Source organism: Bos mutus, chromosome 11 (genome assembly GCF_027580195.1).
Source record: "Bos mutus isolate GX-2022 chromosome 11, NWIPB_WYAK_1.1, whole genome shotgun sequence".
In the NCBI taxonomy this organism is placed as follows: domain Eukaryota; kingdom Metazoa; phylum Chordata; class Mammalia; order Artiodactyla; family Bovidae; genus Bos; species Bos mutus.
This window is the reverse complement of record NC_091627.1, coordinates 14,443,512-14,587,690: the sequence shown is the minus strand read 5'-3', so window position 1 is coordinate 14,587,690 and position 144,179 is coordinate 14,443,512. Positions and strand designations below refer to the sequence as shown.

General features: G+C 44.4%; 2 protein-coding genes across 7 annotated transcripts; both read right to left on the bottom strand.

Annotated features, from left to right (window-relative positions):
* Positions 1–24,139: 24,139 nt before the first annotated feature.
* On the bottom strand, positions 24,140–36,133 carry LOC102282618 (N-acetyllactosaminide alpha-1,3-galactosyltransferase). The gene is made up of 3 exons (XM_070380187.1): positions 36,105–36,133; positions 28,984–29,124; positions 24,140–24,833 (listed from the first exon to the last, which is right to left on the bottom strand). The coding sequence occupies exons 1-3, from the start codon at positions 36,131–36,133 to the stop codon at positions 24,140–24,142; spliced, it is 864 nt and encodes a 287-aa protein (XP_070236288.1).
* A 21,948-nt stretch (positions 36,134–58,081) lies between these two features.
* Positions 58,082–136,932, bottom strand: GGTA1 (glycoprotein alpha-galactosyltransferase 1 (inactive)). Of its 6 annotated transcripts, XM_070379072.1 has the most exons (9): positions 136,562–136,912; positions 126,537–126,631; positions 92,499–92,614; positions 81,768–81,856; positions 75,231–75,266; positions 73,535–73,600; positions 72,883–72,975; positions 64,935–65,072; positions 58,082–60,604 (listed from the first exon to the last, which is right to left on the bottom strand). In XM_070379072.1, exons 4-9 carry the CDS (start codon positions 81,845–81,847, stop codon positions 59,911–59,913), a joined length of 1,107 nt encoding a protein of 368 aa, XP_070235173.1. In that variant the 5' UTR covers positions 81,848–81,856; positions 92,499–92,614; positions 126,537–126,631; positions 136,562–136,912; the 3' UTR covers positions 58,082–59,910. The 6 variants fall into 6 exon arrangements, with proteins under 6 accessions (XP_070235173.1, XP_070235174.1, XP_070235170.1 ...); XM_070379073.1 differs by lacking the exon at positions 126,537–126,631 and having other exon boundaries at positions 136,562–136,852; XM_070379069.1 differs by lacking the exons at positions 92,499–92,614; positions 126,537–126,631; positions 136,562–136,912 and adding exons at positions 77,672–77,739; positions 135,478–136,000.
* Between the last annotated feature and the right edge of the window lie 7,247 nt (positions 136,933–144,179).

Below are 144,179 nucleotides of genomic sequence, written 5' to 3'. Positions count from 1 at the left end.
AGTAGATATAATGGTCATCTGAGTTAAATTCACCCATTCCAGTCCATTTTAGTTTGCTGATTCCTAAAATGTCTACATTCACTCTTGCCATCTCCTCTTTGACCACTTCCAATTTGCCTTGACTCATGGACCTAACATTCCAGGTTCCTATGCAATATTGCTCTTTACAGTATCGGACCTTGCCTCCATCACCAGTCACAGCCATAACTGGGTGTTGTTTTTGCTTTGGCTCTGTCTCTTCATTCTTTCTGGAGTTGTTTTTCCACTGATCTCCAGTAGCATATTGGGCACCTGCTGACCTGGGAAGTTCATCCTTCAGTGTCCTATCTTTTGCCTTTTCATACTGTTCATGGGGACTCAAGGCAAGAATATTGAAGTGGTTTGCCATTTCCTTCTCCAGTGGACCACATTCTGTCAGAACTCTCCACCATGACCGGTCCATCTTGGATGGCCCTACATGGCTTGGCTCATAGTTTCATTGAGTTAGACAAGGTTGTAGTCCATGTGATTTGATCTGTTAGTTTTCTGTGATTGTGGTTTTCAGTCTCTCTGCCCTCTGATAGAGAAGGATAAGAGGCTTATGGAAGTTTCCTAATGGGAGGTACTGACTGAGGGGGAAATTGGGTCTTGTTCTGATGGGCGGGGCCCTGCTCTGCAACTGCTAAGTCACTTCAGTCGTGTCCAACTCTGTGTGACCCCATAGACGGCAGCCCAGCAGGCTCCCCCGTCCCTGGGATTCTCCAGGCAAGAACACTGGAGTGGGTTGCCATTTCCTTCTCCAATGCATGAAAGTGAAAAGTGAAAGTGAAGTCGCTCAGTCGTGTCCGACTCTTAGTGACGCCATGGACTGTAGCCTACCAGTCTCCTCCGTCCATGGGATTTTCCAGGCAAGAGTACTGGAGTGGGGTGCCATTGCCTTCTCCGGGGGCCCTGCTCAGTAAATCTTTATTCCAATTTTCTGTTGATGGGTGGAGGTGTGTTCCATCCCTGCTACTTACTGGGGCCAAACTATGGTAGAGGCAATGAAGATAATGGCAACCTCCTTCAAAAGTTCCCATGTATATACTGCTACACTCAGTACCCCCAACCCTGCGGCAGGCCACCACTGACCACGCCTCTGCTGGAGACTCTCGGACACTCACAGGCAATTCTGGGTCAGTCTTTTGTGGGGTCACTGCTCCTTTCTTCTGGGTCCTAGTGCACAAGGTTCTGTTTGTGCCCTCTAAGAGTCTAATTCCCAGTCCTGTGTAAGTTCTGGCAGCTCTGTGGTGGGGTTAATGGCAACTTCCTCCAAGAGGGCTTACGCCATACCCAAGTCTGCTGCAGCCAGAGCCCCAGTCCCTGTGGCAGTCCACTGCTGACTCGTACCTCCACAGGAGATGCTCAAACACAGTTCTGTCTCAGTCTCTGTGGTCTCAACTATCTCTCTTAGTCTCAACTATCTCCCAGAGTTTGCTCAAATTCATGTCCATTGAGTAGGTGATGCTATCTAACCATAGGTTAGATGCTATCTAACAAAGACCTTCAATCTTTTCTAGTATCAGGGTCTTTTCCAATGAGTTGGCTCTTCACAGTAGATGACCCAAGTACTGGAACTTCAGCTTCAGATCAATCCTTCTGATGAATATTCAGGGTTGATTTGGTTTGGGGTTTATTAGTTTGATTTCCTTGCAGTCTGAGAGACTCTCAAGGATCTTCTCCAGCATCACAATTTGAAAGCATCTATTTTTTTGGTGCTCAGGCTTTTTCACAGTCCAACTCTCACATCCATACATGACTACTGGAAAAACCATAGCTTTGACTATATGGTATAACACTGACTTATGGGCCAGGCCATATACTACATACATATATTAACCTATATAAGGAAATGAAGGACACACAGAGATCAAGGACCAACTGGTGGGTTGATGGCTATGGTATATCTAAAAACACTAGACAGTTTAAAGAAAAAGCACAAGGGTAAAGTTAAAGTTTTTGTGATTCCAGCTTCCATCAGATGGCTGCGTCCTTCATGCTTGTAGGGGGTTGCAGCTCTCCCTGATGACCCTGGTTTTGTCTTTTTGTAACACCACCTCTTTCTGCTCTTTCTGGCTCTTGGGTTTGTCACAGCTTCTCAGTCACCACATTGTCCCCCTGAGTGCCTTAGCAATTTCATCACCTGCATAATCAATTCTTGAATTAGAATCCCTCATTTTAAATATCCAGATTTTCCTGACTAGACCCTGATTGATATGGTTGCTACTATGTACTTGGAGTACCCTGGTTTCAATCAGTTAGCTTTTGCTGTATAATAACTCACTCCAAACCTTAATGGCTCGAAGCAGCAATGCTTGATTTTTTTTTTTTTTTTTGCTCATGAGTCTGTGCACCGTTTGCTGCTCAGCTATGCCAGGTCATCTCAGTGGGGGAAGCACTTGTGAGTCTGCAGTACTCTGGTCATTTGGCTGGGGATTACTAATCTATATTCACACATCTGGCTGTTCGAGAACATTATTTAGGGCAATGCAAAAAGCTCATGGATACAGAGAGGGGATAATAATGTCCATTTTGCAAACTATCTACCAAAGAAATTGCCTCTCAAAATGGAATTCTAGTATCAGGTTGCTCACCTATTTAAGTTTGACTACCAGGAAACCTCCTTACAAGTAAAACCCTATTCCACTTGTTGGTTACTAAAAGTCTGTGGCATATAGTGGCATCACAATTATTTAAGTTATGTTATAACCTATTATTGCTTGGTAGGAAGTCTCAGCCAAATGGAAGACATTATGTAGCTGCTGTACTTGCCCTCATGACTATAAACAGTGCAAAGTCTGTGAGATGGAATTGCTGCTTCTGACTGCTCTGGAGAGTTTAGAGAAATAAAATAATAAGTCTAGAAATTTAACCTCTCAGCTCAAGACATGGGTACAGAACAAGATGGCTCTTATGGTACCATTTTGTATGTGCACATGTGTGCACATGAGTGGTCATTGTGGCTGAAGATAAGGCTAAAAATCTATTTGTGTGACATACATAATTTGAATAGTTGAGTATATAGCTTCTAAAAGTACCTTGACTCTTTGCAACCCTGTGGACTGTAGCCCACCAGGCTCCTCAGTCCATGGGATTCTCCAGGCAAGAATACTGGAGTGGGTTGCCATTTCCTTCTCCAGGAGATCTTCCCCACCCAGTGATCAAACTCAGGTCTCCCACATTGCAGGCAGATGCTTTAACCTCTGAGCCACCAGGGAAGCCCATGTGTTAAATTAAAGAATGGGAAAGACTGGGTCCTTTAGGAATAAGAACATTTGGGTGGATTTGAAACCACTAGGTGACATTTCCGGAGAGGGCAATGGCACCCCACTCCAGTACTCTTGCCTGGAAAATCCCATGGACGGAGGAGACTGGTAGGCTACAGTCCATGGCGTCACTAAGAGTCGGACACGACTGAGCGACTTCACTTTCACTTTTCACTTTCCTGCATTGGAGAAGGAAATGGCAGCCCACTCCAGTGTTCTTGCCTGGAGAATCCCGGGGACCGGGGAGCCTGGTGGGCTGCCGTCTATGGGGTCACACAGAGTCGGACACGACTGAAGTGACTTAGCAGGTGGCACTTCAGGGGAACTCCACGGAGCTCCAGTCCTTCATACCTCAACACAGAAAGAATTCAGTGAGAGGCAAAGTGATAGACAAGAAGTGATTCAGTAGCATAGGATGCTTATGAGGCTTACAAGTGGGTGGGCAAGAAGGTGCTGCACCCAAGAATTTAGTGGGCTGCAGTTTTATAATCAAAAGGAAAGTGGGGGAGGTGGGGAGGGACTTCTTTGTCATTCTTGAGTAGACACCAGGCTTCCATCATCAATTCTTCCTCCAGGTTGGACAGGGGAATTTTCTTGTTCCTATATGATCAAGCTAGGTCCACAGATTACTGTTTTTTATGTGTGGAGAGAGCACGTCCTAATTTCCTGAGCCACTGAGCGGGGTGAGGGTTTCGTGCCACCACTCTCTCATTGTTTTGAGGCATGTCTTGTGCTTCTCTTATGTGGTTTTGTTGCTAAGCAAGCCTGCTTGGTTTTGTGGTTAAACAAATCTGGGTTTGTTTGAGTAATCATTAAACTTACAGGGGTCTCCCATATTTTTCTACTTACAACTCCCTAATGGGATTAACTATTTAATCACCTACTCCGTCCCTTTACTCTGTCCCTATCAGATTCAAATGAATCGGAGAATTTGCAACTATAATCCTTCTTTGCTTCCTTTGTCAATAGAATCAATTCCTCCTCCTCCTCAACTCTGAGGAGACAAGCATTTCCTGCTTAAGATGCTATAATGATCCCCCCAAGATAGTTGATTTACAAGGTGATGCATATTCTCATTGCCTCAATACTTAACACCTAGAGTCAGATATTGCTTGCCCCTAGGAGAGAATTTAAATTATGCTTCAGTAGGAGACAGTTACATTAAAAGAATTTCAAGCTCTTGCTAATTTATAGTAGCAGGGAAACACATGTGAGAATGGATTCAAAGTGATGTTAGATCAAGAGGAATGGAATATAATACTGGATTGAACTATAGTTACTGAAACAGGTACACTTACCCAAGATTCTGGATTTAATGTTTTCTTAGTCAACTATAAGTGGTTCTAAGAGTTTTCTTAGTTGCTAAACTAAAATTTGAATTCACTGTTATTCTATAATCAATGAGATTAAGATGTCATAGCTTCCACAGTATGATGTAGAAGAAATCCAAAGGTTTAGGAAGATAAGAACTTCGGAGTGAATTTATCATGTTCAAAGCATTCCCCTTCCAAGGAGGAGGGGAAGGCCGTAGAGGACACGTTCTTTTACTAAGTCATTGAGAAGTGAATCAGTGTAGGGAGACACTGTTGCTGAAATGGACTCTGATTCAATGAAAGTTATGGGATTTACATCATTGGAAAATCTCTAGGCCTGCTGGGCAGAGGTATGGTGCCTTACCATGTCCCCACATCTAAGCCAGGTAACAACTCTGGAGTCCCTTGACTGAAGGGTGTGTATGTCACCTTGAGGGGGGACCTGTGGTCTTTGGGAGAAAATGCAGAATGAATACCAGCTCTGAGTTGACAGTAATTTCTAGGGGCCAGAAATGGCACTGTGGTCTGCTGAACCAGTGAGGGCTTATGGAGAATAGGGGGTAAACTAAATTCAATTCTGTCCTGAGTTTATCTCACAGTTATTCAGTCACTAAGTTGTATCCAACTCTTTGTGACTCCATGGACTGAAGCACACCAGGCTTCCCTGTCCTTCACTGTCTCCCAGAGTTTGCTCAAATTCATGTCTCACAGTGGTCCCAGCACAGAAAAGAGTCCCTCTGCAGTTTTTGAATTCCTAGATTCATGGTTGAAATATTGATATTTAGCAACTGGTTGAATACTTACATCAGCCTCTTACCCATGGTGTAAGGGTTAATATGTTAAGCGGGGTCAAATGGAAGCCAAGTAAAAGGCTCTCCTACTAAATAATAAATCAAGAGTAATAACACCTTCATGTGGAGACTGTAAAGATTAGTGCTACCATGAAGGACTTGAATATTACAGACTGTTGATCCCTATCACATCCTTGTTTAACTTGCATGTTTGGCTAGTATAAAAGCCAGATAAATTTGGAGAATGTCTGTGGATCATTATAAAGTTAATTAAGCAGTGACGCCAATTACAGCTACTTTTTCTAGGTGTTGTTACATCTTGTTCCCAGAGCGAATGAACATGGTCCCGTGTATTTGGTCTGCAGCTGACCAATGTTTTTCCTTACATCAGTTAATACAGATTATCAGAAGCAGCTTGCTTTTACCTGAGAGAGACATCAGTAAACCGTAGAGGTACGTGAACTCTAGAGCTGCGTTGTCATAACATGAGCCACAGGGTCTGCGGTCACTTGGGTGTCTCACAGGGTATCATTGTTAGCATCATGTTGGGTATTTTGAGCAGAAGAAAAGCAAGAATCCCAGATGTCGTGCTAATACAAATGTATACCAGAAGGTGGAAGAAAAACCCCATCAAAGTTTGGTGGCTTGCCACACCACTGACATTTCTGATGAGCTTTCTGTGGGTATCTACTCATGACAGTTTCATGCTCATTGCACCCCTTACCTCCAAACTAGAGACATCAAACTCAGTGGGACTGTTTGGATATTGGAGGCAACATATACTGTATTTGAGTGTGCCCCTATGACCTATTTATTGAGAAATTGGTGATCCCCAAGTCAGGGGCAGGCTCTAAATAAGGTAGAATCTGCAGAGGAAGCTTCTGTGCCCCTTAGCAGATTCAAGTGGAAAATGTACTGTACAGAGCATTTTGCATAGCTCAAGGAGGAAATGAATACTGGACCCATGAGGATTCTAAATTTGTTGTAACCTGTCCTACCCACCATGAACTTAATGCTCTCTGATCCAACACACTAAATCTTAGCTATATGCAGCTACAATCCACTGTCAAATGGAAGCCATTTCTATGAGAATGGACACTGGCAGTTTGGAACATTAGTGACAAGAAGGTCTGAGGTTGTGTAGAGGCTGAAATTGGCACAGAGTGTAAGGATAATGTGTATCCCATGAAAATGCTCCCCAGAGAGTGATCTCAGTAGAGGAGATTTTCAGTAATCAAGTGGAGATCATTTGTTCTGTGATGTTGGACAGCCTCTTTCTGTAGCCACCATAGTGCTTGCTCAATGGGCCCGTGTATGAAGTGGCTTTAGTGGCAGGAATGGAGGCTCTCCAATGGGCTTCATAAAATAGATTTCCATTCATCAATAATGATCTGGTTTGTTCCACTGCTAAAAGCCCAACTATCCAATAGTAGAGGCCACCCAGAGTCTTGGTATGGCACTTTTCTTGGGAGGGACCGACCATCTGGCCAGCAGTGGCTTATTAGTTACCTGAATCTTTTCCATTCCATCAGAGAAGGCAAAGAAATTTGTCCTCAAACAAATATAAATACAGATTGCCTTTCTTCCCTGTAGTGCTTTTGCCGTAACCGCGACTTGTGGACTTCTGGAATGCTTTATCCATTGCCTCTGACATGGAGATATACTTTTGTTGTTAAGTAGGTGATACAACAGGCTTGTGTCTGTGGGGTTTACTAGTTTTACCATGTACCTCATGACCCAGAAGCAGCTAACTTTATGAAATGGCTTGCTGAATATTCATTTGTAGTATCAGCTGCAAGACAACACTTTGTGAGGCTAGGGTGCTCTCCTAAAGGTGTGGGATATTCCTCATAATAGTGGCCACTATGTCATACTGCTTTCCTCAAAGCCAGAATGCATTGGTCCTGGAAATAAGAGACAGAGATGTGAGGCCCTCGTTTATAACTGTACCAAGTAATCCACTGGAGAAACATTTCCTTTCATCTCTAAAATCTTGGGCTCAGTGAATTTGGAAGGTCTTAGGGCACAAAGATCTTTCAATCACAGATTGAAAGGCACAAAGACCTTTCAATCACAATCACAGGAAACTAATCAGGCTGATTACATGGACCACAGCCTTGTCTAACTCAATGAAACTATGGCCTTGGGTAGGGCCACCCAAGAAAGATGGGTCATAGTGGAGAGGGAATGGAGAAGGGAATGGCAAACCACTCAGTATTCTTGCCTTGAGAACACCATGAACAGTATGAAAGGCAAAAAGATATGACACTGAAAGATGAACTCCCCAGGTCAGTAGGTGCCCAATATGCTACTGGAGATCAGGGGAGAAATAACTCCAGAAAGAATGAAGAGACAGAGCCAAAGCAAAAACAACTCCCAGTTGTGGATGTGATGGAGGTAAAGTCCGATGCTGTAAACAACAATATTTCTTCAGTCAGTTCAGCCGCTCAGTCATGTCCAACTCTTTGCTACTCCATGAACTGCAGCACACCAGGCTTCCCTGTTCATCATCAACTCCCAGAGCATAGGAACCTGGAATGTTAGGTTCATGAATCAAGGCAAATTGGAAGTGGTCAAAGAGGAGATGGCAAGAGTGAACATCGACATTTTAGGAATCAGTGAACTAAAATGGACTGGAATGGGTGAATTTAATTCAGATGACCATTTTACCTACTACTGTGGGCAAGAATCCCTTAGAAGAAATGGAGCGGCCATTATAGCCAACAAAAGAGTCCAAAATTCAGTACTTGAATGCAACCTCAAAAATAACAGAACAATTTCTGTTCATTTCCAAGGTAAACCATTCAATATCACAATAATTCAAGTCTACGCCCTGACCAGTAACACTGAAGAAGCTGAAGTTGAACGGTTCTATGAAGACCTACAAGACCTTCTAGAATTAACACCAAAAAAAAAAAAAAGATGTCCTTTTCATCATAGGGGAATGGAATGCAAAAGTAGGCAGACAACAGATAACCTGGAGTAACAAGCAAATTTGGCCTTGAAGTACAGAATGAAGCAGGGCAAAGGCTAATAGAGTTTTGCCAAGAGAACGCACTGGTCATAGCAGACACCCTCTTCCAAGAACACAAGAGAAGACTCTACACATGGACATCACCAGATGGTCAACACCAAAATCAGATTGATTATATTCTTTGCAGCCAAAGATGGAAAAGCTCTATACAGTCAGCAAAAACAAGACTGGGAGCTGAATGTAGCTCAGATCATGAAATCCGTGTTGCCAAATTCAGACTTAACTTGAAGAAAGTAGGGAAAACCACTAGACCATTCAGGTATAACATAAATCAAATCCCTTATGATTATACAGTAGAAGTGACAAATAGATTGCAGGGATTAGATCTGATAAACAGTTCCTGAAGAACTATGTATGGAGGTTTGTGACATTGTACAAGAGGCAGTGATCAAGGCCATTCCTCACAAGGGAACAGGCAGGAAGGCTAGGGGGGCCCCAAGTGGAGGAAATAGGCTGCAAGTGTCAGACTTTTTAAATTTCTCTTGTAAGCAGCAGAAGGAAACAAATTACAAGTGTCGGACTTTTTTCCCTTCTCTATACAAAATTAAAAGGTTTGTTTTAAAATTCTGTTTTGCTATGACAACACCTGGTTCCACCTGAAATTAACTTTTCTCAAACCTTGAGCTAACCAATGAGTTTTTCTTCAGTTCAGTTCAGTCGCTCAGTTGTGTCCAACTCTTTGTGACTCCATAGACTGCAGCACACCAGGACTCCCTGTCCATCACCAACTCCCAGAGTTTACCCACTGATGTCCATCGTGTCATTGATGCCATCCAACCATCTCATCCTCTGTTGCCCCTTCTTCTCTTGCCCTCAATCTTTCCCAGCAACAGGGTCTTTTCCAATGAGTCAGTTCTTCCCATCAGGTAGCCAAAGTAATGGAGTTTCAGCTTCAACATCAGTCCTTCCAATGAACACTCAGGACTGATCTCCTTTAGGATGAACTGGTTGGATCTCCTTGTAATCCAAGGGACTCTCAAGAGTCTTCTCCAACACTACAGTTCAAAGCATCAATTCTTCAGCACTCAGCTTTCTTAATAGTCCAACTCTCACATCCATTCATGACTACTGGAAAAACCGTAGCCTTGACTAGACGGACCTTTGTTGGCAAAGTAATGTCTCTGCTCTTTAATATGTTGTCCCAGTTGGTCATAACTTTCCTTCCTAGGAATAAGCATCTTTTAATTTCATGGCTGCAGTGACCATCTGCAGTGATTTCAGGGCTCCAAAAAATAAAGTCTGCCACTGTTTCCATTGTTTCCCCATCTATTTCCCATGAAGTGATGGTACTGGATGCCATAATCTTAGTTATCTGAATTGTTGAGCTTTAAGCCAACTTTTTCACTCTCCTCTTTCACTTTCATCAAGAGGCTCTTTAGTTCCTCTTCGCTTTCAGCCGTAAGAATGGTATCATCTACATATGTGAGTTTATTGATATTTCTCCCAGCAATCTTAATTCTAGTTTGTTCTTCATCCAGCCCAGCAGTTCTCATGAAGTACTCTGCATATAAGTTAAATAAACAGGGTGACAATACACAGCCTTGATGTACTCCTTTTCCTATTTGGAACCAGTCTGTTGTTCCATGTCCAGTTCTAACTGTTGCTTCTTGACCTGCATACAGATTTCTCAAGAGGCAGGTCAGGTGGTCTGGTATCTCCATCTCTCTCAGAACTTTCCACAGTTTATTGTGATTCACACAGTCAAAGGCTTTGGCATAGTCAATAAAGCAGAAATAGATGTTTTCTGGAACTCTCTTGCTCTTTTGATGATACAGCGGATGTTGGCAATTTGATCTCTGGTTCCTCTGCCTTTTCTAAAACCAGCTTGAACATCTGGAAGTTCTCGGTTCACGTATTGCTGAAGCCTGGCTTGGAAAACTTTGAGCATTACTTTACTAGTGTGTGAGATGAGTGCAATTGTGAGGTAGTTTGAACATTCTTTGGCATTGCCTTTCTTTGGGATTGGAATGAAAACTGACCTTTTCCAGTCCTCTGGCCACTGCTGAGTTTTCCAAATTTGCTGGCATATTGAGTGCAGCACTTTCACAGCATCATCTTTCAGGATTTTAAATAGCTCAACTGGAATTCCATCACCTCCACTAGCTTTGTTCATAGTGATACTTCCTAAGGCCCACTTGAATTCACATTCCAGGATGTCTGGCTCTAGGTGAGTGTGAGTGATCCAATCATCATGATTATTTGGGTCATGAAGGCCTTTTTTTGCACAGTTCTTCTGTGTATTCTTGCCACCTCTTCTTAATATCTTCTGCTTCTGTAAGGTCCATACCATTCTGTCCTTTATTGAGTCCATCTTTGCATGAAATGGTCCCTTGGTATGTATTATTTTCTTGAAAAGATCTCTAGTCTTTCCCATTCTATTGTTTTCCTCTATTTCTTTGCACTGATAACTGAGGAAGTCTTTCTTATTTCTCTTTGCTATTCTTTGGAACTCTGCATTCAGATGGGTATATCTTTCCTTTTCTACTTTGCTTTTCACTTCTCTTCTTTTCACAGTTATTTGTAAGGCCTCCTTAGACAGTCATTGTGCTTTTTTGCATTTCTTTTTCTTGGGGATGGTCTTGATCCCTGTCTCTGGTACAATGTCACGAACCTCCAACCATAGTTCATCACACACTCTATTAGATCTAGTCCCTTAAATCTACTTCTCACTTCCACTGTATAATCATAATGGATTTGATTTAGGTCATACCTGAATGGTCTAGTGGTTTTCCCTACTTTCTTCAATTTAAGTCTGGATTGCCAATAAGAAGTTCACTATCTGAGCCACAGTCAGCTCCTGGTCTTGTTTTTGCTAACTGTACAGAGCTTCTCCATCTTTGGCTGCAAAGAATATGATCAATCTGATTTCAGTGTTGGCCATTTGGTGATGTCCACGTGTAGACTCTTCCCTTGTGTTGTTGGAAGAGGGTGTTTTCTATGACCAGTATGTTCTCTTGGCAAAACTCTATTAGCCTTGGCCCTGCTTCATTCTGTACTCCAAGACCAAATTTGCCTGTTACTCCAGGTGTTTCTTGACTTCCTACTTTTGCATTCCATGCCCCTATAATGAAAAGACATCTTTTTTTGGTGTTAGTTCTAAAAGGTCTTGTAGGTCTTCATAGAACTGTTCTAATTTAAGCTTCTTCAGCTTTACTGGTCAGGGTATAGACTTGGATTATTGTGATATTGAATGGTTTGCCTTGGAAATGAACAGAGATTGTTCTGTCATTTTTGAGATTGCATCCAAGTACTGCATTTTGAACTCTTTTGTTGACTATGATGTTGGATCATCAAAAAAGCAAGAGAGTTCGAGATAAACATCTACTTCATTTTTACTGACTATGCCAAAGGCTTTGACTGTGTGGAACACAACAAACTGCGGAACATTCTTAAAGAGATGGGAATACTGGACCACCCTACCTGCCTCCTGAGAAATCTGTATGCAGGTCAAGAAGCAACAGTTAGAACTAGACATGGAACAACAGGCTGGTTCCAAATTGGGAAAGGAGTACGTCAAGGCTGTGTATTGTCACCCTGCTTTTTTAACTTATATGCAGAGTACACAATTAGAAATGCTGGACTGGATGAAGCACAAGCTGGAATCAAGATTGCTGGGAGAAATATCAATAAACTCAGATATGTAGATGACAGCACCCTTATGGCAGAAAGTGAAGAAGAACTAAAGATCCTCTTGATGAAAGTGAAAGAGGGGAGTGAAAAAGTTGGCTTAAAACTCAACATTCAAAAACCTAAGATCATGGCATCTGGTTCCATCACGTCATGGCAAATAGATGGGGAAACAATGGAAACAGTTACAGACTTTATTTTGGGGGGCTCCAAAATCACTGCAGATGATGACTGCAGCCATGAAATTAAAAGAAGCTTGCTTCTTGGAATTAAAGCTATGACCAACCTAAACAGCATATTAAAAAACAGAGACATTACTTTGCCAACATAGGTCCATCTAGTCAAAGCTATGGTTTTTCCAGTAGTCATGTATGGATGTGAGAGTTGGACTATAAAGAAAGCCAAAGAGTTGATGAGCACCAAAGAATTGATGCTTTTGAACTGTGGTGTTGGAGAAGACTCTTGAGAGTCCCTTGGACTGCAAGGAGATCCAACCAGTCCATCCTACAGGAAATCAGTCCTGAATATTCATTTGAAGGACTCATACTGAATCAGAAATTCCAGTATTTTGGCCACCTGATGCGAAGAACTGACTCACTGGAAAAGACCCTGATGCTGGGAAAGATTGAAGGCTGGAGGAGAAAGGGACGACCGAGGATAAGATGGTTAGATAGCATCACTGACTCAATGGATATGAGTTTGAGTAAGCTCTGGGAGTTAGTGATGGACAGGAAAGCCTGGCGTGGTGCAGTCCATGGGGTCACAAAGAGTCAAACATGACTGAGGGACTGAAATGAACTAAACTGAGCTGAGGGCACCAAGAGGGGCTTCCCTGGTGGCTCAGTGGTAAAGAATCTGTGGCTAATGCACGAGACCCATGTTCGATCCCTGGGTTGGGAAGATCCCCCTGAAAATGAAATGGCAACCCATACCAGTATTCTTGCCTAGGAAATCCCATGGACAGAGGAGGCTGGCAGGCTACAGTCCATGGAGTTGCAGAGTTGAACATGACTTAGCGACTGAAGAAAGTTAAGGAAGGAATGAGGGCATAAAGAAGGCATGTTTCCACCAGGAAACATAGTGATGGTCCTGTTGAATTGGAATCTGAGGCTTTTTTCTGGACTTTTTATCTTTCCATCATGCTGAGTCAACAGCCAGAGAAGGGGTCTGGGTGGGGCTACTGATAACAATTATCAAAATGAAAGAGATTGCAACTGCATGATAGTGGAAGGAGGACTGTGTTAAGAACCTAAGGTGTTCCCTTGGAGTTCCTTATTAGACAGTCCTTATGAGAAAACCAGCAATCCAGTAAAGACCCACTAAAGAGTCAGACACCAGACAACAAAGATATAAAGCCACCACACTAGATAAAGAATCATGTATAGATGAGCTTCTAACAGAGGGCAAGGAACACGAAATCAGTGATAGAAGGAAGAAATGATAAATGTGAATTTGACTCTGTAACCAGCTACAAAAATGAAGACTGCCACAGGCCTGCACATTTTTCTTATATTTACATTACAAATAGAAAGTTGATGTATATAGTTATATACATATGTATGTCTTTATATGTTAACCAAAGGAAATGTCAATCCACTCCAATAGTCTTGCCTGGGAAATTTCATGGACAGAGAAGACTGGTGGGCTATAGTCCATGGGGTTGCAAAGAGTCAGACATGACTGAGTGACTAGCACACGCACAATTTTTTTCCTTATTTGTTTCTTCTACAATTTCTTTCTTAATGAGGAGTGGTTATTTCTTTTCTTTCCAATTTATATCAGAGTTCACCAAACTATGAAGAGTCATGTACCATTCTGAGGGAGGAGACCTCATATTATCTTGGGTTCTTGAACATGGGGAGGGAAATAATGTCAGATGGTAATTTGTGTTTGACCTTTTTGAGAAGAAAGTGATTCTTTACTTGTACAAAAGTTAGTTGAATTCTGTAAAGTGGAAACATAAAGTTGTTTTATGAGAGTTAGGTATGGGTGGAAGGATGAGAATGGCCATTTCAAGGCAGAATGGGTGGGTTGTGGTAGCCATTTTTCTGCCAACGGTTGGGTCTCTCATTTTTCTCATCTGCCCAATGCAGCAGGTACCTATATTTCCAGTATAGGTAAATATATAATATAAAACAATAAACCTCTGATTATTGTATAGCACCAGAAAATGGAAAACAGTAGCAGAAGAAAGCAAGGTAGAAGGGAAAAGCCCATCTGTGTGTGTGTGTGTGTGTGTGTGTGTGTGTGTCTCTGTCTTTCTCTGTCTCCTTTGGGTGGCATCTCTAGCAGTGACTAAAAATCCTCTTTGTTGTTTCATCTCATGCCAGGCAGCTCATGTTAGGTTCTAGCACTTTCTGGACATCCTACAATTTTTTTTTCTCAGACCCAAGAGGGCTACTGTCTTCACTGAATGAATCAGTTCAGTTCAGTCGCTCAGTCGTGTCCGACTCTTTGCAACCCCATGAATCGCAGCACGCCAGGCCTCCCTACACATAATTAAAAAGTCTACAAATAATAAATGCTGGAGAGGGGTGGAGGAAAAGGAACGCTCCTATACTTTTGGTGGAGATGTAAGTTGTTGCAGCAGCTATGCAGAACAGTATGGAAAGTCTTTAAGAAACTGAAAATAGAGTTATCATATGACCCAGTAATCCCACTCATGGGCATATATCTGGAGAAAACTCTAATTCATAAGGATATGTGCACCCAATATTCATAGTAGCACTATTTCCAATAGTTAAAACATGGAAAAAACCTAAGTGTCAATCGACAGAATGGATAAAGAAGATGTATATATACATATATATCTTATTTTCTCCTCAACTCTTTTATCACATATATGTCCAATCCCCTGCGTTAAATTCCCACTGTTTGAAATACCTGGAACAGTAGTTCTATTTTCCTAACTAGAACCTGACAGTTGAGAAAACCTGTATGCATGCATGCATGTGTGCATTTATGTGATATAAGTTAATTTATATAAAATAGTGTATAAGCATATATGCACAGGCACACATACATGTGTGTGTATATATTTATGTGGTGGGTATATAAATGCATATAAAGGAAATATTGAGTGATCGGATTTTTTTAATATAAATTTATTTATTTTATGGAGGCTAATTACTTTACAATATTGTGTTGGTTTTGCCATACATTGACATGAATCCGCCACGGGTGTACATGTGTTCCCAATCCTGAACCCCTCACCCACCTCCCCCCTCCCCATACCATCCCTCTGGGTCATCCCAGTGCACCAGCCCCGAGCATCCTGTATCGTGCATCAAACCTGGACTGGCGATTCGTTTCACATATGATAATATACATGTTTCAATGCCATTCTCCCAAATCATCCCACCCTCTCCCTCTCCCACAGAGTCCAGAAGACTGTTGTATACATCTGTGTCTCTTCTGCTGTCTCGCATACGGGGTTATCATTACCATCTTTCTAAATTCCATATATATGCATTAGTATACTGTATTGGTGTTTTTCTTTCTGGCTTATTTTTCTCTGTATAACAGGCTCCAGTTTCATCCACCTCATTAGAACTGATTCAAATGTATTCTTTTTAATGGCTGAGTAATACTCCATTGTGTATACATACCACAGCTTTCTTATCCATTCGTCTGCTGATGGACACCTAGGTTGCTTCCATGTCCTGGCTATTATAAACAGTGCTGCAATGAACATCGGGGTACACGTGTCTCTTTCTATTCTGGTTTCTTCAGTGTGTATGCACAGCAGTGGGATTACTGGGTCATATGGCAGTTCTCAGAAAAGGCGATGGCCCCCACTCCAGTACTCTTGCCTGGAAAATCCCATGGACAGAGGAGCCTGGTAGGCTGCAGTCCATGGGGTCGTGAAGAGTCAGAGATGACTGAGCAACTTCACTTTCACTTTTCACTCTCATGCATTGGAGAAGGAAATGGCAACCCACTCCAATGTTCTTGCCTGGAGAATCGCAGGGATGGGGGAGCTTGGTGTGCTGCCATCTATGGGGTCGCACAGAGTTGGACATGACTGAAGCGACTTAGCAGCATGGCAGTTCTATTTCCAGTTTTTTAGAATCTCCACACTATTCTCCATAGTGGCTGTACTAGTTTGCATTCCCATCAACAGTGTAAGAGGGTTCCCTTTTCTCCACACCCTCTCCAGCATTTATTGCTTGTAGACTTTTGGATAGCAGCCATTCTGACTGGCATGAAATGGTACCTCATGGTGGTTTTGATTTGCATTTCTCTGATAATGAGTGATGTTGAACATCTTTTCATGTGTTTGTTAGCCATCTGTATGTCTTCTTTGGATAAATGTCTGTTTAGTTCTTTGGCCCATTTTTTGATTGGGTCGTTTATTTTTCTGGAATTGAGCTACAGGAGTTGCTTGTATATTTCTGAGATTAATTCTTTGTCAGTTGCTTCATTTGCTATTATTTTCTCCCATTCTGAAGGCTGTCTTTTCACCTTGCTTATAGTTTCCTTTGTTGTGCAGAAGCTTTTAAGTTTAATTAGGTCCCATTTGTCTGTTTTTGCTTTTATTTCCAATATTCTGGGAGGTGGGTCATAGAGGATCCTGCTGTGATTTATGTGGGAGAGTGTCTTGCCTATGTTCTCCTCTAGGAGTTTTATAGTTTCTGGTCTTATGTTTAGATCTTTAATCCATTTTGAGTTTATTTTTGTATATGGTGTTAGAAAGCGTTCTAGTTTCATTCTTTTACAAGTGGTTGACCAGTTTTCCCAGCACCACTTGTTAAAGAGATTGTCTTTTCTCCATTGTATATTCTTCCCTCCTTTGTCAAAGATAAGGTGCCCATATGTGCGTGGATTTATCTCTGGGCTTTCTATTTTGTTCCATTGATCTATATTCCTGTCTTTGTGCCAGTACCATACTGTCTTGATGACTGTGGCTTTGTAGTAGAGCCTGAAGTCAGGCAGGTTGATTCCTCCAGTTCCATTCTTCTTTCTCAAGATTGCTTTGACTATTTGAGGTTTTTTGTATTTCCATACAAATTGTGAAATTATTTGTTCTAGCTCTGTGAAAAATATTGTTGGTAGCTTGATAGGGATTGCATTGAATCTATAGATTGCTTTGGGTAGTATACTCATTTTCACTAAATTGATTCTTCTGATCCATGAACATGGTATATTTTTCCATCTATTAGTGTCCTCTTTGATTTCTTTCACCAGTGTTTTATAGTTTTCTATATATAGGTCTTCTGTTTCTTTAGGTAGATATATTCCTAAGTATTTTATTCTTTTCATTGCAATGGTGAATGGAATTGTTTCCTTAATTTCTCTATTTTCTCATTATTCATGTATAGGAATGCAAGGGATTTCTGTGTGTTGATTTTTATATCCTGCAACTTTACTATTTTCATTGATTAGCTCTAGTAATTTTCTGGTGGAGTCTTTAGGGTTTTCTATGTAGAGGATCATGTCATCCGTAAACAGTGAGAGTTTTACTTCTTCTCTTCCAATTTGGATTCCTTTTATTTATTTTTCTGCTCTGGTTGCTGTGGCCAAAACTTCCAAAACTATGTTGAATAGTAGTGGTGAGAGTGGGCACCCTTGTCTTCTTCCTGACTTTAGGGGAAATGGTTTCAAACTTCACCACTGAGGATAATGTTTGCTGTGGGTTTTTCATATATAGCTTTTATTATATTGAGGTATGTTCCTTCTATTCCTGCTTTCTTAAGGGTTTTTATCATAAATGGATGTTGAATTTTGTCAAAGGCTTTCTCTGCATCTATTGAGATGATCATATGGTTTTTATTTTTCAATTTGTTAATGTGGTGTATTACATTGATTGATCTGCGGATATTGAAGACTCCTTGCATCCCTGGGATAAAGCCCACTTGGTCATGGTGTATGATCTTTTTAATGTGTTGTTGGATTCTGATTGCTAGAATTTTGTTAAGGATTTTTGCATCTATGTTCATCAGTGATATTGGCCTGTAGTTTTCTTTTTTTGTGGCATCTTTGTCAGGTTTTGGTATTAGGGTGATGGTGGCCTCATAGAATGAGTTTGGAAGTTTACCTTCCTCAGCAATTTTCTGGAAGAGTTTGAGTAGGATAGGTGTTAGCTCTTCTCTAAATTTTCGGTAGAATTCAGCTGTGAAGCCATCTGAACCTGGGCTTTTGTTTGCTGGAAGATTTCTGATTACAGTTTCAATTTCCGTGCTTGTGATGGGTGTGTTAAGATTTTCTATTTCTTCCTGGTCCAGTTTTGGAAAGTTGTACTTTTCTAAGAATTTGTCCATTTCTTCCACGTTGTCCATTTTATTGCCATACAGTTGCTGATAGTAGTCTCTTATGATCCTTTGTATTTCTGTGTTGTCTGTTGTGATCTCTCCATTTTCATTTCTGATTTTATTGATTTGATTTTTCTCCCTTTGTTTTTTTATGAGTCTGGCTAATGGTTTGTCAACTTTATTTATCCTCTCAAAGAACCAGCTTTTTGGCTTTGTTGATTTTTGCTATGGTCTCTTTTGTTTCTTTTGCATTTATTTCTGCCCTAATTTTTAAGATATCTTTCCTTCTACTAACCCTGGGGTTCTTCATTTCTTCCTTTTCTAGTTGCTTTAGGTGTAGAGTTAGGTTATTTATTTGACTTTTTTCTTGTTTCTTGAGGTATGCCTGTATTGCTATGAACTTTCCCCTTAGCACTGCTTTTACAGTGTCCCACAGGTTTGGGGTTGTTGTGTTTTAATTTTCATTCCTTTCTATGCATATTTTGATTTCTTTTTTGATTTCTTCTGTGATTTGTTGGTTATTCAGCAGCGTACTGTTCAGCCTCCGTATGTTGGAATTTTTAAGTTTTTCTCCTGTAATTGAGATCTAATCTTACTGCATTGTGGTCATAAAAGATGCTTGGAATGATTTCAATTTTTCTGAGTTTACTAAGGCTAGATTTATGGCCCAGAATGTGATCTATCCTGGAGAAGGTTCCATGTGCTCTTGAGAAAAAGGTGAAATTCATTGTTTTGGGGTGAATTGTCCTATAGATATCAATTAGGTCTAACTGGTCTATTGTATCATTTAAAGTTTGTGTTTCCTTGTTAATTTTCTGTTTAGTTGATCTATCCATAGGTGTGAGTGGGGTATTCAAGTCTCCCACTTTAATTGTGTTATTGTTAATTTCCCCTTTCATACTTGTTAGCATTTGTCTTACATATTGCAGTGCTCCTATGTTGGATGCATATATATGTATAATTGTTATATCTTCTTGGATTGATCCTTTGATCATTATGTAGTGTCTTTCTTTGTTTCTTTTCACAGCCTTTGTTTTAAAGTCTATTTTATCTGATATGAGTTTTGCAACTCCTGCTTTCTTTTGGCCTCTATTTGCATGGAATATCTTTTTCCAGCCCTTCACTTTCAGTCTGTATATGTCCCTTGTTTCGAGGTGGGTCTCTTGTAGAAAATGTATATAGGGGTCATGTTTTTGTATCCATTCAGCCAGTCTTTGTCTTTTGGTTGGGACATTCAACCCATTTACATTTAAGGTAATTATTGATAAGTATGATCCTATTGCCATTTACTTTGTTGTTTTGGGTTCGAGTTTATACACCCTTTCTGTGTTTCCTGTCTAAAGAAGATCCTTTAGCATTTGTTGGAGAGCTGTTTTGGTAGTGCTGAATTCTCCCAGCTTTTGCTTGTCTGTAAAGCTTTTGATTTCTCCTTCATATTTGAATGAGATCCTTGCTGGGTACAGTAATCTGGGCTGTAGGTTATTTTCTTTCATCACTTTAAGTATGTCCTGTCATTCCCTCTGGCCTGAAGAGTTTCTATTGAAAGATCAGCTGTTATCCTTATGGGAATCCCCTTGTGTGTTATTTGTTGTTTTTCCCTTGCTGCTTTTCATATTTGTTCTTTGTGTTTGATCTTTGTTAATTTGATTAATATGTGTCTTGGGGTGTTTTGCCTTGGGTTTATCCTGTTTTGGACTCTCTGGATTTCTTGGACTTGGGTGATTATTTCCCTCCCCATTTTAGGGAAGTTTTCAACTATTATCTCCTCAAGTATTTTCTCATGGTCTTTCTTTGTGTCTTCTTCTTCTGGGACTCCTATGATTCGAATGTTGGCACATTTAACATTGTCCCAGAGGTCTCTGAGATTGTCCTCATTTCTTTTAATTCGTTTTTCTTTTTTCCTCTGTTTCATTTATTTCTACCATTCTATCTTCTACCTCACTTATCCTATCTTCTGCCTCCGTTATTCTACTGTTGGTTCGCTCCAGAGTGTTTTTTATCTCATTTATTTCATTATTCATTATATATTGACTCTTTTTTTTTCTTCTAGGTCCCTGTTAAACCTTTCTTTCATCTTCTCAATCCTTGTCTCCAGGTTATTAATCTGTAACTCCATTTTGTTTTCAAGATTTTGGATCATTTTCACTATCATTATTTGGAATATCAGGTAGATTCCCTATCTTCCTCTTTTGTTTGGTTTGGTGGGCATTCATCCTGTTCCTTTACCTGCTGGGTATTTCTCTGCCTCTTCATCTTGTTTATATTGCTGTGTTTGGGGTGGCCTTTCCATATTCTGGCAGTTTGTGGAGTTCTCTTTATTGTGGAGTTTCCTTGCTGTGCGTGGGGTTGGACGGGTGGCTTGTCAAGGTTTCCTGATTAGGGAAGCTTGTGTCGGTGTTCTGGTGGGTGGAGCTGGATTTCTTATCTTGGGAGTGCATTGAAGTGTCCAGTAATGAATTATGAGATGCCAATGGGTTTGGAGTGACTTTGGGCAGCCTGTATATTGAAGCTCAGAGCTATGTTTCTGTGTTGCTGGGTAATTTGCATGGTATGTCTTGTTCTGGAGCTTGTTGGCCCTTGGGTGGTGCTTGGTTTCAGTGTAGGTATGGAGGCATTTGGTGAGCTTCTATCAATTAATGCTCCCTGGAGTCAGGAGTTCTCTGGTGTTCTCAGGATTTGGACTTAAGCCTCCTGCCTCTGGTTTTCAGTCATATTCTTACAGTAACCTCAAAACTTCTCCATCTATACAGCACCAATGATAAAACATCTAGGTTAATGATGAAAAGTTTCTCCACAGTGAGAAACACCTGGAGAGGTACACAGAGTTACATGGAGAAGAGAAGAAGAAGGAGGGAAATAGAGGTGACCAGGAGGAGAAGAGGGGGAATCAAAAGAGGCAAGAGCAAGCTAGCCAGTAATCACTTCTCTATGTGCTCTCCACAGTCTGGATCACTCAGAGATGTTCACATAGTTACACAGAGAAGAGAATAAGGAGGAAGGAGACAGAGGTGACCAGGAAGTTAAAAGGGGGAATCAAAAGGAGAGAGACAGATCCAGCCAGTAATCAGTTCCCTAAGTGTTCTCCACAGTCCAGAACACACAAAGAGATTCACAGAGTTGGGTAGAGAAGAGAAGTGGGAGGGAGGAGATAGAGGAGACCTGGTGGAGAAAAAGGAGAGTCCAAAGGGGGAGAGAGCAGTCAAGCCAGTAATCTCACTCCCAAGTAAAAATGGGTACTGAAGATTGGGTTCTTAAAAGTACAAAATTGCTAACAAATACCAAAAAGCAAAGATTAAAAATCTAGGGTAGAGGTTGGATTCTCAAAAATACAATATTAAAGAAATTTTTTTTTAAGTCACAAAAATTATAAAAAATATATATATGAAGTTGGCTTTAAAAAATAGGGTCTTTTTTTTGCAAAGTAATAGGTTATAAAAATGAAAATTAAAGGAGTAATAGAGGACTTAAAAAAAATAAAAAAATTAATTTAAAGAATGATAATAGTAAAAATATATCTAGGACTTTCTCTGGCGTTGTTGTGGACAGTGTGGGGTCAGTTCATTTTCAGATAGTTCCTTGATCTGGCTTATACTTCCCAAGATCTATAGGCCCCTTTCTATGTAGTAGGTGCTAACTACAGGGTTTTAATCTATTGCACCTGTCACTTCCAGGGTGGTTCCCTCTGTTTTAACTTCTTCTGTTAGCTGGTCTCTTCAGAGTCTAATTTCCGCCCTGACCCAAGGGGGCGGTGGTGGACACTTTTTAAGGCTCACTTGTTCAGTCGTGCTGTGGGGAGGGAGGGACGCTGCAAACAAATAACACTGGCATGTGCTCGCAGTGTCTCGGCCACACTGGGTTTGCCCCCGCTCACGGCGTGTGTGCTTTCCCTGTCTATACTGCTTAGGCTCTAGATTGCTCTGCAGGGAACTGTCTGAGGCAGGCCCTGGGCTGCATGCACCTCCCAGGTCTAAGCCGCTCAGGTTCAGGTACTCAGGTAGTCCTCAGAGGCGCAGACTTGGTTGGGCCTGCATTTTGTGCCCTTCCCAGGTCCGAACCACTCAGGTGACCAGGTGTTTGGCGAGCACAGTCGCTGCGACTTATCATCTCCCCCATCCCTGCCGCTCGGTTTTCTGGGTGTACAACTGACGCACTTTCTCAGGGGAATGTCAACCATCCAGAATCCCAAGAAGTCTTGGTTAGCAACCAAGCCTACATGCAGTGTGGTAGACGATGCCTCTCTGGGGCCGTGATTGCCCCCTTCTGGCTTGGACTGCCCTCGCCTGCCTGTCTCTGGCGGGGGATGGGCTGGTCAGCAGCCGGCTAGCTCTGGTCAGTCTTTTGTTAGCTGTGAGCGGGCCTGGCAGTGTTTTAGTTTAGGGCTTTTCACCGGGTAGCTATCCCACAGTCTGGTTTATTAGTTAGTTCCCTCAGATTGCCCTCCGGGCATTCAGACCCAGTCTGCACTCTAAGCGATGCAGCCCTCGCCTCCCTGCCCACCCCCGCTTGCTAGTGGCGGAAGCAGGCGTCTGCGCTGCTTCTCCGCTGGGAGTTACCATTGGGCCTGTAATCTGTGGGGCTTAATTATTTATTTATTTTTCCTCCCAGTTGTGTTGCCCTCTGAGGTTCCAAGGCTTGCCACAGACTCGCCAGTGAGAGTGTTTCCTGGTGTTTGGAAACTTCTCTCTTTTTTAAGACTCCCTTCCCTGAACGGATCTCCATCCCTACCTCTTTTGTCTCTCTTTTTATCTTTTATATTTTTTCCTACCTCCTTTTGAAGACAATGGGCTGCTTTTCTGGGTGCCTGATGTCCTCTGCCAGCATTCAGAAGTTGTTTTGTGGAATTTACTCAGCATTCAAATGTTCTTTTGATGAATTTGTGGGGGAGAAAGTGGTCTCCCTGTCCTATTCCTCTGCCATCTTAGGACCGCCCCCCCAAGTGATAGATTTTCAAAAGGAGAATATAGGAAGAGTTTCAATTTTCTCTCTATATTTAAAATTTCCTTATTAGTTTTTACAACAGATAGCTTTGTAGTTTTAAAACACATTTTGAACTTATGGCTGCAGGTGGGAAGGAAGGGCAGAAGGGATAGTTAGGGAATTTGGGATGGACATGTACACTCTGTTATATTAAACATAGATAACCAACAATGACCTACTGTACAGCACATGGAACTTTGCTCAATGTTATGTGGGAGCCTGGATGGGAGGGGAGTTTAGGAGAGAATGGATACATCTATTTGTATGACTGAGTCCCTTCACCGTTCACCTGAAACTATCACAACATTGTTAATAGGCTACACCCCAATACAAACTAAAAAGTTAAAAAGAAAAAAAAAACAGTTTTGAATAACCCAGTTTTCTAAGTAACTGTCTGCCCATCTGGTGGCAGCTTTAATGTCCTCAAAATTTTACATAGAGAGTAGATTAGTATAGTAGCACCAATTTCCCTTATCCATACCCCTAGATTATCCCTTTCCTTAAGCAATATAAGAAATATATATCTAGCTGGATCAGTGGGAATATTTCAGATTTTATTTTCTCCTGAAAGATTCTATTTTGTCCAATGTGATCCAAAAATATACTTCCTCAAAATTCACACAAGATATGAGAACACTATATTTCCATCTGATGTCAATATATTCATTCTGTTACTGCTATATCCTATGTTATATGATTCAAGAAGAAAGGTGATGAAAAGTATGACTATAACTGTGTTGGTGAGTTTGTCATTTTATTAGTGATTATTTTTATGGTGCTAAAATTTGTCAAGTACTAATTTTTTAAAGACAAGACAAAATGATGCTTTTAAATTCAGCAACACAAAGGAAGGACTATAAAATTACACTGACTGTCTAAGAAAGTCATAATTTTTAATAGCCCAAAAGATTTTGAAAGTGGTACGCTCAATTCTATTAGGACCAAGATGATCCCAGCAGTATTCTGGTGACAAGATTTTAGTGGGTTTATGGAGGAAAAAATACTTGTTCAAGTGACTTTCATCATGCCACACTGCCTCAATGTTATTTTTCTTGTCGTTCATGATTCCTCTGAAGCACTCCTTAGCAATATTGAGAACCTGAATGGGAGTACCGCCAAATACAGCAGCATGGTAATAAAAGTCCCCCTTACCAATAGGTATATATGCTTCTGATAACTGACTCCTCTCATAAGGTAACTCTGTAAGACTTGCCTTATACCAATGAGCATGTAACTGACCTACAGACTCCCCCAGAGTCTCCAGTCCATATTTTTTTACAAAGATTTGATCCACATCCATGCAGAAGAGGAAGTCAACTTCATATTGGATGTGATCCACAACATGTTCACTGATGGTCTTCATGCGCATCATACTGATGTCTTGCCATCTCTTCTCTTGCTTTATTTCAAAAACTTTCAGCGTTCGGAGGGGAGACAGCTGTACCCAAGGCACCTTAGAGAAGTTATCTGTCAGGATGTAAATGATGACTTTCTGGTCAACCATAAAATATTTATCAGCTGATGCTATAAATGTGTGCAAATAATGGTCAATGTATCTGTGAAGTAAATAAGAAGCAATTAAGTTCATCTTCTTGTATGTTAGTGAAACACATACTATTTAAATTACACTTACTGTAGTTTTATCAAAAAATGCTACTAAGGAACCAAACATTAGATATGCTTCTTGAGTTGTATTTAAGTAGTGTAAAAGTGAAATTGTCTGCCTTTCCTCTACATGGTGAGGTTTTATGGATCATAGGAGAAAAGAGGAATTTCTCATGGGAGGGAATGAAACTTGGTGAGATCAGAAAACTGAACCGTGCCCAGCACAAAACAAAAGCCTGAATTTTCAGGGTTATCAGAGCAGCTGGGACTTGCTTTAGAGGCTGTAGGCAAGAAAGGTCATAGGTCATTGCAAGAGCAGTTATTGATGCCTGTGGCTTACTTAGAGTAGTTAGTTTTGCATAAAAAGTCAGAGGTGACATGCTTTGTGCCCACTGTCAGCACTGCGGTTATTATTTTGCCCTATGCCCTTTAATATGGTGCTAAGATTGCTGGGCTGAAGGCAAACCTTCTCATTTCCAATCTCTCCAGCCAGTTAAGGATTCTTATAGTAATAAATAGGCTCAGGTAAATTCAAAAAAGGAAAGGTAATATATGTGACTTGTTCAAATGAGCTTACATGGTCATTAGAAATAAGTTCTGTATATTGGTCAGAGTCTTAAGAAATACAACAGATGGAGTCAGGAGAAAACTCTAGTTTGGAGTATCTAAAATTATTAGGTACATTATGAAAAAATATCACTTAAAATATTATATTGAGCTGGAAGCTAGCAACTCAAATCCAAAGTCCATATTTATCCATATTTCTTTTATGGTTAGTGCTTTTGTGTCATACTTTAGGAATCTTTGCCCCCTCAAAGTAGTGAAAATACTCTCCTATATATTTTTATAGTAGCTTTATTGTTTTATCTTTCATATTTAAGCCTATTATCGATTTGAGTTAAATTTTGTGTATGATGTGGTATGGGGCTGTTTTGTGTCAGTCTCCACCTATTGACAGTGATGTTATCGGCTAGGAGTGCCTGGGGGCACTCACTGGAGTCCCTACTACTTGTGGTAAGACATCCCTACTTCCCACCAGACATCACCAGAGCCTACATTATGGCTGGACCAGTCTTTGTCATTCTTATTATAATCTCAAGGAGCACCTCAACAACAACCATAGGGAACTTTGAGAAAATAAGCTTTATTAATCACAAATCCTAGAGGATACGTGGCATGCCTGGGGCCACACAGTGAGGTCACAAGTTAGAAGTGGTGGGAGAGAGAGAAAGAGAGAAACACAAAGCACCTAGGGTTCTGCCTTTACTGGGTTGAGGGTGGGGTGCCTAGGGTTTTGCAAGTTCACTCTATTGATAAGTTTTAAACGTAAAAGCGGAAGTTAAAGCAAGGGAGGGGGAAAAACGGGGTCATGCAAGTGGTCATTTATGTAGATCAGATCACTCAGGACTTTCTAAAAGGAAGATTTCATGGGTATGGTGACTTGGCTCTTTATCTAGTTGTTTAGCTAGTAAGCAATATTTTTATTTGAGATGGATGTCTTTAAAGTGGATATCTCAGGGGATTCCCTGGTGGTCCAGTGGTTATGACTCTGCCCTTTTATGGCACAGGGCCCAAGTTTTCTCCCTGGTCAGGGAACTAAGATCCCACAAGCTGTACAATGTGGCCAATGAATAAATAAATAAAATGGATGTCTCAGCAATCAATCAAAAGCTTAATATCAGGCATGTACAATTAAAAAAAAACTTACTGTCACTACAATGGCAAACATTTTTTCCCCCAATTTTTAAAATGTTTTCTATGTTGGAATGCTATTAGACTTACTATGCTGGATCTTAGCAAGGCCTGCTTCCCAGTTGGTGCTAGTGGTAAAGAACCTGCCTGCCAATACAGGAGACTTAAGAGATGTTGGTTCAGTCCCTAGATTGGGAAGATCCCCCGGAGAAAGAAATGGCAACCCACTCCAGTATTCTTGCCTGGAAAATCCCATGGACAGAGGAACCTGGCAGGCTACAGTCTATAGGGTCGCAAAGAGTCAGACACAACTGAAGCTTAGCATAGCATTAGATTTACAGAAAAGTTGCAGATATATTACAGAGTTCCCACATATTCTCTACCCACCTTCCCCTAATAGTAATATATAACCATAGTACATTTGTCAAAACTAGGAAATTATCAGTGGTAAAATACTATTAGCTAATCCACAGATTTTATGTGATTTTCATCAGCTTCTTCCCTAATGACCTTTTCAGTTTCCAGGATCCAATCCAGAACACACACTGCATTCAGTCACTAGTCTCTTCTAGTCTCCCTAGTCTCTTCCACTCTGTCAATTTCTCTTCTTTTTGGTCATGACCCTGACCATGTATTTTGTAAAATGGCCTTCAGTTTGTGTTTCTCTGATTTTTTTCTTAGGTGAAGTTAATTTTAAGCAGTCAGACTTATCAGTATTTTCCTTTATGATTAGTAGTTTCCATGTCTTGATTAATAAATCCTTTTCTATCTTGAGTTCATGAGATATAGTTTTTCTTTTAACTACTGGTCTTCAAACTACCTAGTAATTGATGTTTGTATGTTTGTACATGATATGCTATAGAGGTACAATTTCAGGTTTCCTGTGTTGACATTTTCTCCAACATCATTTATGGAAGTCTTTCCCTACAGGTCTACAGTGCTATTGTCAATAAATAGAAAGTCTTTAAAATTTGTATGGCATTTTTCCATTTTATTTTATTGGCTTAATTGTTCATTCCTGTAGCAGATATTCATGTTGAAAATTTCCATATAGATACTTTAAATCTATCCTCCTAGTTTCAGTCCAATCTATACTCCTAATTTCAGAGGAAATTGATGCTATTTATTCCTGAGCTTTCAGAGGTTCTTTAAAACAGAGTGGGGGTTTCATGGTGAGGTTACTGAGGCTGTGGTTTCAGTGCCCCTTCCCTTATACAGTACACCCTTCCAAGACCCTGTATTCTATTCAGGAGGGTGTAGGAAGGAACCAGAAACTCCATCTGTGTCCTGAAGGTAGAAGCACTGCCCCGAATGGGGTCACTCCCCAGGATCTTGTTACAGATGCTGGGGCAGCAACTTGAAGAGACCACAGTGAGTCTCGGGAGGAGGTCATGGGAAAGTTCTTCAGTAAGGAGTCTTCCCTTCCTCCTCCCTTTCTTCCTCTTTCTGTGTTCTTTTTATTAAACAATAAATTACTATCAATATTTAATAGCAAGTTGCTATAAAGCTGATAACTTTATCATTTTAATGAGTGATAAGTATTGTTCAACTTAATACTTTTTTTTTGGTATGATTTTGATATCAAGGCAGAATTTGCTTCATAAAATGATTTGGGATGTGTTCCTGTCTAGTCTCTTTTCTGAAAAAGATTGTGTAGAATTGATGTTAATTTTTCTTTAAGTATTCGGTAGAATTCTCTGATGAAACTATCTGCGCCTGAGGACTTTGAAAGTTGAAAGTACTTTCTTTGTGACCCCATGGACTATATCTAGTCCATGGAATTCTCCAGGCCAGAATACTGAAGTGAGTAGCTGTTCCCTTCTCGAGGGGACTGTCCTAACCCAGGGATCGAACCCAGGTCTTCTGCATTGCAAGCAGATTCTTTACTAGCTGAGCCACCAGCTAGCAAAATTTTTTAAATTATGAATTCTATTTCCTCAATAGATATAGGGTTATTCAAATGATCTGTTTCATGTTGGGTGAATTGTTGTTGTTTGTACTTTTTAAGGTCCATGTCCTCTAAATTGTCAGATATGTAGAGAATGTTATTGTGGTTCCTGATTATCCTTTTAAAGTCTACAAGGTCTGAGATGATATATCCTGTTTCTTTCCTGACATTTATAATTTGCATTAATTTTTTTTTCTTGGCTAGTCTTCCTGGGTGATTATGGATTTTATTGGGGGTTTTTTTCCCCCAAAGAACCACATTTTTGTTTCATTGATTTTTCTCTAAGACTTTTCTGTTTTCAATTTCATGGATTTCTGCTCTCACCTTTATTACTCCCTTATTTCTGCTTTCTTTGGTTTTATTTTTTTCTATTTTTTCTAAATTCTTGAGGTATATTATTGATAATCTCGCATTTTCTAAAATAAAACACTTGAATATAAAGGTCATTCAGCAATACCTACCTTCCCACAGCAAACACAGTTAACCCCACAGTAATTTTATGATTTGCGTAATAATTTTCCAGCACCACTTCATCATAAGTGCCATGCCACACAACTGGAGCTGCCCAACTGGTAGTTGTTATGTTTGAGTGATTTATGGCACTGTAAGGAAGATATAAGAATTATGAGCAAAATACTTTTAATAAAATTGTAGTAGATATTGCTAATGTATAAAGCCTATGTCTGATTGCAGTATTTCCTTATTCTAACCCAGAGCCTTGATGGCACGATAAACTGAAGAAATAGTTTATCAGAAATGGCTCAGTTCAGTTCAGTTCAGTCACTCAGTCATGTCCAACTCTTTGCAACCCCATGAACCACAGCACACCAGACCTCCCTGTCCATCACCAACTCCCGGAGTTCACCCAAAGTCATGTCCATTGAGTCAGTGATGCCATCCAACCATATTATCCTCTGTCATCCCCTTCTCCTTCTGCCCTCAGTCTTTTCCAGCATCAGGGTCTTTTCAAATGAGTTAGCTCTTTGCATCAGGCAGCCAAAGTATTGGAGTTTCAACTTCAACATCAGTCCTTCCAATGAACACCCAGGACTGATCTCCTTTAGGATGGACTGGTTGGATCTCTGTGCAGTCCAAGGGACTTGCAAGAGTCTTCTCCAACACCACAGTTCAAAAGCATCAATTCTTCGGTGCTCAGCTTTCTTCACAGTCCAACTCTCACATCCATACATGACTACTGGAAAAACCATAGCCTTGACTAGACGGACCTATGTTGACAAAGTAATGTCTCTGCTTTTTAATATGCTGTCTAAGTTGGTCATAACTTTCCTTCCAAGGGGTAAGCATCTTTTAATTTCATGGCTGCATCATTAGGGTGAGATGATTACAAAAGTACATGTACTGATTATATTATTGTTCCAAGATCTTTGAGGATGCATAGTTGAAATGTCACCCAAAGCCCAAAGTAACAATTTCTCTTACAGTTGGACAAGATCTACCGTCTTAAGCTATGGACACTGATTCTTTTCAGAAGCAATATTTTAAAAAACGAACTTCCCAGTTTTCATAATCTGAAATGCTGCCAGTGTTAACATTGCTGCATACTGTCAGAATCAACTTTGTCAGAACTTTGGAAGATAGCCAAAGATTTAGAGCAACCAAGCAAAAGTTATCTCAAAAAGAAAAAAAAAAAAAGACTCAATATGGTAGGACTAGAAAACCTTTGAGGTATTCTAACCCAGCCTTGCACCAATGCTCTTCCTAGTATAACAATGGCATTGAAAAGACAAAACCATGTTATGTTCTCAGTGTGGGTATCTGACTCAGAGAGTAGAAGAGTGAATCTAATTCCCAGCGATTGTGTTTATCTTTTTAAGCTACCTGAGAGTTCCTTGAAGGATTGACTCATAGTGCTTTTTTTCTTGTACTTAACATTCTCTAAGAATTGAATGGGAGGGTATTCCTTGAAAAAAAGTTGTAAAAGAACAAGCCCCTTTCACCTGAGTCAAAAGATTTCAGTTAAACACTATATATGCTGAAAGTCTGGGGAGGAAACATTTGAAAGACAGTTCTTTGGGAAGTAAGGGCTTTGACAAGATCCCATGGGTCAATCAGACACACACAGAACAAGGAACTGAGAAATCCATGCACATGTTCAGGGCAGAACGAATGTTCAGAAAAGACCTGTGAAGATCCTAGGCTTTTACCTCTGACTGGTATTTAGGCTCAAGGCACACAAGAAGTGAAAGCTAAGGCAGAGTTATAAGCAACTGGGCTGTGTTGAAGAGGGGCCCAAACACAGAGCCAGTCTTTAAAGAATGTAATCATCTTCTTCTCTTTGTTTTGTTTTCCTTTTTTTTCTGTTTTTTTCTTCTTCTCCTTCTCCTCCTCCTCCTCCTTAATTTCCTTTTCCTCCTCCTTCTGCCCTCTAACACCTCTATCTCTCAGGTTTTAGGCACTTTAAGGAAATCTCTGTCAAACAACTCACTGGCTACAACCTAAGAGTAGCTCAGAGACTTCTGAGACCAAACCAGACAAAGAATACAGTCTTTAAAAAAAATAGTTTAGAAAAGCCACTAAACAAACAACCATAAAAAAAGAAAGATCTCATATTAATAACCTCACCTTCCACCTTAAGGGGAAAGGAGGGAAAACTAGAAAAAAAGGGAAAAACAAAACCAAACAAACAACCAATAGCAAATAAGAACAACAAACTCTGAGGAGGCAAAAGTATCTGATTTCCAGAGAAAATATAATACTCAAAATGTCTAGTTTTTAACCAAAATTTAAGAGTTATCCAAATAAAGAAGAATGCACAGCCCATTCACAAGAAAACAAATAAATGAGAACTGTCCAGGCATTGACTGAGTTTTTCTAAAAAGACTTTAAATCAACCATTTAAAATATGCTTAAAGTGCTAAAGGAAGCCATGGGCAAAGAACTAAAGGAAACCAGAAGAACATTGTCTTAACAAATAGAAAATATTAATAAAGATACAAATTATAAAAAACAAATGAAATAGAAATACTGAAGTTGAGACGTGTATAGCTGAAAGGAAAAAATTCACTTTAGGATGTCAACAGAAGATTTGAGCAGGCAAAAGAATGAATCAGACACACACAGAACACTTTATCTAACAACAGAATGCCTGTCCTTCTCAAATACACATGCAATATTCTCCAGGATAAATCTCACGTTAGAACATAAGACAAATCTCAATAACCTTAAAGTGACTGGAAACATACAAACTATCTTTTCCAATGATAATGGAATGAAATTAGAAATCAGTAACAGAAATGAGTCTAGAACATTCATAAACACCTGGAAATTAAACAACCCACCTAGACAACCAATGAGCCAAAGGAAAAAAATCATAAGGGAAAAAAAAACAAAAACAAAAAACTCCAAAATCATGAGGAAATTAGAAAATAAATTGAGATCAATAAAAATGAAGATACAACATGCTAAAACTTACGGGAGACAGTGAAAATCAGTACTCAGAAGGAAATGTATAGCTGTAAACATCCATGTTTTAAAAAAGAAAGATCTCATATTAATAACCTCACGTTCTACCTTAAGGGGAAAAAAGGGGAAGACTGGAAAAAAGAGGGAAAAACAAAGCCAACAGAAAGAAGAAATAATAAAGACTGGAGTAGAGAGAACTGAATAGAGAAAAAAATGATGGAATGAAACCAAAAGCCAATTCTTTGCAAAGATAAATGAAATTGGCATACCTTTAATTAAACTGACCAGGAAAAAATCAGAGATGACTCAAATTATTAAAATCAAGAACGGAAATGGGGACATTATTATAGACCTTATAGATGAAATGGATAAATTTCTAGAAATACACAAACTACTAAAACTGGTTCAAGAAGAACTAGAAAAACTTATAGACCTATAACAAGTAAAGGTAATTGAAAATCTGCTAACAAAGAAACCCCAGGATCAGATGGTTTACCTGCTGAATTCTACCAAACACTTAAAGAATTAACACCAATTAGATTCTCAAAGTCTTCCAAAGAAATAGAACTTTCTAACTCATTCTATGAGGCCAATATTACTTTGATGCCAAAGCCAGACAAAGACATCTCAAGATCAGCATCATTAGTCATTAGAGAAATGTAAATCAGAACTATAATAAGATATTTCACACACACTAGAATGGCCCTAACATAAGCAAAAACAAACACACACACCCAGAAAAACAAAAAATAGCAAGTGTTGGAAAGGATGCAGAGAAATTGAAACACTCATACATTGTCGATGGGAACATAAAATGATGTAACTATATGGAAAAGAGTTTGGTGGTTTCTCAAAAAGTTTAACTTAGGATTACCATATACCCAGTAAACCCACTTATAGATATATACCCAAGGGAACTGAAAGTATGATTTCAAATTAAAACTTGTACATGAATGTTTATAGCACCATTACTTACAATAGCCCCAAAGTGGAAACAACCTAATATCCATTTACTGGTGAATGGATGTGTGGTATATCCATACCATGGAATATTATTCAGCTATGAAAAGGAATGAAATACTGATAGATGCTACAATATAGATGAACCTTGAAAACATGCAAAGTGAAAGAAGTCAGACATTAAAAAAAATAACAAAACATACTATGCTCCCGTCATAGGAAATGTCCAGAATAGGCAAGTCCAGAGAGATAGAAAGCAGATTAGTGTTTGTCAAGGAGCGGGGAATGAGAAGTTACTTCTTAATGGGCAGAGATTCCTTTTTGCTATAATGAAGATATTCTGGAATTTGACAGCTAGAGCTATACATTTTTAAAAGACTTATTTACTTAAATTTTTGGTTCTGTTAGGTCGTGGATGCTGCACAGGCTTTTCTCTAGTTATGGTGAGCAGGGGCTACTCTTCACCGTGGCGCACGGCCTTCTCATTGAAGTGGCTTCCTCTGCTGTGGAGCACAGGCTGTAGGCTCTGCGGGCTTCAGAAGTTGCAGCATGCGGGCTCAGTAGTCACGGCCCACGGGCTTAGCTGCTCCGCAGCATGTGGAGTCTTTGTGCACCAGGGATTAAAAAGTTCCCTTGCATTGCAAGACATATTCTTAACTACTGGACCACCGGGAAAGCCCCAAATTGTACATTTTCAAACAATTAGAATAGTGACTTTTATATTATGTCTATTCAAATCTATAAGAAAAAGACAATCCATTGTGTGGGATAAAGAGAAGAGATATAAACAGGCAGTTTACAAAAGTGAATGTCCAAGTGGCCAATGTTCATATGAAAATGTGTTCGGCTTTAATGATCATCAATGAAAAAAATGAAAAATGCAATAGGAGTTGACATGCAGCAAGAGAAAGATTCTATTAGCTGTTTCAGAGCTTGTTGTGGACTGAATGTCTCCTCCAGATTCATGTGTTGAAGGTGTAACCCCAGTCTGAATATTTGGAAATAGGGCCTTTAGAGAGGTAATTAAGGTTAAACGGGACTTCCCCGGTGGCTCAGATGGTAAAGAGCCTGCCTACAATGCAAGAGGTCCGGGTTTGATACCTGGGTCGGAAAGATCCCCCTGGAGAAGAGAATGACAACCCACTCCAGTATTCTTTCCTGGAGAATTCCATGTGTAGAGGAGCCTGGTGGGCTACAGTCCATGGAATTGCAAAGAGTCAGACACGACTGAGCAACTAACAGGTTAAGGTTAAACGAGGTCATAAAGACGGGGCCAAAGCCAAAAGGGCTGGTGTCCTTTTAAGAAGAGTAAGAGACACCAGGGATGTGTACACAGAGAAAAAGCCCTGTGAGGACACAGCAAGGAGACAGGCAGCTGCCAGTCAAGAAAAGAAACCTCAAAAGAAACCAAACTTGCCAACACCTTGATCTTCTATTTCCAGCCTTCTGAAATGGGAGAAAATAAATCTCTGCTGTTTAAACACCGCCCCCCACCCCCCACCCCCACCAAAAAAAAGGAATGGCGATCGAAACTTAAAAGTAGCCTACTGCAAACAGTCCATTCTAAAGGAGATCAGCCCTGGGATTTCCTTGGAAGGAATGATGCTAAAGCTGAAACTCCAGTACTTTGGCCACCTCATGCGAAGAGTTGACTCACTGGAAAAGACTCTGATGCTGGGAGGGATTGGGGGCAGGAGGAGAAGGGGACGACAGAGGATGAGACTGCTGGATGGCATCACGGACTCGATGGACGTGAGTCTCAGTGAACTCCGGGAGTTGGTGATGGACAGGGAGGCCTGGCGTGCTTCGATTCATGGGGTCACAAAGAGTTGGACACGACTGATCGACTGAACTGAACTGAACTGAACTGATTTGGAATCTACTTAAATGATTATGTGGTTTTGTCCTTTTTTCACCTGTTGTGATTGATCAGTACCTTGAATTATGAGGCTATAACTTACCTGTCTTATTAGGGGGATGCTGTATCAGTTATTAAGCTATTGTCTTTCATAGTTAAACCCACCACAGTATACCCTGCTTTATTATTTTGAGCTGGGACACTGCAAATCATTTCTCCTTTGCCAATGGGCACCCTGTTAGGCTGTACTAATAGAGGGCATTGGAGGGAAATTACAAGTCTGGAGGAAGAAGAAACTTGCTCTTTTCTGTTTCCTGTGGGCTTCTTGTCTACATCCTCTTCCTGCAAGTCCCATTCCAGCAATGCATCTTTACCACAGCAATAGCAGTTCTTTTCCCAAGCAATTGAATCCAACTTTCAGTTTTTGCAACACGTGAAACCAGTCTCGCCGTGCTCCTCCTTAGAAGGGCTGGTTCTCTGCCCCAAGAGCCTTCCCTGGAGCTCAGAGGCACCCGCACCAGGTGAGCAGCAGCGGAGTTTAAGCCCTGTGAGATTTGTCTCCAAGTTTTTAAGGTGTAATAATTCCAGTCCCTTCCTTTTGTTTCTTCAGAACCAGGGAAAATAATTACTTCCTGTAGCTGTTACCTCTATGACACCTTAGAGTTGCATTTTCAGTTTTTCAGGTTACCTAGTTAATGACTTTATGGCTATCCATGGGTGCTAAATTGTTTTAGAAATGTCTGACTCTTTGCCACTCCATGGACTGTAGCCTGCCAGGCTCCTCTGGTCATGGGATTCTCCAGGCAAGAATACTGGAGTGTCATGCCCTCCTTCAGGGGATCTTCCCAACCCAGGGATCGAACTGACATCTCTGAGGTCTCCTGCATTGGCAGGTTCTTCCACTAGCATCACCTGGGAAGCCCCTTAATGACTATATGGTAATCAGCAATTCTTTATACTAAAACCTCTGTTTAAATAGCTGGTATGCTTTGTATGATCCGATTAGATCTGACAAATGTAGTGATATTATGGGAGGATGAGTCATGGATCATTATCCAATAACTGGATGTCTCCTTTCAAAGTTTTAATTAAGAAAGGTCCTCAGATCTACAGCATCAAGGTGAAAGACAGGTGCATAGAGTAAGAAGATGGAGTCAGCGAGGCCAGAAGAAAGCTGTTGTATTAAAGCAGGAAGTGCACAGACAGCCCACCCACCTGACTTGGGCTTTGGTTCTCTCATTAGTGAAATGAGAAACAACCAACCGATCTCAAGCGTACCCTTACATTTGTGACTCTCAGTCATTCTAGGATCCTTTGTGTTTCTGTCATCTAAATTCTCACTCATGGAGGACATAGGTCCTAATGCCCATTTCCGGTTGATCTCAGCTACTGCTTATTTGTTAAAATAACCATCAAAGATCCACGTGCTCTCCAACATTTGGAATGCCAGTCACAGTATTGTTGCCATCTGTTAATTTCTATTGAGCAGTCTATGGATTAATCTCATACGTATTAGATTTGGAATTCTTACTTGGGAAAAAACCAGTCTGATAGCTTTAATTCTTCTGTTTGAGTATTCTCAGACCTATTAGGAAAAATAATGCAAAGAGTCACATAATATGTATAGGGTTTGAGATGTATTATCAGATGTAAAATTCAAAATAAGCATGAAGCAGAAAATTAATAATGAACTTTAATGGTTGTGGCATGGAAAAATCATGATTTCCACCCTGAGAGTAATTCTGTGTGCTTCCCAGGAGTCTATCTGTTCCCACAGTTCTCATTCTAATCTTCTAATTCACATAGAAAATGGCAGTCATCAGATGGAAGCTCCCTCAACTTTCTGCAACCTCATCCCCAAATTTACCTGTAGTGACTTCTACCACAATTAAAATATATTCCTATTTTCTACCTAAGGTTAGCCTTAAATATCCTATCTGCTCAGAAGCCCTGATGTGATCATTATCCTCAGAAGGATTTTTATGTTCTCTGTTTGCTCAACTGACAATCTTCCGGGCATTTTTCTGTGGCTTCGAGTTCTTATACATAATGATACTTCTCCCATAAATTTAAGACTAAGTATACCCAACTGTGTTCTGAAGTCTTCTACTTGAATTTGCACAGATGCTACCAAAGGAAGACGTTTAAAGTCATAATCTTTTCCCCAAAGTAGGTCCTCTTTGTATGTTGCCTTAACTCACTGAATCTGCTTGGATTTGCATGGCAGAAACATGAGAGTCATTCTCCACTCAGAGCCCTTCTGAATCCCAACATCAAACCCACCATTAAACCCTGATGGTTTTACTCCCAAAACATCTCAAATGCATCCCTTATCTCCATTCCCTGCTAACACACGACTTCAGGTCAGCATCATTCCTTGTCTGGGCTGCTACCAAAGCCTGCTCATTGGCCTCACTGTTCACTTTTTAAAAGTTGGTGTACCTTTGAAAAGGTACACAAATGTAAAGAGAACAATATAATGAACCTTCCTTCATATTTCTATCCATGTAATTAGAGATGTGCTGCCCTCTGCTTATCCCTGCATTTTCCCTTTTCAACTGATTCACTGCTCCATTTCCACTCTGCTTCCAATAACATGTTTCTGAAACTCCAATGTTACCAATCATTATTCTATTTAACAATGTCCAGTGGCCTCCCACTGTCCTAAGGATCATGTCCATATTCCTTATAGAGCCACGATATTCTGCATGATCTGACCCTTCACACTGTTCCACCCACCTCTCCTACCTAGCCCCACATCGACAGTTTTTCAGACTCACTGGCCTTTTGTTAGTCCCTTAAACATGTCACAGGTTCCACCAGCTAATTCCCACATAGCATTTAGGTCTCATTTAAATATCCCTTCTTAAGGGGAGTATTCCCTAATCTGCCAGATACATTTAGATTTCTTTTATTAATACTTATTGAATACTTTCCTAAGTATTATCTAATTCAATCCACTCCTAAGAAATAAACTGAAGAACAGCTTTTATTATCTTGTCCATAGTCACATAGTAGGTGAAAAGACCAGCAATTGTTCCTAAGCCCTTGCTTTTCCTCTTTCATAAAAGCTCTATGGCACTCTTGCTAAGACATCCTGGGAGAGCTGATTCTGGGCTGAGATAAGGGGATTAGGCAGCTGTGGAGCTGAGTCATATGTCATGAGATTGTCTTTGTGCCTATGTACACAGATGGGCGTAACTGCAAAGTTGGAATGTGGCTGAGATGTGACATTCTACCAGGCACTGCTTCCATCAGTAACAATGCCTTGGATGATAAGTATTACTATGCTACAGCTGTAGACTCTTGATGCTAAGGAGAGCCAATATTAATAAGAGGATGATTGTTAGGTTGTATTGCACTGAATACAGTTTGGCAGAAAGCATTTTAATCCACTCTTTCTCCCAGCATCTGCTGTAGCAGGCTTTCCTTGAATGTTCCCACCCTTGCTGGGATTTTCCTGCTTTTTTCAGGAGATGGAGAGTTCCAATGCCCTGCTAGCCATGAGAAAACATACTCTGCCTGGTACATGAAAACCTTCTTTATAATTTTCACATACAGCACAGCTCACCCAAGTATATGGAGTCTTGGTCTTAGTGGGGATGTTGCAATCATGAAACCATGAGAGAGACAAGGACCCTGAAGACAGCAAGCAACACAAAGGAAAGTTGCTTTCATTTCACTGTGTGTGTTCCTGTGAGCACAGGGAGAAGTAAAGGAACATCTTATGATACTGAACCTTGGACAAACTTTGAGGAAGCTTCCTCTCTGCACACACTCTGATGGCATGATTTTTCGGGTGGTATGTGATTAATAACTGGGAGTGTTTTAGCCAATACTCAACTCCCATGTGTTTCCCCAGAGCTTTAAAAGATCCAGGGTTCCTGTAGGCTAGCTTCTGGATTCTGGCTTCTATAACACACTTCCTTTAACCAGGTCTCACTCCTCTATCAGAGATAGCACCCTGCCAGTCTGCTCTTTCTTTGACTACTGGAACTCCGACCTTAAACAAATATCTCCACTCGTAAATACCTTAATTTGTAAAACTGCTTTGGTTTGCCCTGCCTATTGGTTTACCCTGCCAAGGACTTGCAGATAGTCCATTGCCCTCCAACTACTTTAGTCTTCAAAGAAGTCATAGCCTATTTGTAGATAAAGACTTACCAGCACTGATACATCCTCTGTAATTTCTTTGTGCTTAGAATAAATGAAAAGCATTGTATTAATTTCAAACTTATATAAAGGGTTTCCACATTTAATATAACTAGAGTTATTTCCCTGGGACTCCCCTGGTGGCTCAGTGGTAAAGGATCTACCTGCAAAGCAGGAGACGTAGGTTCAGTCCCTGGGTTGGGAAGATTCCCTGGAGGATGGAATTGGCTACCCACTCCAGTATTCTTGTCTGAAGAATGCCATGGGCAGAGAAGCCTGGCGGGCCATAGTCCATGGGGTTGCAAAGTATAGGACATGACTGAAGCAACTTAGCCAGCAGACAGAGATCAGTTCAGTTCAGTTGCTCAGTAGTGTCCGAGTCTTTGCGACCCCATGAACCACAGCACGCCAGGCCTCCCTGTCCATCACCAACTCCCGGAGTTCACCCAAACTCATGTCCATTGACTTGGTGATGCCATCCAACCGTCTCATCCTCTGTCGTCCCCTTCTCCTTCTGCCCTCATTCTTTCCTAGCATCAGGGTCTTTTCAAATGAGTCAGCTCTTCTCATCAGGTGGCCAAAGTATTGGAGTTTCAGCTTCAACATCAGTCCTACCAATAAACACCCAGGACTTATATCCCTATAAACCCATTCATTTTATTACCTAATTTTGTTATCTAATATTACCAAATATTTAATGAACATTTAATGTTATATATGAAATATTTGCATGCCCCTCAAATTTGTATGTTGAAGTCCTAACTCCTAAGGTGATGGCATTAGGAGGTAGGGCCTTTGGGAGGTGATTAGATCATGAGGATGGAGCCCTCATGAACGTGATTGATGTCCTTGGGAAAGAGACCCCGTGGCAGAGACTTTTCTGCTACTGAAGGACACATTGGGAAGATGGCTGTGTATAAACTAGAAAATGTATCCTCAACAGACACCAGATTGGTTGGTGCCTTGATCCTGGACTTATCAACCTCCAGAACTGTGAGAAATTTCTGTAGTTCATAAGCCAATCAGTCTATGGAATTTTGTTAAAGTAGCTTAAATAGACTAAGACACACACTAGATGCCAAATACATTATTGGTTTTAGAGATACAGTAATAAACATGATAAAAATCATTACAATTATGACTGCATGCTACATCAAAAAAAAAAAACAAAGTAATTATTTGAGATACAAATGACAGAGAAGCTTGCTTAATAACATTTAAAAAATGACATTTGTGGGAATTTCCTGATGGTCCAAAGGTTAGGACTCTCCTTTCACTGCCAAAAGCCGTGCAGCACAGCCAAAGAAACCAAGCAAAAGAAAAAATGAAATTTCCTAATTTCCAATGAAATCTCTCTACTTGCTCAAATATGTGGAGGGCAAATACCACACTTAATGTGTGAAGTCACCAATATTAGGAACTTTTTTTAATGCCACCCATGTAAAAATGGCCAGTTTACAACATGTACTAACATTACACTGTCATTAATTCCATGGTAACTTCTTGGTAGCTTAACATCGCTTCTCCATGCACATATGGACCTACAGAAATTACATTACCTTTGATCACATTAGAAACAAAGAACTTTTATGCTGAAGACTATGTTTATGCTAATATATTTGGATATAATTGGGTATATTTGGATGATGATTCATTCAGGGGGAGAATTTATCACCTTTCTGAATACACTAGATCCTTTACTAGATCCTTTAATGAGATAAAATATCATTAATTTTTTTAAAGTTACCTGAAATGATACATTCTCTGAAAGGTCCACAGAAACAATAAAAATAATAACCCTTGAATTGTTTTCCTTTGGTATCTCATTCTGTCCTGGGAATAAAAAGAAAACAGGTAAAACTAGATTAAATAAAGCAGAATGTACACTGTATGCTGTGTTGAATCCTGCATCTCCATGACTGAAATTGTAATAAATGAAGTAATAGACATTGGTTGGGGTGGTGTAAGGCACCTCTGATCCTTGGATATCTCCCCGTATGAAAATGTAAAGTCAGTAGAAACACAATTTGAGCTAGCTGCCCAAAGACTTAGGACATTAGCTGGCCTAAGCTGGCCTTAATACAAGAGATCTTAAAACTTATGTCTTTTCTAAAGTACAAAGGGCTTTTCCTACAGAAACGAAAAATATAAAAGCCACTTCCAAGCCTAACTCACAGGGTGGGTGTCAGAGAAAGAGACTGTTATGAAAATACTTAATTGGACTCTAAAAAGTTGTATAGTTATGAAGGAATTATTTTAATTAAACAGTATTATGAAGATCATTCTAAGAAAGGTGATAGGACCAATAACAGCATAAAATATATGCTCTTTCTCAAAAGTATTTGAATATAAAATTGATTCAGATCACTGGCTGGTGGCTAAACTATCATTTTTAGATTATTTGTATACTGACCTCGGAATGTGAGCCAGGTTTACAAAACTCCTTTGTAATACTTAATCTAAGGAATATGAAATCTTGTGTGTACAGAAAAGGAACTAGATATGACTCAATTGTTGACATTAAGGACAAACTCTTACCTTTTGTTTCACAATGATTACATAGGAATTTTATACAGCTCTTCTCAGAGACAATGTTTATGGTATAGCGGTTTGGGAATTCATGCAGAGAATCCTAAGAGACTAGACAGTTTTCAGGTAGAACATTCTGAGATCTTTGAAAAATCATGAATCAGATAACCTAGTATTGGTTCTGTGATGCCCTCCAGTTTGTGTGTTTATGATTTCAGTCTCCTGTGATTGATGATGTCATCAAATTCTCTTTTGATGATGAAAGAATTAGACATTGTTACTGTAACAATTTATATGCCAGTAGCTTCTCTTTGTCATTACCAGGGGACTAGCTTTTGTCCAACTAAAAAAAATGACTTAAGTTTCTCTCTCCTTGGGGATTTTTTAAAGGTTCATAATACAGTTTTAACTGGTGTATAATTTAAACAAAGTAAAACATATGCAATGTAAGTGTACAGTTCATTGGATTTGTAACAAATGTACATGTACTTCTTTAAGATATAGAACATCTCCATAACTCCCAAAACATTTCCTGTGCCCCTTGGAGTCACTACCTTCCCACACCCAGGAAACCGGTTTTCTGATTCTATTACCATAGCTGAGCTAGTCCTGCTGTAAAACTTCACATAAATAGAACTATACTGATTCACTTGTTGTATTTGGCTTTTCTCACTCCAAAATTTTGCAACTCACCAATGTTATTGTGTGTATTTCACGCCATACAAAAAGTTAATTCAATGTGAATTACAGATCTAAGCATAAAAGCTAAAGCCACAGGTTTTCTTAAAAAGTTATTTTATTTATTTTTATTGGAGGCTAATTACTTTACAATATTGTGGTGGTTTTTGCCATACATTGACATGAATCAGCCATGGGTGTACATGTGTCCCCCATCCTGAACCCCCCCTCCCCTCCCTCCCCATTCCATCCCTCAGGGTCATCCCAGTGCACTGGCTTTGAGTGCCCTATTTCATGTATTGAAGTTGGACTGGTGATCTATTTCACATATGGTAATATACATGTTTCAATGCTATTCTCTCAAATCATCCCACCCTCACCTTCTCCCAGAGTCCAAAAGTCTGTTCTTTATATCTGTGTCTCTTTTGCTGTCTCGCATATAGGGTTATTGTTACCATCTTTCTAAATTCCATATATGCATTAATATACTGTATTGGTGTTTTTCTTTCTGAGTTACTTCCCTCTATATAATAGGCTTCAGTTTCATCCACCTCATTAGAACTGATTCAAATGTGTTCTTTTTAATAGCTGAGTAATATTCCATTGTGTATATGTACCACAGATTTCTTATCCATTCACCTGCCGATTGATGTCTAGGTTGCTTCCATGTCCTAGCTATTGTAAACAGTGCTGCGATGAACATTAGGGTACATGTGTCTCTTTCAATTCTGGTTTTCTCGGTGTGTATGCGCAGCAGTGGGATTGCTGGGTAATATGGCAGTTCTATTTCCAGTTTTTTAAGCAATCTCCACACTGTTCTCCATAGTGGCTGTACTAGTTTGCATTCCCACCAACAGTGTAAGAGGGTTCCCTTTTCTCCACACCCTCTCCAGCATTTATTGTTTGTAGATTTTTTGATAGTGGCCATTCTAACTGGCGTGAGATGGTACCTCATTGTGGTTTTGATTTGCATTTCTCTGATAATGAGTGATATTGAACATCTTTTCATGTGTTTGTTAGCCATCTGTATGTATTCTTTGGATAAATGTCTGTTTAGTTCTTTGGTCCATTTTTTGATTGGGTCATTTGTATTTCTGGTATTGAGCTGCATGAGCTGCTTGTATATTTTTGAGATTAATTCTTTGTTAGTTGCTTCATTTGCTATTTTCTCCCATTCTGAAGGCTGTCTTTTCACCTTGCTTATAGTTTCCTTCGTTGTGCAAAAGCTTTTAAGTTTAATTAGGTCCCATTTGTTTATTTTTGCTTTTATTTCCATTACTCTCAGAGGTGGGTCATACAGGATCCTGCTGTGATTTATGTCAGAGAGTATTTTGCTTTTAGAGAAAAGCATAGGAGAATATCTTTGTAATTTGGGGGTAGATAAATGTCCCTTAGGTGACAGAAAACAACAGCTGAAAAAATGATAAAGTATACTTTATCAAAATTAGAAAATCTCTGGCTCATCATAATATACCATTCAAAAAAAGAATAAGGAAGCCATTATTGTTCACCAATGGTTTACAATTACCTGAAATAATACAACATGATTCAGGGCCTCCCTGGTGGCTCAGATGATAAAGAATCTGCCTGCAATGTGGGAAACCCAGATTCACTCCCTGCATTGGGAAGATCCCCTGGAAAAGGGAATGGCTACCCACTCCCCTATTCTTGTCTGGGAAATCCCATGGACAGAGGATCCTAGAGGGCTACAGCATGGGATCTCTAAGAGTTGGACATGACTGAGTGACTAACACTTGGTAAATTGATGCTTTTGAATTGTGGTGCTGGAGAAGACTCTTGAGAATCCCTTGGACAGCAAGGAGATCAAACCAGTCAATCCTAAAGGAAGTCAATCCTGAATTTTCATTGGAAGGACTGATGCTGAAGCTGAAGTTCCAATATTTTGGCCACCTGATACAAAGAGTCAACTCATTGGAAAAGACCCTGATGCTGGTAAAGATCAAGGCAAAAGGAAAAGAGGACGGCAGAGCATGAGATGCTTTGATGGCATCAGCTACTCAATGGACATGAATTTGAGCAAATTCCAGGAGATAGTGAAGGACAGGGAAGCCTGGCATGATGCAGTTCATGGGGTCACAAAGAGTTGGACATGACTGAGCAACTAACACTTTCACTTTATACATGATTCATATACAAAATAAAAGCTGTATCAATGTTAGAGATTTTCTGTTGATTTCAGTTCTTCCTAGGAGAAAAAAAGAAGGTGGTGAAGGAGGATAATTAAGTTAAATTAGTGCAGAATTAGAATCTCTTTTGGATCACAACTGAATAGGTTATACCAGACTAATGCTCCCATATATTATATGAGTCATATGCTCTGGGTTAAATTTAAAGAAAAAGTTAAGTAAAATTATCAATGTCTAAAGGTAAATGAGAGGGACTAAAAATATGCCAATCCTTGAAAGGAGGGAAGTTTATTGGGCAAAATGCACATTTATAGAGCTTTTCATTTGAGGTTATCCCTCAATTCACATAGAGCTAGGTGGCTAGAACTCACATAGAAAGACTTGAAGAGTCAGAGGATAGAGTTGTAAAGGAGGCTGAAAAGCATAGGGAAATCCCAGAAAAAGGGATACACAGAATGAGGTACCCCAAAGTTGGCATAGAAACTTTTACCAAAACGTTGGATGACAATTTAACTGTCCATGCATAGGAAAGACTTTAGTTTCTCCAGGAAATAGCAACATTTACAAGGCTATAAAAATTGAGTAATTTCAACTGATGCCTCCTGCAGTAGAAATACGTTTTGGAATTTAGGTCCAGATCAGTTAACTAACTGTCCAAACAAAAATCAGCACTCTATAGAGGGAAATAACAGATCCAGAACTTCTACATGTCATCCATAATGCCAGATATATATTTTTAAAATGTTACTAGGCATGCAAAGAAACAGGAATATGTGATACATACTGACAAGAAATTAACCCCAATATAACTCAAACATTGGAAATGGTAAATAAGGATTTTAAAGCAGCTTTTATAAAAAAAAAAAAAAAAAAGTTTGAGAATTTAATGGACAACTTGTTCAAAATGAATGAACAGATAGGAATCAGCAAATAAATGAAAGCAATTAAAAACTAGAACTTTAAAAGTACTATATTTGAAATAAAAATGTTAGTGGGTGGACTTACAAAGAAATTGAACACTGTAGAAGGAAAGGTCAGTGAAATGAAAGGTAGATCATGTTAATCATCCATTGTGAAAAAAGAGAGGAAATTAAAATTTACTTATAGTTAAACTGCATTTGCTGGGCTGGAAGAAGCATAAGCTGGAATCAAGAATACCGGGAGAAATATCGATAAACTCAGATATGCAGATGACACCACCCTTATGGCAGAAAGTGAAGAGGAACTAAAAAGCCTCTTGATGAAAGTGAAAGAGGAGAGTGAAAAAGTTGGCTTAAAGCTCAACATTCAGAAAACAAAGATCATGGCATCCAGTCCCATCACTTCATGGCAAATAGATGGGGAAACAGTAGAAACAGTGTCAGACTTTATTTTTTGGGACTCCAAAATCACTGCAGATGGTGACTGCAGCCATGAAATTAAAAGACGCTTACTCCTTGGAAGGAAAGTTATGACCAACCTAGATAGCATATTCAAAAGCAGAGACATTACTTTGCCAACAAAGGTCCATCTAGTCAAGGCTATGGTTTTTCCAGTGGTCATGTATGGATGTGAGAGTTTGACTGTGAAGAAAGCTGAGCACTAAAGAATTCATGCTTTTGAGCCGTGTTATTGGAGAAGACTCTTGAGAGTCCCTTGGACTGCAAGGAGATCCAACCAGTCCATTCTGAAGGAGATCAGTCCTGGGTGTTCTTTGGAAAGAATGATGCTAAAGCTGAAACTCCAGTACTTTGGCCACCTCCTGCAAAGAGTTGACTCATTGGAAAAGACTCTGATGCTGGGAGGGATTGAGGGCAGAAGAAGGGGACGACAGAGGATGAGATGGCTGGATGGCATCACCTACTCAATGGACGTGAGTCAGAGTGAACTCCGGGAGTTGGTGATGGACAGGGAGGCCTGGCGTGCTGCAATTCATGGGGTCGCAAAGAGTAGGACACAACTGAGCGACTGAACTAATGACCTAACATTAAAAAACGCTTACTCCTTGGAAGGAAAGTTATGACCAACCTAGATAGCATATTCAAAAGCAGAGATAATACTTTGCCAACAAAGGTGCATCTAGTCAAGGCTATGGTTTTTCCAGTGGTCATGTATGGATATGAGTTGAACTGTGAAAAAAGCTGAATACTGAAGAATTGATGCTTTTGAACTGTGGTGTTGGAGAAGACTCTTGAGAGTCCCTTGGACTGCAAGGAGATCCAACCAGTCCATCCTAAAGGAGACCAGTCCTGGATTGTTCATTGGAAGGACTGATGCTGAAGCTGAAACTCCAATACTTTGGTCAACTCTTCTTTCATGTGAAGAGTTGACTCATTGGAAAAGACCCTGATGCTGGGAGGGATTGGGGCAGGAGGAGAAGGGGACAACAGAGGATGAGATGGCTGGATTGCATCACCTACTCGATACACATGAGTTTGGGTGAACTCCGGGAGTTGGTGATGGACAGGGAGGCCTGGCGTGCTGCAATTCACGGGGTCACAAAGAGTCAGACATGACTGAGCAATTGAACTGAACTGAAACTTTATTCAGAAGTTATCTTCACTACTCACATAGGGAAGTTTCTGGATTCTCTCTTTGTGAGAATCTCTCCAAGCTGGGGGCCATCAGAAGGAGGGTAAAAAGGCAGTGGTGGTGGAACCAGGGGATGCAATGCTCTTTAGTTGGACAAATAGGGTGGTGAGGCATGAACAGGTGTAATAATATTATGAAACGTATTTTAAAGCCCATCTCCATTCAGGAGTTGTTTTAGATGGTTTACAATTAAGAAGGTGTGGTTGAAATAAACAGGGAAACAATATAAGAAGAACAAACAAGAACAGAAAGAGACATTTATTTAGTCACTCAGGTAGGTATTTTCCCATGACATTGTTCATCCCAGTCACTACATGAGAATAAATGTTTTACCTTTATTTTTATTTACATTTAAAGTAAAGTACTGATAGGGAGGGACTTAACTTCTGTCATTTTGCTATTTGCTTTCTATATGCCTTATAGCTTTTTTTGTCTCCCTTATTTCCTGCATTACTATCATCTTTTGTGTTCAGTTGATTTTTCAATAGTGAAGTATTTGAGATTATTTCTCATTTCCTCTTGTTTGCATTCTATAGCTATTGTCTTTGTGGTAATCTTGGGGTTTGCATCTAACATCCTGAAGTTATAACACTCAAATTAGAATTTATACCAGCTTGACTTCATAAACACACCAAAGTCGTGTCTGACTCTTTGCAACCCCATGGACTGTAGCCCACCAAGTTGCTCTATCCATGGAATTCTCCAGGCAAGAATACTGGAGTGGGTAGCCATTCCCTCCTCCAGGGGATCCTCCTGACCCAGGGATTGAACCCCAATCTCCTGCATTGCAGGGAGATTGTTTCCCATCTGAGCCACCAGGGAAGCCCAGACACACCACAACTCTGTTCCTTTTCAGCTCTGTCCCCACCCCTTGTGGCAGTTGATGTCATGAAATTACACACCTTTGTACATTGCACGCCCCAAACATAAACTAATAATTCTTTTAAAATTATTAGTCTCTTAAATTATGTAGAAAACAAAATTTGGAGTTACAAACCAAAGTTATAATAATAATACTAGTTTTTAGACAGGCAATTTAAAAATATATGTATATATATTTATCTGTCTCTTTAATAATATAGAAAACATGTGAAAGTTATAATAATACTAGTTTTCAGACAGGTAATTTTAAAATATATATGTGTGTGTGTGTGTCTTTACCAATGTAGAAAACAAAAAGTGGAGTTACAAGCAGTTGTTACAATACTAGCTTTTATAATTATCCATGTGTGTACTTTTATGCGATCTTTTATTTCTCCATGTAGGTTTGGGTAACTGGCTAATGTCCTTTCATTTCAACCTGCAAGACTCCTTTTGGCTTCCAAAGATTCTAATGAAAAATCTGCCAATCATCTTTTTGAGGTTCTGTCATATGTGATGAATCACTTCTCTCTTGCTTCTTTCACGATTTCCCCTTTGTCGTCCAAAAGTTTGACTATCGTGTGTCTTGGTGTGGGTCACTTTGAGCTCCTCTGACTTGGAGTGTATTGAGCTTCTTGGATGTTTATAGTCCTGTCTTTCATCAAACTTGGGAAAGGTTCAGGTATTATTTTTTCAAATGCTTTCTCCTCTCCTGCTGGGGCTCTTCCAATGCATATATTGCTCAGCTTGCTAGTATCCCATAGGTCTCCTAAGCTCCGTACACTTTTCTGCAATCTTTTTTCTTTCAGTTTCTCAGACTCAATAATTTCCGCAGTCCTATTTTCAAGTTCATGGATTCTTTCTTCTACTTCCTCAAACCTGTCTTTGAATCCCTCTAGCAGATGTTTTATTTCTGTTGTTGTAGTTTTCAGCTCCTGGATTACTTTTTGGTTTACTTTTAGATCTTCTCTCTACTGACATTTCCATTTTGTTCATACTTCATTTTTAAAATTTTCCATGTCTTCCTTTAGTTCTTTGGGCATCTTTGACAGTTATTTTAGAGCCTTTATCTAGGATATTTTCCATCAAGTCTTTTTTTTTTTTTTTTTTTAGGAACAGTTGGTATTTGTTTTTTCCTTTGAATAGTCCACACTTTCCTGTTTGCTTGCATGACTTGTGATTTTTTGTTGTTGTTGTTATTGAAAACTGGACATTTGACTCACATACTGTGGTAACTCTGGAAAGCAGATTATCCTCTTTCCCCTGCAGTTTGCTGTTTTTTGTTATAGCTTTCAACTATTGTTTTTGCTTTTTTTGATTGTTGTAGGCTGTCTCTGTGTTAAGAATCAGTCTAACTTATAAACTTAAGGTCTTTGAAGTCTTTTCTGAGCCTTTCCCTGGGTATTCATGGTCGCTTACTAATTTCCCTTTATATGTATTGTTTTTGAATGTCCTTGTCTTTAATATCTAGAACCAATAGAGAAAAAGAAAAAAAAATGAAGGGAGGGGTAATGGTTGTTGACGCTTTAAATCCCCTGGAAGTTACTTCAACTGGAAGGGGAGGGACTTGCAACAATGATGGGAAGTGCATCATTGTTTGCCTCTCTGCACCTCTGTGATCAGAAGCAATCAGAGCACAGACACCCAATATTTGGAAGACAGGGTCCTTTTTGCCCACCCTGGCTTCCGCAAGCTGTGAGTAAGTCACTCCAGGAACACATGCACAGTGGTCTGTCTAATGGCTGGAAGAAGGGGATGAATGGCTGCTATGTGCCAAGAGCTGAAATCAATTGCAATTAACCTTAATCTGGTCTTCCCTGGTGGCTCAGTGGTAAAGAATCTGCTTGTCAATCCTGGAGACTTGGGTTCAATCCCTGTGTTGAGAAGATCGCCTGGAGAAGGAAATGGCAACCCACTCCAGTATTCTTGCCTGGGAAATCCCATGGACAGAGGAGCTTGGCGGGCTACAGTCCATGGGGTCACAAACGAGTTAGACACAACTTAGTGACTAAACCGCTATCACCAACAACCTTAATTTACCATTCAAGCCCTCCCTTGGAAGACGCAATCCTTCAATACAATCCAAAGTTCCAAAATAGTTACCCCAGAAAATTCTGCCAGCCTAGGTGGAGGGACAGCTTCCCAGTGCTTCACCTGGGAAGCTCTTGAAAGTCCCAGTGCCCACCCATACCAACTGAAACAGGATTCCTGGGGTTGGAACCAGGCAACTGTATTAGCTCTCCAGGTCATTCCAGAAAGCAACCAAGTTTGTCAACCAGAATGCAGCTTTAAGTCTTCTACTACTAAAGAGAGACATAACTCTTATGTCATACTTTGAATCTTGGAGGCAGTGTTCCCATGCATAAGGATATCCAGCAATCTCCCGCTTGTCTGATAAGTGTAAAAGCAGTGAGCTTCCAGCAGGACCTTGGACAGGAGAAAGCACTTCAGCTGGTCCATGTTTCAGACAAGTTGCCCTGCCACTGGACTCTTATGACCTTTAAATTTTACACGTTTAAAAAGATCTGAAGCAAACTGGGATGATGGATGAAGACTGTTGTTAGCCTTGATAGAAAACTTACCAGCAGAGGCCATCTGAATTCTGGAGTAAAGAAATGTCCTTTTGAGCAGATAACCATCATTCCCTCCTTTTATTTTTATTTTTTCCTTCCTTTGGAAAGATAGGAGTTACTGTAATGTTTCCCCCTCTTCCTTCCTTGCCTTTTACTACTGATTCTCATGTGAGCTAAATTTACTATTTATTTTAAAGATTGCAGAACAGTCAGATGGGCTTTCTAAGGAACCAAAGGCAAAATGGTTATTTCCTGGAGATAGTAGACTCTGAGAAACTTGGCCCTCTGACATTAGCTATGGATTCTGTGGTCTACTCGTCCCTTCCCTGGTGGCTCAGATGATAAAGAATCTGCCTGGAATGCAAGACACCCAGGTTCAATCCCTGGGTTGGGAAGATCGCCTGGAGAAGGGAATGGCTACCCATGCCAGTATTCTTGCCTGGAGAATTCCACGGACAGAGGAGCCTAGCAGGCTACAGTCCATGGGGATTGCAAAGAGTCAAACACGACTGAGTGACTAACATTTTCACTTTCTGTGGTCGATTAGGTGAGGGAGGCTGTGCTAGAATTGTGCATAATGTTTTTGAATCATGGTAGCAGGGAATATTTTAGATATCTGGAAAGAAGTGATCGACAGCCAGACAGCTATAAGTAAATGTTGTAGACACTTTTAGAGACATCAACGCAGCTCACAACAGCATGTCCTTCTCCGAGAACCACCCCAAAGAGCAATCTACCCTCCAGTAAACCTGCTCCAAGGTGCAGCTGCTGAAAGCATGAATGGATGCTACACCATTTGGCTTTTCTTTTCCAGGAATTTAGAGTTCTGAAGGAAGAAACCTTGAGTCTGGAGATAGTTGGAGCTTGGTCATATATGCAGACCTTTAGGGGAAGTTCACAGTTTTCAACTCTTGAGGCCCCTGTACTTCCCTGGCTCTTGCTTATGGCCTGGTTGTAGTGACGTGCTAGTAAATTTTTACACAACCACTTTCTTTAAAAAAAAAAAAAAAAAACACATGGAAATGGAAAGGAAGGGGATGGAACCCTGATTTCTAGTGTTTGCTGATTTCCATGGTGCAAATATTCCCACTGTGGCCCATATCAAGCTACCGCATGAAGTCACTGAACAGGGAGCAGGGAAGTATTGCACTTAACAGGTTCTCATAAGCAGGTATGAACCGGCCTCAGTGTGCCACTATCTGGCTGTCAACTGTCCCTTATATTCAGTAGAACTCTCCAGTAGCCTCCCAGGAACCTCCCTTGGGATTTACACAACTCAAGGGGAATGTCAGTCCTTTGCAACGAAAATATCTTTAAAACACCTAGCTAGCATAACCCCCTTTTATTCTGAACAGTTTTGTTGTTATTGTTGTTCTTCATGCTAAGTCATGTCCCACTCTCTGAGACCCTGTGGACTGCAGCATGCCAGGCTTCCCTGTCCTTCACTATCTCCTGGAATTTGCTCAAATTCATGTCCATTGAGTCAGTGATGCCATCCAACTATCTCATCCTCTGCTGCCCTCTTCTCCTCCTGCCTTCAATCTTTCCCAGCATCAGGGTCTTTTCCAATGAGTTGGCTCTTCACATCAAGTGGCCAAAGTATTGGAACTTCAGCTTCAGCATCAGTCCTTCCAGTGAATATCCAGGGTTGACTTCCTTTAGGACTGACTGGTTTGATCTCCTTTCTGTCCAAGGGATTCTCAAGAGTCTTCTCCAGCACCACAATTCCAAAGCATCAATTTACCAAAAGTGTGTTCTAACATTGGCTGATTTTTCACAGCCACATACTTTAAATATTTACAGAAATCTTCATTTCTATGCAAAATTCATATATATTTCTACAAATATGCAGTCCTCTCCAGGTTCAGAAAAGAAGGTTTTTAATCATCTTTAGTGTTTTCATCAGCAGCAGTTGCCTAGGATTAAGTGTTGTCTTTGGAAATTCCTGCCCGCTGGTGTCCAGTATGGGGAACTACTTTCATCTTAGCTGTGAATGTTACTGGGGACTAAGAACAGATGAATTGGAAGCTTTTGGTACTGATCAGGGAATATTCCCTGGGTATAGACAGGTGGGTATTGTGCATATTGGCTCCCCTTTTTTCTTTCTTCATGACGTTCAAGGGAATTTCACACCAGATTTCTCTAGCTCATCACGATTGACATTTTGAGTCAGATAATGCTTTGTTGTGAGGGCTGCCCTGTGCATTGCAGGATGTCGAGGACCATCCCTGGCCTCTGCCCACTATATGTGCATAGCAACACTCTCCCTATAAGTTGTACAACCAATAAGATCTTAAGACACTGCAAAATATCCCGGGAGTTGGTGCAGGAGTGGGTGTGAGTGTGCAGCAGTGGTGGTGATTGTGAAAAATCATCCTGCTTGAGAATCGCTGTTCTACTCTGATGGAGGGAGTTTGTCCCCTGCGTCACTGACCTCGAGCCACACTGAACCTAGAGCTGAAAGTTACAGCCTGAAGCTCTAGAAGAAATAATTCCAGGTACCAGATAGAAAGGGCTTCCCCAGTGGCTCAGATGGTAAAGAATCTTCCTGCAATGCAGGATACCAGGGTTTGATCCCTGAGTCAGGAAGATCCCCTGGAAAAAGGAATGGCTACCCACTCCAGTTCTTGCCTGGAGAATCCCATGAACAGAGAAGCCTGCTGGGCTACAGTCCATGGGGTCACAAAGAGTTGGAGAGTTGGACACGACAGAGGACTATCACCTCTCACTCTGACCAGGTAGAAAAGCATCTACTTTGTAGTAGGACACAGAGTCCACAATCAAAAACATTTTTCTTGATTGCAAAAAAGCACTTCTTATGAGGCATGATGCGAGTGGAGGTGATGATTCATTTATTCATTCATCTAATAGATACTCTTAGCAGTGTCTGTGAGCCAGGTGATGTAATGGGTGCTGAAGCTCATGGAAAGGCAGACTTTAGGGAACTAACAATTCTAGAAGGGTTCAATGGGGATATTTTTAGTTCTAAGAGAAACCTGATTCCAAGTGTCTTAATGATGGGATTTTGTTGGCTCACACATTCAAGAGCCCACAGGCCGTGCACACTTTAGATAAGGCTGGATCCCCTGGCTCAGGGCTGTCATCGAGGACTGCGGTTCCTTCAGTGTCTCGGCTCCTAGGATCCTATTGTCAATTTCATCCTAAGGCTGACCTACCTTGTGGTCCCCAAAAGTGTTGCATGCATGCTAAGTTGTTTCAGTTGTGTACAACTCTACATGACTCTATGGTGCAGCCCACCGGGTGGCTCCTCTGTCCTTGGGATTCTCCGGGGAAGGATACTGGGGTGGGTTGCCATTTCCTCCTCCAGGGGATCTTCCCGACCCAGGGATCAAACCCGCGTCTCTTACGTTTACCTGCATTGGCAGGCGGGTTCTTTACCACTAGCGCCACCTGGGAAGCCAGACGTGTTAGCAGCTTCTAATGTCATCAGTATCATCCTAGATCAGATCAGATCAGTCGCTCAGTCGTGTCCGACTCTTTGCAACCCCATGAATTGCAGCATGCCAGGCCTCCCTGTCCATCACCAACTCCCGGAGTTCACTCAGACTCACGTCCATCGAGTCAGTGATGCCATCCAGCCATCTCATCCTCTGTCATCCCCTTCTCCTCTTGCCCCTAATCCCTCCCAGCATCAGAGTCTTTTCCAATGAGTCAACTCTTCGCATGAGGTGGCCAAAGTACTGGAGTTTCAGCTTTAGCATCATTCCCTCCAAAGAAATCCCAGGGCTGATCTCCTTCAGAATGGACTGGTTGGATCTCCTTGCAGTCCAAAGGACTCTCAAGGGTCTTCTCCAACACCACAGTTCAAAAGCATCAGTTCTTCGGCGCTCAGCCTTCTTCACAGTCCAACTCTCACATCCATACATGACCACAGGAAAAACCATAGCCTTGACTAGACGGATCTTTGTTGGCAAAGGAATGTCTCTGCTTTGAATATGCTATCTAGGTTGGTCATAACTTTCCTTCCAAGGAGTAAGCATCTTTTAATTTCATGGCTGCAGTCACCATCTGCAGGGATTTTGGAACACCCCAAAATAAAGTCTGACACTGTTTCCACTGTTTCCCCATCTATTTGCCATGAAGTGATGGGACTGGATGCCATGATCTTTGTTTTCTGAATGTTGAGCTTTAAGCCAACTTTTTCACTCTCCTCTTTCACTTTCATCAAGAGGCTTTTTAGTTCCTCTTCACTTTCTGCCATAAGGGTGGTGTCATCTGCATATCTGAGGTTATTGATATTTCTCCCAGCAATCTTGATTCCAGCTTGTGTTTCTTCCAGTCCAGTGTTTCTCATGATGTACTCTGCATATAAGTTAAATAAACAGGGTGACAATATACAGCCTTGACGTACTCCTTTTCCTACTTGGAACAAAACTGTTGTTCCATGTCCAGTTCTAACTGTTGCTTACTGACTTCCATACAGATTTCTCAAGAGGCAGGTCAGGTGGTCTGGTATTCCCATCTCTTTCAGAATTTTCCACAGTTTATTGTAATCCACACAGTCAAAGGCTTTGGCATAGTCAATAAAACATAAATAGATGTTTTTCTGGAACTCTCTTGCTTTTTCCATGATCCAGCAGATGTTGGCAATTTGATCTCTGGTTCCTCTGCCTTTTCTAAAACCAGCTTGAACATCAGGAAGTTCATGGTTCACGTATTGCTGAAGCCTGGCTTGGAGAATTTTGAGCATTACTTTACCAGCGTGTGAGATGAGTGCAATTGTGCGGTAGTTTGAGCATTCTTTGGCATTGCCTTTCTTTGGGATTGGAATGAAAACTGCCCTTTTCCAGTCCTGTGGCCACTGCTGAGTTTTCCAAATTTGCTGGCATATTGAGTGCAGCACTTTCACAGCATCATCTTTCAGGATTTGGAATAGCTCAACTGGAATTCCATCACCTCCACTAGCTTTGTTCGTAGTGATGCTTTCTAAGGCCCACTTGACTTCACATTCCAGGATGTCTGGCTCTAGGTGAGTGATCACACCATCGTGATTATCTGGGTCGTGAAGATCTTTTTTGTACAGTTCTTCTGTGTATTCTTGCCATCTCTTCTTAATACCTTCTGCTTCTGTTATGTCCATACCATTTCTGTCCTTTATCGAGCCCATCTTTGCATGAAATGTTCCTTTGGTATCTCTGATTTTCTTGAAGAGATCTCTAGTCTTTCCCTAATGCATCCACATTTCCAGTAAAAGGCCTGAGATTCAACTTGATTGGATTAGTTTAGATCATCTGCTCACCAGGGGTAGGGTGGGAAGTGGGGAGGGAAAATGTTGATTAGCTTAGTCTGGGTCACTAGGTCCAACCATGGCATTAGTTGCCATAGAAACCACATAGACTCTATGAAGGAGATAAAGCGAGAAATAAAGGCACAGATGCTGGGCAAATGTGCAGCTCGCCACCAGCCAAAGCCCTTTCAAGCTCTTTGCTGCTTTTTACACAGGCTCTCCTATGAGATTTCATCCAGGGTCTCCCTAAAAGCCTCAGAACAGTCCTCCGTGCTTCGTACCTGCTGTTCCTCCCTCTGAAACCTCATTCCATTTCCACTTCTCAGTGATCCCTTTCTCTTCTCTCAATGCTCAATTCAGAAGCAGCCCCTCTGAGACTGTTTCCACCTCTCAGACCTTCCCTCCTCTGTACCTCCTCAGCTCTTGAACTTCCCTGAGCCTTGTATCACTCAGGTTCTGTTTGACTGCTTTCCAGCCAGGCTCCAGGGTGAGTTTAGACCTACCTTCCATCTCTGAAGAGTTTGAGTCCACTAAGTTCTCTTTCTTTAATGCTAATACAAGAATTGAGAGTTCTTGGTGGTGATTCCTTGCTGTCCTCAGTTTCAAAAACAAAATGGTTAAAGTGTGTGTGTGTGTGTGTGTGTGTGTGTGTGTTTGAAAGAGAAAGACTTGAGCTGTGGAAAGAACAAAGGATTTAGAGTCAGACAGTCCTGGGTTTGAATCCCTGAGACTTGACCAGTAGATCCCCACTTAACCTAGCTTTCTCTCTTTAAAAGGTATGCATCATATATTATGTATTCAGGCTTTCTATGGGGTTTCACACTTGTGAGTATGCTACATGCCTGTGTTATTCATGTACATAAGGTACATTTAATAAATGGTGATTTAATAAATTCTTAGAACTGTAAATATTGCCATAGCTATCAGTAAATTACATGGTGACTTTGGCTGAGAGGAAAAAAATGAGTCATTACGAGACAGACAAGCGATGACAGCCCCTTCCAGCTTTACAGAAATTTCTTTCTCTCCAGCTTCATGGGACCCCCAGAGTGGAAAAAGGAGGCATGGCTGTCCCTTTCACCTGCCCCTTCACCCAGCTTTGCCCTCCAAGGCAAAATGCCTTGGCATAACAGCTTCTGTGTGCCCATGGGGCTTCTAGGGGCCCTGCAGGCACAACCTAAAGTTAAGAATGATCACAGAGTCTTTTATTCATTTTTACATCATACATTGAAACTAATTTCATGCCCTTGGGGCAGGTTTCGGTGTCCCGGGCGGCACTAGTGGTAAAGAACCTGCTTGTCAATGAAGGAGATGTAAGAGACGTGGGTTCATTCTCTGGGTTGGGAAAATCCTCTGGAGGAGGGCATGGCAACTCACTCCAGTATTCTTTGTCCGGAGAATCTCATGGACAGAGGAGTCTGGCAGGCTACAGTCCACAGGGTCACAAAAAGCTGGACACAACTGAAGCAACTTAACACGCATGCACGCATGGGGCAGCTTTAGTGCAGAAAAAGTGGGAAGTGGTACGAGCCTAGGCGCATACCTAGTTTTTAAAATATTAATTCTTATGGCAAAAATTCCCCTTTATTAGATTCTTCCATAAAGCATTTTCCCTGATAGGAAACGTGGCCATGTGTGGGGTGGGCCACTTGAGGAGCCTGAAGTGGCTCAACACATTTATCCTTGTCAGCTTCTCTGGTGTGAGCTACAGCTCAGATGCTTTCTGTGTGGTTTAACCTTTCTGAACCTCATTTTGCTCGTCTGCAAAATGGCAATAAGTCTCTACTATGAGGGAATCATGCCCTCTTGTATATCCCATGCACCACACTACATCAGCCTGCTCCACTTTGACTTTGTATTCATAACAAATACACCCACCCAGTCGTGCTAGAAATTCAGCAAGTCTCTCTTGGGGCTCCCTTGGCCAGATATATTTCCCAGAGGTCAGGACTAGTAACCACCAGAAATGGTTATGGCATGGTTTTCTCCCTTTGCCCTCTTGCCCGCCCTGACCTTCATGGCAAGCCTAATCCTGCTGGTGCTGCTGCTGCTGCTGCTAAGTCACTTCAGTGTGTCCAACTCTGTGCGACCCCATAAATGGCAGCCCACCAGGCTCCCCCGTCCCTGGGATTCTCCAGGCAAGAACACTGGAGTGGGTTGCCATTTCCTTCTCCAATGTATGAAAGTGGAAAGTGAAAAGTGACAGTGAAGTCGCTCAGTCGTGTCTGACTCTTAGCGACCCCATGGACTGCAACCCACCAGGCTCCTCCATCCATGGGATTTTCCAGGCAAGAGTACTGGACTGGAGTACCATTGCCTTCTCCGAAGCCTAATCCTACTGGCACTTAATTACTTCAGTGCATCACTTTGGAAAGTTCTATATGAGCATTTGTTGTTATAAAAGTTAGCAAATCTCAACCATGTTCTTTCTATCTTTGTGACAGTGCACACATTTTTTAGGACCCAATGACTTTTTAAAGTCTAAGTATTTAAAATTCTGTTACTGACAGTCCTGAACATCTTTGAGAGAAAATGTACAATCCATGACAAAGACCAGAATATATTGAGAAAATAATTTATTTAATTGTAAATCAGGAATTTTATTTTAGTTTTTTAACATTGAACTATTGATTTTTGAGTTTGTCCATTTGGATTTTAAGTGAATTAAAAAAAAATCAAGATCCCTTCAAAAGGAAACTTCATTCCTTTTCTCTGATCTTTGAAGAAACGTCATTTCTTTGCTTTCAGACTTAAACCATGAACTCTCCCTAGTCCAGAATGGATCCCCAAAAACTTGAATTATACAGAAGCAAGAGTCCTAACTGACCTTTGATCTCCCTTTTCTTTTACAAGCCCACTTGTTCAGAATTTTTGTTGGTTTTCTTTTGTTTTACTGGGTTGTAAAAAAATTTGGCAAGAACGGAAGAGTAGGAGGCACAGTAAAACAGTAGAGAAAACGGAGGTTTCATTTTATCAAAGAAGCCCACACTGCTGAGCATCAAGCCAGTGAGGTGGCTCTTTAAGCCAATTGCTTGAAAATGAAAAGCAATGACATAAACTGGAACACGAGCAAAATATAAACATGCCTGCATATGTAAATGTTGCCTCCTTTACACTGACTTGCTTAACTTTAAATAATATATACAATTTCATAGCTTCTCTTAGAGAAAGGAATTGAATGGTAAGGTGTTCAGTCACAAGGACTGGATCTCCCATCGCCATCCCCTCTACTTTTGACATAAAATCAACTAACAATTTTATTAAACACATCTGGTTGTTATACTTCAGTAGTGCAGATGGGGCAAGGGGAAATGAGAGGTTCCTTGATGTCAGCCCTGCAACGTGGGGCTTGATGGGCTGAGGGTTAGGGCAGATGGTGGCAGGACTTGCTGACAACTGACTGTCATGAAGCCCAGGTCTGGGAAATGTAACCCCTGGCAATTCTCTTCAGTCCCCTGCAGGTTTTGGTTTCCTCGGACACCATCCACTTCGTCTGGCCAAGGATCTGAAGACTCAAGTTCCAGAGTCCGGCATACTGAATATGACTTGGCCAAAACAAGAAGCATCTTATAAGACAACACTGCTCTGGCTGTCATAATGGTTGAGGAGACTGGAGACCACCCACACTGCCTGGATCCGTGCTGTATTTATGTGCCAACCGCATGCCCTGTGCCCCTCAGAGAAGGCAATGCCCCACAGGGATCAGCTCCCTGTCTTTCAACTCTCTCTTTGCTTATTTCATGGCCAACTTACTTGGAGGCTTTGTTTTCATTATGTGCTGAGCACCCATTGACTCACTCAGATTGCCTGTGACTCCCAACATCTTCACCATATGCATTGGGAATCTTGACTAGTCTTGGCACAGAAGCCAATATCCTGATAAGGAAAGGAAATTGATCCATTTGAGGATCGCCAAGGTAGACTGTGCCCTACTAAGAGTTCTCCTGCTGCAAAAGCAACTCTGTGTTGCTTCAGACCCAGCAGAGACAGGAAGACACGGAAATCAAGAGGACAGCCCCTCACAATCATTATCTTGTTGCCAAACACTTCCCTTTGCATACTTCTCTCCAGTAAGTCAATTGGCACATATAGAATGTTTCTGGCTTTTTCTTTGTCTATGACAATTTTTTTTTTTGGTTCAACTGATGGTGTACCCATTCCCCGCCCCCACAACCGAAAATAGGTAAGAAATCACTGGGAATTTACATCTGATTACCACAGGTTCATTCTCCCGTATTACAAGGCTCAAAGTTACAAGGAGAAATAATATGTATTTGCTGTGTTGGTCTTTTGTTAGTATTTTTTTTTAAGTTAAAATTAAGTGTTACTTTTCTGAGGAAGTAGCCAGAATAATACTCTCTCAAATTCAGAAATGTACTGGCACAAAGTCAGACATTATTTCTAACCACATTATACTCTTTTGTCTGCCAAGACATCTTGACAAGCTTAATATCCGCAGGTAGGCCTATGTGATAATCCCAGCAGTATTCCGGGGATAAGATTTTAGTAGGTTTGTTGAGAAGGAAATACTTGTTTAGATGGCTTTCATCATGCCATTGGGCTTCTATGTCATTTTTCTTGTCCTTGAGGATTCCTTTGAAGCATTCCTGGGTGATGTTAAGGACCTGAGTGGGTGTTCCCCCAAAAATGGCTGCGTGGTAATAAAAATCCCCTTCGCCGAAGGGAATGTATGCTGCAGACTCCTTCCGCCTCTCGTAGGTGAAGTCATTGGGATCTGCCTTGTACCACCAGGCTTGTAGCTGGGCCACCGACTCGCCCAGGGTCTCCACCCCAAACTTGTCTTGGAAGACCTGGTCCACGTCCATGCAGAAAAGGAAGTCAACCTCATGCTGGATATGGGCCACAATGTGCTCCCCAATAGTCTTCATGCGCATCATGCTGATGTCCTGCCACCTCTTCTCAGGCTTGATCTTAAACACTTTGAAGGAGCGCAGAGGACCCAACTCTATCAAAGGCATCCTGGAGACATCATCCACCATGATATAAAAGATGACTGGGTGGCCAACCATGAAGTGCTTATTAGCAGACGTTAAGAACTCCTCCAAGTAATGCTCAATGTATCTGAAACAAAGAAGAATGGGATAAATGTAACCTCTGGGATTTCTGCAGGCTTCTCCAGTGGGTAAAGACTTGGCCTGCAATGCAGGAGATGAGGGAGACAAGGGAGATGCGGGTTTGATCCCTGGGAAGATCCCCTGGAGGAGGAAATGGCAACCTACTCTAATATTCTTGCCTGGAAAATTCCATGGACGGAGGAGCCTGGCAGGCTACAGTCCATAGGGGTCTCAAAGAGTTGGACATGACTGAGCAACTGAACACACACCCTGGGATTTCTGCAGGAGACGACATGCTGTTCTCATCAAGGCAAGTCCATTGCTGTACTATTATTTCTGGCCACTCTCCACCATACAGTCACTCAACTTTGAGGAGGTAAAGTGACTTACCTGATGATTCTGGAAGGTGACTGGGCAGGCCAGCCTCTCCTCTCTCACTCTTGGAAGCCAGTCAGGTGGAGAGGACATGTATTTTCAACTGCTCTGGGCCCTGCAGTGTAGCTAAATGATACAGGCCCTTCTCCAACATCCAGACACCTGCAGTTTCTCGTGCTATGGATGAGGGATGCCTACGTCTTTCTAATTCTGTGGTTCAACATCAGGAGGCTCAGGGCCTTCAGTTTTATAACCCATATTCTTCAATATCAGCTTTAACTGTACTGAAGATGATCATCACTACCATCTACCTTACTTATCCTTTTGTCTTATTTATCAGTTGGTTCCAGACTTTGGGTAGGCGGAAGTGTGTTAGTCCTTTTTTCATACTGTTTTATTGAGATATAATTGACATATAGCACAGTTTAAGCTTAAGGTGTGCCAAGTGTTGATTTGGTATATTCATATATTACAAAAGGGCTTCCCAGATGGCTCAGTGGGTACAGAATCTGCCTGCGATGCAAGAGACACAGGAGATGTGGGTTCAACGCCTGGGTCAGGAAGATCCCCTGGAGGAGGGCATGGCAATCCACCCCAGTATTCCTGCCTGGAGAATACCATGGACAGAGGAGCCTGGTGGGCTACAGTCCATAGAATCACAAAGAGTCAGACATGACTGAAGTGGCTGAGCACACAGCACACATATATCACAAAATTACCACCACTGTAGCATTGGTTAACACCTTCATCTCATCACATAATCATCATTTCTTTTTGGGGTAGAAGATTTGAGATTTATTATCTGAATAACTTTATAAGTATATAAAACAATATTATTAACAATAATCACAATGTTTTACGTCAGATCCTCAGAACTTGCTCATTTTATAACTGGAAGGTCGTACCCTTCGATCAACATCAGGGGGCGCTAGTTCTCAGGCATCTCTCAGAAACCCCAACATCCACTCCAACAGTATCCTGCCCTACCAGATGAAAGGGTGACATGCCCCTTAGGTCCACTGGGGATGCCCTAAGACTAACCATCGCCATTCTCTTCTCCTTCTCTGGGACCCACAGAATGGGTTATGGGACATGGATATCCCTCCACATTACACATTCACTTTAAGAGTTTTCCAGTGGTTACCCCAAACACCAATACATTATCCAGCTACAACCATTGTCAGACCCATCCAAATACCAGAGCAAATAACCTCTGATTTAAACTTATTTTAACTATCTCATTTCCTTTTCTAATAGGTTTTAATTATTAGAACATTTTTAGGCTTACAGCAATATGGAGCTGAAACTGCAGAGTTCTCATATACCCGCATGCTTCCTACTCCTTCCCACAGCTTCCCCCTCTATCAGTGTCCAGCACCCACTGCAGTTTATGAACCCAGACCGACACATCATTATCACACCAAACCCACCATTTACATTAAAGTTCACTCCTGGTTGCGTATATTCTATGGGTTTCAACAAATATATAATGACAAGTATTTTTCACTGTATATGATATCATACCGAGTATTTTCACTACCCTGAAAATTCCGTGTTCTGACTATTCATCCACTCCCCTTTGCCGACCCTTGGCAACTACTGATCTTTTTACTGTCTCCATAGTTTTGCCTTTTCCAGAATGTTACAAGGTTGGAATCTGACAGCAGGTAGTCTTTTCAGATGGGTTTCTTTTACTTAGTAATATGCATTTAAGTTTCCTCTATCTCTTCCATGGCTTGATAGATTTTGTGTTTTTTGCACTGGTAATATATTCTACCACCTAGATGTGCCACAGTTTATTAATCCATTCACCTACTAAAGGACATCTTAGTTATTTCTAAGTTTTAGAAACTATGAATAAAGCTGCTATAAACATCTGTATGCAAGTTTTGTGTGGATCTGGAGTTTCACCTTTTTTTGGTGAACACCAAGGATGCAATTGCTAGACTGTATGATAAGAATATGTTTAGCTTTATAAGAACCCGCTGAACTGCCTCCCAAAGCAGCAGAACCATCTTGCCTTCTCGCCAGCAGTGAATCAGAGCTCTTCTTGCTCAATATTTTTGCCAGCAGTTTGTGTGGTCAGTGTTTTGGACTTGGGGCCTTCTAATAGATGTGGTATTTTAGCTATTTACTTATTCATTCAAAAAACACGTTCATGTCTTTTGCGAGCCAAGCTACACACTATCACGTGACAACGTGGGGATGATAGAGAAGGAGAGGAGTTGGCTTAACACAACTGCATCACCCCCAGACTCACGCTCAGCGAATGTGGACTAAGTTTAATTTGCTGATCATACTCACGGCCAGTTATGACATTTTGTGAGTAATAATAACTGGCATTTGTTTTTGCTCCTTAGTCGTAGTTTGGATTCCTGTTCATTTCTACAAAAATAAACTGTGGTTTTAATACTGGTCTCTGGAAAAACCCCGGGGTTTACAGTATTGATTCTTTAAACGGAGAGAATATATCTGAGCAATAGAAAGAGGGACTTTGCCATGGCTCTGAAAAAAATCTATTGTGCCCTGAAGCTTGGGAGACAATCCTAGGGGGAGGGGAGGGGGCCCTTGTGAGGTTTAACATTATTTAGAGATGAAAGCATTGCAATTGGCTCCAGGCATTGTTATTTGAAAACAAACCAAACATCACACCCCCTTAAAGTCCAAATCCACTCTTGGGAGGATTTACTGCTGCAGAGTACAAGCAATCCCCTCCTGCCTCCAAGAGGAGAGCTCAGGGTTTTCACCTCGGTGTACAATTTACTGCTTAGTTCTGTGAAGCTGCGGATACAAGGCTGAAGCCATTGCGGAGCCGCAGGCCACATTCTGTTCTTCGTGGAAACATCAGGAGTAAATCAGTCTACAGGGTAGCTGGCTTGTAGCCTTTCATACCAAAGCATGAGGTGAGCTAAGCATCTGCTCCAGACTCATAACAGTACAGATTCTTTCAGTAAAAATGTCAAAACTCCAGAGTCACCCTTCTCCATCAGAGATGCCCCTGGGACAGGCACAGGTGGTGACATCAGGACTTGACCAGTATGGTGAGGGCGATGGCTTCTGGGCTCTGGGCTGGGGACGATCTTGGGAGTGAAGACACGCAGATCCTCACTCAGATCAACCTGGGCCTTCACCGCTGTCTGTACAAGCGAGCAGACAACTTCCCATGTGGCGCTCGGAAAAGATACAGATGGGAAGGCCCATGGAGGGGGGCTGCGGGGAGGAGGCTAATAGGAAAAGGGAACTTTTGCTTTCGTTTTGATAAAAAAAAAAAAAAAATTTCTCCAAAAGAACAAAATGGGTTATATTTTAAACTAATATCACAGCTCCGACTTTTAAGTAAGAATGATTGCAATTTGGGGAGAAATGTCGTTCTAAACAAGGAAATGGAAGCAGAAACAGGAACCCATCCAACCTCTGGAAGAGGAAGTTCTGGCTAGCCAGACCTCCGGGGGCCAAAGCCTCTAGGAGGAGGAGGGCAGAGGCAGCTGAGGAAGCCCGGGAGGAGCGGTCAGCCAGGCTGACGTGGGGAAGCTCCGCGCTTAGTCACTTCTGTCCTTGGTTCTCAGTCTGGGGTCTTGAGCGTGTGGGAGAAACAATGACACACGTTCGGGCTGTCTAATAGCTGGCATTTTTGGAATTCCCAGAGAGGGCCGTGGAGGTCAGGGTGGAGGCGGCTCTGGGTGTGCTGGAAACTCCAGGGCTCAGTGAGTATGGCAGACACTCTAACCTGCAACCGAGGCCTCGCTCAGGTGGGAAGCTGTCCACGCCCCATCCACTGCCTTGCTCTCAGCCTCCTGGGGCCTCAGCAAAAAGGAGCCTCAAACAGTCCTATTACTCCATTCTCCTGTCTAATGAATCAGACACGTCCATGAACAGCCTCCATGAGCCCAGGGAGCCCCTCACCAACCTTCTGACAGTGGGACAAAGGAAAAGTCAAGGTTACTTTTATTAGCAACACCTACCTTCCGACGGCGAAAACCGTCAGGCCGACGGTAATTTTCTGCTTGGCATAATAATTGTCTAAGACGGCTCTGTTGTAAGTGCCTTCCCACACCACTGGAGCCTTCCACTTCGTCATGGTCACAACCTCGGGGCGTTTACTGGTGACAAAACAGAGTCCATGAGTCAGGATGGCCTTGCTAAGGTGGGGCAGAGACATCTGATGGAAAACGGCTCAACCATGGCTGGTGGTGACCACCCTTGAATCCTGACGGGAGTTTAACCCCGAACAGTCGGCTGGCAGTGTGACATCTGCAGCATATTCTGGGTGAGGGACAGGAGACGGTGGCCCAGGTGCCAGGGGGCTGCCTTAGCAGGGGCCCTAGGGGGGTCTTACCTGTACAGCTCATGCCCTCTGTCCCCCTTTCCTGCTTCCCCTATCCTCATCTTCCTTCAATATCCCACTCCCATCTCCCCAGCCCCTTCCTAAGCTGCCAGTGGCATCTGACGTTATTTATCCCAATGGGTGCCATCTGACCCAGAGAAAGCCCTGATGCTTGACGCAGGGGGACAAGACAGTGACATTAGAGCTGAAAGAGGAAGAAACTGTTTCAATCTGCCTTTTGCCAGAAAGGAATTTCTGGTTGTAACCTGGGTATAGGACTATGGGGCTTCTGGTTTTATCGTTTATTTGACACACGAGGAGCAGACAGTCACTAAGAAAGGATCCTGCAGGCTCACAGTAGCCAGGGATGAAACACAGGGACCCTAGCTGTCACCTCTCTCAGATCACGTTTCCTCTTTACAAAGCTGGAGGCGGGGGAGGGGGGTGTTCTGTGCACTCAGCACACTTGAAAGGGACTTGGCAAAGCCAACACAAACACAGGAAGCAATGGAAGAGAGAAGACAAACCAGCGAACTGCAAAGAGTAAATGCAGAAAGGCTGAGCAGCGGCTGGGGCCCAGGCTAAGGCAGGAATGGGGTGGGGACTCAGCTCCAACCCCGTTTGAGTTTACAAGTGACTGCCCTTCCCTGGCGGGAAGTGGAGACTGAACAGTCATTTAGATTAGCCCATATCACACAGGGGCCCCGCCGTGTGCTTGTACTTCAGCCACTGCAGGGGGAGGGCCAGTGACTGGGGCAGAGTCCTGGTGGCCCCATCGGGCCCCTGCTGACTGTGCACAGATGGCCTTGGTGAGGCTATCGAGGAGACGTTGGCAAATAGATTGGCCCACTGAGAACTTCCTCTCTCCCTCATACATGGGTGAAGAGTGGGTTTTCACAACACTGCCCCTCCGCCATGGGTGAAGATAGCTTTTTCCAGGGAGGCTGGGCCAGGCCAGGTCACCCCCTCCTCACCCCAGCCCCCAGTAGACACTCGTCCACACCTCCTGTCCTTCCGTCACCAAGCTCTGCGGTCCTCCTGTTCTAGAACCAACCAGGCCCTCCCACCCCGTCCCGGTGCCCTGTGGCAGGCCTGCTTCCCTCCTCCACACACAAGGAGTCTCCTCCAGAGATGGGGAGGGACACTGCCGGGCCGGCCCTCCCCGCCAGGTCTCGTCTCAAACCCCACAGCCCAGCTCTACCTGCACACCCGGGTATGTCAGCGGCGTGGCTGCCCTGGACAGCTGCTCTGGGTTTCCCTTCAATCGTGAAAGCAGCTATTTTGGACTCTGCACCAACCTGCACGAGACACTTTCACACACACACACACACACACTTTCTCAGGCAGTCTTTGCAAAAGCCCTGTCATGTATTACGTTCTTTGTACAGATAAGAAAACCAAGGCTCAGAAAAGCCTGTTAACTTGTCCAAGGCCAAACAGCTAATGGGGGTAACTAATGTACCCTGGATACTTCCTATGGAACAACACAGTACCCAGGGCTTCACCCTTCAGAGGAAGCTGCTATTTTGATTCCCATTTTATCAAAGCAGAAACTGCAGCACAGAACAGTTAAATAACTCATTGGAGGTCACACAGCAGCTATGGAGTCAGGCTGGAATCTGAACCCAGACAGTCTGACTCAGTAAGTCCATGCTCTGAACCACTACATCTATTGCTCATTGTGTTGGATATTTACTTGCTAGGCTGACGAACTGGGGTTAAAAACCAGGTTTGTCATCATTTCCATTCAACTTAGATACTTCAGCATTTTTATCAGTACAGATGAGAAATGAGCTTTTGTATTTTGTTTTTAGAAGCTTATGGGATGCTTTTAGTCACATAAAACCCCCAGCTTTGTTAAATGACTAGGTTTCAAACCAGAAAACCACACACACACACACACACACACACAGGCTTATCATTCTATAACCACTATTTCTGAATGTAAACCCTCCCATATATTGTCATCCCATCCATTGCCGTTCTTAGTGAAGCCTGTCAGGGATCTCTTAGCTGTGCTGACCCAACCCATTAGCTAAGCCATCCAGCTGCGTGGGAGCTGAACATTTGGGGAGAAGGTAATATTTTTAAGAAAGAGAAGAGAAAGGGGAGGAAGAAAAGGAGAAAAGGATGGTATTCTTATTTAACACTTCCAGGCATTGGGGCTCAATCCTTGACTTTCATTCTTTCATTGAATACTCACAGCTACCTTCTAGAGTGGGTGCTGTCATAACCCTCATTTCACAAATAAAGAAAGTAGGGGGTTGGAGAGCAGGAGAAGCGAACTACCACTTAATCAACAGGAGGGGTCAGACCAAGGCACTAAACTCCTCCAGGCACTTCTGCTAAGTCCCTACTCCCTGCCAGGCCCCTCGCTGAGCTCCGAGATCAGGGGAATGAGACCTGCCTACCCCTTGAGGGTCTCAAAGTCCTGACAGTGGCCAGCCTGCCGCCTGCCACTCCTCCACTGCACGACCACTCAGTTCCACACCTTCTAGAAAGGACTGAGTCAGGACACCAATGTCCAGTTTGGTTACTTGATGGGGAAGATTGCTCTGAGCAAGGGAAAAAAAAATGTAGTAATATTAAAAATTAATGTTTCATTAAAAATTAAAATTTTCTATTTCCCAGCTGTTAATTATTAAATTCCACTGGCCATTCCCACACATCAGCGACCCTGACTAGGAAGCCAGATGACAGGCTGAAAAGGCAGGCCAAGGGGAGGACGAGGGGGTGGGAGGATGCTTGAGATCAGCTTCCTGGATGAACCTCTCCTACCCCACCCCAGAAAAAAAAAAAAAAGAAGTGACAGCAGGCAAGCGACACGTATGTAAGACCACAAGATGTCCAAGGTCACCAAGATGGGGCTCTAGAAGGAGGGAAAAGTACCAGGGAAGACGGAAAACTGCCCAGATGCCTTCTTTCCAAGCAGCACAGCTGCTGCGTTAGCTCCGCTTGTCGCGTTCCCCAAGTACAGGCCAAAGGTTCCCCACAACACAGATGGGCCTCCATAACCCAAACATACACCTACCTAGGTATCTGGTAGCATTTACATCTTATGTTTCTTTCATATATAGTACTATGTAGTTGTTAATAATTCAAACAAAAACTGGTACACAAATATTCATAGGGACCTTATTCACAATAGCCCAAAGGTAGAACCCATTCAAGTGTCCATCGGTGGGTGAATGAATATGCAACACAGGGTATATTCTAAAGCTTGAACAGTATTCTACCATACAAAAAGATAAACTGAAATGGTTCTGACACTGCACAAGACATTACAGAAATTACTCCAAAACTAATACATGGAATAAACAGATATTTCAATTTTAATTCATGCTGTGTACCCAAAAGGCTTGGAAAAGGGGGCTCAAAAAATGCATATTTCTGCAGTCACAGTCACAGCAGCATGATTCACACTGGCCAACAAACAGAAGCAATCTAAGTGTCCATGGACAGCCAATTCCATAAATGAACTGTGGTAGACACACAATGGAATCTGATTCGGCCCTTCAAAGTTGGTAATTCTGACAATGCTACAATGTGGACGAACCTTATGGTCATTATATTAAGTGAAATAAACCAGACCAAAAAAGGAGAAACGTTCTGTGATTCCACTAGTATGAGATATCCAAACAAGTCAAATCCAAAGCCAGAAGAAGCAGAAAGCGATTCCCAGGGATCGAAGACAGTTCATGTTTCACGGAACCCGCCCAGTTTCCCTTGGGGAAACTGACTTCTCCTGACATCTCCAAAACCAATTATACAAATAATTGGAAGCCATATACAGTCAAATGAATGTAGACATAATTTTATAATTTACACCAACCTCACTCAAACTTCTCAACAGACAAAAGGCAAAATTGTATCTATGGTACCTCAGCTTTGCTTAAAACTGTATCTACAATACCTTAGTTTTGCTTATGAAATTTAACCAAAACAAAACAAAACACCAAAGTCTATCCAATGCGAAGAGTTGACTCACTGGAAAAGACTCTGATGCTGGGAGGGATTGGGGGCAGGAGGAGAAGGGGACAACAGAGGATGAGATGGCTAGATGGCATCACTGACTCGATGGACATGAGTCTGAGTAAACTCTGGGAGTTGGTGATGGACAGGGAGGCCTGGCGTGCTGCGATTCATGGGGTCGCAAAGAGTCAGACACAACTGAGCGACTGAACTGAACTGAACTGAACATCATACGTACTTATTTATGGGCTTCCCAGGTGCCTTCCTTGGTAAAGAATCTGCCTGCCATGCAGGAAATGCAGATTAGATCCCTGGGATGGGAAGACCCCCTAGAGTAGAAAATGGCAACCCATTCCAGTATTCTAACCTGGAAAACTCCATGGACAGAAGAGCCTGGCAGGCTATAGTCCATGGGGTCATAGAGTCAGACTTGATTGAGCATGTGCATATACTTAATGGGAACACTGTGGTCCCCAGGGGCTGGGCAGAGGAAGTATTAAAATTCTATGAATCAGGCAGCAGTTCACGAAAGATGTAGCATGCGTACAGCATGTTCTTTACTGGACCCCTTCCAGGCAGCAGGACAAAGACAAGAGCTGTGGGGTGGCAAGAAAGAGATGATGTAGGAAGAATTTTGGAGGAAGAATTAACAGAACGTGCTAATGGATTAGACTGTAGGATGGATGAAGGAAAGAGTGAAGGATGAATTGGAGAGGTCTCCTGGATTCTGACTTAAATAGGAATGAGAAGAACGGGGGTGGGGTGAATCAAAAACTCTGTGAGACACACAGACAGTTAGACATAAGTGGGGGCTCAGAGAAAACCTTTGGACTTAAGATGTAAATGTGGGAGTCATTCTCCCATGGATGGTGTCTAACGCCATGGAAATGGATGAGAGCACATTGGAAGATAGTATAAAGAAAAGAGATGAGGATACTGGACTCAACCTCCAGAAGCTAATATTTGAGGCTTGGGAAGAGGCCCCATTAAAGAGACTGAGAAAGTAGGAGGCAAATTAAGAGAATGTGATGATATGAGGCTAAGAGATATTGATATTGATATATATATATATTGAAGAGATATTGATATAAAAAAATGTATCTACAATATACTTACCATGCTTCTGGTAGTTTATAGAAAAGGATACATTTCTATAAATATGTCATCTGTGAATCCAGTTGTTCATTTTTCATTCATTTATGCAAGAAATATACTTTAGTGCCCTTAGAAGGCTTAGATTTGGCGTCACTACAAATCAATATTCTTTAAATATCTGCTTGTCATTCATTTGGAGGGCGGTGGAGAGAGTGACCACTGCTGGTTGTAATCTGCTTCTCTTCTCTGACCGGAGTAACCCAGCCCCAGCCCCCGCCTCCAGGTCCCACTCAGCAAAGCAGAAGTACCACAGTGAAAGTGTACCACCCTCCTTTGAAGTAAGCATGGCGACTATATCGCTAGCTCATCCAACTGGCCACTGGGGGGCTCTCACCCACCTCACACACACACACACACACACACACACACACACACACACATATACCTAAGGGGCTTATCAAACCACAGTGCTTCCATATTCTTCCATTTCCAGGAATGGTTTAGCATACCATAGAGGGCTACCCTGTTGTCCAGCTCCTTAAATGATACCTTGGGGGGAGGGAGCAAAATTCCCATCCTTTGACACTGGCATGGATCCTTTGTCCCAAAATAAAAGAACTTGCCAGAACACATTCAGTCTTTGCAGAACCAAGATCCCTCATGCTGTGATAGCTGCTGTTCTCCCCTGATCCTCCTCCTACCTCTATGGCCACCCCTGCTGCTTTTCAGACTTCTCTCCCTGCACTGGCCCTTTCAATGCTGATGTCAGACATCGGCCTGGTGCCTCATCCAGGCCTGCAGATCCCATTGCCACCTGTACGCTGAAGGCTCCTCTTCCCACATCTCCACCACCTATCTTCTGCCACACTTAGGGGCACTGCTACAGACTGACTGTTGTGTCCCCCAAAATTCATGTGTTGAAACCTAAGGGGTGGAGCCTTAGGGAGAGGATTAGGACATGAGGGTGGAGCCCTCATGAATGGGATTAGTGCCCTTAGAAAAGAGACCCCTGAGAGCTCCCTCTCCCCTTCTGGCACGTGAGAGCAAGGTGAGAACACCGTCATGAATATACTAGGAAGTGGGTCCTCATCAGACACCACCACCCCGTCTGGGGCCTTGATCTTGGACTCCCCAGCCTCCAGAACTGTAGGAAATACATATTTGTTGTTTATAAGCCATCCAGTCTATGGTATTTTGTTATAGCAGCCTGAATGACTAAGATAGGCACCCTATGAATCTCTGTCCAGTTGCCCCACAAGTTGCTGAATCCATACGCATCCCTAGTTGAGCTCATCACCCCTCCCTTTCACCACTCCCAGACACTTTCCTGGTCAGTGGCACCACCACCCACTGGTCTCTCAGGACTCATGGTCATCCTGGACAGCTCCCACCTCCCTGCTCCCCAAACCACAGCCTTCTAAGTCAGGTTGCTCACAGCTCCTTAATCAATCTTGGCAAACACTAGTTACACATCTAGAGCCCCTACAGGACCATGAACTTCTTGATGAACCATGCTGATTGATTTTTCCTGTCTCCTATACCTAACACAATGCCTAGTACAGAATTTTTTACCATGATTCACAGTAAGAAATACATCTCATGTCAAAAACACATGGACATACACATATGTAAGAGGCAAAAATCCACTTAACAATACCTATCCTTCCTCAGGTGATGCCCTGATTTTCTATTGATTTCAATTTTTAAAAGGCTGCTTTAAACCCATTCAGCTAGTTTCTGAACACATTAATGGATAGTGGCCAGTAGTTTGTAAAACACCAGCTAGCATATAATGGGTGTTTGACAAACATTTGTTGTATGCTTGTTTAAAGGATGTACGCATGGCCCTATGAGCTTCTGTAACATCACTGCCATTTTACAGATGAGTTAACTGAATCTCAGAATTTTCTTGCTCTGACTCTAGCTTTGTAGCTTTCCATAATACCCCGTGGCCTATGAGACCCCCTTCCAGCCCCAGTATATTGTGATTCTTCCACTGCCATTGGCTGACTGCTGTCAGAATCATTGTAGTTATTGCTCAAACAAATAAGACAACCAGCCTCTCAAGTTTCTCATCTAATCTGGTGTAAAGGTCTGCTGTTGCTGCTGCAGCTGCTGCTAAGTTGCTTCAGTCGTGTCCGACTCTGTGTGACCCCATAGACGGCAGCCCATCAGGCTCCACCATCCCTGGGATTCTCCAGGCAAGAACACTGGAGTGGGTTGCCATTTCCTTCTCCAATGCATGAAAGTGAAAAGTGAAAGTGAAGTCGCTCAGTCGTGTCCGACTCTTAGCGACCCCATGGACTGCAGCCTACCAGGCTCCTCCGTCCATGGGATTTTCCAGGCAAGAGTACTGGAGTGGGGTGCCAATGCCTTCTCTGGTGTAAAGGTCTAATAGATGCTAAGTCTCTGTCCCCCTAGTCAGGGCTGTTCTCCATGGCACTGTTGCCTCCATAGCCCCCGCCCCTTTATGCTGAGCTATGGATTTACTGGAAACAGGGCGACACTTCTTTTCTTACAATGGGTTGAACCAGTCCGATAGCTTAAGCTTGCTTTCGTCTTCGTTTCTTTGTTCCTTTTCTTCGTTTATGTCTCCATCTTCTTCATGGTAACTGCGGGTCACACATACAAAGGGAAAAATAAGCTGAGGAAGGCAAGAAGGCTGGCCTATGGTATCAGGATGGTGGCTGAGGACCTTATAAAAATGGTTCCACGGCAGAGAACACCTGCACTAAGTGAATGTCTGGAGAAAGGTTCATGATGCTAAACGTTTATTCATAAAGACCTACTTTTGTTGAAATGGTGCAGGACTCAGCTTGCTTATTATCCTTCCAGGTCAGCACAGTTAGCAATTTAACGACCCAATAACCATCAGGTTATTTCAAGAGGAGGGAAAACTAATAAAACAGTCCTCATAAAAACATTTTAGTTTATGATAGGCTTTCCTGCAATCCCAACTTTAGCCTGAACTTCATTCACCCTCAAGTTAAATGGGGAAAAAATAAAAACATGACCGCCAAACTTAACGGCCCAGTCCCAACCATGAAATAGAGGCCTCGTGTGTTTCCAATAAGCCAGAAATACAAATGACTGAGGTCATGGCTGTGAAACCATTCTATCTGGACTCTATAGCATTGGGTGGATAAACAGATCACTACACAACCACCTTACCCATTGTTAAACCATCTCGGAAGCCACCAGCCCTTCTGAATGCTGCTGCCACCAACTTCTGGGTTTCTAAGAAATGAGAAAAAATGACAAACATTTTTAGAAAAGGAGGCAGTCCCAAACGGGGGGATTTCCAAATTCTTTTTCTGGTATGTCATTTAAAATTTTGTTTAAAAAAATCGCTCATTTGTAAATGAATGCAAGTGACGCTGCTGTAGCTGAACAGGAGGGGATGCGCCTGACGCCACCTAGATCTCCCCTCCCGTGGGCAGTCCCCCGCACTCAGCCCATCCAGGGGTCCCTCACAGGGAGAGAAGGAGAAAAATGGAGCGACAAAGTGGGGTTGATGCTAAGCCATAAATCTGCATCCTGGGTCTGCCGCTTACTAGCTGGGTGACTGTGAGAGGACATTTCCCCTCTCTGAATCTTGAATTTTCTCCTCTGAAAAGTCAGAGATAATAAGAACAACAACAATAAGAAACCTACCATGAGGGTGGCTTTGAAGCCTAAATATACGTAGCATACACAAAAGAGCTTTCTAAGATGAAAATTACTGTAGCAAGTCGTAGTCTTTAAACAAAACGGTTCACATGTCCAGGAATGATCTCTTTGGCTAAATGAGAAGAATCTGAGTTGCTACAAAGGTCAGCAGTGACAGACACAGGAAATCCGAGGGTCTGTAAACCAGTAAGAAGCTCAACCAACTGTAATTAGAAGCCACTTTCACCACGCACATACTGACGCGTCCACACTCCCTGTGAGAGCCTCTCCAGGGTGGGGACCTTCCAGAAGAGGGAAAAGAAGGGGAATCCAGGAAACAATACACTTCAGTTGAACAAATAAGGTGGTAAGGTATGAACAGCATGATAAAAAAGAAACATGCTTTAAAACCCATCTCTTCAAAAAGTGCTTGAAATAGTTTATGATTAAGAAAGTATGGTTACAATAAATAGGAAAAAAAATACAAGAATAAAAATGAAGCAAGAAGAAACAAACATTTTAGTCACTCAGTAGGCATGTTCACATGACCTTGATCATCTGAGCCACTCTGGGAGAATAAAAATTTTACCTTTATTTTTCTGACTGAGATACTGGTTGAGTGGGTTTGAGCAAATTGCCAAAGTCATATGACATGTAAGCATAAAAGCCAAGATTTAATACCAGGGGAGAAATTGTTTCAAAAATGAAGGTCAAGGAAAGTTCAAGCAGTTGAACATAACACTTTGCTCTGAGCTTCCTGGCAACCAAGCCAAAGATTGAAAACCAAGGCTTGCAGAGTCCTCAAGACCAATGATAACAATACTACCACACCACACACTAGTTCATCAGGAGACCCAAACTTTTTTCCTGATCCTTTATCACAATGAAATTTCTTGCAAGGGTCTTTATACAACATGTGGTGGGTAGCATAATGGACAATAGCTACCCTGATTTTTTTTATAAGCAAGGCAGGAATGTTCTCCGAACAAGACTACCTGAAGAGATAGATACTTGATAAAAAGCAAGGACAAAACATGAGTCATGGCTCTAGAGAGACAAGACTAAGGGGCTGGAGGAATACAGTCCAGACTCCTGAGACCCTTCCCCTCCACCTGTGACCAGAGCTGTGTCACCACCTGCCAAGTTAAGAATGGACTGCAGGGGAGCCAGAGCAGGCAGGAGGAGAATCCCATAGAAACCCAGAATTAAAAGCACTTACCTTGATGGGTTTATCCAGAACAAAGAGCCTTCTGGGCTAAAAGCAAATGAGAAATAAAAATGTATCATATTACTTTTAATTCAGAAAAGCTATTTTGCAGCCATTATCACTGAAGCCCCGGGCCAAATTGAGAGCTTGGGTTTTGGCTACTTCCAGGTTTCCATTCATTTCACATGCTAGCAAAGTAATGCAGAAAATTCTCCAAACTAGGCTTCAACAGTACGTGAACTGAGAACTTCCAGATGTTCAAGCTGGATTTAGAAAAGGCAGAGGAATCAGAGATCAAATTGCCAACATCTGTTGGATCATCGAAAAAGCAACTGAGTTCCAGAAAAACAGCTACTTCTGCTTCACTGACTATGCTAAAGCCTTTGACTGTGTAGATCACAACAAACTGTGGAAAATTCTGAAAGAGATACAAATACCAGACCACCCGACCTGCCTCCTGAGAAATCTGTATGCAGGTCAAGAAGCAACAGTTAGAACCAGACATGGAACAGACTGGCTCAAAATTGGTAAAGGATTATGGCAAGACTGTATATTGTCACCCTGCTTATTTAACTTAAATGCAGAGCACATCAAGAGAAATGCTGGACTGGATGAAGCACAAGCTGGAATCAAGATTGCCGGGAGAAGTATCAATAATCTCAGATATGCAGATGACACCACCCTTATGGCAGAAAGTGAAGAGGAACTCAAAAGCCTCTTGATGAAGGTGAAGGAGGACAGTGAAAAAGCTGGTTTAAAACTCAACATTCAAAAACTAAGATCATGGCATCTGGTCCCATCACTTCATGGCAAATACATGGAGAAACAATGGAAATAGTGAGACTTTATTTTCTTGGGCTCCAAAATCACTGCAGATGGTGACCACAGCCTACTCCTTGGAAGAAAAGGTATAACAAACCTAGACAATGTATTAAAAAGCAGAGACATTACTTTGCCAACAAAGGTCCATCTAGTCAAGGCTATGGGTTTTCCAGTAGTCATGTATGGATGTGAGACTTGGACCATAAAGAATGCTGAGCACCAAAGAACTGATGCTTTTGAACTATGGTGTTGGAGAAGACTCTTGAGAGTCCCTTGGACTGCAAAGAGACCCAATCAGTCCATCCTAAAGGAAATCAATCCTGAATATTCATTGGAAGGACTGATGCTGAAACTGAAGCTCTAATACTTTGGCCACCTGATGCAAAAAACTGACTCACTGAAAAAGACCCTGATACTGGGAAAGATTGAAGGCAGGAGGAGAAGGGGATGACTGAGGATAAGATGGTTGGATGGCATCACCGACTCAAAGGACATGAGTTTGAGCAAACTCTGGGAGATAGTGATAAGGAAGCCTGGAGTGCTGCAGTCCATGGAATTGCAAAGAGTCAGACACAACTGAGCAACTGAACAAGAACGAGATTCCTACCTTCCTTTGAGATAAAACCAATGACACCAAGGGACTTTAATCACTTCTGGATTACCCAGAACAAGCAGTGGTCAGAAGATCTCTGGAGAATCTCAAATCTTAGTTTAAAAATAAAAGATGGCAGCTCTCCATTGTCCACAGTGGCTTCACTGAGGGAGAGGGGCTCCCAGATGGCTCCCCTCTTGACTCCTAGTGGGGAACACCACGGCCCATCCCTTGCCCAGGATTTATCTTCCCCCAGAAAACCAATGACTGCCGAGCTGGCACCCTACCACCTCAGAGCCTCCTCAAAGGGGGAGCAGCCTCAAAGGGCATTTCTGAAGCTAACGAAGGCAGTGAAACCATCTGAAGGCATCTACAAGACTGGACCAGTGACCATCTGACTCCTCTAGCAGACCACCTCCCTCCATTCCACAAATACTTTCTGAGCATGTGCCACGTGGCCTGGCGCTGGGGATACAGTGCTGTCTGAGACAGAGTCCCTATGCATCCTGTGGTACAGACAAGCTAGTGCGGAGGTCAGACCCTATATCACACAGCTACGGGACTCCAAACTCCAAGAAGAGCTGTTAAAAAAAAAAGAAGAAGAAGCAAAAGTAACTAGGAGCACTTAACGGGAAGACCTGGAAGGCCTCCCAGAGGAGGGGATAATGTTTTAGCTGAGTTCTCAAGGATGACTACAAGTCCAGGGGAAGAGAAATTAGAAAGAGTGTCTCTTGGAGACCAAAAATATATATGCAAAGGCCCTGAAAAAGGAAGGAGGCATTTAAATGTGCAAGGAAATAAACGAAGAAGTAACTGGAGGTCCCCTCGCTGTAGCCTGCTGTGGATTTTGCCCTTGAAGAGTTTTAGGCAGGAGTGGGACCGGGTCGTCTCTGTAGGCAGCAAGAGAGTAAACGGGGTGACTAGTCAGGAGGTGTTGGCAGTGGTCCAGGCCCAGGTCAAGGCAGCCAAAGAGATGGAGAGAGCGGAGTGCGCTGACTTGAGAGATATTTTGGGGGCAAAGGGATAGGACTTGTCGTACTGGATTCTTCCACCGTCCTGTGCACGGAAGCTGTGCCCAATGGTTAAATCTTTCTTGCTTCCTTCTCCCTGTGAATAAAAGGGATAGAGCCTGGTAGAAAGAGTTCTTGACCTGGGCTCAGGCACCTGCCCTGGCTCTGCACCTGTCTGGCCCTAGCTGCCCTCATCACTGAAAAAAAATATAAATGACTAATACTTGTTTCAGACTCTGCCTTCTGCCCCTGCTGGGAGTCCATATCACCTAACCAGAGTGAAATGTATGCCCTCTTTCCTCCTACGGTTACCCCTCTGAGCTCAACACTTGTGGACCAAGTTCTAATATCTCTTGTTTCTAAATCTGTTTATTGATCTGACAATATTCATAACAGCTAATACTTGGCCTGGGACTGTTCTAAGCAATTGATATGTATTAGCTCATTAAATCCTCACAACAATCAATGAAGGAGGTTCTATGCTTCCTCGGAGGCACCTAGGCATTAAGTGGTTTTGTCTAAGATTGGATTGCTAGAAGAAACAGTACTTGAACCTGGGGAATCTGACTCCAGACCCGACAAGAGGGGGTTAGGAAGAAGGGAAAGAGGAGGGAGAGGGCCCTCTGCAACCTAGCACTCAGACCCCCACCAGGTGCTCAGGACATCATTTTGTAGAGTCAGACTTGCCATCTTGTTCCATCTTTCAAATTTGTTATCTTTCCCTTTTCACCCTCCACTCCCAGAGGCCTGTGACATTTCAGGTCCCAGCAACACCCACCTTGCAGAGCACGACATTTAACACATATTCATCCTTCAAGGCACAATTCAAATGCCCCCTCTCCTGTGGTACAATCTGAGTACAGTGTCTGGCACATAGTAGCTGCTCAATAAATATTTGTAAATGAATGCCTCTCCCCTCCCCCCAAAAAAAGACAGATCGCTGTCTAAGTCGAACATAATCTTCGCCTCCTTGAACTCTCACGGTTCCTTTTCTCTCCCTCTGATATCCTTCCTTCACTTTGCATTGTTGATATTGATGTACACATCTGCTTGCTCCATCTAAAGTTTAACCTCCTGAGGGTAGGAATTCCCTGAGCCTCATACTGTATCCCTCATAGCATGAACAACCAGCTGAAGAAGGAGCCCCGGACAATGAATCAGATCTGAGTTCCAATTAGAACTTGAACATAAATTCACTGCTAAGTCATTTCACCTATTTGGTTTCCATTTTGTCACTTGAAAAATGAGAACCCTCAACTGAAGGAAGGGTTGTATCGTGGGTCAGAGAATAAGCTGTATTCTAATAGCCTCAGACCTAAATCTTCCTGAAAATGTGACCTTGAACCTTCACGTTTAACACTGTGGAGACTCAGTGTGCCTCATCCAGATACATAGACTATGCAGACTAATACTTAGCTTGCAGGGCTATTTTAAGAACTGGAGGGAGTGCCTAGTGCAGTTCCTGGCACATTCGAACGCTCAATAACTAGTAGGTACTATCATCAAAATCACCCTCACCATCATTACTTTATCATAAACGTTTTAATTTTCTTCCATCTCTAAAATTCTAAGGTTTTTTCTTTTCATCCAACCTCAAATCAAACCCTGTCCTGGATGACATTCTTTCAGGATGCTCTATTGGTAATAGTCTCTCTTTACTTATCAGTTGACATGTTTGACTGAGCTACTTTTAAATCTTTTTTAGCTAAAGTGCTGCCCACCTGTCTAAGGTTGGTGCCCTCAGCTCACCTCACACCATCACAAGGCCAGTTCTCAGGGTGGCAAAGAATTTGCTGCCTTTTAAACCTCCTGCAGACATTCAAATAGATTCCCCACATTGAAGAATGATGTGGCTGCAGTCTGGATGCCAGACTATGGCCCTGAAGAGCAGCCAGAAGCTGCTCTAGTTACTGTGTGGGAGAGTGTACCCAGCACGGCAAAATAACCTTCTTTATGGAGGCCAGTGCCAATATGCACATTTGGGCCTTTGGCTCCCATATTTTAATTTTGTGAAGTACCCAAAATTTGGAAGTGTGACTCTGGCTGCAATTCAAAATGCCAAGGTTATCCAATCAAGCATTCAGAGCTCGAATGCTGTCAAGGTTACCTACACAAGTATCTCAGCTCAGGGCAGCACCCCAGAGGACGCTCGCTCTTCTGTTGGATTCTTCCACCTGCTGGAGCTCTTCCTTCTATTTGCCAAATCTTACCTCTGAGCAGGTGATGAGAATGGCGGTGATGATGGTGATGGTGATGGCAGCAAACGTTTACCGAGTGCACTGCCCTATGTGCTTTATACACAATAACTTATTTAATCCAACAACCCTATGACGCAGGTACTACCATTATGCCCATTTTAAACAACAGGGAAACTTATTGAAAACCAAAGAACAGAGTCGCGAAGTAACTTGCCCAAAACAGAGGAGGTAAGTCATGGCACAGGACCAGCCCCAGGCAGCCTAGTTCCAGACTCCAGCCAGGATACTTCCTCAGCCCTCAAGAAAAGGGAGCCCCAGGGTCCCTGCATCCAACACTGAGTCATCTTTTCTTCGGACTAAGTACCCACAGTTTCCTTCAATTCGAAAGACCTGGTTTGTAGACCCCTTTAACATAGTCACTCTCTAGCTTGTCCTCTTTCTTTTAAAATGAGTTGTTCAGAATGAAACAATAATACTCCAGAAATGGTTAGGTCACCCTGGGGAAAACCAGCTACAGAGTCTAGAGATTCCTCCTTCCACTGATGTACCTGAATGGGCAGTCCCTTTATAAGTAGCCAGGACAGTCCTCCCAGCTCATCAAACCTTAGAATCTAAGAATTGAAAGCAACATTCTAATGTTTATCCAGGCCATCATCTTGAACTTGGGAAGCTACTAAGACCATGAAGATATCAATGGTGACAAGACAGTGCTCCTGGCCCAGAGTTGTATGGTGGCCTTATTTATTTATTTGAATTTATGTATTTTTAATTGGAGGACAATTACAATATTGTGTTGGTTTCCACCACACATAAACATGAATCAGTCATAGGTATACATATGTCCCCTCCCTCTTGAACCTCCCTCCCACCACCCACCCCATCACACCCCTCTAAATTGTCACAGAGCATTGGATTTGATCTCCCTGCAGCATCCAGCAAATTCCCACTGGCTACCTATTTTACATATGGCAATATATATTTTTCAATGCTGTTCTCTCAGTTCATCCCACCCTCTCCTTCCCTCACTGTGTCCACAAGTCTGTTCTTTATGTCTGCATCTCCTGTGCTGCTCTGCAAATACTTTCATCTGTACCATCTTTTTAGATTCCATATGAATGCATTAATATACAACACTTGTTTATCTCTTTCTGACTTATTTCACTATGTCTAATAGGCTCTAGGTTCATCCACCTCTAGGTGTAAGGTGGCCTTTTTGAAAGAAAGGCTGAACTATACTGATGCCTCTTAAAGTCAAAACCATTGTGCATTTTTGTAGCTGCTTGGGGAGACTTCTTTCTGTCAGAAGCCTCTCCAGCTGGAACCCCCGAGGCATTATAGTTTCTCAAAACACACAAAGCAGCTCAAAAATTTGAGGTGAATCCACTGATGAATTTGAAAACTCAGAAATATTTCATTCATTGTGTTTTCCAGAGTTTAAAAAAAAAAAAAACACAGACAAAACACTCAAAAGTTTAGCCAGGCACAAATAAATCACCAGGGACTCTAAGTGTATTTTTGCAGCAAAAGTCAACAACTTTGAGTTGTTCCTTTGAACTTTGCAAATATTTTAGGACTGCAAAAATCAGGGTGAATTTCTCGTGGAATTCCTGTCTGAAATTTCTTAATGCAATTTCCATATCTGGTCATATTTTAATATGACATTTTGGTCTTAATAGGACCTTACTGTTTCTGGCTCTAGTCTTCCCAGAACTGCAAAGCTATATAAAAATTGAGACATTAGGAACATGGCAGGAAGAAAGATAATTAATTCCTTAGAAAGTGCTTGAGGATCTAATGATTTTAAAGACAGTCGTTAAAGTCTAGGGCTCAGGGAAACAGGAAGGAAGAAATCCTAATTTTAATTCAACGTGGTGACTTGGCTGATGGAGACGTTCACTAACATCACTTTATCATGTTCCATAATTACCTGTGGATATATTCCCAAAACACAACAATGACAGTTGAGACAACCAGCATTGACAGAATCACTTTTCCTTTGACATTCATTATTTTCTCCTGGGAAAAGAAAAGAAGAGGGGGGAAATAGATTAAATATAGCAAGAGTGGGATATGATTTTTTTTAAGAAATATTTATACCCATATCCTTTCTAAAAGGAAAAGGTGATGAACATTTAATAAGCACTGAGGGGCATGTTCTGGGCTTCCCCAGTGGCTCAGCAGTGAAGAATCTGCCTGCAATGCAGGAGACACAAGTTCGATCCCTGGATGGGGAAGATCCCCTGAAGGAGGGCATGGCAACCCACTCCAGTACTCTTGCCTGGAGAATCCCATGGACAGAAGTGTCTGGTGGGCTATAGTCCATAGTGTCACAAACAGCTGGACACGACTGAAGCAACTGGGCACACACACGTGCAAGGAGCAGGCTCTACCTTAAATTGCATGGGTCTGCAATGGCAAATTAGCCAATTCAATGAGCAGATGGGGCTGCCTGAGTTGTGAAAGATGCTAAGGCCACTTTGAGGCTCAGAGGGAAAGTGTCCTGACTGATCACAAGGTCCACCATGGATGTGGGAGAGGGTTTATTGATTTTTATTGGAGTACAGTTACTCTAAACTGTTGTATTAGTTTTCACTGTACAGTAAAGTAAATCAGCTATACACATACACATATCCCCTCATTTTTAGATTTCCTTCCCAGTTAGGTCACCACAGAGCACTGAGTACAGTTCCTCGTGCTACACAGTAGGTTCTCATTAGTTATCTACTTAATACACAGCAGGATCAGTACGTGAACACCAATCTCTCAATTCATCCCATCTCGCCCCTCCCTGACTTGATAACCTTAAATTTGTTCTCTATATCTGTGACTATTTCTACTTTGCAAACAAGTTCATCTGTACCATTTTTCTAGAGTGAGGGTTGAGCTAATGGTTCCCACAGATGCTGGCCTCCTCTGACTTAATAGCATTACCTCTTGGCATGTGACTTTGGGGAATCATCAATTCCATGGCTCTGCTGCCCCTGATATCCTAACTACGTGCTCCCTCATTCAGAGGGGAAAGCATGCTGGTCTTTTACCATTGAGACTCAACCATTTCCCTACCACACCCACACAGCTGGTGCACAGTAGGTACATAAATATTTCTTAATTGCTGCATGAAATTGTGATCAAAGGGGGAAGGGGTACTGGGTAGAGAATTACAGCTTGGGAAGTACTTTGATTTGGGTGGTTGGGGAAGGGCTCACTTGGGGAGATGATTTTAAAGCTTCCCATGGGGTGAAGATAGGATGGAAAAGGATGGAAAAGAAAGTCCCATGAGAAGGGATGAGAATATTTCAGAAACAGCATCCATACCAGGCTGACTAGAGAAAAAGCTTCCTGTGTTTGGGAAAACAAAAGCCAAAAACGTGGACAAGATAAAAATAGTGCAGTTGTCCCACCTGAGTGAAAGAGGCAGGGTGGTGGTGGTGATGACCGGTCGGCAGAGGGTGGGCAGGGGCAGTCAGAGGCTGGAAGGGCATGGAAAGAGGGCGGCGCCCACAAAAGCATCTGAAGCTGGAGAGTCACCCCACCCATCTTCATTCAGAGAAACCCATCTGGGCACTGGGTGTGGGGAACGGACAAAATGACAAGCTAGACTATTCTAATTGCAACAGGGAAGATAGGCTGGAGACTTCCCTGGTGGTCCAAAGAATCTGCCTGCCGATGCAGAGGACAAGGGTTCAATCCCTAGTCTGGGAAGATCCCACATACTGGGCACTCTAAAGCCCTCGAGCCACAACTACTAAGCCTATGTGCTACAACTACTGAAGCCCAACACGCTCAGAGCCTGTGATCCGCAACAAAAGAAGCCATCGCAACGAGAAGTCTGTGCACGACAACTAAAGAGTAGTCCCTGCCCACCACAACTAGAGAAAGCCCTTGCATAGTAACAAAGACCCAGGGCAACCAAAATTAAATCAATAAAATTTTTTAAAAAAGAGGAGATGGGCTGGCTCAATGGTTGGTTTCATTCAAAACATACTTTGGAGAGAGAATTGATAGGATTTGGCTGGTAACTTAGTCATTGGGGATGAAGGAAGAAATAAGGTTTCTGCTTAAGCAGGTAGGTTGTAGCATTTAGTCAGATTGGTTAGAGGAGGAATAGGCTTGAAGGAAAATAAGATGAGTTTCCTCTTGGATATGTGAATTTCAAAGAGTGTGTGAACACCTGAATGGAGACTCACAGGCAAGCGGAACTCAAGTCTGAAGTTCATCAGAGAACTGTGGGCAGGCTGTGCAATTGGGGGAGTGTCCATAGACCAAGGATGATATTTAACATGAAGGGAATAAACTCAATTACCAAGGAGATAATGGAGAGAGACAAAAGGGAAGGAGGGCCCTGGGCTGAAGCTTAAAAATGCCGACACTCGAAGGTAGGACAGAGAAGGGGGCAAGAAGGAGAGGGCCAGGAGGTGGAGGAAACGTGAGAGTAGACATCAGGGAGCCAACGTCATCACCTTGGAGAGACCACTTGTGCAGAAACTGACTGACAACATGAAGCCAGTCAGGCTCTCCTGTCCCACTCTCTCACAGCCTCACACCTTGTGTTCTGTAAACAACAATATTGCTGACCTTTGTAGCACTGGGCCTTCGCACCTACCTGGCCATGGGCCACTTATGTCTGTCTTAGTATATCAGTAGTCTTTGAAAACTTGCTGCTGCTGCTGCTGGGAGAGAATAAACATGTCTGCAGTCCCTCCGGCTTCTTGAGTCTTCTTCCAGCTTCCCTAGTTGTGCCTTATCTACCCTGGGTCCAGTGAACCGTGTGAGTGGCAAGACATCACTCCCTACCCCCAACCACCAGCGTAGCCCCCTTTCCCTCCTCCGGCTCCCCCATCATTGTGTTCACGTTGCTGCACATATCACCTTGGGCGGCGGCTCACGTGGCAACATCCACATTTGGCTCCATCTCCTCTGATCTTCTTATTCAACCCTGAATCCCCTGTACCTTCAAAGAGCCAGAGGAGGCCGTCACCTAGTGAGTGTGTGAAATAAAATGAGAAGGCACCAGGACAGTCCTTCGTGGGACAGGTTATTCTCTAACTCTTTTCAAAGAGGGTTCTGAAATGATTCCTGGCTTGGATCTCCTGTGCTCCATCACCTTTATTATTATTTTCTTTTTCCTCCCTACTTTTTAAACAACTTTTTGGCCTCACCGAGTGGTATGTGGGATCTTAGTTCCCTGACCAGTGATAGAACCTGCACCCACCCCCTGCATTGAAAGAGCGGAGTCTTAATCACTGGACCGCCAGGGATAGTCCCTTCATCACTTTTATTATTAAATGCAGTTAAAAAAGAGGAAGTGTGGGATTACCAGCCATGACATTTCTTGCTTAGAAAGTGAGCTCTGTTTGGCAATGGAAAAGCCAGGGCTGAACTCAAGGTCATAACTCACCCTCCCGCTTTCAGATACAACTGTGACCAGTGGTGTTCCAGAGACCATGAGAAGATTGACCTGCTAGGCCACAGGGACACCTCAGTTTGAGCTTCTTCCCTGTGAATACCTCATGAGCTGGTACACAGAGCCCAGGACCCAAGGCAAAGTTACAAAATGCAGAGGAATGCTTGCAACTCATCCTGGCTGCTAGGAAAAGCCACTTGATTTCTACATCAATACCATGAGCATTGCGTGCAAGGAAAGGCCAGGGTTTGGAAACAAACAGGTCTGGACTGAAACTGTAGCCACCCCAATCTACTGCTATGGTCCCTCCCAGAGAAGTGTGGACGGTGATTAGAACACAGGAGTCTGGGAGTGAAGTAGGGATTTGAGACATATAAAACTGGCTACCTCCAAACACAAAGCAGCTTCTCAGACCCTCATCTGACTCCAGCAAGCTCTGAAAACTGAAAGCCTGTTTATAATTCAATTGACATCCAGGCCCTAACTGATGTGAGGCTATTTATAATCTTTATCCCTCTCAGTGAGGCTGTTTAAATGTTTCTTTGTATAAATATTGAGGTATTTTGTTATGTGCTGCTGCTGCTGCATTGGGACATTACATAATATATGATAAATACTCTGCATAAAAAAAAAAAAAATTCTGAATTCCAACATATTTGGCCTAGGGATTCAGAAAAGGGACGCTGGACTTGTAATGGACCATATTAGATAGGTTTCCTCGTCTTTAAAATGGGGGAAAAATGGGGATGGTTGCAAGAGATGGCATCTGTAAAAGGCTTAGCATTGTGCCTGGCACCCTGTAAATGCTCAAAAATTGCCAGTTCTTCTTACTGGTGTCCATCAAACGGGCTGTTGGGAGGATCCAATGAGGAAAGCAAAGAGCCTGGTACTCAGCAAAAGCTCAGAACATATTTGAGAGAAAAGAATCGGGTTTTGCTAGACAATAAAGTGCAAATCGACGCAAATTAGGGACGCTGAAGGTCTATCCATCTGTTCTGTGCTGCAGCCTGGTTAAGAGCTCTTTGGAAAGGCCAGGCAACTTTGATTTTCTTTGATCAAGCCCCAGCCATCTGAAGCTTTATCAACCCCACCTGCTGAGGATCAAACACAAATTTTCTCCCAGTGTAAGAAACATTAAACACATAACTCTCGTGGTAGAGAACACTGACACGTACATCAGGGACACCCCTCATCTCCTCTCCAAATGCAGGTGTTTGATTTTTTTTAATCTCAGAAATTAGCCCCAGAGACAGCTCTTGAAGCCCATTTTTAATATTTTTCTTCTTTTTTTTTATATTTTATTTTTTAGCTTTACAATTTTGTATTGGTTTTGCCATAGATCAACATGAATTCGCCACAGGTATACACGTGTTCCCCATCCTGAACCCTCTAATGTTTTTCTTATTTTTTAAATTTTGGCTGCTCTGGGTCTTCCTTGTAGAGCGCAGGCTTAGTTGTCCAGCAGCTCGTGGGGCCTTAGGTCCTGGACCAGGGATCAACCACCAACCCCTGCCTTAGAAGGGATTCTTAACCTGCAGATTCTTAACCACCAGACCACCAGGGAAGTCCCTTGGAGCCCATTTCTTTCTGGATCCTATAAATGACTTGAATCTGCTGACTTTTTGCTGTGGTCAGGTGTCACTCTTGTTAAAAGACTCACAGTTGGAAGCTGGCCAAATGAGTCAATCTCGAGTCCTTCAGCAAAGCACTGGCTACAGAAGGGTTGGCAGGGAGGCCAGTGGGTCTTTGAAAACATTTTCATTTTTCTCTCTGGATATGATGAGGCATTTGGCAGGCAATGTGGTCTAAAATCCCTTCACTGATGTGTTTGAAATTCTCTCAGAATTTTCAAAACTGCATCTTTCTGAAGACTGGTAGTTGACTATCTTACCCACCAAGTAGGAAATGTGGGCTTGCTTCTAAATAGCCCATTTAAGGAGTAGAGCATAGAATTAGGCCCTGTGTGTGCTCAGAAGATCCAGGGGATCTTCTCAACCCAGGGCCTGAACCCGCGACCCCTGCACTGCACCCTTTCCTTGTTGCTCAGATGGTAAAGAGTCCACCTGCAATGCAGGAGACCAGGGTTCAATCCGTGGGTAGGGAAGATCCCCTGGAGGAGAGCATGGCAACCCACTCCAGTATTCTTGCCTGGAGAATCCCATGGACAGAAAAGCCTGGTGGGCTACAGTCAGTGGAGTAGCATACAGTCGGACACGACTGAGCGACTAACACAAACCTCCCCTGCATTGTAGGCAGATTCTTTACCACTGAGCCACCCAGGAAGCCCCTCAATTAGGCCCTACAGGGTACAAACATCCTGTCTTATATGGGAGAGTGTGACTATCTGAGTCACCTGGCCCCACCCCTCAGAGGATCAGGTGAGCCCAGCCAGGCCCAGTTCCACCTGAGCCCTCCCAGCATCTCTCAGCCCTCTTGTCAACGGTGTTGGCAATTTCTCTCTGAATCCAACCTACCACCCACACGGGCCGCTTCTGGGCCACTCCCAGGACTCAGCCCTTACCATGGCTTCCAAATAAAACCACCCCCACTCCTGAAACATGTACAGATGGTGCTAACAACCCCAGTGCATTTCGCAAGGCTGGGTCACACTGTCATTTCTCCACCTTCCTTACCCCCTTCCCCTGCCTCCTTTTCTGCTTCTGTTTCCCTGGAGCGTCAGACTTTTCCATGAGGCCCATAAATTAATTCTTCCACACAGACGATACACACACCCACGGCTTGAGAGAATCTCATCATTTCACCCCATCTGGTATAAGCCCAGGTATTCCTTCCCAGCAAAACTCCTCTCTGAAGGGAAGTCTAGTGGCCCTTGTTTTCCCCATCTCACATCAGGGGGAGAGGTGAGCTTCTCAGCTGAATCACTGGGCAGTCAGAAGCCCTGGAAAAGCCATTATCTGGGGCAGAGCAGGGGGAAAGTAGCGCCTTCCCGCAGGCTATATCCTCCTCTCTGCCTGTGATTCATCGTCCCCTGTCCCTGGAACACATCCCGTCCTGCAACCTCGAGCCGCAGTCACTTCTGGACCACTGCATGGGGTCGAGAGACTCAAAACGATTCGCATCAGACAGTGACAAGTGTTGCAAAGGAAACAAAGCAGGTGAGGGTGCGGGTGGTGGGGCAGGAGGGAGGGCCAGGAACTATTAGTCACCCTTCGGGAAACTTCCTATCATTCATCTTCCACATCCTCCATTGTAACATTTAGTTCCAGCGTTCCGGGCAGAAATGAGTCTGGCAGCTAAGGCTGTGCAGCCCTAGACGCACACCCCAGGCAAGTTCTCTGGCTCTGAGCCTCTGTTTACACAGACAAAATGGAGCTTCAAATACGCCCCCATTTAGGGTTCTTGAAAGGACAAAAGGAGACCGTGTTTACGCAGCACTTTGTCCTGGTGGGCAGTAAATGCTCCACAAACCGCAGTCGAAATGAGGACGCTGCTTTTTTTAGGGGAAAGATTCAGAAGCACGTGGCTCCATCGGAGACTGCAGGACCCAGAAGGGTCACAGGCGGGCCCTCCCCGCCTGCGGACTGATGTGATAGTCAGCTCCACTCCCCACTGCCCCCAGCTCAGGGTCCCGCGGACATCACGTTTGACCCCATGGCCCACGATGGGGAGGGGAAGAAGAGGAGGCTCAAATGCCACCCCCAGCGGCCACATGAAGTGGCTTTGTGAACTGAGTCATGGTTTCTCTGACCTCAGTCTCCCCGTCCTTGAAACAAGTCCTGTGAACTTAACTTTCCACCACAGTCTTTCTTGATTGACCCGGGACCTGGCGATAAATCAGCCAGAAGGCTGGAAATCTCATTGCCGAGAGGACAGGTTCACTCAGCCACACCAAGCTCATCTTTCTGCAATAGCCCCAGTTTCTTGGAAGTGATGATCATGAGAGAAGACTGCCAACCAAGTCATGTTGAGTCCACAGGTCAACTGACCTGGAAGCTTATGCAACCTCCATGTCAGGCCCCTTGGCAAACTGGGCCTGCTCTCCCTTTGGGGTGGGGACTGGTTAAGGCTCAAATGCTTCCCGGAGATGAGATGCAGCCGTGTCTGGGGGAATCATACCAGTCCTGGGGCTGCAGGTGGGGCCTGGGTCCTGACCCCACTCCCCACAGGTGGGCCTTGCTGAGCTCCCAGGAGCCCCTCACTGTGATTCAGAGAAGGAGCTGAACTAACTGCTGTTCTGCTCCCCACTTGGGGGTCTCAGGGGTCACAGTAATCCAGACTTCACAGCTACCTGGTGCCCATATTCCCCCAACACACCCCTACCACCCCATCCAGGATGGAAGAGCTGAGTTCCCTGGAGCTCTGGCTGGAGTCACCTGAGCAGGAAACTGCCAAGCGATTCACAGCCATGGCATCACCAATAACAAGCTGTGAAGCTGAAAGAAACTCTTCTAAACTCGAGGTAATAAAATGCAACCTTTGATTTAACCAAGCTAGAGGCAAAACTCCAGTACTCTTGCCTGGAAAATCCCATGGACGGAGGAGCCTGGTAGGCTGCAGTCCATGGGGTCTCTAAGAGTTGGCACGACTCAGCAGCTTCACTTTCACTCTTCACTTTCATGCATTGGAGAAGGAAATGGCAACCCACTCCAATGTTCTTGCCTGGAGAATCCCAGGGATGGGGGAGCCTGGTGGGCTGCCGTCTATGGGGTCGCACAGAGTCGGACACACTGAAGTGACTTAGCAGCAGCAGCAGCACAGGCAAAAACTGATTTGTCTTCTTTTTGTCTCAATTTAAAATGTTATTACAAAGTCAGCAAAGAGGCAGTCCAAGAGTTTGCAGCCAAAATATAACAGGTGCATCCGACAGCTGAGTAATACTAATCATTTTTATATTATCTTCACACTTTATTACAATGTTATTTTCTGGATTTTTTCCTATGGAGAGCATTTGTCTGTTTTTGTTATATGTTCGGATGTCTCCTCCTTTCCTAAATACGGTCAGTCTTCTGTACCCATGGGTTTCATCTGCAGATTCAACCAACCACAGATCAAAAACTTTAAAAAACAAAAAATTCCAGGAAAGCCTCAAAAAGCAAAACTCGAATTTGCTGCGTGCAGGTAACTATTTACATAGCATTTACCCTGTACTAGGTATTCTAAGTCGGAGAAGGCAATGGCACCCCACTCCAGTACTCTTGCCTGGAAAATCCCATGGACGGAGGAGCCTGGTAGGCTGCAGTCCATGGGGTCGCTAAGAGTTGGACATGGCTGAGCGACTTCACTTTCACTTTTCCTTTCATGCATTGGAGAAGGAAATGGCAACCCACTCCAGTGTTCTTGCCTGGAAAATCCCAGGGACGGTGGAGCCTGATGGGCTGCCATCTATGGGGTCGCACAGAGTCGGACACGACTGAAGCGACTTAGCAGCAGCAGCAGCAGGTATTCTAAGTAATCTTGAGGTGATTAAAAGTAAATGGGAAGATGTATGTGGGTAGTATGTAAATACCATACCATTTTATGTAAGGGACTTGAGTGTCCCTGGATTTTGGTATCTGCGAGGGTCTCGGAACCAATCCCCAGTGGATACCAAGGGATGATGGCATTTACTTCCACTTTGCATTCTTTTTCCTAAAGGGAGCCTGGAAATGGAATAAACTTCTGGCCCTGCAACACTTGGATGCCCCTCAACTGAACCAGGCCACGGCCTGGGCTAAACGCTTTCCCAGCAGTCTCTCGGGTAAGCCTCATAATGACCCTGTGAAGGCACTATAGTATTATCCTCATTTTACAGACATGAAAATGGAGGCTCAGAAAGGTTAAGTGACTTGCCCAGTGTCACACAGCATAAAGCAGTGGGGCCAGGATTCAGGTCCAGAGAGCTGGCCTCCAGTGCTCACCCTTGTATCTCTTGTGTCCTCAGCAGACATGCAGGCTCACCCGCAGGTTCATCAGCCAGCTCTGAGGCCCATCCTTTCGTTTTGCCTTTCCTGGTTGCATGAGTGGGTACATGCTTGCTGAGTTGCTTCAGTGTCCGACTCTTTTGTGACCTTTGGACTGTAGTCCACCAGGCTCCTCTGTCCATGGGATTCTCCAGACAAGAATACTGGAGTGGGAAGCTGTGCCCTCCTCCATGGGATCTTCCTGACCCAGGAAGATGGCTCCTGCCTCTCTTACGTCTCCTGCATTGGCAGGTGGGTTCTTTACCACTAATACCACCTGGGAAGCCTGCCTTTCACGGTTATCACTAAGCAACTGGCCCAAAGCTAGCCAATCACAGGCTTCCTTGGACCAGCTGGTGCGCCTACTCGGTTCAGCGCCTCTGCCATTTCCAGGTGCCTCCTGTGTACCTGGCATTTGAGCCTTCCTTACTCTATCCTGTTCGTCCCTCATCCTGGGCAGCACAGCAGCTTTATAGCTGAGGAAACTGAGCTTTCACAAAGGCTGAGATCACTGGGCTTACCCTCAAGGTGGTGATGGGGGGATGCTGTGTTTGAAAAGCAGACCCTCTGCCCTCCTGGCCCAGCTCCTGGCAGGGAGGTGGTGCTGGGGGTGAGGAGAGAAAGTTCTGCTTTTACCCTGAAATCTCTCTAAACTGGTGGGCATTAGGGAGAGATGCTCCCTGTTAGAAGAAACATGGTATAATTTGTTGGGGGGAAAAAGGTACATGGACGTGTTTCCAGTTATGTTTTTCATTATAAGGGTCAAAGTAAACACAGATAGAGGAAACTAAGAGACAAGCCTCAGACTAAATATACGACTAGCTGTTGCTCCAGTCACCACAGATGGAATAACCTGTTTTTGGAGGGATTCTCACAATGCCCTTTCTAGAATCCCCTTCAGGAAATCTGAAGCCTGGGTCCAGCCAGCTTTTCCTTGCTGCCTGATCCAGGAATCATTGCGCAAGAGTTTTCCCAGGAGAAATAAGGCGAGGTAAATGAAGGGTCAGTGCTGCCCCAAGAGGGCTCTGCATGCACAAGCCCTCCTACCCCTGCATTGGCACTTTGAGTCCCAGAAAAACCCCAGGCTGCAGCCCCGCCCTGTGAGGTCCTGCCAGGGGCAGCAAACTCCAGCAGAGCTTCCAGGGACGGAGCCAGCACCCCGCCAGCACCCACTTCTAGATCCAGCACTGGGAGAAGAGGACTTTGTTGTCTTCCAGAACGACTGGAGGATTCCAGCAAGAAGCCAGGGGGAGAGTGGGCTTCCTCCCCCAGGAGTGTCCACACTGCAGCTGACTCACGATACCCCCAGGGACCCTGACCCAGCAGAGGTAGATCATTCCACTGTGTCACATACCTCATCGTCTGCTTCTCTCCTCCTAGAGTAAAAGGCAAAAGTACCAAGTTCTATTGAGCTCCGTTCTGCAGAAGGAGGCAGGGCTGGGAGGAAGCGAAGGTGCAGCCTTCTGACTCCTGTCAAAAGAATAAGCAGCTGTTTCAGGAAGAGGGGGTGGGCGGATCCCGCAGCCGTCAGGGGCTTTGTTCCTTGCTGGTCCTGGGAAGTGGGCTGTTTATCAGGCCTGTTGACTCAGAGCTGCATGCCAAAGGCAGAGACGTTCCTCTCTCGGTGCCGGTGCCGAGGAAGGGCCCAGCCTCCCTCACCAAGCGAAACTACAGGTCCAAACTCGGCCTGGCGTTGGAGGAAGGAAAGCCACCACCCTCAGGACAGACAGCAGCGTCACCCACTCCTGGCGAAAACAAGAACCATTCTGAACCTGAACACCCCAAGTGACAACCACCAGGAACAGCTGGTGGAGAATTAAAAAAGAAAAAAAACAAAAATGCAGAGGGGTGGCTGAAGGAGCGAGTCCTCAAGACTCCTGCTGAAAGGCTACCCAAACGTCCCTCCACATGGAGCCTCTCCCCCACATCCTGTAGGCTTTCCGTTTTGTTTGAACACTATTTTAATAGAAAGTACTGAGATCTCCCGCATCATGAGCTGAGCTTTAAGAACTTTAAAAAGGTCAATGAGGACCAGCCCTGCTCTTGGACTGAATAATGCTTAACCCTTCCCACACCCTCCTCCTGATCCCAAAATAGAATTATCCAGATGGAAGGGACCTCAAGCGGTCCCTTCAACAATTTTCAAATGTTCCATAGCTAAAGCTTTTTTTTTTTTTTTAAGAAAAACAAAACAATAATCACATGCTGTCATTCTCAAAATCCTACTATGTAAAACAGAGGACACAGGGGGCTTTGGTTGATGCAGGGAAATGAAGCTTAAAACCCTCCTACCCATCCCTTCCAAGTGGCCCCAGATACCTCCTTGGGAGTACAGACTGGGCACCCAGACAGACTATGGAAAGGGGAACAAAACCAGACAGAGAGGGGCCAAGGACTACCCACCCCAGCCTCCAACGCAGGCCTGCCTCCTTCAGCCTCTTCCTCCTGTTTTCCAGAGGAAATTTCAAGAGGTGTGACAAGAGCTAGCCCACCAACAGTCTGCAGGGTCTGGAAGTCCTGCTTAACTGCTTGTTTAAATCCTTCCTGCTGGCATCTACTACAACCAAACCAACCACCTCTTACGAGCCTATCATTCCACCCCAGGTCTGTACTCCCAACGAAAGTGCACATCAGCTCACCCAGACACGTGGACTAGAACATTCATAGCGCATGGAAAACTGGAAATGACCCCACTGCCCACCATCAGACAGATCAGGTGTGACCAAGTGTAGGCATCCACGTACATCAGGGAGAAGGAACTGGCTACAGCCACTGACATCACCAGGATGAAGCTCCCACACACACGGCGCTGAGCGAAAGGAGCTCTGGACGGATTCCACGTATTTAACATTCAGAGGTGAAATCAACCCTTGGTGCTAGAAGTCAGAGTCGGGGTGGGCGAGACTAGGAAGGGGCCCCGAGGGAGTTCCCAGGGGGCTGGTCATGTCATTTCTTGAGCCGGGTAGTGGTGACACAGGTGTGTGTCCACTTTGTAAAATTCATCACAAACATGCCTTTTCTGTGTATATATGAAGAGCAAATATGAACAGAAAACTTCCTGCTGGAAACTGCCTTCGCTTGGGCGTTCTGGCTTCCCCTGACTTTGGCTCGCAGGACATAGGGTCCTGGGTAGACCTGCAGTTTCCTTCTCTGGGGTTCAACACCCTAATTCTGAGCACCACGGAGCATCTCTCTACAGGCTCAGAGAAAATTTGCGGTTGTAAATGATCCAGGCATCTGGACTGTGGTCAGCGGACAAAGGAAAGGGGAACAGCGTTTAGAAGCTAAGGAGCTAGGCCAAGACAGATTGGTCCTGCCGACAAGCAGCCCCCAATCACACAGGTCTCCCCCTTTACTGTTTACAAAACAGCCTCTCCCTTTATCTCGGTGGGTCCTCAGGCTCACCCACCTCGTGGTCAGGAAAGAGAGAGAGGCTCTGAGACCTCCATGACTTACTCGAGGTCACCAGCCGGTGGGTCTTTGCTGCCCTTCCTCCTGCCTCCAGGAAGACTCTCTCCAGGTTATGGAATCAGAGGCTCCAGGTGGGTTATCTACAGCTCAACAGAGCATGTAAAACTGGAAGGCAGAAGATTCATCTTCCAGGAGATCCAACAGGATCTTTGTTTTTCCCTAAAGCAACCTGAGGCTAAGGACTCTCAAAACAATGGAACGCATACCTGTGGTCATTCTTTAATTGGGAGGCAGGGAACTGGAGCAAGTAAGCCTCAGGCCATGTCGCTCCACTGATCAAAGGAGGCCAGAGGCTGTCCAGGTAAGTGAGTGAAAGTGAAGTCGCACAGTTGTGTCTGACTCTTCGAGACCCTATGGACTGTAGCCTACCAGGCTTCTCCGTCCATGGGACTTTCCAGGCAAGAGTACTGGAGTGGGTTGCCATTTCCTTCTCCAGGTAAGAGCCTGGAACCATTCCCAGCCAGGCTGACTAATCTCATCATTCAATAAATCACTAAGGCCCCTTTCAACAATGATAGTCCAGGGACGGTCAGATGACCGCCAGCATTGAGTGACTATCTCTTGGCCACACCCATAGTCAAAGGATCACAGGGCCTCAGAGTTGCAGCCAACATAAAAAGGTGCAGCCCAGGCGTGGGGTGCCCTAGCTTCACATCCCAGACCCCTTTCATCTGGGAAACACAAAAGTCCAGATCCCCACCCTGCTTACCTCTGTGGGCATGAGGATTAAATGTACCCGGGAAAGCTTGCTACAGACACAAAGGTCGCAGGCTATTGCTGTTTGTTTAAACCTAAATGTGTTCCGGGCAGTTATAAAAGACATTCTTGGTGATGCTTGTGACTGATGGAACAAGCTGGTTGGTTTCCTCTTCTGTGTGTTGGAGATAATCACAGTCCCCACCTCTCAAGGTGGACGAGGAGCTTACAGCGTGGTGGTTCTGAATGTGGACTCTGGGTCCAGGCCGCCTGGGTTTGAGTCCCAGCTCTGCCCTGTATGCTGTGCAATCCTGGGCAATTTACTTAACTTCTGTGTTTCTACAGCTGTAAGATGGGGATAATAGCAGTTGGGTGGTAGGCGGCATGTATAAAGGTATAGACATGCATGTTACCCATTATTGCAAGAATTAAGGAACTACCCCTTGGAAAGTGCTTGAGGTTCTCAACTGCCCATAGACTCTCAGATCAGATCAGATCAGATCAGTCGCTCAGTCGTGTCCGACTCTTTGCGACCCCATGAATTGCAGCACGCCAGGCCTCCCTGTCCATCACCAACTCCCGGAGTTCACTCAGACTCACGTCCATCGAGTCAGTGATGCCATCCAGCCATCTCACCCTCTGTCGTCCCCTTCTCCTCCTGCCCCCAATCCTTCCCAGCATCAGAGTCTTTTCCAATGAGTCAACTCTTCACATGAGGTGGCCAAAGTACTGAAGTTTCAGCTTTAGCATCATTCCTTCCAAAGAAATCCCAGGGCTGATCTCCTTCAGAATGGACTGGTTGGATCTCCTTGCAGTCCAAGGGACTCTCAAGAGTCTTCTCCAACAACACAGTTCAAAAGCATCAATTCTTTGGCACTCAGCCTTCTTCACAGTCCAATTCTCGAATCCATACATGACCACTGAAAAACCATAGCCTTGACTAGATGAACCTTTGTTGGCCAAGTATTGTCTCTGCTTTTGAATATGCTATCTAGGTTGGTCATAACTTTCCTTCCAAGGAGTAAGCGTCTTTTAATTTCGTGGCTGCAGTCACCATCTGCAGTGATTTTGGAGCCCAGAAAAATAAAGTCTGACACTGTTTCCACTGTTTCCCCATCTATTTCCCATGAAGTGATGGGACCGGATGCCATGATCTTCATTTTCTGAATGTTGAGCTTTAAGCCAACTTTTTCACTCTCCACTTTCACTTTCGTCAAGAGGCTTTTTAGTTCCTCTTCACTTTCTGCCATAAGGGTGGTGTCATCTGCATATCTGAGGTTATTGATATTTCTCCCAGCAATCTTGATTCCAGCTTGTGCTTCTTCCAGTCCAGCGTTTCTCATGATGTACTCTGCATATAAGTTAAATAAACAGGGTGACAATATACAGCCTTGACGTACTCCTTTTCCTATTTGGAATCAGTCTGTTGTTCCATGTTCAGTTCTAATTGTTGCTTCCTGACCTGCATACAAATTTCTCAAGAGGCAGATCAGGTGGTCTGGTATTCCCATCTCTTTCAGAATTTTCCACAGTTTATTGTGATCCACACAGTCAAAGGCTTTGGCATAGTCAATAAAGCAGAAATAGATGTTTTTCTGCAACTCTCTTGCTTTTTCCATGATCCAACGGATGTTGGCAATTTGATCTCTGGTTCCTCTGCCTTTCTAAAACCAGCTTGAACATCAGGAAGTTCATGGTTCACATATTCTCCAAGTCTGGCTTGGAGAATTTTGAGCATTACTTTACTAGTGTGTGAGATGAGTACAATTGTGTGGTACTTTGAGCATTCTTTGGCATTGCCTTTCTTTGGGATTGGAATGAAAACTGACCTTTTCCAGTCCTGTGGCCACTGCTGAGTTTTCCAAATTTGCTGGCATATTGAGTGCAGCACTTTCACAGCATCATCTTTCAGGATTTGGAATAGCTCAACTGGAATTCTATCACCTCCGCTAGCTTTGTTCGTAGTGATGCTTTCTAAGGCCTACTTGACTTCACATTCCAGGATATCTGGCTCTAGGTGAGTGATCACACCATCATGATTATCTGGGTCATGAAGATCTTTTTTGTACAGTTCTTCTGTGTATTCTTGCCATCTCTTCTTAATATCTTCTGCTTCTGTAGGTCCATACCATTTCTGTCCTTTATCGAGCCCATCTTTGCATGAAATGTTCCTTTGGTATCTCTGATTTTCTTGAAGAGATCTCTAGTCTTTCCCATTCTGTTGTTTTCCTCTATTTCTTTGCATTAATCGCTGAAGAAGGGTTTCTTATCTCTTCTTGCCATTCTTTGGAACTCTGCATTCAGATGTTTATATCTTTCCTTTTCTCCTTTGCTTTTCGCTTCTCTTCTTTTCACAGCTATAGACTCTAATGTTCTTTCACAGCTATAGACTCTAATGTTCTTTTCGCACCATAGACTCTAATGTTCAATTAATCCAAGGTTGCTGCTCCCACAGCTTTACATCAGATAAAAATATTGGCCATGTAGCCTGGTGGGTGGGAGAAAGGTAGGGAAGGAGAGGTTCTGGCCCAAGGTCCCATTATCATTAAGTATTGCCATACACCTGTGAGCGTCAGTGCTGAAATGGTCCTGGCGAAAGCCCACACAATAAATGACTGCAATCAGGAGTGTTTGTATCTGCAAGTCTACTTCCCTGAGAAGAGGTGGGAAAAATGAAATCATGATGACTCTTTCCAAGCAACACCTAGCCAACCTTCTTGAGATCTGCCATCCCACCTAACTCCAGGACAGATGCCACCGAACCCATGCTAGAGCCCTCCCTCTTCCTCTACAAGCTTCCATCATGAGCCTCAGCCTTATCCCCTTGCACCAGGAAGTCCCTCTGTGAAGCTAACCTCAGTTCTTCATGCTGTAGGTCAGACACTTTCTAGAGAAGGGAGATGCCGGCTTTGTTGACAGCTTGGAAGATGGGAGGAGCTCCCACTGAGGGGCAAGGTCCAGGTACTGAAGGCAGCCTGGGTTTGAGCTTCCAGCAAAGAGGAAATCCCCTCCCCCTCCACCCTCCCTCAGTTCTCACCACTTCCTCAGGCTGAGGACCCCAGACGGAGGTGAAAAAGCAACACCTGATCATTCTTATCACAATCTGGCAATGGGTGCGAGGGGGTGCCCTCCCCCTCCCCGCACCCCCCAGAGAAATTCTCAGCCCTCCCTGAGCAGAGAGTCTTGAAGCCAAGTAGGTCAGCACCATTCCTCAGAGCCCAACCGCTTCCTGAACAGGTGAAGACTTCAGCATCCCTCAAGGTCAGAAAGTCACGCCCCATTTAGAGCTCCCTGTAGAGCTCTACAAACACCCAGATAGCTTTCACACAACCCTAGAGGAAAGTAGGGTAAAGATCACAGTCCCAAGTTGTAAGGAAGGAAACTAAGGGTAAAATAAGAACCTCACAGAATTGTATGGTCTGAGTCATCAACCCTGAAATGGAAGACAAGCTTGGGGTTTCTCCATAATTTCCTCGTACCTCAAATTCTTACATCCCCGGTGGTGGTGAAGCCAGACCGAGCTGGGGATGTTAATGGATCCCCATTAGAATGAGGCAGGGGCTGTGAACCTAATGCCACTGGAACCCAAGGACTACTGGGGTGCGGGGGTGGCTTGTCTTCCATCTTGGTCACTTCTGGGTTTTCCCAGTACCTGGATCAGTACCTGGTACCTATCACCCAGTACCTGGCACCTATTAGAGGCTCAAAAGATATTTGCTGAATGAATGCTGAGTGGAAGCCCGGGTGACGGAAGTGTGTGACTCTGACCAAGTATAATGCAATAGGAAGCAGTGGGGTCCGCAGAAAACTGGGGACCTTCTGCCCGAATCAGATCAAAATCAAATTTTCAAAAGAGAGAAAAAATAATGGGACTTCCCTGGTGGTCCAGGGGTTAGAACTCCACACTTCCACTGCAGGCGGCCTGGGTCCAACGCCTGGCTGGGGAACTAAGCTCCTGCAAGCTGCCTAGTGTGGCCGAAAATAAAAAATAAATAAAAAGAGAAAAAACAAACCCTGCATCTAAACAGAACTTCTGAGTCCGGAATGTGATATCCTGGCCATGAGGACTCCTTTTTTAAGGAAAATCATTTTGTACCAGAAGCTAAAAGTACTGTCTGATCCCTTGCTCTGCCATCACCAGACTGTGTGACATAGACATGTCCGGATTCCTTCTCTGTGCCTCTGTTTTCTCATCTGTGGAGTGCAGTTCCTCCCAGTCCGACTCTGCCCTGCCTGGGCCTGAGTCTGGGGTACAGCTGTGAATTGGGCTCCTATAGAAATCTGACCGGGGCAATCCCAGAAGGCTTCATGGAGGAGGTGATGTGACTGGCCCTTTTCAGACGGACATCTCCTGCCTCCTAGGGACCTGGTGAGTCAATATGCACAGGCTCTTTCTTGTGCACTCCTCTCTTTCTTGTCACTAAAGAGAGGCTGGAAAACTAAGCTGCAGGGGGAGGCGGGCAGCCCAACCCTTCAGGACGTGTAAATCCTCTTCTACTCAAGCCCTGTCCCCCCAGGGTCCTGGGGTCATCTTACGAAAGACTAGCTCCGGCTTTTGGAGGAGGCGGGGGGTCGGGGGGAAGGTGGTTAGGATGCCACAGGATTGCCAGCCCACTCAGGAGCCCCACTGAACCCTCCCAAGGCGGGGGCCCAAACAAACCAGTGAAAGAAAAAACAGAGAAGAGGGAAAAGCAGAAGTGAGGGAAACAACTTTTGAGAGAGGAGACTTGGAATCTGGTAGGGCCCCAGAGAAGTCTCTCTCACCCTGGCTCACTGCAAGGCCAGGTGAGAACTAAAGCAGTCGTGAAGATAAGGAGGACGCGCAGGCCTGCCCCTACCCGGCCCCGCCCTGGAAACATTTCTTTCCCAAAAGCCTGTGCAAGGGGGTGGTTTGCAGTGAAGAGAGTTTTTTTAAAAACTGAGGTCAACACCAATAATACAAGCAGAGAAAAGAAAGCCCAAGAAAGTGCTTTATAAATCCAGTGACATGGTTCCACAGGCCATGTAGCCCCAGGCACATTCTTTGTCCCCATCTGGGCCTCACACCCCGTGTGGGCGCTGACGAAACTGAGGCGGAACTTTCCCAGGATCCTGTGGCTCCTTGGCGGGGACCCACGTGGGCTTGGTGGCTGTGGAAGGCCTGTTCTCACTTGCTCTGCAAAGCTGGCTGATGAATGTGCAGCCTTCAGAGCTGAGAGCTCAATGCCACCTCCTCTGGGATCCGCTTCCTGGCCAAGGCTGACTCTCTCTCCCGAATTCCCTCTGCCCTTGCGTGGCCTGCTTGAAGCCCAGGTTGCTGTGTGTGTGTGTGTCCATGTGTCCATCTTAGCTTCCATACGCAAGTTCCCAAGGGCAGCAGGGAGCTCTGCTTTGACCCAAGGTCCCTGCTGGTCCTCACACAGGGTCTGGTACAGAGGAGGGCCTGATGATGGGTGGGCTGGTGGACGGATGGACAGATGGTCAGCATATGGGCTTCCTAGGGCTTCCGTAAGACCGTACCACAGACTGGGTGGCTTAACACAACAGAAGTTTATTCTCTCACAGTTTTAGAGGCCAGAAGTCCAAAGTCAAGGTGTCAGCAGAGTTGGTTCTTTTTGAAGGTCATGAGGGAGAGTCCATCGCGCCTAACTCGCAGCTTCTGGTGGTTGCCAGCAGTCACTGGCATTTCTTGTGTCTTCTTGTTCAGCTGCTAAGTCGTGTCCAACTCTTTGTGACCCCATGGACTGCAGTACACCAGGCTCTTCTGTCCTCCACTGTCTCCCAGAGTTTGCTCAAATTCATGTCCACTGAGTCAGTGATGCTATCTCATCTCATCTCATCCTCTGTCACCCCTTCTCCTATTGCACTTCAGTCTTTCCCAGGATCAGGGTCTTTTCCAGTGAATCAGCTCTTCACATCAGGTGGCAAAGATACGGAGCTTCAACCTCAGCAACAATCCTTCCAATGAATATTCGGGGCTGATTTCCTTTAGGACTGGCTAGTTGGATCTCCTTGCAGTCCATGGGACTTTCAAGAGTCTTCTCCAGCACCAGTCTGAAAGTGCCCTTGTGTGTACATTGTGTCCATTCCAGCACGGTCTATGTAGTGTTCTCCATGTGTGTCTGTGTCGTGTCCAAGTTTCCTTCTTCTTATAAGAAGGAAATGACACTGGTCATTGGATTGGATGACACTGGTCATCCCCAATCCAGGATGACCTCATCTGAATTTGAGTCATTTACAAAGAATCTATTTCCAAAAATAGCCATAGGCACTTGGGGTTAGGACTTGAACACATCTTTTTGGAAGACTTGACTCTATCCACTAGAGACAGTTACCTAAATAGTTATTGGTTGGGAGCCTGTAAACACTAGCAGAACCACCCGTGGAGGCAGAAACCCCGTACATAATTACAGAGTTGAAAGCAACAGTTGGAGGTGGGCGGGGAGGTGGAGGTGCTCTTTAGAAAGAGGAAAGTAGATGGAATCCTTAGAGCATCTCTGTTTGACCAGGATTGTAGGAAGAAGAGAAATACCACCCTGGGACAGGCTTTGTGGGATGCCCCAGAAAGATGCTACAGGTCTCTCAGACTCAGCTCTGGGGATCACTGAGATGTGAATGGATAAGATCACCCTCAGAGGGGAAGGATGTGAAAGAAGAGCTTCCTGGGGCAGCTGGCATCAAGAACACATGGATGCTTGGAGCTGGGCACCAAATTGCAGTGGCTCAAGGAATGAACCTCAGGTGAGGAAGTGATGTCAGTGAGTGTAAGGACCTCGCGCCAGCAGCTTGCCTTGGGAAGGGCTGGAGAGAGGGTCCAATTAGAAAGGCCGTGGAGAAAAGGGAAATACTCATGAGTTCACTGCTGCCCCTGGAAAACTCATGATGGGACAGAGACAAGGGGAGAAGAGTTTGAAGATTCATAGGAGAGAAAGGACGGGTACCAAAGATCAGCTCTGCAAGGAGGATCAGCAGTGTAGGGGGCGGGGGCACCAAGACAGGCAGAAGGTGCTTCCCCTTGTGCAAAAAGTGAAGAGACAGACTGGGTGGGTTGGTGATCCGGGGCAGGGGTGGGTGGTGGGGTGGAGGATGGGTAGCAACGTGGGAAGTTAAGAAGCCCCAATCCAGAACAGCTGAAGTGTGGAGGATGAAGGAGGCAGAAGCGGGGTGGGGTGGGGTCAGAGAAACTGGAGGGCCAAGCTGAATCTCATCACTACCAGCCTCAAACCTGAGGAATCTGCATTTCCTCCTGAAGGTACTAGGGAATCCTTGAATGCTGTTAGGCAAAGAGAGCTACAACGATTTGCTTTTTAGAAGACTTTTTTGGCTGAAGGATGAGGGTCAGTGGGAGAAGTTAAATCTCCAGGCAGGGAGCTCAGCCAGGAGGTGGCTGGCCAATGTCCAGGGGGAATGTGGAGACCTAATGCCATGGGGAGACGAGAAAGAAGTGGCATCTTGAGACCTTAGGTTATAAGAACTGAATTCTCTTTCAAAATTTGTTTCAGTGTCACGTTCTTGGAGAGACGAGATGGTCCTGCATTTTAGATTACCTTCCTTTTGTAGGTAACTTATTTTTCCTTTAAGTTTCTTTCTTCCTTGACCAGAACGTCAACTCTACTGGCAAATACATCTGTGTTTTATACCAATATGGAAATGCCTATTACAGCACCTGGTACTCAGTACATCTTTGTAGGCTGAAATGCATGCCTGGTATAGGGCTTGGCCCCTAAATGTTCAATACGTATTAACTATGGTAATAATAACAAGAATGTGTGTATATGTTAGTTGCTCAGTCTTGTCAGACGCTTTGCAACCCTATGGACTGTAGCCCACAAACCTCCTCTGTCCATGAAATTCTGTAGACAAGAATACTAGAGTGAGTTACCATGCCTTTCTCCAGGGGATCTTCCCAAACCAAGGGATAGAACCTGGGTCTCCTGCATTGCAGGCAGATTCTTTACTGTCTGAGCCACCAGGGAAGCCCCAGTAACAAGATTAACAGTGAGCCATGGGATGAAGGGAGAGAGAGGAGTCTAGTTCAGTGAGACTCAATGTGGATGAACAAGCAGCAGCCTCGGCATCACCTGGGAGCTTGTTAGAGATGTGGAGCATCAGGTCCACTCAGCTCTAACCAAGCAGGATGCCCAGGGTGGGGCCCAGGAATCTGTCTGCAGGTAATCCGGAAACCCAGCTGGTCCCCAGGTTTCTGGCTGGTATAGGAGATCAGACGGTTGATTGAAAAATGGAGAGGAGGGGTTGGAAGGAGGGGGCGTTGGTGCTTGGTTCTGGAAGTGCTGAGTTTGAAGAACCTGCCAAAGCCAGCTCAGTAACACTGTTCTAGAGAGAAAGCCTGGGCAGAGCCCGATTTGGGAGCTGCCAGCGTGCAGGCAAGAGCTGGCAGATCTGTTGTGCACCAAGGGAAGGGTGCGCTGAGAGACAGCAGGGAGTCCTGAATGGGCACGTGAACGGACACACCCCTGAAACCTGAGGGGCAGAGCCAAGAGGCAGGACAGCCAGGCACCAAAGTTGTGGGGAATGCTGAGAGAAACCACATTTGAATTCTCAGCTCAGCGCCACTCGCTGACACTCCTGTGACTGCCTCTTGCCACACGTGCCCCCGGAAGAGGGAAGGTCATGTTCCCCTGGCAAGGGTGCTGCTGTCTCAGAATCCCACGGAGTGGGGCAAATGGAACAGTGGCAATAGACAGACAGGGGTCCAATTCTAAGCAACTCCTTGGGTGTGCCTCAGTATCCCCCTGCCCTCTAACCCTCCCCATTAGATGAAAAGATAGGAGCTGTGTCTTCCTGACTCTGCATTGCCTGCCAGCTCCGGGGGCTCATGGCACCCTTGTGTCCAGCCACAGACTCTGGGCGAAGAACCCCTTCACGGGCGCAGCTGGTGCATCCAGAGCATGTGATGAGGCTCCAGAGACCAGGGCCAGAGGGGAGGGCACAGCCTTGGATGGAGGGAGTGTGCCCGGGGGCCAACAAGTGTGCCGAACCCCAAGCTCTACCAGGCTCCCATCGGAACAGCTGAGCGCTCAAGGTCCAAAGAAGCCGCCTCCTCTCTCTCAGCCAAGATGGGAGGCCCTGGAACCAGCAAGGGGCTGATGCATGGGAAAAAGAGAAAATCGTCAGGGACCTCTGCCTATTTCCTGTTCTCCCTCCTAGGAGCAGATCTCCCTTCTCAAAGGGCTAGTCCACTTCAGTCCCGGGCTGCTGGTCCCGTGTGCTCCCCTCTCTGGCTGACAGCACAGTCTTCCAGGTGACATGGACAGGGATGTAAACAAGTCACTCTTCTCAGCTTCCTCTCCCCCAGGTCCTGCTAACCCAGCCTCTCTCCCAAAGGTGGCCACACCATTTATAGCATCCATGCCCGACCACCTCTGCTTGAAGAAAGACTTCCAGTGATGAGAAGGCTTCATCACCAACCCGGGTAGTCTGGTTCATCTCTGGACTGTTCTGATTGATTGTAAGACACATCTTTTCAGGAGAGCTGAGTTCTCCTTCCCAGAATCTTATTATTAGTAATCAAAACTGCCTTTCATTTACACATACTATCTCATTGAATCCTATTCTCATAAGTGTTAGTTGCTCAGTCGTGTCCGACTCTTTGCAGCCCCATGGGCTGTAGCCTGCCAGGCTCCTCTGTCATGGGATTCTCCAGGCAAGAATACTAGAGTGGGTTGCCATGCCCTTCTCCAGGGGATCTTCCTGACCTTGGGATCAAACCTGGGTCTCCCACGTTGCAGGTAAACTCTTTACTGTCTGAGCCATCAGGGAAGCCCCGCAATCAGTAAAGAGCCCTCTGTTTCCCAGACAGGGAATCCAAAGCTCAGAATCAACTAATATGGCAAGATCGTAGAATCAGTAAGTTCTGCCTGCCTCGCCTTTCCCACTGAACCTAACAGCTCCTCACAAATAGGGCCCCTGACTCTTCCCTCTGCAAGCCAAACATCATCTCCCCCCTGGCACACTTCAGGAAAGCCATGCCCACTAGCATTTATAGCATCATCAGCAAATGCTCGAAAGGCAAGTACTCAGTCCTGAGACTGTTGGGACTGGGCTATGCACAGACTAAACGGCATCCAGTCCCTGCACTTGTTAAGTGCAAGTCTGGTCAGAGGGACACGTGTGCCCACTAATGCCCAGTGCTCTCTGCAGACCTCAGCTACTGCCGTTGTGTTAACCAAGGGGGGGCTGGCACAGGACCAGAGTTGCAGAGGTGTCCCAGAGGGGAAGTCACTGCTCCACCTGCCCCATCTCCTGGTCTCCTGTTCTATTTTACCACCCTCCTATTCTTGCCACCTGGTCTTTACCTTTTCACAGCCACCCACCCCCCAACCTGGTGTGGGTAGTTTCCCAGAGCCTGTAAGATCAAGATGCTTTCCCTACCACAGTTCTGATCTGTGTTGTGATCAAGTAACAGGTCACCGTTTTCATGCCCCATTCACTCTCAAAGATGTGCAGGTTGGAGGATAAATCACAGGGTCGTTTTATGTAAAAACAGCTCAATAAAAGAAAAAGCGTTCAATGAAGTCCCCTTGGACCCTTTAGGACTCCAGGCTTGTGTTGACTATCAACCCATGCCTTAGGTTAGCCTCTCCAGCAGCCAGGCTCTTTCCTGTGGCCATTTACAATCCAGGAGGTGGTACAAGCCCCTCTTAGCACCTGGGGCTAGAATCATCTCAGCTTGCCCTGCTTACCCTATGTAGGCCAGGAAGTATTAAGACTCTAAGAATTTACCAGAAAATCCTGAGGTTGCTTTGTCTTGGGCTTCCCCCACACACGCTAGATTTTTTTTTTCTTACAGTAAGTTGACTTGAGCATAAAAGCCTGTCCAAGAATTAATCTGTAGTGATGAGGTTCCAGGAACCCTAGTGAGAAGTTAAACAACTACAAAATCAAGAAAATCTCTTAACGGAGCCCATAGCAGAGATGATTTTTTTTCTGCCTGTTCTTGGAATGAGCCAGGCCTGAGCTCAAATTCCAGCTGCCCCTCACCCTCCAACTTTCTTGCTGTGTGGCCCTGAATAAGTCACATCACTTTCTGAGCCTCAATTTGCTCGTCTATAAAAGTAGGGATAATAATTTACTACTCCTTAAGTTGTTAAAAGGTGAAGAATAACATCTGTAAAGTTCCTGGTACCTCGTAGGTACTTAGAAAAAGGCAACTTGTATTATTATTAATATCACGGACAAGCACTGTTTCCATCTCATCACAGTAGCGGGAGGCAGTATAGCCTAGTGGTTAGAGCCTGCACTTGCACGAGCCTGGTCTGAGCGTTGACTGAATACCTCACCCTGGGCAAGTCAGTTGACCTCCTGGGACTTGGTTTCTCTCCTCTGTAAATGAAATGTCTCTCTTTTTGTTGTTACTGTTTAGTTGCTAACTTGTGTCCAACTTCTTAGTGACCCCATGGACTGCAGCACACCAGGCTTCCCTGTCCTTCACTATCTCCCGGAGTTTGTTCAAACTCATGTTCATTGACTCAGTGATGCTATCTAACCATCTTATTATCTGCTGGCCTATTCTTTCGCCTTCAATCTTTCCCAGCATCAGGGTCTTTTCCAATGAGTCGGCTCTTTGCATCAGGTGACCAAAGTACTGGAGCTACAGCTTCAGTATCAGTCCTTCCAGCGAATATTCAGGGTTGATTTCCTTTAGGATTGACTGATTTATCTCCTTGCAATCCAAGTGTCAACTACAAATTGGCACTTACCAAGAGCATTGCCAGGAGACAGGAGACAGGGATCAAGACCATCCCCATGGAAAAGAAATGCAAAAAAGCAAAATGGCTGTCTGAGGAGGCCTTACAAATACCTGTGAAAAGAAGAGAAGCAAAAAGCAAAGGAGAAAAGGAAAGAAAAAAGCATCTGAATGCAGAGTTCCAAAGAATAGCAAGAAGAGATAAGAAAGCCTTCCTCAGCGATCAATGCAAAGAAATAGAGGAAAACAACAGAATAGGAAAGACTGGAGATCTCTTCAAGAAAATTAGAGATACCAAGGGAATATTTCATGCAAAGATGGGCTCGATAAAGGACAGAAATGGTATGGACCTAACAGAAGCAGAAGATATTAAGAAGAGGTGGCAGGAATACACAGAAGAACTATACAAAAAAGATCTTCACAACCAAGATAATCCCGATGGTGTGATCACTCACCTAGAGCCAGACATCCTGGAATGTGAAGTCAAGTGGGCCTTAGAAAGCATCACTACAAACAAAGAACAAAGCTAGTGGAGGTGATGGCATTCCAGTTGAGCTATTTCAAATCCTGAAAGATGATGCTGTGAAAGTGCTGCACTCAATATGCCAGCAAATTTGGAAAACTCAGCAGTGGCCACAGGACTGGAAAAGGTCAGTTTTCATTCCAATCCCAAAGAAAGGCAATGCCAAAGAATGCTCAAACTACCGCACAATTGCACTCATCTCACATGCTAGTAAAGTAATGCTCAAAATTCTCCAAGCCAGGCTTCAGCAATACATGAACCGTGAACTTCCAGATGTTCAAGCTGGCTTTAGAAAAGGCAGAGGAACCAGAGATCAAATTGCCAACATCCACTGGATCATGGAAAAAGCAAGAGAGTTCCAGAAAAACATCTATTTCTGCTTTATTGACTATGCCAAAGCCTTTGACTGTGTGGATCACAATAAACTGTGGAAAATTCTGAAAGAGATGGGAATACCAGACCACCTGACCTGCCTCTTGAGAAACCTATATGCGGGTCAGGAAGCAACAGTTAGAACTGGACATGGAACAACAGACTGGTTCCAAACAGGAAAAGGAGTACGTCAAGGCTGTATATTGTCACCCTGCTTATTTAACTTATATGCAGAGTACATCATGAAAAACACTGGACTGGAAGAAGCACAAGCTGGAATCAAGATTGCCGGGAGAAATATCAATAACCTCAGATATGCAGGTGACACCACCCTTATGGCAGAAAGTGAAGAGGAACTCAAAAGCCTCTTGATGAAAGTGAAAGTGGAGAGTGAAAAAGTTGGCTTAAAGCTCAACATTCAGAAAACGAAGATCATGGCATCTGGTCCCATCACTTCATGGGAAATAGATGGGGAAACAGTGGAAACAGTGACTGACTTTATTTTGGGGGGCTCCAAAATCACTGCAGATGGTGACTGCAGCCATGAAATTAAAAGACGCTTACTCCTTGGAAGGAAAGTTATAACCAATCTAAATAGCCTATTGAAAAGCAGAGACATTACTTTGCCAACAAAGGTCCGTCTAGTCAAGGCTATGGTTTTTCCAGTGGTCGTGTATGGATGTGAGAGTTGGACTGTGAAGAAAGCTGAGTGCTGAAGAATTGATGCTTTTGAACTGTGGTGTTGGAGAAGACTCTTGAGGGTCCCCTGGACTGCAAGGAGATCCGACCAGTCCATTCTGAAGGAGATCAGCCCTGGGATTTCTTTGGAAGGAATGATGCTAAAACTGAAACTCCAGTACTTTGGCCACCTCATGCGAAGAGATGACTCATTGGAAAAGACTCTGATGCTGGGAGGGAGTGGGGGCAGGAGCAGAAAGGGATGACAGAGGATGAGATGGCTGGATGGACGTGAGTCAGAGTGAACTCCGGGAGTTGGTGATGGACAGGGAGGCCTGGCGGGCTGCGATTCATGGGGCCACAAAGAGTCGGACATGACTGAGTGACTGAACTGAACTGAACTGAGCAACAAAGGCATTTGCCATCTGCCTCTAGGGAAATGGAACCCCCTGCAGCTATAGCTGTTGACCTGCAACAGCCCCTGAGGGGGTTCAGGGTGGAGTGAGGTGCTCTTTGTTCCAGGGAATCTGGTGGGATAGGTCTCTAGGTAGTTGTATGTTTTTAGGAACAGATTTTATGATCTCAGTCCTTGCATCTCCTCATATCTAGAGAAGCACTAAATCCATTCATGGTGACATCAGATCCTCATGACTAGCAAAAAACCTTTTGTAAAATGAGTGCTTAATGGTATTGAACTCCCCCTTCATCAAAACCTTATATATTGACCTTCCCCCACTGCCGCTTTGGAGCAGTCTCTCAGAGCTATCTGAGGTGCTGTTCCCTGGGCTGCAGTCCTCATTTTGCCCCAAATAAAACTTAACTTGCAAGTTGTGCATCTTTTTTAGTCGACACAAGGGACTCTCAAGAGTTTGCAGCACCACAGTTCAAAAGCATCAGTTCTTCAGAGCTCAGCCAGACTTCTTTATTGGAAAGCCTTCCAACTTTCACATCCATACATGACTACTGGAAAAAAAAGTTTTGACTATATGGACCTTTGCTGGCAAAGTGATATCTCTGCTTTTTAATGCGCCATCTAGGTTTGTCATACCTTTCTTTTCAAGGAGCAAGTATCTTTTAATTTCGTGGCTGCGGTCACTGTCCTCAGTGATTTTGGAGCCCAAGAAAATAAAATCTGTCACTGTTTCCACTCTTTCCTCTTCTATTTGCCATGAAGTGACAGGACCAGATGCCATGATCTTAGTTTTTTAAACGTCGAGTTTTAAGCCAGCTTTATCACTCTTTCACCCTCATTAAGAGGCTCTTTCTTTGGCATTGCCTTTCTTTGGGATTAGAATGCAAACTGACCTTTTCCAGTCCTGTGGCCACTGCTGAGTTTTCCATATTTGCTGGCATATTGAGGGCAGCACTTTCACAGCATCATCTTTTAGGATTCGAAATAGCTCAACTGGAATTCCATTACGTCCATTAGCTTTGTTCATCATGACGCTTCCTAAGGCCCACTTGACTTTGAATTCCAGGATGTCTGGCTGTAGGTTGGTGTTGACACCATTGTGGTTATCTGGGTCATGAAGATCTTTTTTGTGTAGTTCTTAGAAGTTATAGTTCATAGAAGTTAAAAAAGCAGGGTGACAATATACAGCCTTGACATACTCCTTTCCCAATTTTGAACCAGTCCATTGTTCCATGTTCGGTTCTAACTGTTGCTTCTTGACTTTCATACAAGTTTCTCAGGAGACAGATAAGGTGGTCTGGAATTCCCATCTCTTTAAGAATTTTCCACTGTTTGTTGTGATCCACACAGTCAAAGACTTTAGCATAGTTAATGAAGCAGAAGTGGATGTTTTTCTGGAATTCTCTTGTTTTTTCTATGATCCAGTGAATGTTGGCAATTTGATCTCCAGTTCCTCTGCCTTTTCTAAATCCTGCTCGTTCTCGGCTCATGTATTGTTGAGGCCTAGCTTGAAGGATTTTGAGCATTACCTTGCTAGCATGTGAAATGAGCACAACTATATGGCATTGCCTTTCTTTTGGACTGGAATGAAAACTGACATTTTCAGTCCTGTGGCCAATGCTGAGTTTTCCAAATTTGCAGGCATATGGAGTGCAGCAATTTAACAGCATCATCTTTTAGGACTTTAAATAGCTCAGCTGGAATTCCATTACCTCCACTAGCTTTGTTCATAGTAATGCTTCCTTACTTGACTTCACAATCCTGGATGTCTGGCTCTAGGTGAGTGACCACACCACTGTGGTTATCCTGGTCATTAAGACCTTTCTTGTACAGTTCTTCTGTGTATTCTTGCAACCACTTCTTAATCTCTTCTGCTTCTGTTAGGTCCTTACCATTTCTGTCCTTTATCGTGCCCATCCTTTCATGAAATGGTCTCTTTTTTAGACCATAATAAATGAGATAGTGTACATCACATCACTGACTCCATGAACATGAGTCTGAGCAAACTCTGGGAGACAGTGAAGGACAGGGAAGCCTGGTGGGCTACAGTCCATGGGGTCTCAAAGAGTCGGACACAACTGAGCAACTAACACACAATCCTGGCACCTACCAAGTGCCAGGCACTGTCCAGGCTACAAGATTGACAAGGGTTAGCCAATAAGGACCCTCTCTCATAGAGCTCAGTGTAGTGGGAAGTCCAACTCTACTGCAGCCACATACATCCTGCAACCAAGGTGAGTGTCCCATGGCAGCAGTGAGTCACTCCCTTCCTCTGGGCTCCATGGACATTGGGAGGATTCAGAGAGGAGTCTTACCTGCCTCCTTGTCCATGTACTACCACTGCATGGTGAGGGAACAGCCTCACCACCCAGCACCACTCTCCTCTCAAGTCTGGCCTGAGGCTTCTGAACCACTTCAATTTACAGATGAGAAACCTGAGGCAGCAAGGCAGGGAAATAACTTATCAGGGCCCACTCAGCAACGAAGTGGGAGAGCTGCAGCTGGTACACAAGTATCTGGCATCTCTCCAGGAGGAGACGCCTCTTAACGGTAGCACAGGAAATCAAGCGCTCAGGGAAGGGGCTGAGGGCTTTAGTCAAAGGTCTTCTTCTAGAGTTTCCTTATTTATGTCCAAGAAAAACCCCAAATCTTCTTCCAGGGATGGCCACATCTCTGTCCTTCCTTCCCCCTTCTACCCGCACTGCTCTTGAACAATTTTGGATGCCACGATGGGACATAGAAATGTCACTGGCAGGACTTCCCTGGTGGTCCAGTGTTTAAGAATGTGCCTTGCAATGCAGGGGACACAGGTTCGATCTCTGGTTGGGGAACTAAGATCCCACGTGCCGCAACGACTGAAGCCCATGAGCACTGGAGACCATGTGCTACAACTACTGTCCCACACGATACATCGGTTCAACTAAGACCTGACACAGCCAAAAGACAAATAAACAAACAAATAAAAGAAATGCCACTGGAAGAAGGTAAGCATCGGGGGTGCCCTGGAGATAAGTGAGGCATCCAATTCAGAAAGAACATCCCTCTCCTAAACATCAAATAGCTCAGAAATGGAGCAAAAACACCTAAATGTGCACTCCACTTGTAGAACACCACGTAGTTCTGAGATGAAGAACGTGGTTTGCAAACCCTGGTTCAGCACGTATTGCCTCTGCCTTGCCTACACATTGAGCACCTGGAACTCCCAGCAAGCATCACCTGCCTCTTCGTGGCTGCTATTCTTCATGAGGAGCTGCTTTTTTTCCCACCCTAGAGAGGCTGGCGGTTGCACGTGACTTCTTGATCCTCTGCTTCACACTTGAGCCTGAGAAGTGCCTTGGGGTTTTTCCTCTCTGGTTGTGGTTTCCTAGCACTCACAGAGGAGAGCTGACAGCCTGCTCTATCGGTACCACCAGCCTGGTTATCTCAGCTTGGAGAGTTGATTTAGCACCCTAGGTAAAGAAAGGAGTAACGTGCCTAGGGTACTCATTAATTCTGTTCTACGAAATATTTCCTACTCTCCATCTTCGTGGTAGGCTTTCATTTCCTGGTCCCCTTGTGGCTGAGTAGGGCCACGTGACTAGTCTGACCAATAAGACGTGAGCTGGCCCAAATATTTATTGCCAGTGGAAGACCCTCAAGGGCTCTCTTTCTGTGTGCCATGAAGTACATTCAAAGAGGTAACTGCTCCATCAGCCTGGCTCCTTGAATGAGGAGCGCAGCCCCTAGCTGACTCAAGATGTTCACAATAACTAGAGTAAGAAAGAAATCTTTAGGGAATTCCCTGGCAGTCCAGAGGTTAGGACTCCATGCTCTCACTGCTGAAGGCCTGGGTTCAATCTCCAGTTTGGGGAACTAAGATCCCACAAACTGAGAGGTATACCAAAAAAAAAAAAAACCCTACCTTTATGGATTTAGTCCCTAAGATTCAGGGGTTGTTTGTTACTGCAGCATAACGTACTCCATCCTGACTGATACACTCCCCATCTCACACAGAGTAGGATATCTTCTACTCTTCCCTATAAAATCTTTACCCTCCTCATCAATGAGAGCCTTGCATGACCAAAGGAAAATGAAGCAGAGATAAGAGTGTTCCTCAGTGTCCTGTAGAAATTTTTTCCTCCTTAGGTCTCAAAGAAGGGTGCGGATTCGGCTAAATTTGAAAAGAATGAGAAAGAAGTTCAGAGCATTGTCTTCTATGGCTTCCCTTTGCTATGGAATAGGAAGCTACATCACTCCTATGAACATGTCAGGCTTGCAGCATGACAGCCACCCAGGTTAGGAGCAGATGCCTTGGGCACCAAGAGAGGACACTGGCCAGGAACGAGGACACAGGGTGCCAAGCAGCTCTGCAACCCTGCTAGGGTTGTAACCGAGCCAGCCACACCAGCCCAGGGACAATGGGAGGGATGGCAACTTGCCTGATCCCTCCCCAGTTAGGCACAGACTGTTCCAGACCAGGGGTGGGGAGAGCTGGCTAGAAAGACAAGGAGGGGCATACGGTTCAAGGCAACAAAGATGTGTGATTTAACTGGCTGATCCTGGGAGGGAAGGAGGTGACGTCCACAGCATCCTTATGGATTCTACTGGTACTCCCATTGTACAGGGAGGGAAACTGAGGCTTAGGAAGGTGCTATCTCTTGCTCAAGCTCAGTCAGCTAAGGATCAGAACCAGAACTCATCCAGGTCTGGCTGACCCAAAACCCGGTGTTCTTTCACCCAGAAACCATCTCATTCTCTCTGCATCCACCTTGGCCCCTTCTCAGGCTTCTCTTCTGCACCTTTACTTCTACCTTTAATTACTTATATATAATTATATATATCCCAGTCCAGAGTGTGAGGTACTGAATAGTAGGAGCCTGTTTATATAATAAAACAATAACAAAGCAGGAGCAGCAGCAAATGCTACTATTTATTGAATGCTGGGCTGGGTTCTCAGCACTTTATACTCATTATTCAATTCTTGCTAAGCTGTCTGAGAGGCAGGTACTGGAATTACCCCCAATTACCGATGAGGAAGCATCTCAGTTTGGTTGAACTGAAATTCAACCCCTAACATTAATATTTTAACAGATGCCAAAGGAGTCCATGAAAGAGCACAATAATGGCTAACAACCCCTGCAGAGGCAAAAGCCAGGTTTCCAGAGGCTGGGTTCTGTCCCACCTTATCCCACAGAACCCAGAGTTCCTGGGTAGGATGGGGTAAAGGACCGGAATACCATCTTCACGCAACAGTGGGGAGTGAACAGAAACTGCTATCCCATCCACACAGCGTAAATACATAAACATCACAACTCATTTGATTTCAGCGCTGTAAGCACGTGTATAACATTTCTCAGAATAAGCAATGCACCTGTTTTCCCAATTAAAAAAACTATTTTAGCATCCAGCATGCTAATTAGAAAAGCATCAGTTGTTGATCACAACTTAGGATAACAGGAGTGCTTGGAGCAACCACCTCTGGATAGCAGGCTGGCTGGCCCCACCCCAGACAGTCGCTGTTAGTCTTGCTTCTTAGCTTCTGAGCACTGGCTTGGTCCAAGTGGCGGTCACATAATATCTGCTGAAGTTTTATACTTTGTGAAACTTGATGAAACTCAATTTTATTTGCAATGCCAGGCATCCAGACATGCACACTGAATCACTAGCAAGGTGGAGCTTTCTGGATTTCAGAAAACATGGGCTATCATAGGAGGCAGCAGTAAGGCAAAGGAGCCGATGCTCTCTGCTCAGGCCAGACAAATAATTGCCTTCCCGGGCAGCTGGCCAGTGCCAAGCTGAGCCCAGGACACACCTGATGGGCTGTATGACCTTTCACAAATTGCAGGCTTTATCTGGGCTGCAATTTTTTTTTTTTTTATCCTCTAAATATGGGGCTGTACTAGATCCAAGTCCAGCCAATAAACAATCACGAAGCATCCCCATCTATGCCTGGTACCGTGGGGCACGCAGAGATTATAAAAACTCCCTAAGGAGCTTACATTGTAGTCAGGGAGCCAGGCCTGGAAGCAATTACATACGATAGAAAGAAAAAAATGTGAGTGGCTGAGTGAGAATGAAGCCCCCCTGTTGTGTTTTGGGGGCCTCAGAGGAAGGAAGCCATTGCAGCCAGGCTTCATAGAGGAAGGGGCTACGTTTGAACTGGGCCTCAGAGGGTGAGTAGGAGTGCGGTGGGTGGGGAAGGGCATTCGGGTTAAAAGGCTGAATATGCAAACACAGGGGCTGCAGTGGGAAACCGCCCGTGGACAGCCCCGTGTGGACTGTGGAGCTGCCTCCTGTCCCGGTCTCACTGTGCTTTGCAGTCCAGACGCAAGAGTCCTGGGAACCTGTATTTTTAACAAGCTCCCTAAGTGATGCTTGCCATGCGCACAGTAGGTGTTATGGGCCGAGAAAAAGTATAAGTGAATGAATGAACTTTAAAAAATGAACTTGACCTCAAGCAAGTCCCTTCTTCTCTCAAGATGTCCACTCTTTGTTAAAATTAAAATGCTGGATCAGCATGGTGGTTTTTAAACTGAGTTCCAGAAAAAAAAAAAAAAACCAGAATCTCCCCACCAAAGTCCCTCAAAGACAGAGAAGAGCTGGGGAGACTGAGAGAGCAGGACTCTGAGTCCCATCCACCTTTCTCTAGATCAGCTCTCCTTTTATCTCTTTGCTATTTTGTTTGTAGTAAAGGTTTCTTGGCGACAAAGAACTTTTGAAAACACTGAACTGGATGATCCCCAAGAATCCTCAAGGAGAAATTTAAAAATTTCTTGAGGGCAGCCACTTATCTTTGGTGAGTATTTCTCGAACAAGTACGAACAAAACACAAGGCTGTTTACCAGAAGCAAGGTATTTGTTTTATCATCATAGTTCAAAATCTTTTGCTGTGGCCCAGAAATCAATGAGTGGGGAGAAAGGAAATGTGGTATAACAATGCAAACTTTCGAAAATGTTTTTAAGGAATAGTTAATAAAACGGAAAATTAAGTGAGAAAGTCAGGCACAAAATTACACATAGGGCTTCCCAGGTGGCTCAGTGGCAAAAAAAAAAAAAAAAATCCACCTGCCAATGCAGGAGACACCGGTTCCATCCCTGAGCTGGGAAGATCCCACTTGTAGTGGAGCAACTAAGAGCATGTGCTAAAACCATTGAGCCTGTGCTCTAGAGCCTGGGAACCACAGCTGTGCTTTGCGTGCGGCAAATACTGAAGCCCAAGTGCCCTAGAGCCTGTGCTCCACAACGAGAGAGGCCACCTCAGTGAGAAGCCCGAGTACCCCAACTAGAGAGTAGCCCCCACTTGCTGCAGCTAGAGAAAAAACCGTGCAGCCACAGAGACCCAGCACAGCCCAAAAGTAAATAAATAAAATTAGTTTTAAAAATTGCATAGACTATGATTTATATTTGGGATCTTATACATCAGAGTTACCGGACATGTAGGACATTTCGTCAAAAAATTAAACACAGAATTACAATATGATTCAGCTATCCTACTTCTGGCGATAGACCCAGAAGAACTGAAAGCAGGGACTCAGAGAGATATTGGTACACTGATGTTCAAGCAGCAATTATTCACAAAAGCTAAAAAGGTGAAGACAACTCAGACATCCATCCACGAGTGAATGGACGAAGAAATGCGGTCCAGACACACAGTGGAATGCTATTTGGCCTGAAAAAGGAATGAAATTCTGACACATGCTTCAACCTGGATAAACCTTGAAAACATTATGCTAAGTGAAATAAGCCAGACACCAAAGGACACATATTGTATAATTTTACTTAGCTGAGGTACCTAGAGTAGTTGAATTCATAGATACAGAAAGTAGACTAGCAATTACCATGCGCTGCAAGGGCTTCTCTGATGGCTCAGTCAGTAAAGAATCTGCCTGCACTGTGGGAGACCTGGGTTCGATCCCTGGGTTGGGAAGATCCCCTGCAGAAGGGAATGGCTACCCACTCCAGTATTCTGGCCCGGAGACTTCCATAGAGACAGGAGCCTGGCAGGATACAGTCCATGGGGTTGTAAAGGGTTGGATATGACTGAATGACTTTCACGTTTACATGCTGCAAGGAGTTGGTGGTGGTAGTTTAGTTTCCTGGAGTGGGTTGCCATTTCCTTCTCCAGGGGATCTCCCCAACCCAAGAATCGAACCCACTTCTCCTGCATTGCAGGTGGATTCTTTACCCCTGAGCCACCAGGGAAACCTGCAAGGAGTTAGAAATGGGAAATTATTTGCTCAGTTGGTACAGGGCTTCTGTTTGGGATGATGGGAAAGTTCTAGAAACTGGTGAAGCAAATGTACTTAGTGCTACTGAATTGCACACTCAAATCGTGTTAAAACAGTTTGTGTTATATTTTACAGCAAGAACAAAACAACGCCTAGTGTCATGTGGTCATAGCGGTGAATTCTGTGCGATGAGATTGTGGTAGTGTGATCCCTTTATTCTTTCCACTTCTCTACATTTTTCAAATGCTCTACAATGAGAATACGTTACTCTTAAAGCCAGACCAAAAGGTATTTAAATAAATCTAGTGGTTCTTTGATACTTTCCGAAAATGCATTGCTGTCTTTTATGTAAATGCAAGCAATATTTTCTGTGCTTAATTAATAAAAGGAGCCAAGTTCAAATATGTCATCCAAAGAATACCCCAAGCTGTTCAGTCAAAATAAATGACGGACAGAGTGGTCCACCTTTCTGAGACTAGTTGTTCTCATCTGTATTTAAATAAATTTCAAATAAAAACAGAACCAAAACAAATCTTCTAACGAGCCTCCCAAGAAGCTGTCTGGCTTGGAAAAGCTCAAACGCACACTGGAGAGAGAAAGAAAAATGGGGAACAGCCAGTGTTTTTTTAGGACATTAACTCACTGCAGCTGGGAAAGTGACTTTGTCAGTGAATTTCTATCCCTTCTGTTCTGCAAAACATTCTTGTGTAGAATGAATTCAGAATTGAGAAGAGGTTCACCATTTGGATTCACTGCAAATCCACTTCCTCCAGCACGAACCCCCTCCACCCCAGATAAATGTTGAACAAAGATTTAAAGACTATCAGTTTAGAAGGGCAGCCAGTGTATCTGCCTGCCAGGGTTGCCCTCTGCCCTGGGCCACACGGGTCCACTTTCCTGGTGCCTGGACCCTCTGCTTAGGGCTGTCTCAAGGGCAGACAGACCAGAAGGTAGCTGCCAAGGTGAGCAGGCTGGGGCTGCACCCCGCCTCCCCCGCCCCGGAGTGGCCCCTCCCCAGCCATGTGAGCTCAGGCAGGATCCTTCTGAGAGATTCGGTGTCCTTCCCTAGCCCAGGGGCAGAAGAGCTACCCCCTTGCAAGGCTGCTGGGAGGAGTAAAGGGCACTGCCTGTTGAAGTGTCTATTGAGATGATGGATGTATAGTATTAATAGGCTCCCAAGCCTCCTCTTTATCTCCTAGAAGTTCACTGTCCAAGATTCATTTTGTCTTGATGGGACACTGGTACCATATACAGTTAATGCTGACTGGTGGGTTATAGGATTACAGTCAAACAACGGGGTGGAGAGAGGCCCCTTCAGACCCTGGGCCCAGGGCTGACCTAGGAAGAGGCACAGGACGGGAGCTGGCAGTTCCTGGCTGTTTCCCACATTGACCAGCCAGCATGGAGTCCTTTCATGGGAAGGGCTTCATCATTTTACAGATGAAGAAACAGGGGCTCTGAGGGGCTAACTGTCATAGTCAAGGTCCCATGGTTCAGAAACTGCCCGTTTTAAGGTTTTCTAAAATTCCATCATCATGAAGGGGTGGGTCCTTGTCATTTCAGCTCTGCCACTACCTCATTTGTTTAGCTAGTTGTTTATCTTCTGCCTCTTTCCCTCAAAAAAGTTAGAGAGAATTTGGAGGCATGGAGGGGAGACAAAGATTCTTGGGGTTGCTTAGCTGGATCGGTTTCCAGTCTCTGGGCTTCGGCTTTTTCATGTACAAAATGAGGGGCTTCCTGCCTCGGGGCCTTTGCACATGCTCTTTCCTCTGCCTGGGACACCTTTCCCTGCTGCTCACACCCATTCACCCCCTCACTACCTGTCCTTTAGGTCTCAGCTACAAACATACTTTCTAAGGGAAGAGTCTTATTCTCCATATAGCTTCCTGTTTTTGTTTTTTTTTTTCTTGAGGGCAGTGACCCCTCTTTGGACACATATGCATAATTATTGGATTAATATCTGCCTCCCCACCAGATGGAAAGTTCCTTGTTAATCAGCATCGGGTAAGAGGTGGCATTCAATGGTATTTGTTGTATGTTGATTCAAAAAATGAGTTCTCCTCAGGGTTCTGCCAGCAGCCAGCTCTAGAATCTTAAGAAAGATTCTAAAAAGATTTGGGGGTGGGGGGAAGAGTAGATATAGGGACCTCCCTGGTGGCCCAGTGGTTAACAATCTGCCTTCCAATGCAAGGGATGCAGGCTTGATCCCTGGTTAGGGAACTAAGATCCCGTATGTTGTTTAGTCACTACTTTGTGTCCAACTCTTTGCAACCCCATGGACCGTAGCCCACCAGGCTCCCCTGTCCATGGAATTTTCCAGGCAAAATTACTGGAGCAGCTTGCTATTTGCTTCTCCAGGGGATCTTTCTGACCCAAGGATCAAACCTGTGTCTCCTGCACTAGCAGGCGTATTCTTTACCACTGAGCCACCTGAGAAGCCCCAAGATCTTACCTACCTTGGGGCAACTAAGTCCATGTGCTGCATACTACAGAGTCTATGGGCTCTGGAGCCTGTGCCCCATAACTAGAGAGCTGAAACTAAGACCTGACACGGCCATAAAAAATTCTTTTTTAAAAAGAGTGACTATATGTATAACTGATTCACTTTGCTATACAGCAGAAACTAACACAACACTGTAAATCAACTATAATCCAATAAAAATTAATTTTAAAAAATATTTTCTTAAGTGGCCCAAATTTTCAACAATAAAGTAATTGTTAAATATACTATGAAACATTTAGATCAAATTGCCAACATCCATTTTATCCCAGAAAAACATCTACTTCTGCTCCACTGACTACGCTAATGCCTTTGACTGTGTGGATCACAACAAACTGGAAAATTCTTAAAGAGATGAGAATACCAGACCACCTTACCTGCCTCCTGAGAAACCTGTATGCAGGTCAAGAAGCAACAGTTAGAACCAGACATGGAACAACGGACTGGTTCCAAATTAGGAAAGGAAGTACACCAAGGCTGTCACCCTGCTTATTTAACTTCTATGCAGAGAACATCATGCAAAACTCCAGACTGGATGAATCACAAGTTGGAATCAAGATCGCTGGCTGAAATATCAACAACCTCAGATATGCAGATGATACCACCCTAACGGCAAAAAGCGAAGAGGAACTAGAGTCTCATGATGAAGGTGAAAGAGGAGAGTGAGAAAGCTGACTTAAAACTCAACATTCAAAAAACTAAGATTATGGCATCCGGTCCCATCACTTCATGGCAAATAGAAGGGGAAAAAATGAAAACAGAAGCAGATTTTATTTTCTTGGTCTCCAAAATCACTTTGGACAATAACTGCAGCCATAAAGTTAAAAGATGCTTGCTCCTTGGAAGGAAAGCTATGACCAACCTAGACAGCATATTAAAAAGCAGAGATGTCACTTTGATGACAAAGGTCCGTTTAGCCAAAGCTATGTTTTTCCAATAGTCATGTATAGATGTGAGAGTTGGACCAAAAAGAAGGTTGAGTGCTCAGGAATTGATGCTTTTGAACTGTGGTGTTGGACAAGACTCTTGAGAGTCCCTTGAACTGCAAAGAGCTCAAACCAGTCAATCCTAAAGGAAATCAACCCTGAATATTCATTAAAAGGACTGATGCTGAAGCTCCAATACTTTGGCCACCGATGCGAAGAGCTGACTCATTGGAAGAGACCCTGATGCTGAGAAAGACTGAGTAGGAGAAGGGGGTGACAGAGGATGAGATGGCTGGATGGCATCACCGACTGAGTAGAAATGAATTTGAGCAAACTCCAGGAGTTAGTGAAGGACAGGGAAGCCTGGTGTGCTGCAGTCCATGGGGTTGCAAAGAGTTGGACACACTTACGGAGTGAACAACAACAAATACAATAAAGCATTACAGAATTTAAAAAAAAAAGAGTACTCTCCCATTCCTGCCCACATCCACCCCAGCCTCAGCTTCTCAACTGAGCAACCGAGGGAGGTGAACCGAAGCACTGATTAGATCTCTGCCAGCTCACACATTCTATGATTGTATCATCTCAAAAAGAATAAAAAAAAACTAAACCAACCCAACCCTAAAAGCAAAACCAAAACCCTGGGTGATCCCAGAGCCCTCTGTGACTTCGGCCAGGTTCTTACACTTGGTGGGCCTTGGTGCCCCTGTCTACAAGAATGAAACACTTAGGGACAACGTTGCAGCAATTACCCCGTCCAACAATTCAAATTCCCGAAAGGAAGGGCCTTCCTCCCCTTGCCCTTCCTCAGGGCTCTACCACAACCCAGGCTCACAAACAGGAAATGTGACATCCAGGCACGGTTGGGCCACTTGTTTCTCTACAGCCTGGAGGGGCCAGCAAGGGAGCCAAGAGTTTCTGAACTTTTCCAGCTAAATCCTGGACTCTGTACCCAGGACCTCCCTCAAGCAGTGTAGGTGGAGGGGCACTGCTGGGATCTGCCTGGACCTCCCAGGCCCTGTGTGACCTGAGAGAAGCCTCCACCCCTCTCTGGGCCTGGGTCTCTCCACCTGTTGAGCAAGAGGCCTGGGCTGGGGGCTCTGCCAGCTCCCGGCTCACTCTGCAGTCTTCTTTCTGAAGACAGTGTGCAGCTTTAAGGAAGGGTACCGTCATCTTGCCCGTATCTGAGTCTCAAATCTCTCCCTTACCATGTGGCCCTGGGGAATCGCTGAATCTTTCTGTGCTTCATTTCCTCACTTATAAACTGGGTTTCTGGGTGATGAAAAGGCAGGGCTCCTGTAAAGCTCCAAGACCAGCATCCGGAGTGAGTGTTCAGTAAACGTGAGCTGTTACTGTTTGGTGATGTCTCTGGTTTCTGAATTGCTCCTCATCCCGGTTTGCCATCTGGAGAAGGAGCAAGCTGAGCCCTGAGAGCCCCACTGGCCCTGCGGTGCGTGCCCAAGTCCTGGCCCTCAGGAAAAGCAAGTCCGAATCTCAGTGTGAGCCAAGCGTGGTAGAAACACAGAACTGTGTAAACAACAACAACAACAACAACAAAACCCTACGATGCTGCCCCAAAGCAGATGAACTGGGAGATCAGCTGCTCCCTGGGGTTGCTGGTGCCCAAGGAGGCTGCACCCAGAGTCAGTAGTCGAGGGGTGGGCCCATTCCCAGCTTGCCCTGGGGGATGAGGGACAACCTGAGGGAAGTGGGAGTTGGCGGTAAGATGCAGCAGAAGATATGGCCTTGGTTTATCTCTGTTCCTTCTTCTGCCCAGAACCTTCCAGGGAAGAGGAGGCTGAATTCAGTCAGATCAGCCCCCAGGGAAACAGACAACAGAGAAGAGACAGGCAGACTCCCTAGACAGCAATGGGTGGCCTCTTCCCTGGAGACAGGGACGTGTGCTCCTCACAGGGAGAGTCCCAAACCCTGTCCAGCCTCACCTGCAAAAGGAAAAGTGAAAGTGAAAGTCACTCGGTCGTGTCCGACTCTTTGCAACCCCATGGACTATACAGTCTGTGGAATTCTCTAGGCCAGAATACTGGAATGGGTAGCCTTTCCCTTCTCCTGGGGATCTTCCCAAACCAGGGATTGAAGCCGGGTCTCCCGCACTGCAGGCGGATTCTTTACCCACTGAGCCACAAGAGAAGCCCAAGAATACTGGAGTGGGTAGCCTATCCCTTCTCCAGGGCATCTTCCCAACCCAGGAATCAAACCGGGATCTCCTGCAGGTGGATTTTCCTGATAGCTCAGTTGGTAAAGAATCCACCTGCAAAAGGAGGAGACTCAAATACCTCTTTCCACCAGCCGCTGAGAGTGTCAAAGTATGGCTACAAATGGATGCAACCGGCCTCAAACTCTCTGCTGCCCCTGAACTGGCAGGGCCTGGCTCGCACTCTCTGTCTGCACAGCCCAGGAGGTTGGGCTGGGGCCAGTCACGGCTGCTCAAGAGAAGCCACGCTGCACTCAGTGCGAAAAGCTATCCTCAGAAGAGAAGAATAAAACCGACAGTCCTAAGAACCAGTGCACGGGCTTTCACCCTTGAGGATGCTCAGCTAAGAATCCCTGTTGGGCTGCACTGCGGGTAAGGGATGCCTTTATCAGGTATAGACCTTTTAGAGCTTACGGAAACCCTGGGGGTCTCTGCTCCAACTCTTTTATAGATAAAGAGGCTCAAGGAAAGATACACCCTTAATAGATCAACATATACACACTATCCAAAATCACTGCAGATGGTGACTGCAGCCATGAAATTAAAAGACGCTTACTCCTTGGAAGGAAAGTTATGACCAACCTAGATAGCATATTCAAAAGCAGAGACATTACTTTGCCAACAAAGGTCCGTCTAGTCAAGGCTATGGTTTTTCCAGTGGTCATGTATGGATGTGAGAGCTGGACTGTGAAGAAGGCTGAGCACTGAAGAATTGATGCTTTTGAACTGTGTTGTTGGAGAAGACTCTTGAGAGTCCCTTGGACTGCAAGGAGATCCAACCAGTCCATTCTGAAGGAGATCAGCCCTGAGATTTCTTTGGAAGGAATGATGCTAAAGCTGAAACTCCAGTACTTTGGCCACCTCATGTGAAGAGTTGACTCATTGGAAAAGACTCTGATGCTGGGAGGGATTGGGGGCAAGAGGAGAAGGGGAAGACAGAGGATGAGATGGCTGGATGGCATCACCTACTCAATGGACGTGAGTCTGAGTGAACTCCGGGAGTTGGTGATGGACAGGGAGGCCTGGCGTGCTGCGATTCATGGGGTCGCAAAGAGTCGGACACGACTGAGCAAATGATCTGATCTGATCTGATCTGATCCCTGGTGGCTCAGATAGTGAAGAATCTGCCTGCAATGCAGGAGACCTGGATTCAATCCTTGGGTTGGGAAGACCCCCTGGAGAAGGGAATGGCAACCCACTACAGTATTCCTGCCTGGAGAATTTCATGGATAAGAGGAACCTGGCAGGCTACAGTCCATGGAGTTGCAAAGAGTCAGACACAACTGAGCAACTAACACACACACACATTTGAAATAACCAATAAGAACCTACTGAATAGCACAGGGAACTCTATGCAGTATCTTTTAATAACCTATAAGGGAAAAGAATTTGAATATATATATATATATATAAAATATACTGAATCTATTTGCTGTACAGCTGAAACTAACACAGCACTGTAAAACTACACTCCAGTTTTTTTAAAGATGCACTTTGTACCAGAGGCAAGATTTGAACCCTTGAAGGCTTCTAGCCCTGTCTCTGCTCGTGCATTCGATCCATGGCTATTGAGGGGCAGCTGCACGCATGCGTTGTTCTCAGCACTGGGGATTCAGAGATGAAGCACCCAAGAAGGCCTTTGTTCTCACAGAGCTCACATTCTAGTTGGTAAACAAATAAACAAATCAATAACAATTAACAAGTCATTAAAGACATAATTTCAGGTGGGGACAAGGGTAATAAAGCAAATAGAAGGCTGGCATGTTGGAGACTGCCTCGGGGCAGGGGAAACATGTTTGTGGGGATGATCCATTTTCACTGGGTCCTCTAGGGTCCCCAAGGACCTCCCCAGCCAGCAGCACGCTGGAGCTGGCTCATGCAAGAGCCAGTTGTTAAATCTTCAGGAACTTGGCGAGCAAGTTGTTAAACAAAGTCACTATGAAAAAATTAAATTCTATAAACTCAAGACTAAATAAAATGTAGCCAGATCAAAGATAGTCATCAAAACTCATCACTTCCTAATTGTTTTACTACATGCTATACTCAAGGTTATTTACATCTATTGTAGCTAGATGTAGTGGAGAATACTCTATAGCAGCATGCTCCCCACTCACGGTGGAAATATTTCCACTATGGAAACTGACAAACACAACATACCAGGGTCTTTGTTGTTGTTCTTTGGCCCATCATATGGCTTGCAGGATCTTGGCTCCCCAACCAGGGATCAAACGCGTGCCCCTACAGCGGGAGTGCAGAGTCCTAACCACTGGCCTGCCAGGGAAGTCCCTGAGCTTTCATTCTTCAGCTGGTCATGAAATATTTAAGGGCACACCATGACCTCCAGCTCTAATCCAGGCCTTCCGTATTTGTGGGAGTCTGTTTTTCCAGGGAGAGAGTGTGGCAGTGTAGTCCAATTCTCCCGGGGCTGTATGTGGGGGCGGTGCCCCAGTCCTGAGGCAGTCAACTTCCCTCTTCCTTTTTTAAGGCTTCCACAGTGAAGAAGCTAGTCCAAGATCTTCAAACAGATCTGTCAGTCCCAGGGAAAAAAATTGTTCTCTTCAACAGTAGTATTTAAGGAGGGTCCGTAAGATGGTGATTCATTCCTTCCTTTGTTTGTTTGTTTATTTGACACATTAAATCTTATCGTAAGTCTATTGTGAAGGTAAAAATTTAAAGGAACACCCTGCAGAGAACCTGTTTGTATAAATGTGTGTGGTCACTTCTTAATTCCTCTAGATTTTCATATGTTGAGTTTCTTCCTTCAGGAATATAACTGTACTGGTTAATAGCAGAATGAAGTTACTATCACTTCTACTAATAATAATGGTAACAGTAGTTTACACTCACTAGCCCCATGTCAGGCACTAGACACATAGATTATCTTTCAAATCCACATCGACCCATTTTACACATGGGAACATTGAGGCTCAGGGGCTGCGTAACTTGACCAAGGCCAAGCTGTCCCTCTGAAAGCTCCCCAGAACACGTTTCCCTCCAGTAGCTATGGCCCTGTGACTCTGCTTACACATGTAGGATTCCATGGCACTACTGGAAGCCCATCTCTGGCAGCTTGGGAGCATTTTGTGGTTTCTCAGCTTATCGTCAGGACCCTTCTTTCTCCATCAGAATGGAATGACCTAGACCCTGCCCCTGGCCATTCATCTGCACTTGGAATGCAGAAAAGTGACCTCAGTGTGGTCACTTAGTAGCTCTGTGTCCTAAAGAAGCAGCACCAAGGCTCAGATGCCACTGAAATGTTACAGCGGCTCCAGTGGCAGCAGAAACTACAATTAGCTCCTGTTGGGAGACCCTGAGTGTGCTGTCTGTTGCCCAACCTCTACTAGTTCTGGGCAGCTTGCTTTTCCAGCTTCCCCAGGGATACCATGAGCAACAGCAAAAAATCCTTCCAATGCACGCCTCCTCTGCCTCAGTGAGCTAGAAGCTTCATCCCTTGCTTGCAGCCACGGATTCTCCTGCGTTTCTCAACACATCAGCCTCAAACATTCAGGGAGCTTTTTCATGCCAGGGAATGAATTCCTAAGCACTCAATTAATTTGCACACACACCCCCTCTGCACAGCTCTGGCTAACATGTGAAAATAGTTTGCCATACAAAACACCAATGTACAGACAACCATAGATCAACCTAGAGCATCCAGACCCCTGTCCCTGCTCTCTGGGGGCCATGTTCCCCTTAAAGTAAGCCTCACCGTTGATTTTGTGAAGTGTCTTGTCTTTCCGTGCAAATGCCAGGCAAGTTCCTCTTGGGGACAGCTGGCTGGCCACTTGAGGACACGTGGTTTCCCTGACAGAGGAGAAAGGACAGCTGCACTTCTGCACGTAGATGCTGCCAAATACAACGTCACCCCGCTGGGCAGCTGACCCCCCTCAGTGCCCCTCCAGACACCAGGGCCATCTGGATTCGGGAACAGCCCTGGAGAAGATGTGGATGACTGTTTCTCAGGGCCTCCTACCTTTGCCCAAAACACTCTTCCCTCTTCAGCCTCCAAATCCTGCAGGCCACAGTTGGAAGGTCACTTCCTCCAGGAAGCCCTTCCTGATCACTTGCCCTGACAGGTACAGACCCCTGCCCCCCGCCCACCCCCTACCTTGCCTCCCATGCTTCTCCTTCATGGCTCCCTCTGGGCAATTGGCTATTTAATGACTGTCTCCCAAGCTGACTTCCATCTCAGCAGGGAAGCAGGGGAGGGATTGTACCTCTCTGTTTACTGCTAATCTCAGGTGTGTCTAGCAGAGATGCTGAGTACATTCTGGATGCTTTGACCAGCAGTAAATGAAGATCTGGCAGCCCGATGAATGTTGGGTAAGATCTGATTCAAAGCACGAATTTGGCAAGAGGTGCATCTTTCAGAACCACAGTTCCTGGTACCCAAATTCACAGGTGGGAAGCTCAAAGCTTGGGATCTCTCTGAACACTTCAGCAGCTACTTCTCCCTGGCACATTTTTAATTTGAATGTTCATTTCCTGTGGGTTTGGACTTGTCTGCCTTTTGTTTAACAGCAGATAGTGCTCAAAGAGAAGTTTCCTGGATCACAGCCTCAAACCATTTTGTTAACAAGGAAACTGAGGCTCCGACAGTCTCCACGTCCTGTGGGGCAAGACCAGCTCACTTTCAGCCCAGCGCTCTTTTCAGTGACCCCACCCCGACTCACCTTGGCCACCCACCAGCTGGAAGGTCACTTCCTCCAGGAAGCCCTTCCTGATCACTTGTCCTGATGGTACAAACCCCTGCCCCGTGTGGCCAAGACCAGGGCATGTTAAAGTAAGGCTCTGAAAGATAAGACACCTAGACTGGGATGGAGTTGGAAACTTTCTTTAAGAACTAATCACAAGACCTGGCCTCTCCCACCACCCTCTTTCAGCAGCTACTTTGCACTCTGGCTAATTCCGGGCTGCACAGTGCCAGGCAGGAGCCCTCTCTTGGGCTGGGCATGGATCTGCTCCACAGCCCGTGCCCTCCCCTTCCTTTAGAATCACCTTCACTCCCCCTACCCGCAGCCCACCAGGATCTCCAAGTCAAACTGTGTTTGGAGTGAGGACTGGGCTCTCATGCCTCAGTTCTTTCACTTCGTTCTTGAGAACCTTTGGCCAAAAGATCAACACTCTAAGCCTCAGTTTCCCCACATGTAAAATGAGGGGATAATTCCCACTTTGCCAGCTTCACAGGGCTTTCGTGAGCCTCAAGCGAGGTGGATATACGATCTCACTTATCTAACTGGCCATTCGTGTAGAGAACTCTAGGAAGAACAACACTGTAGTATTTTTCCATTCCCACCAGGGTCCTGCAGTCAACCCACAACCAGCTAACCCCTTCCAGGGCCCAATCCTCTACTCAGCCTCTCCGCCATGCAACCCTCTTGACCATATCCTTCTAGACATCCTCTCTCCCTCTGCCTTCCCACATGTGCCCCCTCTCTCGGATCACTCACTCTCCAGTTAGGATCCGGTCCGGGGAGCAACTCCATGCTTTTTCCTGCCGTTCACATCTGCCTACCACACATGGCCTGAAACACACCCTGCAGGAAGCTGATGCCCTTACACCCAGATCCCTGGAGAAACCCAGCATGCAGTTTCCCCACGGACACGACATGTAAACACGCAACCTCAGGTCCCCACCCCGCTGCCCTCGCCACCTCTCCTTTAGGAAACTCTATCTGGCAATAAAGCTGGAGCACAGTGCCAGCAAGAGCCCCAGCCAGGTCTGACCAGAGGTAGCCGAGGGTCTGGCGCCTCCACCCCCCATTGCGACAAGCTGAGCAGACCAGCTCTTTGTCTGGAGATTTCTATGACATACTTTTACTTCCTCTTTTTAGAACTGCAAGGAATTTTATAAATAATTCTGGGTTCAGTACACTAAATGATGACCCCCTTGCCTCCATGGTCCAAATGTACATTACTCTTTGATTTCCCAGTCTGACCTACCTGGCCTCTCTCTTGCAGGAGCGAGCATGAAGCTTTTTATCAGCAGAGCTTTTCAGCCCAGGCTCAGAGGGGAGGTATTTTGTTCTAGGTCTGACAGGCAGTAGAGGCGCAAACTCAGTCAGTGGAGGCCACTCTCAGCCAGCAGGGTGAGCCAGGCAAAGAGTACTGTGGTCACGTGCACAGTGGGTTCCAGCAGTTCATGGTCAAGGACGGGAGAGATATGACACGTGACATAATGTGTCAGAGTGTGCATTGCAAGATGCCCAGAGATCCATGTGGGGAAGTGCCTAATTCATGGCGGGGAGCAAGAGGCAGAATGAAGAGACTGGCAGCTTAGAGATGATTAAGCTGGGTCTTGAAGGATGAGTAGGAGTCTGTGAGTAGCTTTTTAGGGGAGGAGGGAATGGTGTTCTAAGCAAAGGAAGCAGATGGGGAAAAGCCCAGAGGTACCAAACCAGGAGAGGGTTTCAGGAATTACAGTAGTTCCCTGAGGCTGGAGCAGAAGTTCCAAGAGGTGGGGTGGTGAGGGTGATGAGAGCTTCAGAGAGTAGCTCATGCAAGACCTTGCATATCACCTAGAGGAATATGTGCTGTATCTGGAGAGCAGAGGGGAGCCTTGGAAAGATGGACAGTGCCAATCATCTAGTGTCTAGAAAGAGGACTTGGGTTGCTGGGAGAGGATATGAGGAGGGTGCTAGTTTAGAGGAGAGAACAGGGAGTGCCCGGCAGCAGGGCTCTCAGTTAAGGAGGGTTGCATGCCAACTCAGCAGGGGCAGTTGGGTTGGAAGTAAAGGAACTCTCTGCAGAACTGGTAAAGAGGTGGAATTACCTGAACTATATTAGATTGTGGGGGCTGCAAGAGAATGATGGTGTCCAGATAGAGGGATATAAAGACTTGAAAGGCCATTGCCATGCTTGAAAAAAGGGGAACAATGGAGCCAAAGAGCAGTGGTGCAATGAAGATTAGTTTGGAGAGTTAAAGACAGGTGCAGATCTGTTTGAAGGGGTTTCTAATAAATATATGTGGTCAGGTGGATTGCTGGTCCTAAGCATCCATTCTGGACCAATAGGCAGAGCATATATCTCCATCCCATTGACTCTAGACTTGGTCACATGACTGTCTTTGATGAATGGAATATGGATAGAAGTGATCACATGCCAGTGCAGCCACTTTAAGAAACATCACATCATCTCTTTCTCCCTCCAGCTCTCACCATAAAATAACACATATCAGGTAGAAGCAGCAACTTCACCCTGGGTTCTGGGAGGAGAGGATACACAGAGCAGACAGTCTGCCTGGCTGGAACCCAATGCAAGTCTACAAAACCATGTAGTCTTGACTGCCCTCCAGCTGACATGTAGCATGAGTAATAAAGAAACCTTTGTGGTCATAAACTAAGAATCAGTGATGGGGGGATGTTTGTTATGCAGCATTAACTGCAGCCAAAGCTGATATATGCTATATATATGAGACAAGAAGGGAACAGATGGTGAAGAACCTCACATGTCATGATTAGGAGTTGTGCACATGGAGGGTCAGCAGAATTTTGTAGGTGATGAAACTTCTCCATCTTTTTCAAAGCCAACCCTCCTCATTCCTTCCTACTCCTCCCAGTACCTCACTCTATCAGCCATCCCTGCCCTCTCCTGGACTGAATCCTTCCCCTGAGCTTATATTTCACTTGTCTTTTCCATCTAAAATCCTTTTCTTCACCCTCTCTTCCTTCAACTATAGCTCAATCGCTCCCCTGACTTTCTCAAACAAACTTCCTCAAAGAGTTGATTCTACTCACCATCTCCACTTCTTTCTCTATCACCTACCAGCAATCTAGCTTACCTGCCCTCCACTCCACCAAAACTACTCACAGTATATTCCAGTAATCTCTTAATTGCTCAATGCCATCCAGAGATCAAATTGCCAACATCCACTGGATCATCAAAAAAGCAAGAGAGTTCCAGAAAAGCATCTATTTCTGCTTTATTGACTATGCCAAAGCCTTTGACTGTGTGGATCACAATAAACTGTGGAAAATTCTGAAAGAGATGGGAATACCAGACCACCTGACCTGCCTCTTGAGAAACCTGTATGCAGGTCAGGAAGCAACAGTTAGAACTGGACAGGAACAACAGACTGGTTTCAAATAGGAAAAGGAGTATGTCAAGGCTATATATTTTCACCCCGCTTATTTAACTTATATGCAGAGTTCATCATGAGAAACACTGGACTGGAGGAAGCACAAGCTAGAATCAAGGTTGCAGGGAGAAATATCAATAACCTCAGATATGCAGATGACACCACCCTTATGGCAGAAAGTGAAGAAGAACTAAAGAGCCTCCTGATGAAAGTGAAAAAGGAGAGTGAAAAATTTGGCTTAAAGCTCAACATTCAGAAAACTAAGATCATAGCATCCAATCCCATCACTTCATGGCATCCAGTCCCATCACTTCATGGCAAACAGATGGGGAAACAGTGGAAACAGTGACTGACTTTATTTTTCTGGGCTCCAAAATCACTGCAGATGGTGACTGCAGCCATGAAGTTAAAAGACACTTACTCCTTGGAAGAAAAGTTATGACCAAACAAGACAGCATATTCAAAAGCAGAGACATCATTACTTTGCCAACAAAGGTCCGTCCAGTCAAGGCTATGGTTCTTCCAGTGGTCGTGTATGGACGTGAGAGTTGGACTGTGAAGAAGGCTGAGCGCTGAAGAATTGATGCTTTTAAACTGTGTTGTTGGAGAAGACTCTTGAGAGTCCCTTGGACTGCAAGGAGATCCAACCAGTCCACTCTAAAGGAGATCAGTCCTGGGTGTTCATTGGAAGGACTGATGCTGAAGCTGAAACTCCAATACTTTGGCCACCTGATGTGAAGAGCTGACTCATTTGAAAAGACCCTGATGTTGGGAAAGATTGAGGGCAGGAGGAGAAGGGGATGACAGAAGATGAGATGGTTGGATGGCATCACTGACTCAATGGACATGGGTTTGGGTGGACTCCCGGAGTTGGTGATAGACAGGGAGGCCTGGCATGCTACGGTTCATGAGGTCGCAAAGAGTCAGACATGACTGAGCGACTGAACTGAACTGATCCAGTCCTTATCTTCCTAGATTGTTCCACAACAGTTAGCTTTGAACTAAATTCAGTATCTCGTTGCTCAACCTCAGACATTCCTCTTTCTGTATTCTCTTAGCTAGTGGCACAATTATTCATTCAGTGATCCCTGACAGAAAGCCAAAAGGAGATAATGAATTCTGTTCTGGATTTGTCCAGTCTGCATTGCCTTTGGGACATCCAAGGAGAGATACCCAAAGGGCAGTTAAACATGTGAACTGGGGGCTTACAATAGAGATCTGAACTGGAGATAAAGATGATTGTTATAGAGGTAGCATGAGTCAACTTGCCTATTTACAGAGTACAAGGACCAGATCTTTAAATCTCCATTCTCACATGAGAGAGCTCTTTCCTGAGCCCATAAATTCCTATTCCTAAAATCACAATTCCAGCCACCATTTGGTCCCTTTCCTCAGGAGTCATGCCTCACAATGGCCTCCACTGTTGTTGCTGCTGTTCAGTCGCTAAGCCATGTCGGACTCTTCGCAATTCCAGGGACTGTAGCTCGCCAGGCTCCTCTGTCCTTCACTATCTCCCCAAGTTTGCTCAGATTCATGGCCATTGAGTCAGTGATGCTAACCAACCATCTCATCCTCTGCTGGCCCCTTTTCCTTTTGCCTTCAGTCTTTCTTAACATCAGGGTCTTTTCCAGTGAGTTGGCTCTTTGCATCTTATTTCATATTCTTCACCGTGATCATGTTGTGTTCTCCAAGAACTCTTAAAATTCTATCATAAAAATAGAAGGTATAAAATACTACTACCCAGGCACTAAAAAAGGCTAAAACAAAAAAGATGGACAATACCAAATCTTGACAAGGATGTGGAATAATTATGTCTTATGCTTTGCTGTGGGAATGTAAAATGGTACCCTCTATGATCCCACAATTTCACTACTAAGTGATAACAAATGACCACAAAAGACTTCTCTAAGAAATAATAAAAAAAGTTGGCTTAAAACTCAACGTTCAGAAAACGAAGATCATGGCATCTGGTCCCATCACTTCATGGGAAATAGATGGGGAAATAGTGGAAACAGTGTCAGACTTTATTTTGGGGGGCTCCAAAATCACTGCAGATGGTGACTGTAGCCATGAAATTAAAAGACGCTTACTCCTTGGAAGGAAAGTTATGACCAACCTAGATAGCATATTCAAAAGCAGAGACATCACTTTGCCAACAAAGGTCCGTCTAGTCAAGGCTATGGTTTTTCCAGTGGTCATGTATGGATGTGAGAGCTGGACTGTGAAGAAGGCTGAGCACTGAAGAATTGATGCTTTTGAACTGTGTTGTTGGAGAAGACTCTTGAGAGTCCCTTGGACTGCAAGGAGATCCAACCAGTCCATTCTGAAGGAGATCAGCCCTGGGATTTCTTTGGAAGGAACGATGCTGAAGCTGAAACTCCAGTACTTTGGCCACCTGATGTGAAGAGTTGACTCATTGGAAAAGACTCTGATGCTGGGAGGGAGTGGGAGCAGGAGGAGAAGGGGATGACAGAGGATGAGATGGCTGGATGGCATCACTGACTCGATGGACGTGAGTCTGAGTGAACTCCGGGAGTTGGTGATGGACAGGGAGGCCTGGCATGCTTCAATTCATGGGGTCACAAAGAGTCAGACATGACTGAGTGACTGAACTAAACTGAACTGAACTGAAGAAATAATAGCCCAAATTGGAAATAACTCAAATATCCATCAACAGGAGAATAAATATGCAATGATGGTATATCCATAAAATGGAATACTACTCAGCACTAAAAAGGAACAAACTACTCATATACACAACAACATGGGTGAATTTAACAAACACTACACCAAGTGAAATAAGCCAGACGTGAAAAAGACATACAGTACAATTCCATTTATGTGATGTTCCAGAGCAGGCAAAATTAATCAGTGATGAAGAAAATCACCAACTGGTTACTTGGAAGGGTGGAAGGAAAAGTCACTACAAATGGGAACCTTCTGCTGCTGCTGCTGCTGCTGCTGCTAAGTCACTTCAGTCATGTCCAACTCTGTGCGACCCCATAGACAGCAGTCCACCAGGCTCCGCCGTCCCTGGGCAATTCATATCTCATATCTCATTTTGGGTGGTGGTTACATGAGTGCAAACAACTGTCAAACCATGGTAAACCTAGCACTTACAATCTGTGAATTTTATTGTACGAAAATTATAGTTTAGTTAAAACTTAGCAAAACAAAAAAATTGTAAAGTATCTAGAAAATAAAAACTAAAATAATGAGAATATACAGGGCAGAAAAGGTGGCTCAATGGTAAAGAAGTTCAATCACTGGGTCAGGAAGATCCCCTGGAGAAGGAAATGGCAACCCATTCCAGTATTTTTGCCTGGAGAATCCCATGGACAGGGGAGCCTGGCAGGATGCAGTCCATGGGGTCGCAAAAGAGTCCAATTCGACTTAGTGATTGAGTGCCCACAAATGCACAGGGCAGAAAACATTCAGTTAAAATACAAGTATATTTATGCTATGGATACACCTATATAAATGTCAGTCCCCCCCACCTTAACCTAGTCCCCCTTTCAGTCTTTCTCCCCTCACCCTTGCCCCAATCTCCATGACAATTGCCCGTTAATCAGTTTCTAGCCATCCTAAGAGATGATGCAATGCAAAGAGCAGAAGCCTTAGAGACAGAGCTGCTTTCAAATCCCAGCTGCAATTTAGGAACTGAGTGCCCACCAGCAAGTTACTTGGTCTCTCAGCCTACACTGCCTCAATGATAAAGTCGGTTGATACCTGTTGGGCTGGGCTAAGCAAGCTGCAGTGTGCTGATTAGTTTCTGGAGAACCTAATTCTTTTGACCTCAGCCTGTGAAACCAAACTATATGTGAAAGACTCGCTGAAGGACTGGAAAAGCTTAGCAAGGAGACTCCTGGGCTGTTTCTCCCCTGAAGGTAGAGAGGTGGCCCTGGGGGTCCTGGAGTTAGGGTCTGGGTGGGCCAATGCTAAAAGCTCAGAGCCACCAGGGCCAGGAAAAGGTGTTCCTGACCAATGACTAAGGTCACAGGTTTCCTGGCAAGGCTTGGCCACTGGTGGGTCTTGCCCAAATCACTTTGCACACCTCTAGATTCAGTTGCTACACCAAAAGGGCCCAGATCAGACTGGATCTGAAGAATCTGATACTGAAAACAGCCTCCAGGGTTTCCCAGTATCTAGAGGAGGCAAAGACAGACCTGAACTGGTTCTGTCTGAAAGATGGAAGGGAAAGATCAGCGCCCTGCTGCCCAGGCTCCCCCCCCACCACCACCATGGTGCCCCTTGAGCCAGGACTCTAGGCCTCTCAGGGGCAAAGTTTGAAATCCCCCTAACCAGATGAACCCGAGGGCCGTCTTCAGCTAGCTTGTGCAGTCATTGTGCACCTGTTCCATGTAACAGTAACTAAGAATCTGCACCTGCCCCCTCTCCCCTCAATGTGGTAGGGAAGGCAAGGAAGACCCAGAAATGATTCCCAGGAAGGAAGAAAGAACTTCGTGCAGCCCAAGAGGTGCAGAAGGACGATAGAACACCCACAATCTTCCCCCAGGTACACGCGACCCCCCACCCACCCCAGCCCCTCTGCCCTTGGCATTTCCTCACTCACTGCTGTCTCTATTTCGTGGTCGCAGAAACGGAGGCTCTCCCTGGGAAAGGGTTTCCCGCCTAGGAAGCAGCGAGGCCAGATGCTCCCCGCCCCACCTCCGGCCCCTTGAGACCCACCCATTTCTAAGTAAACGGAGGAGGCCACGAGGCCTGCTGAGGAGGAGCGCAAACGACAAGCAAAGCCACCAACGCCGCCGCAGGGGCTCGGGTCTCGCCTCCGCAAAGAGGAGAGCGCTGGCTGACAAACCTCCGCGTATTCGTCCCTCCCCTCCCCGGCCCGCGGGAAGAATGGGAATCTCAAGTCGCTCTGCTTGCTCTCTTTGCGTGCTGACATTTTTTTCCACTTTACTGTTTCTTGGACGCCTTTCAAGAGTTTGTGCAATCATTCTGTTTAGCTGCTTTTCTGCCATTTTCAAACGCAGGGTGGTGTCCCTTTGGAGTGGGAACGTGGTGGTCTGAAGACTTGAAGGGCCCGGATCGCGTCCCATCACCCCGCCGCCTCCGGCCTCTAGCTGCCAAAGTTACTACGTTTGAAACTTTCCCCGGGCTGGGTGTTGGGCTTGGTCCTCGGCTTTCTGAGCTTCCCGACCTCTCCCTCTCGGCGCCCCGGCTCTGAGGGGTTCCTGCGCCCCTCCCTTACCCTCCCAGGAGCCCCCTTCCCGGAGGGATCCTCTTCCCAACCCTGTCCAGGGCGAGGGCGCCCCTTCCCACCTCCTGCCCCGTAGATGAGGCAGAGCCCTCCCTCCTTCCGAGACTTCCTCGGTGGTCCCGCCCTGCGCCCCCTGAACCTGCCTTCTCCCGCCTCCACTCCCCCGGACCCCGTGGGAAGCCCTGCCCGCAGCCCTTCAAGAGGCCCGAGTCCGGAAAGCTGGGCAGAGGCTGCGACGGGGACGGGATGGGACAGAGACCGGGTCAGAGTTGGGCACCGCGGGAGCGATCAGAACAAAAGCGGGGACACGGGCAGGGCAGCAACAGGGCAGGGCCGGCGCGGCGGCCCGTCCTCTCGTCGCGCCGCCCGCACCCGGCTCCAGCCCCCCGGGGGCTCGCGGGCTCAGGGGCGTGGGGTGGCGCCTCGCGGGACCCACCTGATCCGCAGAAGCTGGGCGCGCTGGGGGCTGGCCGGCGCCTCGGCTCCCCGGCGGCGTCCTCGGCTGCCGGAACAGTCGGCGCGCTGCCTCCTCCCGAGCCCCGCGGGGCGTGCCGGGGCGGGGTGTGCCGCCTGCGCTCCCGTCGGCCGGCCGCCGGGCGCTCCTCCGGGGCGGCGGGCAGGGGCGCGAGGGAGCCGGCGGGCGCTGGGCAGCGGGCTGCACGCTCCCAGCTCGGCCCGGCCCCCGGTGTTTGTGCAGAGCGGGTCCCGCCCCGGACTCGGCCGCTGGGAGGCCCGGCGCGCTAGTGCGCGAGTGCCGGTGCGCGTGTGTGTCTGGTGGCAGGGCGGCGCAGGGGAGTGTTTGTTTCATTTTCACTCAGGCAGAAAAAAGCCTGAAACCAGCAAAAAAAGAAAAGACAATCCCTGGTGAGGGTGGCTGGGCCTCTTTGCCTTCTTGGGCCTGCGCGTGGTGGGGGTGGCCGTGGGGCGGGGGCGGGGGCGGGGGCAGGGGCGGGGGGGAGGGGTACCCGGAGCTTCGGACGGTGGGGTTGGGTCTGTCACCCAGGACCGCGGGGAGGGGCCCCGAAGCCCTGGCGCCCCGCCAGACACGAGGGAAGAGGAGAGCCTGGGAGGTCTGATCCACTGTTTGTTTCCTGGGGAAGGAAGGGTGCAGATGACAGCGACAGGCCGGCAGGCGGGAGCCACTCTCGCCGGAGCCCCCCACATCCTGAGCTCCGAATGGGAGGGGCTGGCCACTGAGCACCTAGCGCCGGCCCTGCCAGGGTTTGTTCGCAGACTTAGTAGTCTTCGGGCCCAGAGTTCCTCAAACAGAATTCTGCACAGGCCCTGTGGTTCACCACTAGAATTATTTTAGAACAGAACTAGAAAACAAATTTAAAAAAAAAATCTATTTCAAAGTTTGTGCTTCTGAGCCCGGGCGTGACTACATTTCACTTCTGGTGAGTTGATGTAGGCACATCCGGCTGACTTAGTTCTGTGCTGGTGGCCACAACAATCATCTCACTTCTTGGTTTCCAGACCGTATATTTTGCTGCTGCAAAACTCAGAATTTTATTTGGCGGGGATCATTTGCCTTTGAACTTCAACTTCAGGGGCTAAGAAATTAGCTTCTTAAATATTTTAACGCGTTGAAACTGTAATTTGACACCATGAAAATGGCACAGAGCCTGAGTATAATGTATCATTTTAATTGTTTCATGCTAATGAGAAAAGAACAGAGCCCTGATCAAATATTTGAAGGATATAAGAGGCTGCAGGAGGCCAAGTGACTTCTGAAAACTTGGAAGGATGGAGTTTCCTGATGATTCTGAAACCTTTTACCTCAGATTGGGACTCAAACCCAGCCAAAACCCTGCTTGGGACTTGAATCCACATGGCTGGGACTCAAACCCAGCCAAAACACCCAGTACCTGGTTTCAGGACCTAATGAAGCTCAGGTTCTTGATGTCTCATCGCAGAAAGAATTCAGTGAGAGACAAAGTCATAGGTAAGAGGTGGATTTATTCAGATATGGAAAGCTGCACACTCCAGACTGTGGGCCGTTGCAGAGGGCAAACTGGGCCACGAAATCTGGTGTGGTTCATTTTTATAGGCTGGATAATTTCATATGCTAATAAGTGAGAGGATTATTCCAACTATTTTTGGGAAGGGGTGGAGATTTCCAGGATCTGGGCCATCGTGCCCACTCCTCAGGGCACTTCTGGGCGTGTCATTTCACTTGTTGATTAAGGATTAAGGTCTTCTGCTTTGTATCCTTGGGCTATGTCATTCTTTCAAAAGTTGTGCCCTGCCCCTTTCCCTCCTGTTACAGTTCCAGTGGAATAAACGGGTGGGAGAATTGAATCATCAACCCCACATGGTTGCTCAGGAAGGAGGTGTTCCATGACAATCAGCACAGTACATCCTTTGCAAAAGTACAAACTGCTCCCTTATTGTCTTGGGTGAACTCACTTGCAATAGTTCATTAGTGGTGAGTATCACAGTAAATATACGAATGATGTAATACCAAGTTCATCATTCCCCATGTTTTCATTATTGCATCTAAGGATGCATTGTTTCAATTGTTCAGTCCATCAAACTGGACAATAAATGAGTTTTTTTTTTTTTTTTAAGAAAACTATGACAGTAATTCAAGTGGCTCAAATGATAGCTCATCGTGATTAAAATCAAAAGAAAAGGACACAGGAAATAGAACGTGTAAAAACATCACTCCGCTACTATTAAACTCAATGCAAGAGGTTTGATTTCAGCAACGCATCACCAGTCACATTAATTTAATGTTGTTATTCTGGATTTTGTTGGTTTTGAGGTTGCGTTTGTATCTTAGAAATTTTGTTTTGGTTTTACAGTTGGTTTATAGAGTGTGAGCATGACAGCTTCCTGGTTAATTTTAGGTTTATACCTATTTCAGTAACAATAAAATAAAAATAATTTAAGTCAATACTATGGATCTGGACTTTTTTATTTGTTTGTTTTGGGAAGACCTATATAGTTCTCACGTCCAAGGTAAGAGAAACCCAAGTAAGACGGTAGGTGTTGCAAGAGGGCATCAGAGGGCAGACACACTGAAACCATACTCACAGAAAACTAGTCAATCTAATCACACTAGGACCACAGCCTTGTCTAACTCAATGAAAATAAGCCATGCTCTGTGGTGCCACCCAAGACGGGCGGGTCATGGTGGAGAGATCTGACAGAATGTGGTCCACTGGAGAAGGGAATGGCAAACCACTTCAGTATTCTTGCCTTGAGAACCCCATGAACAGTATGAAAAGGCAAGATGATAAGATACTGAAAGAGAAACTCCCCAGGTCAGTAGGTGCCCAATATGCTACTGGAGATCAGTGCAGAAATAACTCCAGAAAGAATGAAGGGATGGAGCCAAAGCAAAAACAATACCCAGTTGTGGATGTGACTGGTGATAGAAGCAAGGTCTGATGCGGTAAAGAGCAATATTGCATAGGAACCTGGAATGTCAGGTCCATGAATCAAGGCAAATTGGAAGTGGTCAAACAGAAGATGGCAAGAGTGAACGTCGACATTCTAGGAATCAGCAAACTAAAATGGACTGGAATGGGTGAATTTAACTCAGATGACTATTATATCTACTACTGCGGGCAGGAATCCCTTAGAAGAAATGGAGTAGCCATCATGGTCAACAAAAGAGTGTGAAATGCAATACATGGATGCAAGCTCAAAAACAACAGAATGATCTCTGTTCATTTCCAAGGCAAACCATTCAATATCACAGTAATCCAAGTCTATGCCCCAACCAGTAACGCTGAAGAAGCTGAAGTTGAACAGTTCTATGAAGACCTACAAGACCTTTTAGAACTAACACCCCAAAAAGATGTCCTTTTCATTATAGGGGACTGGTCAAGAAACACCTGGAGTAACAGACAAATTTGGCCTTGGAATATGGAATGAAGCAGCGCAAAGACTAACAGAGTTTTGTCAAGAAAATGCACTGGTCATAGCAAACACCCTCTTGCAACAACACAAGAGAAGACTCTACACATGGACATCACCAGATGGTCAACACCAAAATCAGATTGATTATATTCTTTGCAACCAAAGATGGAGAAGCTCTATACAGTCAGCAAAAACAAGACCAGGAGCTGACTGTGGCTCAGATCATGAACTCCTTATTGCCAAATTCAGACTGAAATTGAAGAAAGTAGGGAAAACCACTAGACCATTCAGATATGACCTAAATCAAATCCCTTATGATTATACAGTGGAAGTGAGAAATAGATTTAAGGGCCTAGATCTGATAGATAGAGTGCCTGATGAACTATGGACGGAGGTTCATGACATTGTACAGGAGACAGGGATCAAGACCATCCCCATGGAAAAGAAATGCAAAAAAGCAAAATGGCTGTCTGAGGAGGCCTTACAAATAGCTGTGAAAAGAAGAGAAGCAAAAAGCAATGGAGAAAAGGAAAGATATAAAAATCTGAATGCAGCATTGGAAAGAATAGCAAGAAGAGATAAGAAAGCCTTCTTCAGAGATCAATGCAAAGAAATAGAGGAAAACAACAGAATGGGAAAGACAAGAGATATCTTCAAGAAAATGAGAGATACCAAGGGAACATTTCATGCAAAGATGGGCTCGATAAAGGACAGAAATGGTATGGACTTAACAGAAGCAGAAGATATTAAGAAGAGGTGGAAAGAATACACAGAAGAACTGTTCAAAAAAGATCTTCATGACCCAGATAATCACGATGGTGTGATCACTCACTTAGAGCCAGACATCCTGGAATGTGAAGTCAAGTGGGCCTTAGAAAGCATCACTACGAACAAAGCTAGTGGAGGTGATGGAATTCCAGTTGAGCTATTTCAAATCCTGAAAGATGGTGCTGTGAAAGTCCTGCACTCATTGTGCCAGCAAATTTGGAGAACACAGCAGTGGCCACAGGACTGGAAAAGGTCAGTTTTCATTCCAGTCCCAAAGAAAGGCAATGCCAAAGAATGCTCAAACTACCGCACAATTGCACACATCTCACACACTAGTAAAGTAATGCTCAAAATTCTTCAAGCCAGGCTTCAGCAATATGTGAATCATGAACTTCCTGTTGTTCAAGCTGGTTTTAGAAAAGGCAGAGGAACCAGAGATCAAATTGCCAACATCTGCTGGATCATGGAAAAAGCAAGAGAGTTGCAGAAAAACATCTATTTCTGTTTTATTGACTCTGCCAAAGCCTTTGACTGTGTGGATTACAATAAACTGTGGAAAATTCTGAAAGAGATGGGAATACCAGACCACCTGACCTGCTTCTTGAGAAACCTATATGCAGGTCAGGAAGCAACAGTTAGAATGGCCATGGAACAACAGACTGGTTCCAAATAGGAAAAGGAGTACGTCAAGGCTGTATATTGTCACCCTGCTTATATGAGAAATGCTGGGTTGGAAGAAGCACAAGCTGGAATCAAGATTGCCAGGAGAAATATCAATAACCTCATATATGCAGATGACACCACCCTTATGGCAGAAAGTGAAGAGGAACTCAAAAGCCTCTTGATGAAGGTGAAAGAGGAGAGTGAAAAAGTTGGCTTAAAACTCAACTTTCAGAAAATGAAGATCATGGCATCTGGTCCCATCACTTCATGGGAAATAGATGGGGAAACAGTGGAAACAGTGTCAGACTTTATTGTTTAGGGCTCCAAAATCACTACAGATGGTGACTGCAGCCATGAAATTAAAAGACACTTACTCCTTGGAAGAAAAGTTATGACCAACCTAGATAGCATATTCAAAAGCAGAGACATTACTTTGCCAACAAAGGTCCGTCTAGTCAAGGCTATGGTTTTTCCTGTGGTCGTGTGTGGATGTGAGAGTTGGAATGTGAAGAAGGCTGAGTGCCGAAGAATTGATACTTTTGAACTGTGTTGTTGGAGAAGACTCTTGAGAGTCCCTTGGACTGCAAGGAGATCCAACCAGTCCATTCTGAAGGAGATCAGCCCTGGGATTTCTTTGGAAGGAATGATGCTAAAGCTGAAACTCCAGTACTTTGGCCACCTCATGCAAAGAGTTGACTCATTGGAAAAATCTTTGATGCTGGGAGAGATTGGAGGCAAAAGGAGAAGGGGACGACAGAGGATGAGATGGCTGGATGGCATCACTGACTCGATGGATATGAGTCTGAGTGAACTCTGGGTGCTGGTGATGGACAGGGAGGCCTGGTGTGCTGCAATTCATGGGGTCGCAAAGAGTCAGACACGACTGAGCGACTGAACTGAACTGTACTGATATAGTTCTCAGGGCTTCTTTCCTGGTGGCTCAGCAGTAAACTGCCTGCAATCCTGGAGACTCAGGTTTGATCCCAGGGTCAGGAAGATCCCTTGGAGGAGGGCATGGCAACCCACTCCAGTATTCTTGCCTGGAGAATCCCGTGAACAGAGGCACCTGGTGGGCTATGGTCCATAAGGTCGCAAAGAGTCAGACACGACTAAGGCAACTGAGCATGTATGCACACACATATAGCTCTCAAAATCTAACTGGAAATTCTACTGACTGAATGGCTGAGCTGTAAAACACCTTCAAGATTACATACATCAGCTTTGGGTCAAGACTTCTAGGTTTAAGGTCTTAGATGAGTCATTCTTCCTGTCTGAGACTACTTTGTGTCATATGCTGAAAGGGAATAAGGTGACTAGTTCATGGGATAATGTTGGGGAAAGGGCTTTGGAATCACAGGAGTGTGAGGCTGAATATTGACAGAGGGGAAGGATGAGGCAGGTAAGCACAGGTAGCTCTGATGACTTGCCAGGCATTGCTCCAGGTGCCTCTCACATACTTCAGCTCATGTCATCCTTCGTGCATGCTAATCACATCCCCCGATTTCCAGAAAAGAAAGCCGAGGCAGAGGCAAGTTAGGTAACTTTTGTTCCCCATCTCTCTAGGTCTGACCAAAATGCTCTGAATCCAGAAGGCCTTTCTCACTCTTTTAACAAATACTTACTGGGACCTCGGTATCTGTCAGCCCCTGATCTTCAAGCTGAGGATATCAAAGTAAGCATGTAGCATCATAGCCCTGGGGGATGGCTGCAGCCCAGACATTAAACCAAGGCCCACCCAATGAATAATTTTGGGACCATTGTGATCAGGGCTCTGAGGGATAACTACAGGTTGCAGGGGACCCTGAGACCAAAAGAAGGAGAAATTCACCAGGTGAAGGCTTAGGGGAGAGCCAAAGCTCTCTTTGACCCAAGCAGAGCCAAAGTCTTTAGGGAGGAGGAGAAAGAGCCATGAGTGTGTGCTAGAAAGCTTCAGCATCACAAAGATAGCCATTTTCTGCAAATCAACCTATTCGATCAAAATAAATCCCAGCAGAGTTTTGTGGAACTTGGCAAGCTGGTCTTAAAACCTGAATGGAAGAGCAAAGGGCCAGGTGTAACCAAGACAGTCTTGACTGAGCAGGGAGGTGAGAGATGGGCTGTTGTTCAGCCAGATATCAAGACACACCATGAAACTCTAACAGCATAGGGTTAGTGCCAGGATGGATTACCGGACTAAGGGAATGAAATAAGGAGCCTAGAAAGAGACCCATAAGCATGTGGAAACTCAGTGTAGGCCAGAAATGGGGCTACAGATCAGCGGAGAAAGAATAGACTTCAGAGAGTATTGCTGAGCCCAAAAGAATTGGAAGCAGGTGGGCAAACAAAAACTTGCACAGGCATGTTCATAGCATCGCTATTTATAACAGCAGAAAAGCGGAAACAACCCAGGTGTCCTTCAAGCAACGACCGGATAAAGAAAACATGGTACATCCATACAAAGGAATATTATTTGGCATAAAAAGGAATGAAATACTGATTCATGTTACCGTGTGGATGAACCTTGAAAACATGCTAAGTGAAAGAAACCAGACTCAAAAGGTCACGTATTGTGTAACTCAACTTTATGGAAATATCCAAAATAGGCAAATTCATAGAGACAGAAAGCAGACAAATGGTTACCAGGGGCTGGGGGAGGGAGCACGGGAGCGACTGCCAAGTGGGTACTTGGTTTCCTCTTGGGCTGATGAAGAACAGTATGGAAATAGACACTGCTGAGGGTTCCACAGCACCGTGAAGACCTTAAATGCCCTGAA

Excerpts from the sequence above, each read along its gene's own strand:
- LOC102282618 (XM_070380187.1), bottom strand. The coding sequence starts at position 36,133 with ATGGGCATTAGGACCTATGTCCTCCATGA. Across the intron at positions 29,125-36,104 it reads AGGACCTATGTCCTCCATGA|TGCCATAAATCACTCAAACA; the intron begins GTGAGAATTTAG and ends TCTTCCTTACAG. Across the intron at positions 24,834-28,983 it reads ACTGTGTTTGCTGTGGGAAG|ATACATTGACCATTATTTGC; the intron begins GTAGGTATTGCT and ends TTTACTTCACAG.
- GGTA1 (XM_070379069.1), bottom strand. The coding sequence starts at position 135,964 with ATGGGACGCGATCCGGGCCCTTCAAGTCTTCAGACCACCACGTTCCCA. Across the intron at positions 77,740-81,767 it reads TTTTGGGAATATATCCACAG|GGAGAAGGAAGCAAGAAAGA; the intron begins GTAATTATGGAA and ends TTTTATTCACAG. Across the intron at positions 73,601-75,230 it reads TTCTGGATAAACCCATCAAG|AAACCCAGAAGTTGGTGGCA; the intron begins GTAAGTGCTTTT and ends CTCATTTCTTAG.